The sequence below is a fragment of the Ahaetulla prasina genome, chromosome 10 (assembly GCF_028640845.1).
Source record: "Ahaetulla prasina isolate Xishuangbanna chromosome 10, ASM2864084v1, whole genome shotgun sequence".
NCBI lineage: Eukaryota > Metazoa > Chordata > Lepidosauria > Squamata > Colubridae > Ahaetulla > Ahaetulla prasina.
Genome location: NC_080548.1, coordinates 28,117,938 through 28,259,058, shown reverse-complemented (window position 1 = coordinate 28,259,058; position 141,121 = coordinate 28,117,938). Strand labels below are relative to the sequence as shown.

At 47.1% G+C, this 141,121-nt stretch overlaps 6 protein-coding genes and 1 long non-coding RNA gene across 9 annotated transcripts in view; 3 read left to right on the top strand and 4 right to left on the bottom strand.

Annotated features, from left to right (window-relative positions):
- The window catches only part of ERF (ETS2 repressor factor), a 39,434-nt gene extending 38,020 nt beyond the window's left edge, over window positions 1–1,414 (bottom strand). Inside the window, exon 1 of the mRNA XM_058195004.1 lies at window positions 1,329–1,414. Coding sequence (XP_058050987.1) covers window positions 1,329–1,392 — 64 coding nt within the window. The 5' untranslated portion in view covers window positions 1,393–1,414. The remainder of the gene's footprint in view (window positions 1–1,328) is intronic.
- Window positions 1,415–14,394: 12,980 nt separating this feature from the next.
- On the bottom strand, window positions 14,395–16,135 carry LOC131204139 (uncharacterized). The gene is made up of 3 exons (XR_009156537.1): window positions 16,000–16,135; window positions 15,505–15,568; window positions 14,395–14,469 (listed from the first exon to the last, which is right to left on the bottom strand). It is a non-coding gene; the product is annotated as an uncharacterized LOC131204139 (long non-coding RNA).
- A 10,071-nt stretch (window positions 16,136–26,206) lies between these two features.
- Window positions 26,207–76,092, top strand: CIC (capicua transcriptional repressor). The gene is made up of 21 exons (XM_058195036.1): window positions 26,207–26,322; window positions 30,900–33,485; window positions 54,196–54,345; window positions 54,678–54,897; window positions 55,527–55,656; window positions 57,112–57,294; window positions 57,955–58,093; window positions 58,357–58,538; window positions 59,219–59,438; window positions 63,146–63,246; window positions 64,067–65,342; window positions 65,644–65,864; window positions 67,385–67,554; window positions 67,806–67,975; window positions 68,164–68,436; window positions 69,211–69,680; window positions 70,080–70,360; window positions 70,814–70,965; window positions 72,182–72,313; window positions 73,355–73,486; window positions 74,786–76,092. The coding sequence occupies exons 2-21, from the start codon at window positions 30,932–30,934 to the stop codon at window positions 75,130–75,132; spliced, it is 7,503 nt and encodes a 2,500-aa protein (XP_058051019.1). The 5' UTR covers window positions 26,207–26,322; window positions 30,900–30,931; the 3' UTR covers window positions 75,133–76,092.
- Window positions 76,093–77,562: 1,470 nt separating this feature from the next.
- Window positions 77,563–82,916, bottom strand: PAFAH1B3 (platelet activating factor acetylhydrolase 1b catalytic subunit 3). Of its 3 annotated transcripts, none has more exons than XM_058195028.1 (6): window positions 82,818–82,916; window positions 81,889–81,984; window positions 80,654–80,743; window positions 80,441–80,557; window positions 79,379–79,501; window positions 77,563–78,283 (listed from the first exon to the last, which is right to left on the bottom strand). In XM_058195028.1, exons 2-6 carry the CDS (start codon window positions 81,967–81,969, stop codon window positions 78,017–78,019), a joined length of 678 nt encoding a protein of 225 aa, XP_058051011.1. In that variant the 5' UTR covers window positions 81,970–81,984; window positions 82,818–82,916; the 3' UTR covers window positions 77,563–78,016. The 3 variants fall into 3 exon arrangements, with proteins under 3 accessions (XP_058051011.1, XP_058051010.1, XP_058051012.1); XM_058195027.1 differs by having other exon boundaries at window positions 82,773–82,901; XM_058195029.1 differs by lacking the exon at window positions 82,818–82,916 and adding an exon at window positions 82,133–82,752.
- Window positions 82,917–85,381: 2,465 nt separating this feature from the next.
- Window positions 85,382–88,740, bottom strand: LOC131204565 (uncharacterized). The gene is made up of 2 exons (XM_058195956.1): window positions 87,588–88,740; window positions 85,382–86,099 (listed from the first exon to the last, which is right to left on the bottom strand). Exons 1-2 carry the CDS (start codon window positions 88,738–88,740, stop codon window positions 85,930–85,932), a joined length of 1,323 nt encoding a protein of 440 aa, XP_058051939.1. The 3' UTR covers window positions 85,382–85,929.
- A 17,869-nt stretch (window positions 88,741–106,609) lies between these two features.
- On the top strand, window positions 106,610–127,561 carry LOC131204119 (guanylate-binding protein 1-like). Its single transcript, XM_058195006.1, has 12 exons — window positions 106,610–106,875; window positions 108,318–108,511; window positions 110,857–110,984; window positions 111,885–111,994; window positions 113,651–113,847; window positions 117,187–117,429; window positions 121,312–121,592; window positions 122,752–122,964; window positions 123,128–123,230; window positions 123,483–123,676; window positions 126,284–126,466; window positions 127,276–127,561. The coding sequence occupies exons 2-12, from the start codon at window positions 108,334–108,336 to the stop codon at window positions 127,384–127,386; spliced, it is 1,941 nt and encodes a 646-aa protein (XP_058050989.1). The 5' UTR covers window positions 106,610–106,875; window positions 108,318–108,333; the 3' UTR covers window positions 127,387–127,561.
- A 6,415-nt stretch (window positions 127,562–133,976) lies between these two features.
- LOC131204121 (guanylate-binding protein 1-like) overlaps window positions 133,977–141,121 on the top strand; it is a 24,280-nt gene continuing 17,135 nt past the window's right edge. The window contains exons 1-5 of the mRNA XM_058195008.1: window positions 133,977–134,214; window positions 134,946–135,141; window positions 136,915–137,042; window positions 138,105–138,214; window positions 140,610–140,806. Coding sequence (XP_058050991.1) covers window positions 134,970–135,141; window positions 136,915–137,042; window positions 138,105–138,214; window positions 140,610–140,806 — 607 coding nt within the window. The 5' untranslated portion in view covers window positions 133,977–134,214; window positions 134,946–134,969. The remainder of the gene's footprint in view (window positions 134,215–134,945; window positions 135,142–136,914; window positions 137,043–138,104; window positions 138,215–140,609; window positions 140,807–141,121) is intronic.

Here is a 141,121-nt window from a genome sequence, read left to right as displayed (position 1 = left end):
AGGCAGGATCTTTGGTTCGAAGACGCCCTTAGGCACCAGTGGCGGGTTGATCGAGAGGAAATATGAACTCGGTTCCCCTAGATTGAAATGCAACGACAGGCTGGGGCTGTATATGTGGTATGGGTGTGCAGTCATCATCGTCCCGCACTGCCGATCTCCATGGGGACCTTCCTCTCTCCTCCAGGCCTTAGGGCTGTACCCCCCCAATCCCAAGGGGGTAATTACAAAGATGTTTGTTTTCGATTGCCTCATTTAGACACAAGTGGCTGTTGTGCCGTACAGAAGCTGCCTTGTTCGTGTGTGTGCCTATCTGCATATATATGTGTGTGTGTGTGCATGTAATTGACTGATGCAACAATTAAACATTCGGGGAAGTATTGTTACCTTCTTAATTAGAAGGGAGCCATGCCTTCTAATGCAGTGTTTCTCAGCCTTGGCAAACTTTAAGCTGGATGGACTCCCAATTCCCAGTATCCCCCCAGCCAGTGTAGTCCTCGACTTAAAATGCCTTACACAATGTAAGCCGCCCTGAGTCTTCGGAGAAGGGCGGGATATAAATGTAAAAAAAAAAAAAAAAAAGGTTCATTAAGTGACCATCCCATTAAGTTACAACAGCCCCGAGAAAAGGGACTTAACGACCGTTTTTTCAACACGTTTTACAGCCGTTGTAGCCTCTCCCCCCCCCCTCACCCTTTGGCGACTTTCTGACCGGCAAAAAGTCCATGGGGCAGCCAGGTTCACTTAACAACCGTGTCACTAACTTAACAACGGCAGCGATTCACCAAGCAACTGCGGCAAAAAGAAAAAAAAAGTCATTTCACAAATGTCTCACTTAGCAACTTCAATTTCAGGTTCCTTTGCGATCTTAAGTCGACGAATTACCTGTACTTTGGAAGCTAGGAGGAGAAGACTGGAACAGGAATGGATCCTCTGAAGCAGGAATTTTGGGAGTGTGGAGAAACCTTCTTCTATTCTGCCCCCAGCCCCATCCTTTTATTTCTTCAATATCCCATCCAGGTCAAACGAAGGGCTTGGCCCATCCCTGGAGACGGACTCTTTGAAACAGCAAGCACTAAATTTAGAAGCCCTGTAACTACGCGTGGAAGCGTGGGAGGCCTTAGTGGCTAGGGAGCGAGCCTAAATTATTCCTAAGTTTTTATTAATTACAGCGTTAGTAACACCTGAGGCAGCCTGGAGCATGCATGCCCAGAAAGACACGCGCATCTACAGCCTTGACACACACCTGTACAAACGCTCCTTGGGCGAGAGGAAGCCACGTCTAACCAAGCAGGTCTAAAGGGCAGGGAGGTATTTACGGCGCCACTAACCTGTTCTCCAGTCTGCCGCGGCTCCATCCCGTTTCGCGTCTGGCAATCGACATCCACAATGCATTCCACTGCCAGGCGTGCTCCAGCTGTGCCAAAAAAGCCAACAGTGCAATGTTACCCAGTAGGAAGGGGGGGGGGGAGAGGGGGAGAGGGAAATTGATCTTTTTGGTCTTTAGCTGTCATCTCCCTGCGATACCCAGTTGAACGACCAGTCATAAAACTTGATTTTACAGATTAACAGAGTTGGATGGGACCTTGTAGGTCATCTAGCCCAACTCCCCACCCCCCGGCCAAGCAGAAGACCCTCACGATTTCTGACAAAGGGCAGTCCAATCTCTTCTTGAAAGTCTCAAGGGATGAAACTCAACTCCCGAAATAGCTCGAGAATCACACGGCAAAAGGTGCTTTTTTTTCAGGAGGCAACTGGACTTCCTTGATTTTTTCCCCCCCTTTTAAAGACATTTCGCTTCTCTTCCAAGAAGCTTCTTCAGCTCTGACTGGATGGTGGGGAATGGAAGGATTGATATTCCTTGCAGAGAGCTAGCTGGTCATTTGCATTCTTTTAGACCAGGGGTGTCGAACTCGATTTCATTGAGGGCCGAATCAGGGTTGTGTTTGACTTCAGGGGGGCCGGGGGGTGTGTGGCATGGCTGGGAGGGGTGGGGGCATCGCCAGCTCAACATCACTTGTGTCGGAGGCGCTTGTGGTGGCCTGAGTGCTCTGCCAGCGAAAACGGGCTCCCGAGCTCCATTTTCATTTGCGACGGCCTCCTGCAACCCTCTGCCAGCGAAAACGGAGCTCGGGAGGACCGCTTGCAGCCCTTGCAAAGCTCCATTTTTGCTGGCAGAGGCACTGCGGGCTAGTCCTTCCAGGGCGGCCCCGCAGGTGAGATCTAAGTACCCTGCGGGCCAGATCCATCCCCCGGGCCTTGACTTTGACACTCCTGTTTTAGAGAGCTGTTGAGGCCTCTTGCAGGTTTATCTGTGTCTTCAGGGTCACCTGTGTGGGGGGCCTTCTTGGCTGCAGCAGGATATTTTTCTTCCCTGTGTTCCTTCACTGTTTTTTTTTTGTTTATTTGAATTTATATCCCGCCCTTCTCTGAAGACTCAGGGCGGCTTACATTGTGTAAGGCAATAGTCTCATCCTATTTGTATATTTATATACAAAGTCAACTTATTGCCCACCCCAATAATCTGGGTCCTCATTTTACCTACCTTATAAAGGATGGAAGGCTGAGTCAACCTTGGGCCTGGTGGGACTCGAGCCTGCAGTAGTTGTAATTGCAGGCAGCTGTGTGTTAATAACAGGCTGCATTAGCAGCCTGAGCCACTTCCCAGCCCTGTTGAACTGTCTTACAGCCTGCGCCTGTCTTCAACTGTCACTGTTGAAGACAGGCGCAGGCTGCTGGGGATGAGTCTGTGTTGTCTGCCTCTCAAACTAAAGTGCCAATGGCTCTTGTAATCGGCACTCTTTCTGGAAATCTGTTCAATACTCCCGCACCATTCAAAGGGTTGTTCATCCCAAAGTGGACAGCTAAATGTCTATGCAGATTCTCAAGTCATCCAGGTCACGGTTGTCCCAAAAGTCTTTTGTTGTTGTTGTTGTTTTTTCAGGATGCAACTGGACTTTCTTGCTTCTCTTTGAAGACGTTTTGCCTCTCATCCAAGTCAGCAGTGGTGGGATTCGGGCTGGTTTAGGTGAACCAGTAGTTAAATTATTTGAATCCCTCTACTGCAAGTCAGAGCTGAGGAGGCTTCTTGGATGAGAGGCAAAACATCTTCAAAGAGACACAAGAAAGTCCAGATGCATCCTGAAAAAACAACACCACCACTTTGGGACAACCGTGTGACCTGGATGACTGAGGATCTCCACAGACAAACCATTGCAAAAGTACAGGAGGTATCCCTCGACTTACAGCCATTTAGCGAGTGTTCGAAGTTACAACGGGACTGAAACAGTGATTTACTCTATGACCGTGACCGTCGTGCAGCATCCCCATGATCAAATGAATGCCGATTCAGTTCTACAGAGGAATTATTGAGTCTGTCATTTGCACCTCTATAACTGTCTGTTTCGGTTCTGCAACCCAACAAGACAGAAACAGACTTCAGAGGATAATTAGAACTGCAGAAAAAATAATGGCTACCAACCTGCCTTCCATGGAGAACCTGTATACTGCACGAATCAAGAAGAGGGCCGTGAAAATATTTACAGACTCCTCGCATCCTGGACATAAACTGTTTCAACTCCTTCCCTCAAAACGACGCTATAGAGCACTGCACACCAGAACAACTAGACACAAGAACAGTTTTTTCCCGAAGGCCATCACTCTGCTAAACAAATAATTCCATCAACACTGTCAGACTATTTACTGAATCTGCACTACTATTAATCTTCTCATTGTTCCCATCACCAATCTCTTTCCACTTATGACTGTATGACTGTAACTTTGTTGCTGGCAATCCTTATGATTTATATTGATATATTGACCATCAATTGTGTTGTAAATGTTGAACCTTGATGAACGTATCTTTTCTTTTATGTACACTGAGAGCATCTGAGAGCATCTTTATGTACACTGAGAGCATCATGTGGCGGCCGTCTCCAGGAGGGCCTTTCACCAATTACGCTTGGTTCGCCAGTTGCGCCCCTTCCTTGACCGGGATGCCTTATGCACGGTCACTCACGCTCTGGTCACGTCTCGTTTGGATTATTGCAATGCTCTCTACATGGGGCTGCCCTTGAAGTGCACCTGGAGGCTGCAGCTAGTCCAGAATGCAGCTGCGCGAGTAGTAACGGGAGCCACTTGTTGCTCCCATGTAACACCGCTCCTGCGCAGTCTGCACTGGCTCCCTGTGGTCTTTCGGGTGCGCTTTAAGATTCTGGTTACCACCTTTAAAGCGCTCCATGGCTTAGGGCCCGGGTACTTACGGGACCGCCTGCTGTTACCGCATGCCTCCCACTGACCCGTACGCTCACACAGAGAGGGTCTTCTCAGGGTGCCGTCCGCCAAACAATGTCGGCTGGCGGCCCCCAGGGGTAGGGCCTTCTCTGTTGGAGCTCCTACGCTTTGGAACGAACTTCCCCTGGCTTACGCCAAGTGCCTGATCTTCGGACTTTTCGCTGTGAGCTGAAAACGCATCTATTTATTCAAGCGGGACTGGCTTAAAAGTTTTACTAAATTTTAATTGGGGTTATTTATTAATTTTAGTGTTTTAAACTTTTTAAATGTTGGCCACTTTTGTAATATGCTTGTTTTAAATTCTGTTTTAATTGTGTATATTGTGGATTTTATTTTGGCTGAGTCCTTCGGGAGAAGGGCGGTATAAAAATCTAATAAAATAAATAAATAAATAAATAAATCTGTACCAAGACAAATTCCTTGTGTGTCCAATCACACTTGGCCAATAAAAAAATCTATTCTATTCTATTCTAAAAAAAAAAAGTTCTGGCGCTTAGCAACCAGCATGTAATTTACATGATGGAGGCAGTATTCCTGGGTCACAGCATTGCCCTTGATGATCTTCCCACCTGGCCTCTGATATGTAAAGTCAGTAGTGGGGGGGAGACTGGATTCACTTAATGACCAGGCTTAACAACTGAAGGGTTTCAGTTACAACAACCAATGGCAAAAAAGGTCGTAAAAATCAGACACGGCTCACCTGCCTTGCTTAGCAGTATTAATTCTGGTCTCAGTTGTGGCCAATTCAAGAATTGCCTGTATACTTTTGGAACAATGATCAACGCTATAGTGGCAGTGGGCCATCTCAGCCACTCAACTGGGACGAATGCAAATGCTGAATGGTTGCTGGAATTGGGTATGTCTAGTTTAATGAAAAGAAGGACTAGGGGTGACATGATAGCAGTTTTCTGATATCTCAGGGGCTGCCCCAAAGAAGAGGGAGTCAAGCTGTTCTCTAAAGCACCTGAAGGCAGGACGAGAAACAATGGGTGGAAACTGATCAAGGAGAGAAGCAACCTAGAACGAAGGAGAAAATTCCTGACAGTGAGAACAATTAATCAGTGGAACAACTTGCCTTCAAAAGTTATGGGTGCTTCATCACTGGAGGTTTTTAAAGAAGATACTGCACTTCTCTGAAATAGTATAAGGGGTTGGACTAGAAGACTTCTAAATTCCCTTCCAACCAGGGGTGAAATTCAGCAGGTTCTGACAGGTTCTGGAGAACCGGTAGCAGAAATTTTGAGTAGTTCAGAGACCCGGCAAATGCCACCTCTGCCTGGCCCCAGAGTGGGGAGGGAATGGGGATTTGCAGTATCTTTCCCCTGGAGTGGGGTAGGAATGGAGATTTTTGCAGTATCCTTCCCCTGGAGTGGGGTGGGAAGGTGGATTTTGGAGTATCCTTCCCCTGGAGCGGGTGGGAATGGGGATTTTGCAATATCCTTCCCCTGGAGTGGGGAGGAAATGGGGATTTTACAGTATCCTTTCCCTGGAGTGGGGTAGGAATGGAGATTTTTGCAGTATCCTTCCCCTGGAGTGGGGTGGGAAGGTGGATTTTGCAGTATCTTTCCCCTGGAGTGAGGTGGGAATGGAGATTTTGCAGTATCCTTCCCCTGGAGTGGGGTGGGAAGGTGGATTTTGCAGTATCCTTCCCCTGGAGTGGGTGGGAATGGGGATTTTGCAATATCCTTCCCCTGGAGTGGGGAGGGAATGGAAATTTTGCAGTATCCTTCCCCTGGAGTGGGGAGTGAATGGGGATTTTACAGTATCCTTTCCCTGGAGTGGGGTAGGAATGGAGATTTTTGCAGTATCCTTCCCCTGGAGTGGGGTGGGAAGGTGGATTTTGCAGTATCCTTCCCCTGGAGTGGGGTGGGAAGGTGGATTTTGCAGTATCCTTCCCCTGGAGTGGGTGGGAATGGGGATTTTGCAATATCCTTCCCCTGGAGTGGGGAGGGAATGGAAATTTTGCAGTATCCTTCCCCTGGAGTGGGAGTGAATGGGATTTTACAGTATCCTTCCTGGAGGTAGGAATGGAGATTTTTGCAGTATCCTTCCCCTGGAGTGGGGTGGGAAGGTGGATTTTGCAGTATCCTTCCCCTGGAGTGGGGTGGGAAGGTGGATTTTGCAGTATCCTTCCCCTGGAGTGGGGAGGGAATGGGGATTTTGGAATATCCTTCCCCTGGAGTGGGGGGGAATGGGGATTTTGCAGTATCCTTCCCCTGGAGTAGGGTGGGAATGGAGATTTTGCAGTACCCTTCCCCTGCCATGCCCACCAAGCCACACCACGCCTACCAAGCCATTCCTGCAGTACCAGTAGTAAAAAAATTTGAATTCCATCACTGCTTCCAACTCTATTCTGACCGAATGCTACAAGTGTGACATTGGGAAATTATAACCATCGTAAATACATGCCAGTTGCCAAGTGCCCAAATTTTGATCATGTGACCCCGGGGGGATGCTATGATGGTCATAATATAACAGGTCATAAGTCATTTTTTCCCCAGCACCGTCGTAACTTCAAACTTACGTGGCTAGAGGAACGGTCGTAATTCGAGGACTACCTGGGATCACAAAAAAGATGGGGGAAAGAGCCCTTCGACTTAGCAGCGGAGAAAAACGTATCGTTTAAAAGTGAAATCGCACCCTGGAATGCTGAGCCCGTTGCTCTTCCTTCTCATCGCCTTTTAATAAGCGACCACCGACCTTCAATAATGACATACAATACCTTTCTTTTATTTCACCTACTGCTGGGGCCCTGCAGAAAAATCATTCCTGTTTCAAACCACCAGCATTTATGCTTTGGGCCTGGAAATCTTTGCCAGTAACGTCAATCTGCAATTGACCCCTGAGCTGGCAACACATGGAAGAGCTGCAAAGGATTGGCCTTTACCAGTAGCACTAGCAATAGCACCTATATACCACTTCACAGTACTTTACAGCCCTCTCTAAGCGGTTTACAGAGTCAGGCTATTGCCCGCAACAATCTGGGTCCTCATTTTACCCATCTCGGAAGGGCGAAAGGCTCAGTCAAACTTGAGCCGGTCAGGATCGAACTCCTGACTGTGAGCAGAGTTACCTTGCAATATTGCACTATAACAAGTGTGTCACTGTGCTTTCTTTCTTTCTTTCTTTCCTTCCTTCCTTCCTTCCTTCCTTCCTTCCTTCCTTCCTTCCTTCCTCCCTCCCTCCCTCCCTCCCTCCCTCCCTCCCTCCTCTCCTATATATAATGTCACCCTTTGGAACAGACTCGTCCTACAGATGGATTGTAATTTGCAGCCTTCTGCAATCCTGCTGACTTCGGAATGGCAGGAATTTTAGGCCAGGACACAACTGGAGGGCAGCAGGTTGAAGAAGGGGGGAATTTCAAGCGACAGGAAAGCTGGCAATTCTCACAGCGCAGCTCAAGTCTAGTACATCAATCTCTAGAAATAAACAACTGATCTCCGGCTGCACTCAGCCGTCTCTTCTTCCCAGCCCACAAAGATAGATACACATCTTTGTGATGAGGTTGGTTTGGGAAGACCTCACAAGGACAAACTCCAGGTAAAAGCGGGAGGAGGCTTATGAACCCTCTCCTCCCCGGTTTCCAATGGGGTTCATGGGCATTTTGTACGATCCCTGAATTCTACCCAGCCTCTTTCCTGGTTTCCAAAAGTTCTTTTCTTCCCTGAAAACAGGAAGGGAGTGGAAGATTGGGTCTCTTTCAGCCGATGAGCGGTGCTTGGATAGGTAGTCCTCGACTTAACGACCACAACTAAGCCCCAAATTTCTCGTAAACATTTTTTAAAATTGAATTATAGAGTATCGTAAAAGACAAAATGCGAAAGTAAATAGAGGAGCAGTGAGGGGAGCAGGCGAAAGGGGAAAGAGAAGTGAGGGGGGGAAAAGAAAGAAAGAAAGAAAGAAAGAAAGAAAGAAAGAAAGAAAGAAAGAAAGAAAGAGAAGCATTGACTTCCAACTCTGTTATAGTAAAATAAGGCATTAACGTCAAATCACAGCTTTTTGCTTTTCCATAATAATATGAACAAACCATTTCTATAAAGACCTATCAGTCTAATCCGTAAAACCCAAAATCAAAGTTTCATTCTTTTCCACCTCAAGCATGAAGTTCAGAAGCGGTTTCCATATAGAAACAAAAATAACTTCTGGCCTTTTCTTTAATCTAAGCGGTCACTTTTGCCATTTCGGCCAACTCCCATCAACTTCTGCGACCGTTTGTCCCGTGGTGGGAATCCAACTCTCCTTCCTACTGAGCCCCAAATTTAAGCCAGGCAGTTTTTAAAAGCAAACGTTGCCCCATTTTACAACCAGATAGAAGTCGAGGACTACCTGTACCATTGTAACTTTGAACGGTCGCTCAACGGAAGGGGTTGTTAATTGAAGGACTACCTAACTTGTTTTATTTTCGAACACTTTTTTGGGGGGGTGTCTCTGTGGGTCTCTCTGGAAAGGAAACCCCATTGATAGAGGAGAGCGCCTGGAACGTCCCGGTTCGAATTCTTCTTTACCATCTCTAGGAACAAAGAAAAGAGAAGGGAAGAGAAGAAGGGGAGGCCGGGCACAGCATCCGAAGGGTTAACTGATGTTTGTGCTCCAGCACCTGTTTAAAGAGAATGTGGGAATGCTGGGTCCTGCCCCTGCCCCTGCCGCTGACCCCTGGCGACCAATCTGCTGGGGGAAGCAAGCCAAAATATGGAAACTATCTCCCCAGGCATGAAAAGGGACAACTCGGGGGGGGGGGGAGAATGGAATGAAAAGAAGGTGGGGGGAATCCGTGTATTTAGGGGAAGGGGAGGGAGAGAGGCTATACAAGGACCAGCAATGGAAGACCCCACTCCACACAACTATCCCTCTCCCCCTTTGTCCCCCTGCAAATCTTGACCTCTGGTTCCCTTGAATTATTATTATTTTTTTTAATTTTCGTGCAGCCTTTCATTGCAAGGGAAAGATCCTTTTACGGGGGGGACCTTGCGTGCCCTGTTCTGCCCTTGAGCCTGGAGAGGGTGAAAGCTCTGTGTGTGTGTGTGTGTGTGTGTGTGTGTGTGTGTGTGTGTGTGTGTGTGTGAGTGGGGGGGATGGGGTGTCATCCTTCTGAAGGCCAATCCACCGCCACTGAGGTCTGGTGCCACATCTTCTGGGCCCGCGTTATAAATAGTCAGCTTTATAAATAATGCAGCATTATTCTCTCTATAATTATCTGGTGGGAAGTTTGCGGCCAGGCAGGTCTTGTGCACATGGCGGGTGGGTGGGTGGGTTGACAGCGGGCCAGCGTCCGGCTGCCGCTTTGAAGCACCCCTTTCCTCATTGACAGGTGGGCCGGGAAGTCAACCAGCAGATTCTGCAACCCTGTTCTCTGTGTTTGCGTGTGTTTCCCAAGTGAGGGTTCCGAACGGCATCCCTTTCATCTAAACCAACTTTAAAAATAAATCAAATAAAAATCAAATAAATAAATAAATAATTAAATAAATAAATATAAAGATGGGCGGACTTCAACTCCCAGAATTCCCGAGCCAGCACAGTCTAGTGGATCTTCAAGTTGCCAAAGTTAAGAAAAATTATTAGAATAGGGCCCTTCCAGTCCTATGATTTCTGTTCTGTTGTTCTGTTCTGTTCCATTCTGTATTCTACTCTATTCTGTTCTGTTATATTCTACTCTTATTCTATTCTGTTGTGTTATATTCTACTCTTATTCTATTCTATTTTCTTCTATGCCATGCCATGCCATGCCATGCCATGCCGGGGTACTATTCAGCAGGTCCTGGAGAACCGGTAGCGGAAATTTTGAGTAGTTCGGAGAACTGGCAAATGCCACCACTGGCTGGCCCCAGAGTGGGTTAGGAATGGAGATTTTGCAATATCCTTCCCCCGCCATGCCCACTAAGCCACGCCCACAGAACCGGTAGTAAAAAAATTTGAATTCCACCACTGATCCCATCCCATAAAAACTAGCTGGCTGTGGAATTCCGGGAGTTGAAGTCCACCCTTCTTAAAAGTTACTGAAGTTGAGAAACTCTGAGGAGAAGATAAGGTAGGTAGTCCTCCACTTAAAACAGTTCCCTAAGTGCAGGAGTCTCCAACCTTGGCAACTTTAAGACTTGCGGACTTCAACTCCCAGAGTTCTGGGAGTTTGCTGGCTGAGGAACTCTGGGAGTTGAAGTCCACAAGCCTTAAAGTTGCCAAGGTTGGAGACCCCTGCTTTAGTGACCGTTCAAAGTCACAACGGCCCTAAAAAAGTTGACTTCATTTTTCGCACTTACGACCGTTGTAGCCTCCCTGTGGTCATGGGATCAAAATTCGGGTGTCTGGGCAACTGATTCATATTTATGACGGTCGCAGTATCCCGGGGTCGTGTGATCCCCTTTGGTGACCTTCTGACAAGCCAAATCAATGGGGAAGCTGGGTTCGCTTAACAACCGCGTGACTAACTGAACAACGACAGTGATTCACTTAACGACTGTGGCATCAAAGGTCGTAAGGTGGGGGTGAGGTTCACTTCACAAAGGTTTCACTTAGCCACCAAAAATTTGGGGCTCGGTTGTGGTTGTAAGTCGAGGACCACCTGTAGGCAGGGCTGTCTCTCAGGAAGGGCGAGTGGGGAGATGACACAAAGGACAGGCAAAGCTTCAGTTAGAAATAAAAGTCACTCAAACCCCTTGTTAGGTTTAAAACCTCTCTAAGATGAGTTGATCCTTTGATCCAGAATCTTGTGCCCTAAACCGAGGGTCTCCAACCTTGGCAACTTGAAGACTTGTGGACTTCAACTCCCAGAGTTCCCTAAACCAGGGCTCTCCAACCTTGGCAACTTGAAGACTTGTGGACTTCAACTCCCAGAGTTCCCTAAACCAGGGGTCTCCAGCCTTGGCAACTTGAAGACTTGTGGACTTCAACTCCCAGAGTTCCCTAAACCAGGGGTCTCCAACCTTGGCAACTTGAAGACTTGTGGACTTCAACTCCCAGAGTTCCCTAAACCAGGGGTCTCCAACCTTGGCAACTTGAAGACTTGTGGATTTCAACTCCCAGAGTTCCCTAAACCAGGGGTCTCCAACCTTGGCAACTTGAAGACTTGTGGACTTCAACTCCCAGAGTCCCTCAGCCAGCAAAGCTGGCTGAGGAGCTCTGGGAGTTGAAGTCCACAAGTCTTCAAGTTGCCAAGGTTGGAGACCCCCTGCCCTTAACCAAAACGGATCTGAGATTGCTTGTGGTTTCTTCATTACAGGGTAAAAAGGATGTCTGGTGCATTTTAGGAACACTTTGGGAGTGTTTTTCGGGAGAGATCCTAAGCATATCCAAATAGCAACTCCTTTCTAATCAGGAAAACCATCGGTTTGGTGATCATAATACAGGTAGAAGTTTGTTTAAAGATGTACCTGACTGATACTCTGTTCAAAATGATTGTTTTATGTTTTACAAAAAAATAAAAAAAATAAAAATAATAATAATAATACAGGTAGTCCTCAACTTACGTCCACAACTGAGCCCAGGCTTTCTGTTGCTAAGTGAGAAATTTCTTAAGTGAGTTTTGCCCCATTTTACGACTTTTCTTGCCGCGGTTGTTAAGTGAGTCACTGCAGTTGTTACATTAGTAACCCGGTGGTTAAATGAATCCGGCTTCCCCATTGGCCTTGCTTGACAGTGGGTCGCAAAAGGGGATCACATAGAATAGGATAGGATAGGATAGGATAGGATAGGATAGGATAGGATAGGACAGGACAGGAGTAGGAATAGGAATAGGAATAGGAATAGGAATAGGAATAGGAATAGGAATAAGAATAGGATAGGATAGGATAGGATAGGATAGGATAGGATAGGATAGGATAGGATAGGATAGGATAGGACAGGAGTAGGAATAGGAATAGGAATAGGAATAGGAATAGGAATAGGAATAGGAATAGGAATAGGATAGGATAGGATAGGATAGGATAGGACAGGACAGGACAGGAGTAGGAATAGGAATAGGAATAGGAATAGGAATAGGAATAGGAATAGGAATAGGAATAGGATAGGATAGGATAGGATAGGATAGGATAGGATAGGACAGGACAGGAGTAGGAATAGGAATAGGAATAGGAATAGGAATAGGAATAGGAATAGGAATAGGAATAGGAATAGGAATAGGAATAAGAATAGGATAGGATAGGATAGGATAGGATAGGATAGGATAGGATAGGATAGGACAGGACAGGACAGGAGTAGGAATAGGAATAGGAATAGGAATAGGAATAGGAATAGGAATAAGAATAGGATAGGATAGGATAGGATAGGATAGGATAGGATAGGATAGGATAGGATAGGATAGGATAGGATAGGATAGGACAGGACAGGACAGGAGTAGGAATAGGAATAGGAATAGGAATAGGAATAGGAATAAGAATAGGAATAGGAATAAGAATAGGAATAGGAATAGGAATAGGAATAGGAATAAGAATAGGATAGGATAGGATAGGATAGGACAGGACAGGACAGGACAGGAATAGGAATAGGAATGAATAGGAATAGGAATAGGAATAGGAATAGGATAGGATAGGATAGGATAGGATAGGATAGGATAGGACAGGACAGGAGTAGGAATAGGAATAGGAATAGGAATAGGAATAGGAATAGGAATAGGAATAGGAATAGGAATAAGAATAGGATAGGATAGGATAGGATAGGATAGGATAGGATAGGATAGGATAGGATAGGATAGGACAGGACAGGAGTAGGAATAGGAATAGGAATAGGAATAGGAATAGGAATAGGAATAAGAATAGGATAGGATAGGATAGGATAGGATAGGATAGGATAGGATAGGATAGGATAGGATAGGATAGGATAGGACAGGACAGGACAGGAGTAGGAATAGGAATAGGAATAGGAATAGGAATAGGAATAAGAATAGGAATAGGAATAAGAATAGGAATAGGAATAGGAATAGGAATAGGAATAAGAATAGGATAGGATAGGATAGGATAGGACAGGACAGGACAGGAGTAGGAATAGGAATAGGAATAGGAATAGGAATAGGAATAGGAATAGGAATAAGAATAGGAATAGGAATAAGAATAGGATAGGATAGGATAGGATAGGATAGGATAGGATAGGATAGGACAGGACAGGACAGGAGTAGGAATAGGAATAGGAATAGGAATAGGAATAGGAATAGGAATAAGAATAGGATAGGATAGGATAGGATAGGATAGGATAGGATAGGATAGGATAGGATAGGATAGGATAGGATAGGACAGGACAGGACAGGAGTAGGAATAGGAATAGGAATAGAATAGAATTTTTTATTGGCCAAGTGTGATTGGACACACAAAGAATTTGTCTTGGTGCATAGGCTCTCAGTGTACATAAAAGAATAGATCATCAAGAATGACCCGGGATGCTGCGACCGTCATAAATATGAGTCAGTTGTCAAGTACCCGAATGTAAATCACATAACCACAGGGATGCTGCAATGGTCGTTAAGTGTGAAAAATGATCCTAAGTTACTTTTTTTTCAGTGCCGTTGTAACTTTGAATGGACACTAAAAGAACTGTTGTAACTCGAGGACTACCTGTAATTGATTTAGCTCTCCCTGTACTGGTAATCCTCAACATACGACCACAACCGAGCCTAGAATTTCTGTCGCTAAGCAAGACAGTTGTTAATTGAACGTTGCCTTCACTTTACGACCTTTTGTGCCATGGTTTTTAAGTGCATCACTGCCCTTGTTTCAGTTAGTAACACGTTTCCTAAGTAAATCGAGTTTTCCCCCCGTTGACTTTGCTTGTCAGACGGACACAAATGGGGATCACATGACACTGCAACCACCATAAATATATACCAGTTGCCAAGTGTCCAAATTTTTGATCGGATGGCCATGGGGGATGCTACAGCGGTTGTAAGTGTGTGAAAACCGGCTGTAAGTCACTTTTTTCAGTGCCGTTGTAACTTCGAACAGTCACCAAACAAATAGTTGTAAACTGAGGATTACCTGTATTTCGTAGCTTCAAAAATCTTAACACTTCCTTTCATACAAGTCCTGGCTGACTGACTGAATTCATACCATACAAACCATAAAATCTATTCTCATAATAAACGAGCTCGAATTTCCAGATGTGTTAAGCTCCTTTTGGAGAATCCTGGCTGTCATCCAGCACATCTGTGGAGCATCCACGTAGGGCAGGGGCTGCTACAGCCGGGATTCTAGCAAAGTCCTACCAGTAAAAAGAGGGAGAAACTGAGGCAGACATCCTGAAATGCAGATCCCGGAAATGCAGGTGTGCTTATTCTCGAGCGACTGGCAGTTTAGAGCAACTAAAAGGATCAAGAACATGATTTTCAGGCCTTAACCGTTGTGCATCTACTCAGAAGTCAGTCTCATTAAAGTCAATAGTGGTGGTGTTTCCCCAGCTCTGCTTCAAATATTTTTATTTTACCTTTTTTCTTTATTAAGTTTGTTTGCTGCCCATCTCACCATGAGGCGAGATGAAAAGTGGAAAGAAGGACTCAGGATGACATGATAGCCTAAATATCGGGGGGGGGGGGGGCTGCCCCAAAGAAGAGTGGGGGGGTCAAGCTATTCTCCAAAGCACCTGAGGGTAGAACAAGAAGCAATGGGTGGAAACTAATCAAGGAGAGAAGCAACCTAGAACTAAGGAGAAATTTCCTGACAGTGAAAACAATTAACCAGTGGAACGACTTGCCACCAGAAATTGTGGGGGCTCTAACACTGGAGGTTTTTAAGAAGAGACTGGACAATCATTTGCCTGGAATGATATAGGTTCTCCTGCTTGAGCAGGGGGTTGGACTAGAAGACCTCCAAGGTCCCTTCCAATTCTGTTATTCTGATGTCTATATATGCCCTCCTTATTTACTGGGTGACCATAGGCAAGTGATGCAAGTGTGCATACACACACACAGGGCGTATATGGGACAAAAATCTCCTGTCCAATCTGCGATTAAAATCAGAAGAAAATAAATCTTCCTTACGGGGGGCAGCGTTAAGATTTTTTTATCTAGCTCTAAAACAGATTAAAAACAAAGATGTTCTCCTGGCAGATGTGGCACATATGAAGTTTCAGGCGCTTTCTTTTTTTAAACTCAATCCACTTCGCCACGCAAAGAGTAAAAACAGCTTTGGCTCGGCACACACACACACACACACACACACACACACACACACACACACACACACGTTCAGATTTAAAACGGGCTCCCTTAAAAAAAATTTTTTTCCCCTTTTCACTAACCTAGTTCGGTTAAGTGGTTATCCAAAGGGTGAGTGAGTGAGGACAGCCACTTTGTCAGCACCGGCTGCAGGAGGGATAAAGGACTTTAGAGACCCAAACCCTCTTTTTTCTCAATTAAGAAACCCCTTCCTTGAATTCCATCCTGCTTTTAAAACTATTGGTTTTGGGGACAAACGGCGCTAGGAGATTAGAAGGACAACCCCAAGGCTTGTCCTTCTAATATCCTTTACAGAAGTCGTCTTGATGTCACTGCTCATCCCCATCAAGAAGCCACAAGCATCAAAGTACATCCCTGCCCTTCCCCTGTTAAACCCCTTTCGCATTGCTCCCCCCCCTCGCCCCAAAAGAAGGGTTTTCATCCAGGACCGCCCAAAGGAGAGGCAAGCCCAATAATTGCTCCATAAGAGTCAAGAGACCCCCCCCCAGCCCCCTCCCTCCCCCCCCAAAAAAAAGCAGGGGCGAAGAAAAGGAGAGTATCATAATAAAGGCACTTACAGAGCCAGGAAGAGGCGGGGGGTCGCGAGGAAAGCAACAGGGACCCCCTCCCCTCAACTGGGAACCTGGACCTCCTCCCACCCACCCCGGACTTTGGCCCCGGCGAGCTCCGAAAGGCGACTCAGGAACCGGCCGCCGGGCAGGGTCCCGACAGAGGCAGGGAGAGGAGGAAAAGGAAGGGAAGGCGATTATATTTAGCTCCAGGGCGGGGTCGACTTTAGGAAGAAGCGAAGGAGGAAAAGAAGGAGTTAGCGCGGAGGCTTAAACTTAGAAAGGAGGGCTGGGCGCCTTGTGACTCCGGCCGTTGCCGAAATAGCCAGAAAGTTTGTTCCTGCGGCTGAATTAGAAGCAGCAGCAACAGCAACAGCAGCAGCAGCAGGCGCTAAAAACAGCTGCTGTGAAATCTTGCCGCCGCCGCCGCCGCCGCCCTGGGGAGCCTGCCAGTTGGCATCGCCCTCCTTTGCTTTTGCCCCGGGCGAGGGGCGCGGGAAATGCAAGCCCGGGCCGGCTCCGCAGCTCGCACGCAGCCCAGGCAAACGGCTCCCGTCGGCTCGCCTTGCCCCGCTTTGCTGGCTTTTCTCAGCCAGCCAACCAACCAACCAGCCAGCCAGCTAGCTAGCTAGCCTAGGCAGGACGCTTTGCTGCAGCCCCGGTGCGCTGGCTTCGCGGCGCCTCCTGCCGGCCAGCAATTAGCCCGAAGAAGCAAAGCGCTGAGCTGGGAGAGCCGCGCTTCTTGGTGCGCGGGTCCCCCCCCAAACAGGCGCTCCTTTGCGGCTGCAGATGATGAAGCCCGGCGGGATGGGTAGAGAGCCGGTTCTGCGGACCCAGCAATCGGGTTAATACGGAAGGGGTGGGGGGTGGGGATGGGGGTTGTGTGAATGCAGCCATCGTGGGCTTTTCTGCCCCGGGTGGGTGGGCGGGTGGGGGGTCTTTCTCAAGGTTTGAGAAGGTCGGAGGGGCGGAATGACCCTTTCACGCGGCTATGGAGAGTCTCAGTCGTCCAGGTCAGGGGTCTCCAACCTTGGCAACTTTTAAGACTTGTGGACTTCAACATAGCTGGCTGAGGAATTCTGGGAGTTGAAGTCCACAAGACTTAAAGTTGCCCAGGTTAGAGACCCCTGGTCCAGGTCATGGTTGTCCCAAAGGTGCCTTTTTTTTTTTTTCAAGAGACAACTGGACTTTCTGGTTTTTCTTGGATGACTTTTATGCTTCTCGTCCAAGAAGCTTCTTCAGAGCCGAAGAAGCTTCTTGGGATGAGAAGCGAAACATCTTCAAAGAAGAACCAGAAAGTCCAGTTGCCTCTTGAAAAAAAACAACAAACCACCTTTGAGGTTTTTTTCTTTCACACGTTTTTTTCTTCTCCCTGAATCTCTCTGTATGTCGCTGTTTTTCCCTTCGACTAGCGAAGTGATTCTGGTTTATAAATTACTACAGTAATTTAGCAGTGGGCTCTTGCTGCCTGCCACCAGCAAGTTTTTGCCTGCCTTGGATGTAATCGATTGTCACGACCAACGGCCCTGTGGTGTAATTGATTGTCACGACCCGCCTTGTGGTGATTATTACAGTCTGGGTAACTGGGTTCATACATTCACAGAGGTCATTGTCAAGGATTGATGGATGATCCTAATCCATTCGGGAGGAGTAAACGCAAGCTAGTCAAAATAAGCAGACACAATTGATTTGTATGGGAGAGTCTGGCAGGCAAAATAGGAAGAAGAGTCTAGTTGCAGGGGTGACCACTTGTAGCGACTTTGAGACCTGCAGGTTTCTACTCCCAGAATTCCCCAGCCAACCATGGGGAATTCTGGGAGTTGAACCAAAGGTCTTAAAAGTTGCCGTTAAGACACCTCAGATGTAGGTTTCTTATATTAATAAAAAGCAGTAAAAATTCTCTGTTTTATGTTGCTTAGTACATCCTATTTCAGGGGTGTCCAAACTTGGTCCCTTTAAGACTTGTGGACTTCAACTCCCAGAGTTCCTCAGCTAGCAAAAGCTGGCTGAGGAACTCTGGGAGTTGAAGTCCACAAGTCTTAAAGGGACCAAGGTTGGAGACCCTGCGCTAGGACTCCCAAAAGGTGTATATCCCCCACTCCCCATATTTGCCCCACGACAACATCCCTGCAAGGTAGATTGGCTGGCTGATGATTTGATGTTTTCTAGATATATATATAAGAAGCTGGGATTTAAGGATGATAGAATCCTACCTTCTCAGTTTTAAAATCAAGCCATACCAAAATTCTTCTCTTGTACTCAGATAAATCACCACCTTCCCTTATGTTCATATGAATATAGACTGGGAAAGGATATTAATGTATTAACGTTCCTCTTTTAGGAATGTCAAATGCAAACCAGATCATCCATATACTTTAAATCTATACTATAGATTTAAATCACCCAGGGAACTCCCTCAGCTTAACATGGCAGGTAGTCCTCAACATACGATCACAGATGAGCCCAAAACTCCAATTGCTAAGCCAGAAGGGAGTTCTGCCCCATTTCCCTGACCTTTCTGGCCACAGTTGTTCAGTAAATCCCTGCAGTTGTTAAGTTAGTAACACAGTCGTTAAGTGAACCGGGCTGTCCATATTGACTTCGCTTGTCAGGAGGTCACAAAAGGTGACCTTGTCACCCCTGGACACGGCAACCGTCATAAATATGAGTCGGTTGCCAAGTATTTTGATCGCATGATCCTGGGGATGCTGCGAAGGTGGTAAGTACGAAGACCAGTTGTAAGTCACTTTTTTCCGTGCTGTTGTAAATTTTTAACAGTCACTACATGAATTAGCAGACTGATTCCTGAGAGAAATTTCCCAGAGGGCACCATGTCTGAGATCCTTCAACCATGGCAGGGCCAGCAAATGGTACAGGAGACATATCTAAAGCAGGTGTCTCCAACCTTGGTCCCTTTAAGACTTGTGGACTTCAACTCCCAGAGTCCCTCAGCCAGCAAAAGCTGGCTGAGGAACTCTGGGAGTTGAAGTCCACAAGTCTTAAAGGGACCAAGGTTGGAGACCCCTGATCTAAAGTACCGTGAGTCGCATACTGGCTGCATCTAACTTGTGATAGCCAAACTATTTATTTGATCACCATGTCATGCTCAAGGGGCACCCTTTGCTCTTAATTCCCTGTGACAACGACCTTGTAAGGTAGGTTGGTCTGAGAGGGTCTCACCCAAAGTAACCCAGAGATCCAGCCTTCTGGTCAAGCCCCTTTCCTACTTAACAGAAGGACGGTTCACCCAGCGTGCTGAACTGCACCCCTTACCCAACTCCATTTTAGCCTAGCCCAGTGATGGCTAACCTTTCCCGGACTGAGTGCCCAAAGCGTGCATGCACGTGCCCGAATGCACACGCATGTGCCCAAACCCCCAAAATTCAGTGCTTGAGCGGGCACCGCACATGTGTGCACCACCTACACACGCCTGGCCCCGTGTTTACACTCCCATACATGCCCCACCCCGTGCATACTTCCGCGTCCACCATGCATTCACCCTGCGCCTGCGCACACAGCCCCCCCGCATGCGCCATGCCCCCCGTGCATGCGCAGCATAGACCCGAAGACCGGCAGGCCGATGGGAGGCACACATGTATGTGCAGTGGAGCTAATCTGGGGTGACGGCTCGCGTGCCACCTCTGGCACACATGCCATAGATTCGGCATCCCGGCCCTAGCCTGTTTCTCTGAATCCGGACCCTGTAGAAGTTTCTGCTTTTTAAATAAGATGTGTTAACAGGAATTGGTGCTGCCGGATTGCTTTGTAATACACAAGAGTCTTTTTAAATTCCCTAACCTCAAACACTGGGCTTTGACTACAGCTGGTTCCTGATGTGAGGCCTGTACGTTTTTTCGTGAACTTCCCTTCAGCCAGTGTGTGGGCACGAAGAGCGAACAATTCTGTTTTGCCGATAAAAGGAAGGCAAGATTCGAATCTTGGCTCAACATGGCACAAATCCCACCTCTGCTTCTTTGTAGACTTCAGCGCAAGGGTTGTTTTTTTCTTCCCCCCTCTCCTCCTTCCAGCTGGGGGCAGGTCATAAAAAAAATCACAAAAGAAAGCGAAGTGGAAAATATGATATAAATGGAACCGAGTTCCGTCATTCCGAGACGGCCATTTACAGCATCAATAGAGTTTGTTTGGAAAAATTACAGGGAGGATGTTGCAGGACCAGTTCTGGAATGCAGCAAGGTTGGGCCTCTGCCAAGACCCAGAACCGATTGGCTGGGGGGGGGCAGCTATTGTTTCCAGGCATTGGTAGCAATTCTCTTGATTGTCTTTTAATTTCAAGGGAAACCCCACCCCCCAAAATTTTGAAATTGTTTACAGGAATACTTGCAACTGTTCGTTTAGCAACTGTTTAAAGTTACAGCAGCACTGGAAATAAAAGTGACCTACATCTGGACCTTGTGCTTATGACCACTGCAGCATCCCTGCAATCGTGTGATTAAAATTTGGGCGCTCGGCAACCGGCGTGTAATTACAATGGTTGCATCGGGGTGTGTGTGTATGTCATGTGATCGACAAAGAAAGTGTATGGGGGAAGCTGGATTCGCTTAACAACTGTGCTACCTGTTTTACAACCGTGGCCAAAAAAAGAGGGGGGGCCCCGTAAAATTGGGCATGGTTCATTTAACATCTGTCGTGCTTGGCAAATTGGCTCAAAAAAACTTAGAGGGTTCATGTTCTCAAATGCTTACAGGGTAGCCCTCTAGGCATTTGAGAACATCAATCTTCCAAGATTTTGGATTTCAATTTCCATTTCAAGGCAAAATCAATACATGGATTTCAACTAAGATTCCCCAAATTGAAGATTGAGGACTGATTACTCAGGATGTGCAAGGTACGTTACACCGATCCAGGTATTGCCTAAATCGGGGGTCTCCAACCTTGGCAACTTGAAGACTTGTGGACTTCAACTCCCAGAGTTACTCAGCCAGCTTTGTTGGCTGAGGAACTCTGGGAGTTGAAGTCCACAAGTCTTCAAGTTGCCAAGGTTGGAGACCCCTGGTCTACATCCACATTGCAGGATCCATCTCACCTTTTTAGACTGTGGCATGATTAAAACAAAAAAAAACAACCCTGTGACTTCACACAGCAAACTGTGTATACAAGCGATTCATTGTTAAGAAATTTAAAGTGCCTTTTATTGCCATACATCTTGACCTTTGCCTATTGACAATGATCCCGGTGATATATCTCTTAAATAAACATTGTGCACAGCTTCTTAAAAGCTACTTGCTGTTGCAAGCCACTTTTAACAGAGCCCGGGACACAGTAATCCTTGTGTTTTCTTTTGCCTGTATCGACTCTGACTGCATCAACAGTGTTTTTAAAGTGCCGCATACTTTCAAATCTTTCAAGGTATTTCTCCCCCCTCTCCAGTTGTTTGCAGCCAAGCCGAACCAAAAGGTTTTGCAGGACAGGATCAGTCTGTACATGTCTAGACTTTTGGTCACCTGAGAGGCTTGCGAACAAAGGAGTTTTGGGTGTGCACGTACAGCCGTAATTTCAGTTTGCAAGGAAAGTTTCCAAAATACATACGCTTAAGAAACAGAACGGATAACCGGAAAATAAAACCCGCGTTTGAATTCAGATTGGAGTCGAAACCACCAGGCCCTAGAGCTGTGATGGCGAACCTATGGCAAGTGTGCAAGAGGTGGCACACAGCACCCTCTCTGTGGGCACACGTGCTGTTGCCAGCTGCTCTTCTGTTTCCAGCATGCGCATGTGCGCCGGCCAGACGGTCTTTGTGGATGCCAGAGCGTCAGAAAACTGCCCGAAAAATGGCCAAAAACAGGCTGCTTTTTTCAGGCAGTTTTTGGCCTGAAAAGTGGTCTGAAAATGGCCCAAAAAACAGCCCCAAACGCCCAAAAAATAGGCATGCACGCACCGGCTAGCTGGTCTTTGGGTTTCGGGCACTCCGGCGCACGCACATGCACACACATACACACGTGTGTTCCGGTTTGGGCACTCGGTACCGAAAAGATTCACCAGCACTGCCCTAGAGCAGGGGTCTGCAAACTTGGCTCTTTTAAGACTTGTGGACTTCAACTCCCAGAGTTCCTCAGCCAGCTTTGCTCAAGCAACGTTGCTCCAGTTGTTTCTTCTCTCCTGTTTCTGAACTTTGTGGGGGTTTTGCCAAGAAAAGCCCTTGCCAGGGTGCCAAAGAAGACAAAGGTTTGTGATAAGGCCGAAGGACTTTTTCTGAAGGATTTGTTTTGGACTTAATCTGGACTGTTCTAATAAAATATGTTTGTTTAGAACGGATTGTGTCTAGTAATAACTACTTGGGCCTTAAAGTAAGTTTAATCAAAGAATATAAACTGCTTCTCCAAACCCAGGGAAATAACTCAGAAAATCTGGCCCAGATGATGTGACACTTCCTCAATTACCCGGCCTTATTAAAGTGATTCTATACTTACAACCATTCATTCAACAACTCTTCAAAGTTACAATGGCACTAACAAAGTGGCTTATGACTGGTCCTCACACTTATGTCCATTGCAGCATTCCCCACAATCATGTAATCACAATCTGGGTACTTGACTTGCATTTATGATGGGTCAGCATCCCAGGGTCATGTGTTCTCCATCTGCAACCTCCTCAGCTGCCTTCTGACAAACAAGGTCAGTGGGGTAGCCAACAGGAAAAGTTGCAAATCAAGATCATCTCATGTCTTACTTAATGACTACCTTGCTTAAATGTTCCCGTCCCAGTTGTGGTTACTACATGTGCAGTACTTACCTCATTATAGTGTCTTCCCTTCCCAAAAACGTAGCCTCCAGCTAGTAAAGACTGGCCATGTCTAGCTGTTTCCATACTCGTTCTACATGCACCGCACCTTAATCCACACAAAAATGTACTACAGTGAGTGTGTTTCCCTGCCTTGTTGGCTATTGGGATCATGGTCTATGGAGATTCTCAGTCATCCAGGTCATGGTTGTCCCAAAGATGCTTTTTCAAGAGGCAATTGGGCTTTCTTTGCTTCTGTTTTTTTTCTCTGAAGACATTTCGCTTCTCATCCAAGAAGCGTCATTAACTCTGAGTGGATGGTGGGGAATGGAAGGATTTATATTTCTTGCGGACGGCGGGTCATTTGCATCCTTTTTAGAGAGTCGTTGAGGCCGCTTGGAGGTTTGTCTTGTGTCCTCAGGGTCACCTGAGTAGTGCAGATGGGCGTGGAGCCCTCTTGGAACTGCCGAAAGGATTGTGTTGGGGAGCTGTGTCCCTTCGCTGTTGCTTCACAGGGCAGAAAACAACCTGGGGAAAGCACAGCTCCACATCGCAAGTACTTGAGAGCTTTGCTGAGAACTTTGTACCCAACTTCAAAGCACTTTCTTTGCAACAGAGGAGATTCCCTGCAAATAGTAAGTAGCACTTTGCCCTCAAGTCATTTGGCAAAAGCTTTACGTAGGATCCCTGAAGGCAAGGAGGTGGTGGTGGGAATAGGCCACTCTATACGCTCAGAGGCACTGTGCTATGATGTCTGAAACAAGCAGCCTCACAACTTAGTTGTAGGGTTGCACCAACAACTCACACCCCCAACGTTTGGAAGAACCCCAGGTCTCCTGATCAAGCTTCTGTGCACCTCTGGTACCACACCTTAATTCCATGACTTGATCGAACACACTTATCACTTCCTTTTCCATGTTAACACTGCATTACACACACACACTTGTGACATTTCTAGCAAAAACCTGTGCCTTCCACACTTATGGCTAGTGTGTGTGTGGGGGTGTGAGTAATGGAAGGAAACCATATATCCCAGTGGTGAAATCCAATTTTTTTTACTATCGGCTTGATGGGCGTGGCAGGGGAAGGCTACTGCAAAATCCCCATTCCCTCCCCACTCCTGGGGATGGGATATTGAAAAATCTCCATTCCCAGCCCACTCCAGGGGAAGGATACTGCAAAATCTACATTCCCACCCCACTCGGGGGCCAGCCAGAGGTGGCATTTGCCGGTTCTCCGAATTATTCAAAATTTCCACTACCGGTTCTCCACAACCTGTCAGAACCTGCTGAATTTCACCCCTGGTTGTAAGGGAACTTGGAGGTTGGGATTTCACCCCCGATATATCCCCTAAAGGGTAGCTCTGCAGATAGTCCCGACTTGTTCCCTTAACCGATCTCCTGGAGTTGTTGTGAGGATGGAAATGAAAGGATTAACGCAACATGCTCAGATCTAGGAGGAAACGGTCCCATACTTGTAAATAGGTGGAAGACTGAGGGAAGGACAGAAGGAAGGTGGGGGGTATAAATGCAACCTATAAATATATTTTACTTATGATTGCTGGAGCATATTCATCCATTTCTCTAGACTAGGGGTGCCCAACCTTGGTGACTTTAAAACTTGTAGGCTTCAACTCCCAGAATTCCCCAGCAAGGAAAGAGAATTCTGAGAGTTGAAGGTGGGGTATAAATACAACCAATAGAAATATTTTACTTAAGATTGCTGGGATATATCCATACATTTCTCCTTGGCAACTTTAAGACTTGTAGACTTCAACTCCCAGAATTCCCCAGCAAGCATGGAGAATTCTGAGCAATATTGATTGTTTCCTGATTGCTTATTTGTACCCTATGACTATCATTAAGTGTTGTACCTTATAATTCTTGATGAAGGTATCTTTTCTTTTATGTACACTGAGAGCATCTGCACCAAAGACAAATTCCTTGTGTGTCCAATCACACTTGGCCAATTAAAAAAAATTCAATTCAATTCAATTCAATTTCTCCTTGGCAACTTTTAAGACTTGTAGACTTCAACTCCCAGAATTTCCCAGCAAGCCTGAAGAATTCTTAAGAGTTGAAGGTGGGATATAAACGCAACCAACAGAAATATTTTACTTATGCTTGCTGGGGAACATTCATCCATTCCTCTGTACCAGGGCATCCAACCTTGGCGATTTTAAGACCTTTTTTTTTTTTAGACCAGTTAGCAAGGAGAATTGTGGGAGTTGAAGTCCACAAGTCCACAGTTAGCAAGGAGAATTCTGGGAGTTGAAGTCCTGTTCTCTATCTCTATCTGAACACAGTTCAAACGTTAATAAGAGATCACAAGGGCTGGAGCTTTCCCTCTCTTCCTGCCAAGTCTACTTGTCTACTGTCTACTATTGACCTCACCCCATTCCTAAAAGGACTATAAGGGGCGTGCACAAGAGCACAAAAGTGCCTACCGTTTCTGTCCTATTGTCTCCTTTCATTATATCAAATTAATATAGTTATTGCATGCATTCCCCCCCCCTCCCGCCCCCAGGCCATCTCTCTGCTAAACAAATAATTCCCTCAACACTGTCAAACTATTTACTAAATCTGCACTACTATTAATCTTCTCATCGTTCCCATCACCAATCTCTTTCCACTTATGACTGTATGACTGTAACTTTGTTGCTGGCAATCCTTATGATTTATATTGATATATTGACCATTATTTGTGTTGTAAATGTTGTACCTTGATGAACGTATCTTTTCTATGTACATTGAGAGCATATGCACCAAGACAAATTCCTTGTGTCCAATCACACTTGGCCAATAAAAAATTCTATTCTATTCTATTCTATTCTATTCTATTCTATTCTATTCTATTCTATTCTATTCTATTCTTTTGCTCATATATATGCTTACATGATATGTAGTTATTTTATGTTGATGCTTGTGTATACTGTTGTGACAAAATAAAATAAAATAAAAATAAAAGTCCCAGAACTTCGTGGGAATTGCGTTTGTCTTCCAAAGTCCCGAGTGCAACTTTCTCTGCACGCGCCACTCCGCGCAGGGCGGGGCAGGGCAGGGCAGGGCAGGGCAGGGCTCGGCTCGGACACACGGCTTTTCGGGCAACATTTTTGCCACGATCGCCCTATGCTAAGGACGGTGCACAACCCCAGGCTGAAAGAGCCCTGCTGCACTTGTTAACTTTAGGCAATAAGAAAAAGGGAAAAAAATAAAAGAGGTGGAGAAAAACCTTCCAACTCCGAACTCCTAACAAACTGGCCGCGTTCCCACGTTGCCCAAATTCACTCAACTCCCGAATTCTCGCCCGTTCTTGTCCTGTTTGGAAGCGTCTTCGGATTGGTAGGCAACCTTCGCCAAAGGCGACCAATCAAACGACACCGCGATGACTTCATTCTTCGGCCGCCCCAGGTGAGGATTGGCTACTTGTCGGTCCCGCCTCTCCCATCCCCACGTGGGAAAGGGCGGGGGGGGGGAAATCCCGGTCCGGCCGCTGATTGGTCGCTGGCATTGTCGGCGGTGGCTCCTCTGTTGCTGAGAGGAAGCGCGAGAGGCCCGGCTGGGATAAGACAGGCCAAAGAGCGGAACCCCCCAGGTAAGTTGATGAATATGCTAATGACATGCAAATCGGATTCAAACGAGCCCTCCAGTGAGGGGATCTCTGAGGGGAACGAAGTCTACCTTTCCTTCACCTCAGGAGTTGTACTTTGCAGTCCTGCAGGGGGGAGGGGACGCACTCGAATTAATCTGCACAGCCTGACGGGAGCGGTAGTTTTTCCATAGAGGACTCCCCAGGATATCGGAGGGAAGGTGTCGCCGCTGCGGACTACAACTCCCATGGAGCCCGCGCGCCGGCGTCTTGGGCTCGTTCGCCAGGCGCTCGGTTTCCTCAAAGCATGACGGGTGCGCTAGTCTTTTCGCTCTCGCGCTCTTCCACTTTTCCTTGTTGTCAAGCGCCGCTCCCGGAGGTTTTCACTCGCTTGAACTAATCCGGCATCGCCACCTTTGGAAGAGCAGCGGTGCGCGCTGCATCTTGGGAGTTGTTCGTCCGTCAAGGAGAACTTCCTGGTTTCTTCTCTTAACACTTGAGGGGGGGTCCGGGACTACTAGGCCCGTGAGGCTTTGCGCGCTCAGCGTTTCGAAGACGGGGCGGCTTTGTGTCCTGGTGCAACATGGGAGTTGGTGTCTTTTCCTCAGTCCGGATAAGGGAAGGATAAGGCGCAAAATTTACAAGCCCCCACAGAGTCGGGCTCTTCTCTTTCCCCTTCGCCCAGGCTTGTTTCGCGGTACTTTCTGGGAATTAAAGTTTTTTTCTGGGAGAACAGGACTGCTTAACCAGGTAAAGAGGAGAGCTCTTGGAGGGACTACATGTCCCATGAGGCTTAGAGTAGGTTGCCTTCTTCCTGTTCGCCTTGCGCCAGGTAAACAAGTCTTGCCTTCTGGCTCCACCTCTTCATTCCTATTGGCTACTGTATGTTAAGTGCCTTCCCCTCCTTCCCGAAGTCGCCTTTTCACAGGTTACTGTAAGTGTTCCTCTCAAGGGAAGGGCAGGAGCCCTTTGAGCGGCGCGGCCCTCCCTCCGGAGCACTGATAGGCGGCGCTCTCTGCCTGTCGCGGGAGGCGGGGCATGCGAAACCTGCCCTGAGGAGCCGTTGGCTACGGCGAAAATCTGTCACGGAGTTGTGGGCGCTGATTGGACGTCTCTTCCAGCTGGTCCAGATTCATTCACCATTTTGTCTGTTGGAGTAAAAGGGGCTTGGAGGGGCCGAGAGGGGCTCGGGCTAGACCATCCGGGGGGGGGAAAGTGGGGGGGAGGGAAGAAATCGAACTGTTCCAAGCTTTCCTGGAGAGAGACTTTTGGCACTCTGGAAAAGGGGGATCGCTCAGGTAAGGGGGCTGGGAGGTGCCAAGTTTAGCACCCCCCCACCAAGGAAGGGGGAGAAGGGGAAGATCTGCAGAAGGGAAACATCTGCACCCCGGAAACCTTCAAAGTAGGAAGAGCCAACTTTATTGATTTGTCGTCCCCTTCCCTCCTCCCAATTATGTTTGGGGAGGTACCAACTCTGGGACCCCCCCCGGGGCATTCCCCCCACTTCTTGCCCCCCCAAGTTTTAATGGTTCGCCCCAAAGAGAACCTGCAGAGCTCAGACTTTGCAAAATAAAATTTAAAAAAAAAGGTGGGGGGAGAATCCAGGAGCGCCCCAACTTTGCCTCTTTCCCCCATCAGAATGCAGGGACTGGCTTGCGTGTCTGTTTGTATGTGTGTGCGTGAGAGAGGGGGGGGGTTAAAGCGAGCGAGCGCAGGCAGGTTTATTATGGGATGGCACCGAGGAAGGCAAGGTTCCAAGCTTGAGACCCAATACCAGTTATTATGGGATAGAGAGAGAGGGATTGACAGGAAAGCTTGGCCGGTGCCTGCCTGTAGCAGGGAGTGGGACGGAGAGGCTGGTAAGTACAGGAGTTGCATAATATGGGAGGGTCTTCCCGAAGTGCAGAATGGGGAGGGGGGGGAGAGAGAGAGAGGAGGGATCCATAAGATCCAAGAGAAGGATCGCAGCTTTTGGAAAGCATTGAGGGTGGGGGAAGTGAGCAAGGTCACCTGCAGGAGGAGGAGGAGGGGGATTGAGGTTGGCTTTTCAAAGTGGGGGGGGAGGAGGAGGAAAGATGGCACAAGCTAACTTGGGGAGCAAGGATAAAAGGGGGACTCTGTGGAAACGTCCCTTCTGGAGGTTTCCCACTGGGGTGGGGGGTGGAAATGGGGATTTGGAGCTGGGGGGATTCCTGTGATGAGGAACGCCCGGGACTGGATTGTTTGCAAACCTCCTCCCCCCCGGGGGATGAGTTGCAAGTGAATCTGAAGTAGATGCCCAGAAGATGTGATGTAATGGAGAAAGAATGCCTCTAAGCATACGCAGAATTCTGTGCATGAAAAGAAAGGCAAGGCTCAGGCCCCGGTACTCAAGGAAGAGGAGGGGGTGGGCAAGGAGACTACTAACACATAGAACTGATTTGAAGCTTAGCAGAACCATCGGCCCCACATTGGTGGTTCTTTCTCTTCTCAAACAGCTGAAAGGAGGAGCGGGTTTAAAAAAACGATAACGTGATAGATATTGTACAGACGATCCTTAGATTACTTTTTTCCAGGAAGACTCTGTCTTTCTCTCCCCACCCCCGCCTCCCCTCCCTGGTTCTTTCTTTTGGTAGGGTGGGGGAAAATATGACGGAAATTTGGCCTCTACTTGACTAAGTTAGCGGATGGGTTGCAACCATTCTGCATTCCTTTGCATCCTCCTCCTCCTCTCTCTGGCCAGCAAGAGAGATAGGAGGAATTCAGGAAGACTGCTTGGGAGCCCTCCAAAACAATTCTGTTTTCACTTCCCCTGCCATAATTTTATGATCAGAAATGAATTAAGTTCCTCCGATACTGCCTAAGCTTAAGCCTATAAAATGTAGAATCGTCTCAGTTGAGCCAAGGTTGGTAGGGAATGAATGAGAGAGCATCGAGTCGATGAGCTTTATTAAGTGTCTTGTTTTGAGCTGTTTGTTTATTGGCGTCTCGCCTTGATTATCTTGACGGACAAATCGAGGCGACGAACACATCCAAGACATATTCCTCCTCCTGTTCCCCCCACAACAACAACCCTGTGAGGTGGGTTGGGTTTGACAGAGGGGGACTAGCCGAAAGTCACCCAGCCAACTTCCATGCCTAAGGTCAGACTAGAACTCACCTTCTCCTAGATTCTAGCCCCGTGCCTTACCCACTAGACCAAACAGACTCTGTAATATTTAGGTATATTATAATATAATTAATATTGGAAAAAGCAATTCACTCTTTTTGGACTTCATTGAAGTCCAGGGATGCCCTTCAGCAGAATCACCAGTGTTAAGAATCACATTTGTTCCTAACTAGATACACACACACACACACGAATCAAAATGCAGGTAAAGATTGGCTTCATATCTCATACCAAGCCATGGTTTGCTTTACTCATGATGCGATAAGCTACAGTCGATAGGTTCATAGATGTCATGCTCAGCTATAAGTCATGGTTTGTCACCAGAAAGGCTCGGTTCAGGTAGACACTAAATCCACATTACAGGGATATATTGAACCTAACAATGGAAGTTGTAATCTCTCCTATAATCACATTGACACTGAATTGGGATCTAATATTAAAAGTGCTGGAACTCCTGATGTTGAAAAAAAAAAAAATAGAACCGTAGCATGAGAGTGTGTGTGTGGTGTGTGTATGCGTGCATATATATATATATATAGGTCTTTGGTTATTTGGGTTTTCTCCCGTGTAAAATTGGAAGTGTCTTGGTGACGTTTCGACGAAGCCTCATTCGTCATCTTCAGGCTTCAGCTTCGTGCTTCTGGGAGCAATTGCAGGAAGCTGAAGCCTGAAGATGACGAATGAGACTTCGTCGAAACGTCGCCAAGACACTTCCAATTTTACGCGGGAGAAAACCCGAATAACCAAAGACCTACATACAAACACCTGTGAAAACCTCAGAAAACAAATACACATACACACACACACACACACACACAAGATTTATTTATATTTACAAATCCAAGATTTATTTTAAATTAATTCTTTGCTTGTTCTAGCAGGAGTAAGTGCCTAGACTACTACCCTCCCCCTTTAGGATGGGTTCGCATTTAAATGTAAAAAAAAAATCACTATATGCCTGCATATAGATATTCTCGCATAATGTCTTTTTGTACATACATATAATGTGCAGCTTGTTAAAAATGTGCATGCTTATTTATTTCCAGCTCCCAGGCTGGAACTGAGAGGCCTTCTTACAGTTTGGAGTTAGAGAGTTCAGGATAAGGAATTGGATGAGAATAACGGGGAAGGGAAGCACAGACAAACAGCCAGGGAAGCACAGACAAACAGCCAGGGAAGCACAGACAAATAGCCAAGAGGCATTGAGTCCTCAGAAGTGAGGAACAGCCGAGAAAGTCCGTGTTGATTAATGAGTGGCTCAAGCAGGAAAGTTATTTTGTTCACATATCAAAACATGTGACAGTTCGCTTCAAAACCAAAATTTCAGACTTCTTGAGCTCGGAGGATTAAGTTGATGGTTGGAGAAATCCGATTACAGGTCAGTGGTAGAACGGAGGATGGCCTGGTAACCTCCTTCTTGTCTGTTTCCTCTTAGCTCCCTGAATCTATGCCCAGCCTGGGAGGAAGATGAAACCAGTGAGAAAGGCTGCCAGTTCCTCCTCTTCCTCCTCTTCCGGTAGTAGCAGCCGCTCTCCACCCTCCACCCGGGCCAAAACTCAGAAGCGCAAGACCGCCATTGACGAGAGCCCCGCGCTTGAAGAAGGAGCAGAAGAGGAGGCGCTCGATCAACCCCCAGCATTTGTGGGTGCCCGGCGCATGCAGGTTCAGATGGAACCCAGCCTGCGGGACTTGGCCGGAGCTCACGATGACCCCTACAAACTGTCTGAATGTGAAACACAGGCGGGGGCAGAGGCCTGCGGGACAGAAGCCTCCTTGAACCGCAAGACAGCTACATTTAAGTCGCGGGCGCCATGCCGGAAGTACCCTGGGGGTGAAGAATCGAACGGCAGCGAGAATGTAGCCGTCACATTGGCAGATGAGCCTCGGCGCTGCCCTTCTTCCAGCACGGACACAGCCAGTGAACACTCCGCGGACGAGAACGATAAGGGGGTGGGGAACATGTGGGCGACGCCCCCCAGTGCGTACAACCTGCGGCAGCTGCGTTCTCAGCGGGTGCTGGCTCGGCGGGACGGACTCTTCCAGCCAGCCATCGTGAAGCAGGTCAGACGAGGACAGGACTTGGGGGTGCAGTTTGTGGGGGACCGGGTCACAGCATATTACGAAGGGGCCCTGGGATCTGCTGCTGTGGATATTGTGCTGGACGCTACCCCTCCTCCTGGAGCTTTGGTTGTGGGTACTGCAGTCTGTGCTTGTATGGACCCCGAGGAGACCGCTTACCAGGAAGGCACGGTGCTGGAAGTCAGCGTCAAACCTGCTTCTTACAAAGTGCGATTCACCCATCCGGTGGTTCTCCCTGGAACTGCCAGTGCTACCCGCAAAGACTCCGCCTGGGTGCCCCGCTCGGCCCTGCGCCTTCTGCGCTCCCCGTGGCATTGTGACAATCCTTCGGAAGACAACAAGCCACCCGAAACGATGCCTCCCTTGCCAGAGCCAGAGGAGGTCACTCTGGCCCTTTCGGGCCCCGAGTCCAAGCAGCCCGAAGACGCTGAAGTATCCAAGATCAGTGCTGGAGTGCGGACAGAGGAGAAGTCCGTGGTGGTGCCACCCCAGATCCTGTCCCCTCCCAAGTCACCAGCCTTCCCTCGCCTTCCTGAGCAGCGATCGCCTTTGCTGAGTCCGGAAGCAAGCGGAAGCCGCAGCAGCAGCGTGATGTCCGTGGATAAATGCAGCACGCCGGGGTCCTCTCGCTCCCGTACGCCCCTCACCGCCGCCCAGCAGAAGTATAAGAAAGGGGACGTGGTGTGTACCCCCAACGGCATCCGCAAGAAGTTCAATGGGAAGCAGTGGCGGCGACTCTGCTCGCGGGACGGCTGCATGAAGGAGTCTCAACGGCGGGGTTACTGCTCGCGTCACCTCTCCATGCGTACCAAGGAAATGGAAAGCCTCTCAGAAGGCCGAGCAAGTGGTCTCCGGGAGGGCAGCGCCGAGTTTGACTGGGACGAGACGTCACGGGACAGTGAGGCCAGCAGTGCCCGGGGGGACTCGCGGCCTCGGCTGGTGGCTCCTGCTGATTTGTCGCGCTTTGAGTTTGATGAGTGCGAAGCTGCCGTCATGCTGGTGTCCCTGGGCAGCTCCCGTTCGGGCACTCCATCTTTCTCGCCTGTCTCCAACCAGTCCCCCTTCTCCCCTGCCCCCTCCCCCTCCCCTTCCCCGCTCTTTGGCTTCCGTCCAGCCAATTTCAGCCCTATTAATGCCTCGCCCGTAATCCAGCGGGCTGCCGCGCGCAGCCGCCATGTGAGTGCCAGCACCCCAAAGGGAGTCGGGGGTGCCGTGCTGAGCCCTGAGATGTTGCACCACGCCACCTCCCGGGAGCGCCATCATTCGGGCATCAGCTTTCAGACCAACCTTACCTTCACCGTGCCAATGAGTCCCAGTAAGCGGAAAGCCGAGTCGCACCACAGCAGCACCAGCTCGGCGGCTGACTTCCACAAGAACGACAGTCTCGACTCGGGTGTGGAATCCATTTCCCACACCCCTACCCCTTCCACCCCTGCTGGTTTCCGGGCTGTGTCGCCTGCGGGCGCTGGGCCCTTTTCCTCGCGCTCCCAGCAGGCCTCCCCGCTCTTGCTGGTGCCCCCGCCAGCTGGACTGACCTCCGACCCGAGCCCCACGGTGAGGAGGGTGCCTGCCGTGCAGAGAGACTCCCCCGTGATTGTGCGCAACCCCGATGTCCCGTTGCCTTCCAAGTTCACAGAGAAGCCACTGGAGAGCCGAGGGGGAAGCCCAAGGATGGGGAAAGCCGGCTCCAAGGAACACCTGTCGGGCAAAGGGCAGTTGCAAATGCCGGTGCCCATTAATGTGGGCCGAACTCTGCCTTCCAGCCAGCCTAGCATGGTATCTGTCCCTGAACAAGCCCCGCCCGTCTTCAGCGTGTCCTCCCCCTTTCAGCCTGTGGCCTTCCACCCCTCCCCAGCTGCCCTCCTGCCTCTCCTTGTGCCTGGGGAGTACACCAGCCACCCTACTCCCAAGAAGGAGATCATCATGGGAAGACCTGGCACAGGTAAGCTTTGGGGCTTACTACTCGATTCTCTTTGGTTTCGTCTTTGGGTGTCGTTGCTTTTGCCTCTCTGTTTTTATTTCACTTTCCTCCGGGCCCAAAATTAAACAGTGTTAAACCCAAACTGCTTAGCCTTAGTAGCTCTGGGGCAAGGTATGGGAGGGGGCCGGGTGGGGGGGGCTCTATGACAATTCACTGCAGACAATTTCCCACGGCCAACTCCCACCGCAGGACAAGCGTTAAACTAACATGAAAGAAACGGTGGAATAAAGAGGATTAAAGAAAAGGATGCAAAAAGGAGGAACGACATGAAACCGGGAATGACAAACCATGAAAACGCGAAAACATTTTTGATTGATTTATCCTAAATAATTAAATTGAATTGTTAAATTGTCCCATGACGAGTTGGCCATGGCAAGTTGGCTCCAGTGAGTTGGCCGTGGCCAGTTGTCCCATTCCGAAGGGCGGGGCAGGGCGGGCAGCGGGGGGGGGGGAACTTGGAGGAATCCCAGTGAAATGCCTGTTTATGAGTTTCCATATTCTAATGCCAGAATTCCAAGCAGTTCTGACAATCAATTCCCCCCCCCTTCCCTTGGCATGAGGCTTGGCCAAAGAGCTCGTACAAAACTGAACCTTTCTTGGGTAGTCCTAGGTGATCCCATGCTGGCAAATGAGTGGGCTGGTGCCAGCGGTAAGAGAAGCTGCACCGATTTCCTTCCCAAAACAACCCCGAAACAAGCGATTTCTGCTCAAGGGAGGGAAGCTTCTTTCCCGTAACTAAAATAGAATTTGCAGTTCTGCGTTCCTTCTCGATTGGCCTCGGCAGGTTATTCACCTTTAAAAAAAGAAACAAAAAAAAACCCCTCTTGTTTTTCCTGAGTGGATTTGATTTTGGAAAGCTGTTTATGAAAGGCTCTCTTTTCTAAAAAAAATAAAATAAATAAAAATAAAATAATACACAGCTTTGGGCAACGCTTTGGTTTCTCTTCTCTTGTCAATTATCGCTAACACTTCGCATCCTCCAGAAAGGTGGTTGTGAGAATAAGCACCTCAACAAGAGTAAAAGACCGGGAAGAGAAACCAGGAGGTCTCTTCAAAAAACCACGGATGCTTACACCCAGCAGAAGTTGTGATATTAGGATTATTTGTTGGGACAGGGGTCTCCAACCTTGGCAACTTTAAGCCTGGAGGATTTCAACTCCCAGAATTCCCCAGCCAGCTTTGTTGGCTGGGGGATTCTGGGAGTTGAAGTCCTCCAGGCTTAAAGTTGCCAAGGTTGGAGACCCCTGTGTTGGGAAATGGTGTTTTTTTTCTTTCTGCTTTGTCCTCCTCTGTCAAATGGAAAAAGGGAAGAAGAGGATGTTAGAGGAGAGAATATTGATATATCTGTGAAAAGTAGATGGATTTAAAAGGGGAGCAAATTCCATTCTCTTGAGAGTGGATCCTGATGAAAAGTCTCTGCAATCCATCATCCATCTGCTTCTGAGAATAGCTTCCAGATGGTTCCGGGAAGCTTGAGTGTGAAGTCATACCTCTCTTGCTCTACCCACTGGAGATTCCAGCTATGCGTTTTGTGCAGGATCGTCTTTTGGCTAGGCCTGTCTTTCATGACTCTCTCCCGTTCGTGGTTTCATAGTGCCCAGGCCCTAAGTTGGCTGGCTTTTTTAACGCGACACACTTTCGGTTCATGGCCCCCCCCCCCTTTTTTTTTTTTTTTAGCGAGAGAGATTTAAAACTGGAGTTTTAATCATTCTTCTGTCGGGGTGACTCAGGGGTAAAATGCTCCCGGTTCGGACCGGTATTGCCTGATCCGGTAGCGATGGTGGTGGGTGGTTTGGAGAACCAGTAGCAAAAATCCCTGCCCTCCACCCCCCCAGCTGAGCCGCGCGATCATCAGAGTTTTTTTTTTTTTAACTTTTAAAAGCATTTTTTCTTCTGCTGAAAAAAAAAGCTTTTAAAAGTAAAAACAACAACAACAAACCTCTGATGATCCTGCAGCTCAGCTGGGTGCTAGCCAAAAAACGGGGTGGGTGGGTGTGTCCGTTTTTCCTCCCAGCAGGCTCCCTGAAGCCTGAAGCCTGCTGGGAGGAATAACAGAACCCCCCCCCCTGTTTTTGGTGTGGCTAGCAGGCTTCAGGTAGGCTGGGAGGAAAAACAGTGTGGGGGGGGTCGTTTTTGAGAGAGAGAGAGAGAGAGAGAGAAAGAAGGGAGGGAGGCAGGGAAGGAAGGAGAGGAAGGAAGGAGCACAAACCTGGCACTAGATGCAGCTTCAGAGGATAATCCAGGGCTGGAAGGGACCTGGAGGTCATCTAGTCCAGGGGTCTCCAACCTTGGTCACTTTAAGACTTGTGGACTTCAACTCCCAGAATTCCTCAGCTAGCAAAGCAAAGCTGGCTGAGGAACTCTGGGAATTTAAGTCCACAAGTCTTAAAGTGGCCAAGGTTGGAGACCCTGATCTAGTCCAACCCTGCTCCAGCAGGACATTGTTAGTGAGTTTCTGTCTTTTGATCCCCCGGTCACATAGCCACACCCACCAAGCCACGGCCACAGAACCGGTAGCAAAAAAATTAGATTTTACCCCTCTTGGGGTAAGACTCTTGACTTGAGCTGGCTCCTATCCAACTTCCATAATACCGCATAAACCTATTCGGTAGGTGTTAGTATCGGTGTTCGCAGAGCTCAAGTTGGAGTTTTATCTGCTGCTCCTTAAGTTGTGATTAAAAGCAGGACCAAACAGGCCCCTTCCGCCTTCCAGTGATGACAGAGGCAAAAAAAAAAAATTTCCATGCCAAGATTTGAATATACACAGTAAATATACGATATGGGAAACTAATGTCTTGGGATTTATTTATTTTTTAATAGTTTTCCAGGTTGAGTTTGCTTGCTTCTCTGTTTACCCTTGAAGGAGATAAGAGTGGCAGTGAACATGCTGGGTGCCCCCATAGCCATTAGCATAGTTCCCGTTAAGGCAGCAAAATGACGAGAGAGTATCCATGCTGGTTAATGTTTGGCTGGTTAGCGAAGGGCCAAAGAAACCCATTTAGTTCAGTATTTGTCATGGGTTAATATTGAAGATCTGTAAATAGCCATTGGCCAGGGGTGGAGAGGAATTCTCTCTGGCTGGGAAAGTATTTATAAAGTGAAACGCGATTGGGTCTTTTAGAATTATTTCTTCCAGGCCATTCACAGGCTGGCTGGCTAGCCAATACCTTACTGTACCTTATCCAGTACAGAAATCAGTATGGTGCTGACTGGTAGCAGTTTTGCCAGCTTGGTTGAGGTGCCAGGTTAGAAATTGGGAAACCACGAGTTCTAATCCCGCCTTAAACATACGACCAGCTGGGTGGTTTTGGGCCAGTCGGCGGGAGATGGTGAGTTCCAGTCCTTCCTTAGGCATGAAAGCTGGCTGGGTGACTTTGGGCCAATCACTTAGGAGATGGTGAATTCTAGTCCCGCCTTAGACATGAAAGTGATTCTGGGCCAATCGCCAGGAGACCGTGAGTTCTTAGTTCCGCCTTTGGCATGAAAGGTAGCTGGGTGACCTTCTGCCAATGATCTTTTCTCATTAAGAAGGAGTCAGTGGCGCTTCTGAAATGGAAGTAGTCCAGGCAATTGCCAAAAGTCAACAGAGACTGGAAAGCCAACGCATTTACACACACACACACACACACACACACACACACACACAGAAAGAGAGAAGGCGGGCAGGAGAGGAAGAGAGAAAGAAGGAAGGAAGAGAGAGAGAAAGAGAGAGGGGGCAGGAGGGAGAGGAAGAGAGAAGGAAGGAAGAAAGAAAATGAGAGTGGGGCAGGAGGGAGAGAGAGAAGGAAGAAAGAAAGATGGAGAGGGAGAGAGAGCAATAGGGCGAGAGAAGGAAGGAAGGAAGAAATGGGGCAGGAGGGAGAGAGAAGGAAGGAAGGAAGAGAGAGAGTGGGCAGCAGGGAGAGGGAAAGAGAAGGAAGGAAGAAAGAAAGGAAAGAAAGGAAGGAAGGAAGAGAGAGTGAGTGGGGCAGGAGGGAGAGAGAAAGAAGGAAGGAAGAGAGAGAGAAAGAGAGAGGGGGCAGGAGGGAGAGGAAGAGAGAAGGAAGGAAGAAAGATAGGGAGAGAGAGCAATAGGGCGAGAGAAGGAAGGAAGGAAGAAATGGGGCAGGAGGGAGAGAGAAGGAAGGAAGGAAGAGAGAGTGGGCAGGAGGGAGAGGGAAAGAGAAGGAAGGAAGAAAGAAAGAAAAGAAGGAAGGAAGAGAGAGTGAGTGGGGCAGGAGGGAGAGAGAAAGAAGGAAGAAAGAAAAAAGAGAGGTGGAGAGAGGGCAATAGGGAGAGAGAAAGAAGGAAGGAAGGAAGAGAAAGACGGGGAGGGAGAGAGAAAGAAGGAAGAAAGGAAGAGGGAGAAAGAGGGCAGGAGAGAGAGAAGAAAGGAAGAAAGAAAGACGGAGGGGGCAGGAGGGTTTCCCAATTCCCTCCCTCCCCCTTTTTCCCCCCCTCCTTTTTTCTTTTTGCAGCATCTGGAGCCCTTTCGGACCACTGCTGTAAAAAATAATAATAATAGCGGTATAATTCCCCCTCCCCTCCGCTTTTTGAGGCCAGAAATAAATAATGTAAGCATTCCAATGACAGGCCTTAAAGTTTAAAAGTTTAAAAGCCTAAAGGGGGAGGGGGGGCGAGAAACCCGAAAGAAGAAAGCAAAAAAAAAAAAAAAAGAAAGAAAGAAAAGAAAAGCCCCAGCCTTGCCAACATGTGTTACATAGCCACATCTGTTGCAGCCTTTCAGTTTTCAAACGTTTCTTGTGGTTTCTGGAGATCAAAAGGTTGCCCTCTTCTGCATTGGCCCCTCGTTGTTGCTTTTTTTGGGGGGGGCGGGGAAGGAAAGTATCAAGGAAATACAACAATCCGTGAAAAGAGAGAAATATACTGTCCTTTTTATTGGAAAAGGAAGGGACATTTCCATCTGTCTGCATTGGTGGGGGCAGGCATGATGTGCGATTGGGGGAGGAGGCATAGGAGTTCATTGCAGTACGTTTAATCTATCCAATCCTCCGCGGGAGAACAACATGATTGCCAGCAGCCCGGTAGTACGGTTTCCTGTAAGGGCTGGACATTAAAGGTACTTTTCTGGTATTGCCTCTAGTTTTTGTTTTGTTTTGTAATAGTCGGTGTACGTGGGCTGCCGCATCTGGGTGTAAGCCAGCTGGAGCATCCTATACGACACGTGACTGTGCCAAGAGTGGTGCAATGAAGTCATGAGGAAGTGTTTATGTGGCGAAGTGTTTCTGGAGGATAAGAGCTCACCTGTCTAGTCCCCCCCCCCTTCACTTGCTGCAGCTCCAGGACTTACAACCGCTTCCTTCTTCCGGCTTTCGTAGTGAAAACAAAGGCAAACCTGTTGGCCAGCTGTCTGTGCGTCTGTGCGCACATGTTTTTACATTTTAGCTGTACAGGTTGTCTTCGACTTACAACAGTCCGTTTACTGACCATTCGAAGTTACAACAGGAAAAAAGTGACTTACGACCATTTTTCACCCTTATGACCTTGGTAGCATCCCCCATGTGATCAAAACTCTGATGCTTGGCCACTGGGTTCATAATTAGCGACCTTTGCTGTGTCCCAGGGTCACATGATACCCCCTGAGCGACCTTTGGCAAGAAAGTTCATTAAAAAAAAGGGGGGGGTCAGCAAAACTCACTTAGCAACAGAAATTTGGGGCTCCGTTGCGGTCCTAAGTTAAGGACGACCTGTGAAACGGAATTTCACTAATGCGTGAGCTTGTTTCTGGAAAGCCTGCCATTACTTGCAGAAAAAGATAAGCCACCGAAGGAAAAACCATTAAAACGAAGTGGAGCCTTTCTAACAACATGTGTGGCGTATAAAATGCTCCAAAAAGGCAAGAATTCGGGAGTGAGTTGATGTATCCATTGTTGACTTAAGCTCGCCAAGCTGCTGATGTTCTCTAGATATTCGATGTTATAGGAACTCTGAATTCAGATTTTTTAATCAGAGGGTTATTTGGGTCGTGGGAGTGAGAAGATTGTACTGTATAAAATTTATGCTCCAAGGCAGTGTTTCTCAACCTTGGCCGCTGGACGATGTGTGGATTTCAACTCCCAGAATTCTCTAGCCAGCAGAACCGGCTGGGGAATTCTGGGAATTGAAGTCCACACATCATCCAGCGGCCAAGGTTGAGAAACATTGCTTCAAGGACATCCAGGTTTACACACTGTTGTGTGTGCCTGCGGAGGGCATCACTGATGTGCTGAGGAAGGGGGTTCATAGTTAGGGAGAACCTTAAAAGCTAAGGAATTGTACAGCATGTGCTTTTCTGATTCCTAAGGTTGAGCTCCGGTCCCCCCCTATAGCATCACATATGCAGGTTGCTGTCTCCCGGCAACTGGTAACCAAGACTACCGTCTCCCGGCTGCTCAGAGCCCCGTCTCTATTTTTATCATCGATGGGAGGGATCTGATCCAGATTTTGTGTGTGTGTGTGTGTGTGTGTGGGGTGGCATTTTATATGGTTGCCTGTGTCTTTAACGCAAGGGAAGCGGGCTTGATTTTGGGAAACTCGCTGCAAAGGTACCAGCTGACATTACCACATCCTCACGTGGAGTGGGCCTGCTTGCGTATTCCCCCTTGGCGTCCATAACAAAGATGTGTTTCCTGCATGCGCTGCCTTGCCGGGAACCTGCAGACATGTTCGCCTGTTGTGTATTTCTCACATATGATCCTTTTGTGAAGCAATTGGAGTACATTTAGGGGCTCTCTTGCACCCTGATTCAATGTCCCCAGACGGAATTCCATGCCATATATGACTAATCCAGTGTTGTGGCTTGTCAGCCGCCGGCCCCTCCAGCAGCTGAATCAGAGGAGGAGGAGGAGGAGGCGGCGTGGGAGTCGGGGTCAGCATCAAGGCAACCTGAGAGCTCCGAGGGGGAAGAGGGAATGGAGCTGGCAGAGAGAGAGAGAGAGAGAGAGAGGTGGAGCCTGGGCCATCTGTCAGCCCTCAGATGGAGAGTCAACAGCCCCCAGGTCTGGAGGTGGCTGTTGAGGAAGAGGAGGAACAGCTGAGTCCAGTGCCTGACGTGTGGATGGACAGAAGGCAGAGGAGAGGAGAGCAGTGGAAATCCATGGGACGGTCCTTGGGACGGAAGAGCCACCGCTGCTAGCGAAGCCCTACCCTAGCTCTGGGGCCAAAAGGCAGGGGGCGGAGATGAATAGATGTGGCAGACAACTATTTATCTTCCGGCCAGACTGTCTTGTGAACACCTAGTTACAGGTAGTCCTCGACTTACAGTGATTCGTTTAATGGCCATTTGTGACTTATAGCTGGTCCTCGCATGTAAAACTGTCACAACAGCCCCACGGTCACATGATCAAAATTTGGGCAACCGGTATATATTTATGACCGTTGCAGCATCCCAGGTTCATAGGATCACGGTTCGTGACTTTCCCAGTCAATGGGGGGAAGCCACATTCACTTAACAACCGCACAATTCACTTAATAACCCTGCCAAAAATGAGTTGTAAATTGTGTGAGACTCATTTGGTAATCCCCTTGTTTAGCAACGGAAACTTTGGTCCCCATTGCGGTCGCAAGTCAAGGACTACTATAGAAAGCTGTAGCCAAGCGACCCCCGTTTTGCAATATTTGAGTTTTTAAAATATTAAAAGATATCAAAATTATGTGCATCCTGTTTCCTCCAGTGCCTTATTTTGTTTTTATGTATCCCATTACATTTTCCCTGAGGGCTCAAGATACGACAGTGAGTGGGACTCTTTATCACTTTTGCAACCTTCTGATGAGCAAAGCCAGATTCACTTAACAACCTTGTCACTAACTTAACAATTGCACTGATTCGCTGAACAGCCGGTACAAGAAAGGTCATGAACTGGGGCAAAATTCACTTAACAGGGGTCTCACTTTATTTATTTATTTATTGTTCACATTTATATACCGCCCTATCTCCCTAGGGACTCAGGGCGGTTCACAGGCACTTAAAAATACATATAAATACAAACTAAAATAACAAGTAAAAAACTTATTCCATAGCCGAATTGTTAAAACCATATAAATAATAAAACCCATTTAAAACCATAAATTTAAAATCTAATCCAGTCCCGCGCAGATAAATAAGTGTGTTTTAAGCTCGCGACGGAAGGTTCGGAGGTCCGGAAGTTGACGAAGTCCTGGAGGGAGTTCGTTCCAGAGGGTGGGAGCCCCCACAGAGAAGGCCCTTCCCCTGGGTGTCGCCAGACGGCACTGCCTAGCTGACGGCACCCTGAGGAGTCCCTCTCTGTGAGAGCGCACGGGTCGGTGAGAGGTATTTGGTAGCAGTAGGCGGTCCCGTAAATAGCCCGGCCCTATGCCATGGAGCGCTTTAAAGATTGTCACCAAAACCTTGAAGCGCACCCGGAAGGCCACAGGTAGCCAGTGCAGTCTGCGCAGGATAGGTGTCATGCAGGAGCCACGAGGGGCTCCCTCTATCACCCGCGCAGCCGCATTCTGGACTAACTGAAGCCTCCGGATGCCCCTCAAGGGGAGCCCCATGTAGAGAGCATTGCAGTAATCCAGATGAGACGTCACGAGGGCGTGAGTGATTGTGCATAAGGCATCCCGGTCTAGAAAGGGGCGCAACTGGCGCACCAGGCGAACCTGGTGGAAAGCTCTCCTGGAGACGGCCGCCAAATGATCTTCAAAAGACAGCCGTTCATCCAGGAGGACGCCCAGGTTGCGCACCCTCTCCATCGGGGCCAATGACTCGCCCCCAACAGTCAGCCGTGGACTCAGCTGACTGTACCGGGATGCCGGCATCCACAGCCACTCTGTCTTGGAGGGATTGAGCTTGAGCCTGTTTCTCCCCATCCAGACCCGTACGGCTTCCAAACACCGGGACAGCACTTCGATAGCTTCATTGGGGTGGCCCGGTGTGGACATGAATGTTGGGATTATGGTTTTGGAAGAAACTTGTGGCTCAAGCTTCCATATTTAATTAATATGTGAGACTATAAAACTGAGGCAGCGTTCAGACTGGCTGAAGAGAGAAAGCGAAGGGCGAAGTAACAAATACTTTGGCCATGATGTTAATACAAAATTCTTTAGAATCCTGGCTTCTCAGGACCATGTAAGCCTATTAATACAAGCCGTTTTGGCCTTTGCTGACAGCTGGAAGCCTCTGACTTGGTCTTATATCAAAAGTCTCTGGTTTTTGTTCTTTCCTGGCAAGTCAAAAATCACAAGCCAAGAATAAATCCGGCTTTATGCCACTGGCTTGTTAAGAGAGCAATAAGCTACCAGTCCCAGTTCAGTTGTAACTGTAAACCAAGGCTTGGCAACATTTTTAAGGTCAGTAGCCACACTGGATCTTTGGGTCATCCTCCAAAAAATAGAGGAGGGGGGGCGGGTAGAAGAAAAGCTGGATTTAATTACTTTTTACCAGTAATTAAAGTCAGTTAATTAAATCGTTTGATTATTCTCTGTGTATTTAGTAATGTTCTTCTACTGTCCCTGATCACAATACAGGCAGTTCTTGACTTTACAACAGTTTGTTTATAGTGACTGCTCGAAGTTAACAAAGCCACTGGGAAAAAGTGACATTTTTCACACTTAACAACCCTCGTTGCATCATTCCCCAGAGTCACGTGATCAGAATTCAAACGCTTGGAAACTGACTCGTATTTACAACGGTTGCAATGACCTGGGGGGGTCGGGGTCATGGGATCACTTTTGCAACCTTCTGATGGGCAAATTCACTTAACAACCTTGTCGCTAACTTAATGATTGCATTCATTCGCTGAACAATCAGTGCAAGAAAGGTTATAAACTGGGGCAAAAATCACTTAACAGAGGTCTCACTTAAGAACATGAATGTTGGGCTCAGTTGCGGTCGTAAGTCGAGGTCTACCTGCATCTTCAGAAAGTGAAAATGTGTGTGTGAGAGGGAAGAGAGACAGAGATAGATAGATAGAGACAGAGACGGGGAGTGAAGGAGAGAGGGAGGGAGAGACAGAGGGGGGGAAAGAGACAGAGGGAGAGAGGGAGGGGGGGAAGAAGAGGGAGAGAGAGAGAGAGAGAGAGAGAGAGAGAGAGAGAGAGATGGTATTCATGTGATTAAAATTCAGAAGAGCTTGGAATAATTCCAGTTCTATGGCCTGGAACTTCTCTGAAGGGAGGATAGGTTACATAAATAACAGGCCTGAGACTAAAATAATGAATGAAGGAGGACACCGTAGCCAGCCACTTTTGGTCACACTGGTGAGACTGAAGGATGAAGTTGTGTCAGCTTGCCAACGGCCTGTGACACTTCTCCCGCTGCAATTTGGCAGCCTTCGCACATAGCTCTATAGCAAAGCTCATCCAGAAGGACCAAATTGGTTTCTCCCTCCTTCGCTTTGGCCAATTCACACCTAACTGTTTTCTCCATCTGTCATCCCGCATCTCTGGCCGTCCTTATCCTCGGGCAGTGCTTTTCTCTGAGAGGGACAGAAACTTATTCTTCTTTGAACCATTTAGAAAATGTGCGACTTGGCTAACAAAATTAAGCTTCCCTGGGAGGCACATGAAGAGTTTGTGTGCAGCACGGAGGTCTGCCGTGTTTTATTGTGTGGCTGACCCTGTGAAATTTCTGTCCTGACCAGAATTTCTGATACTGTGGTTGCTAAGTGAGTCGTGCTCGAATGTGTGACCTTTTTGACATGGTTGCTAAGCAAAATCACTGCAGTCATTAAGTGAACCGTGCAGTCGTTAAGCGAATCTGGCTCCCCCCCCCTCAACATTGCTTGTTGGAAGCCGTTTGGGAAGGTTGCAAATGGCGATCACATGAACCTGTGTGCGACAAGCGTTATAAATACATGCCAGTTGCCAAAAGTCTGCATTTTAATCAAGCAACCATGGCGATATTGCGACAATTGTAAATGCGAGGACTGATCATAAGTCACTATTTCAGTGTTGTAACACTGAATGGATATAAGTTGAGGTATACCTGTACGGATGGTATCTTGCCAAACACAGATAGGTTAACCTGTATGCTTCTCTGTTGTGTGGATGGGATTTGAAAAGAAGGACTAGGGGTGATATTTGAGGGGCTGCCCCAAAGTAGATGGGGGTCAACCAGTGGTGGGATTCAAGTAATTTAACAACCGGTTCTCTGCCCTAATGATTTCTTCCAATGACCAGTTTGCCCAACTGCTCAGAAAGTTAACAACCGGTTCTCCCGAAGTGGTGTGAACTGGCTGAATCCCACCACTGGGGTCAACCCAGTGGTGAAATGCTACCGGTTCACACCAGTTCAGGTGAACCGATAATAATAATAAAAAAAAGCTACCAGTTCATCTGAACTGGTATATCCGACGATCAGCTGTGCCATGTGATTTAAATTCGTTTTCTAGCGAATCTAAATCGCGCGGCACAGCTGTTCCCACCCCTCACTGTTCTGTTTACCTTGTGAAGCCTCCTTTTTCCGTGTGAAGCGTGCGTTTGGCACGCATTGTGCATGCGCGCATGCGCAGCATGTGTTCGGTGCGCACTGCGGGCAGTGAACCGGTGGCAATCCGCGGAGGATTTCACCGCTGGGTCAACCTCTTCTCCCAAAGCACCTGAAGGCAGGATGAGAAGCAATGACTGGAAACTAATCAAGGAGAGAACTAAGGAGGAATTTCCTAACAGTTGGAACGATTAGCCAGTGGAACAATTTGCCTCCAGAAGTTGTGGGTGCTTCATCACCGGAGGTTTTTAAGAAAAGACTGGACAACCTCTTGTCTGAAGTGGTGCTGATTGATTGATTGTGTGACCATCTTGCAAGAAAGAGAAGGAAGTTCAGGTTTCCACGAGTTGCCTGCATGCGGGCGGATGGACCTTGGGGAGCGTGAGCGAGTGTGGGTGTTGTTCTTTATACATATATTCGCTCACCGAAACGTGTCCACTCTACCTCATTGTGTCCGGGGATAGTACAGTGTGTGCTGGGAGTGGTGTGTTTGTGTGTCTCTTCCCCCACCCCAACTCCTTTAACAATGGGATTCTCGCCCAGGCCCAGCCTGATCTGGCCTGGCGCCCAGATGTAGTGTGTGTATGCGGGGGTGTTTCTGTGTGTCGCCTCGCTTCACCTCATTGTCTATTGGCTGCCTTCTGGGCGCTGGCGGGGGGGGGACGCGACTGGCTGTATCCCACCTACCCACCCACCCACCTCGACATGAGCAGAAGCGATATTTTGAGTCAGGCCTCGTGCAGGACGAGATTGTGATGCTAAGGGAGGAGGCGAGCGAGTGTGAGTCATAAGGAGAGCAGCACGAAGTGGAGGCTGCTTCTGTGGAAAAGGAGGCAGGGAGGGAGGGACAACCACACACAACGGTCCAGACACTTGACATTCAGACATTCACCCGTCCCCTATGCATACACTTCTTTTTCCTCGACCGCCCTGCTCCAGGGTAGGCCGATTATCCCAGGAATGCATCTGTGCGGCAAGCTTTTTTAATCCCCAGCTGGGCTGCCTGCCAGCTGCTAACTGCTTCGCTATCTACCAGCGAGCAAGAAACAGGAGTGACTCTCAGTTCAGTGGCACATTACGGGTGTGCACTGCACAATGGGGTTCCCATTTCAGGGTCTCTCCCTTCCTGATTGTTTCCTGATTGCTTGTTTGTACCCTATGATTATCATAAAGTGTTGTATCATTAAGTGTTAAATTTGTACCCTATGACCATCGTTAAGTGTTGTACCTTGATGAAGGTATCTTTTCTTTTATGTACACTGAGCATATGCACCAAGACAAATTCCTTGTGTGTCCAATCACACTTGGCCAATAAAGAATTCTATTCTATTCTATTCTATTCTATTCTATTCTATTCTATTCTATTCTATTCTATTCTATTCTATTCCTTTTATTTACACTGAGAGCTATACACCAAGACAAATTCCTTATGTGTCCAATCACACTTGGCCAATAAAGAATTCTATTCTATTCTATTCTATTCTATTCTATTCTATTCTATTCTATTCTATTCTATTCTATTCTATTCTATTCCTTTTATGTACACTGAGAGCATATGCACCAAGACAAATTCCTTGTGTGTCCAATCACACTTGGCCAATAAAGAATTCTATTCTATTCTATTCTATTCTATTCTATTCTATTCTATTCTATTCTATTCTATTCTATTCTATTCTATTCTATTCTATTCCTTTTATTTACACTGAGAGCTATACACCAAGACAAATTCCTTATGTGTCCAATCACACTTGGCCAATAAAGAATTCTATTCTATTCTATTCTATTCTATTCTATTCTATTCTATTCTATTCTATTCTATTCTATTCTATTCTATTCTATTCTATTCTATTCTATTCTATTCCTTTTATGTACACTGAGAGCCTATGCACCAAGACAAATTCCTTGTGTGTCCAATCACACTTGGCCAATAAAAATTCTATTCTATTCTATTCTATTCTATTCTATTCTATTCTATTCTATTCTATTCTATTCTATTCTATTCTATTCTATTCTATTCCTTGGCATGCCTGGCTGAACACATCAGTGCCCAACCCAGGTGTAAAATAAGGATGTTGGCCTGCAGGCATGTGTGTGTGTCTGTGTGCACACAGCCAGCCTGGCGCTCACCTTAGCATGTACAGACAGCTTTGGGTGTCAGCTGATCTGATGACCCCAGTCTCAACCTTCAACATAGGCGCGTAAACTTCAACAAGACTTTATTGAGAAGTGTTACAAGCTGGTAGAGAGGCATAAAATTCTTTCAACATGCAGAAACCCATACAAGAGAAAGGGACCAAATGTGTGGTGGGCTTGTATATTGCCCACATCATTGAACCTCTTCCCTCCCCTCCCCTCCCCTTTGCATTTTCTTCAGCCGGCTGGGCCCAGGAAGCATATTTTTTTCCAGGTCAGATACAGGTAGTCCTCGACTTACAACCATTTTGTTTAGTGACTGTTTGAAGTTACAACGGCGCTTGAAAAAAGCGCCAAAACTTTGTCAAATACTGATGGCCGTTGCAACATCTCTACGGTCACATGATTAAAATTCAGACAACTGGCATATGTTCATGGAGATTGTTGGGGGTCAGGCGATGCCTTCTTGGGTGACCTTCTGACCTGCATAGTCAATGGGGAAGCCGGGGCTCACTTAACTTAAAACCGCAGCAATTCGCTTAACAAGCTGTGGCAACAAAAAATCATAAAAATGGAACAAAAAACAGGCTGTCTTGCTTAGTAACAGGAAACATTGGGGCTCATCGTGCTCCTTATGGTCGACCTGTCAAGTTTTGGAAGTTGGGGAGGTGGTCTCGGTGGCAGTTCACATAATCTGTGATTGGATCTTAGACCCGCTTTGTACGTCGCGCAACTCCAGGCTGGATGGATTCTTTCATGTTCAAGCGTGCTAGGCCACCCAGAAAAAAAAGCGTCGTTTCGAAGTCATTTGGTTCATGTGAACCTATTAACCTTGCTCCAACTCAACTCTGGAAGTTTTTAGGAAGAGGTTGGATAACCATTTGTCTGAGGTGGTGTAGGGTCTCCTGCCTGAGCAGGGGGTTGGACTAGAAGACCTCCAAGGTCCCTTCCAACTCTGTTATTCTATTCCAGGGGTCTCCAACCTTGGTCCCTTTAAGACTTGTGGACTTCAACTCCCAGCCAGCAAAGCTGACTGAGGAACTCTGGAAGTCCACAAGTCTTAAAGGGACCAAGGTTGGAGACCCCTGTTCCATTCCATTCCATTCCATTCCATTCCATTCTCTCTTCTCTTCTCTTCTATTCCAGGGGTCTCCAACCTTGGTCCCTTTAAGACTTGTGGACTTCAACTCCCAGAGTCCCTCAGCCAGTTGAAGTCCACAAGTCTTAAAGGGACCAAGGTTGGAGACCCCTGTTCTGTTCTGTTCTGTTCTATTCTATTCTATTCTACTCTATTCTATTCCAGGGGTTTCCAACCTTGGTCCCTTTAAGACTTGTGGACTTCAACTCCCAGAGTCCCTCAGCCAGCAAGGGTTGAGCAAGGCTGGCTGAGGGACTCTGGGAGTTGAAGTCCACAAGTCTTAAAGGGACCAAGGTTGGAGACCCCTATTCTATTCTATTCTATTCTATTCTATTCTATTCTATTCTATTCTATTCTATTCTATTCTATTCTTCAATTCAATTCCTCACCCCCCCACCCAGTTTTGCTTTTCTGCAGCTTGTTCTGTTTTTCACCAATCTCTCTCAAACCACCCCCGGTGTGTGTCCAGTTGGTCTCCTCCTGCACCCCCACCTCCTTCCTTCCCACGTTGTCCCCCCCACCTTTTTATTTTCGCTGTCACGCGCCCCTCCTTTCACCTTAGCCACCTCCCTCCCTCTCCTCTTCCCGCCCGCCGCCCCCCCTTTCAGGCGTCATCTTTCCCTCGCCCATTCCTTCTCCTGTCCCCCCCCCCTTTCCCGGGCGTGGTCTCTCCCTCTCCCAGGGTTCTGACGAGCGAGCGAGCGAGCCCGCCCGAGGCTGTAAGAGTAGAAAAGACGAAAAGAGGAGCGGGGCGGGGGGGGGGGAGTGGAAGAAAGGGAGAAAAGAGCTTGGAGTAAACCGCAAGCCAATAGGCTTCTCTTTGTCCCCGTGACCCGCTCTTGTTTTTGCATATGACTGACATTCCAGCGGCGGCCAATGGGAGGCCGCCTGGTTGCGCGCGTGTGACGGAGATTATTAAAAAAAAAAAAAGATTGGGGAGGGGGGGAAAGCTTCATTTGCATGTGAATGACCCGGCGTTGGAGGCAGCCAATGGCCTGCCGAGGGCTAATTGGGCATGCGTGACGGGGCTGGCGGTGCGCGCGCCCTGGTGTATCTCTCTGTGTGTGTATATGTGTGTGAGGGAGGGAAGGGAGGGGTGAGGTGAGGGTTGGGGCGGGGGGCCGCCCTTGTTCGTAGCCCAGAGCGGCGGGGAAAAGAGGAGGAGGAGGAGGAGGAGGAAGAAGGAAGGCGGGAGAAGGCAGTGAATGGTGTTTGGTTACAACCGGAGGGGACGGCGCGACAGGCGGAGCGGCAGCGACAGCCTCCTCTCCTCCTCCTCCTCCTCTTCCCCCCTCCCTCCGCGACCAGCAACCGCCCGCCTGTCGCCGACAGCCCAAGCGAGAAGAGGAAGCGGAGGGGCGGCGGCGGAGGGACGGAACAGCCGGACAACTTGGAACCCTCGCCCTCCACCCCCTCCCCTCGCTCGCTCGCTCTCTCTCTCCTCTCTCTCTCCCGCCCCCGCGCGCTTTCCTCCCTTTTCCCTGCGCGCGCCCTTTAATCCTGCCCGGCTACGGTCGCTGCTGCTGCTGCTGCTGCTGCTGCTGCTGCTGTTGGCGGGGGACGGAACAGGCGGACCGGCGGCGGCTCTTCCCTCTGCCGCTGCTCTTCTACTCCCCCCCTCCTTTCCCCCCACTTTCTTTTTTTTTTTTCCTTTCCTGGGGAGGAGGAGGAAGGGGGCGGACCCTGTTCGCAGTGGAGGAAGAGGGAAAGGGGTTCCCCCTCTCCCCCCCCCCCGCCCTTCTCCCCTGCTGGAGGGTCCTTTTGCACAGGTCGCTGTGCGCGCGCCCCCCTTCCCTTCTGACCTTTGGAAAACTTGGGGCTGCCTTGTGCGCGCACACACACACCTTCCTCTCCTGCACACCCACACCCCCCTTGCACAACCAGCCACCTGGCCTCTTTCTTCATCTCCTCCTGTCCTCTCTCCCTCCCTCCTTCCCCCCCCCAAATATGCCTTCTGACTTAGCCCCTGCTGCCCGCCAGGCTGAGACCCAGAGGTGCTCCACCTGCCAGGAGGATCTGAACAGGCCGTAGGAGGAGAAGAAGACACTTGTCCCTCCTGCTGTTTTTATTGCATGGTGGTGATGATGATGATGGTGGTGGTGGCGGCTGATCTTTAGAAAGGTGGACTGGACCTCCCAACGGGCCTGCTTTCTGCATGGATCCAGATAAAGCGAGCCCCTGGTCCCGAGGAGGAGGAGGAGGAGGAGGAGGAAGAGTACCGGCCTGCTGACCTCACCACACACCTTTCCAACCTACATCCAAAGCTGCCTGCGATTTGCCTGGGCCACGCCTCCTCCTTCTTATTCCTGGGGAGGGAGAGTGGGGAGAATGGTCTCCAGACAGGTTCGCTGAGAGACCCCAGACGTCTTGCGCCTCCGCGATGTTCTCCACAGAAAGACCCCCGGCAACGTTGCCCCCTTTGCCATCCAGGGGCTTAGGCATGTTCGGTTAGTGCCTTGTGGGGTATATATATATATATATATATAAATGTCTGCATGGAGAGAGTGGGAGGCGAGGGGCAGGGCGATCCCTGGGTTGAGCTGCATCCCGTTGAAATGATGAGTGGTGTGATGTGAAGGTGATAAGAGCCCCCTTACCCCAAAAGGGATGACCTTTAACCTTGGTCGACTCAGGTCCTGGCTTGTCTGCTGTTTAATATTGTGCTGATTGGAGTTTGAGTTCCATGCAGTAGAAGAAGTGAGAATTAGCCTCAAAATATCCTGGTCTTAATAAACATACAGTGGGATTCCCGTCTTCCCGTCTTTTCTAATTCATTCGTTCAATGCGAGACGCAAGCCTTGGATGTAAGGTTTTGGCTTATTTTTTGCTGTCCCATGATGAACATTGGGATCCTGTTACCCAGAAATTTCCCAGATGAACTTTTTCTGTTTTTGGAGATGTGATTAAGAGAAGTTATTCAATTCCGGGTTGGGGGGGGGGTGTCGGGATGCTGTTTTTAAAAAGCGCAGTGGGTGAACTAAAGTGACAGTTCCATTTGTGCACATGGCCATTCATAGTCCGTCCTCCTGGATGTGATGGGAAGTGGCAGGACAAGGCCAGCGCAAAAGCGCACGCTACTTTTTTGATTCTGTACAGTTCGTTTACGTGCGGAATTAGATATTGTTTCTCTCTTTTATAGAAGCAGACGCGTCTGTAGATTGCAGGATATAGTTAGCGGTTACATAATTTGTGACAGGAGAGGGATTTGAATCCACGTTTTTAGACCATTGCTTTGTGTGAAGGCAGCGTTTGTAAACTCAGGCCGTTGTTCCAGGTGACCAGATGTGGAAGGAGGGTGCTTACGGTACACCAGGACTCTTAAATCTTGTATAGCTTCAAACTACTACTCCTGTGTGCATAATTTCTCTTTTTTTCCCCCACGTGTTTTTGGTAGTTTTTCTTCATTTGATGAGGTTTCAATCTCAGAAGCTGAATCTTAATTCTTTGCTTGGGGTGGCGGGTAGTGCTAGGATTGCTGATAGCCTCTGGTTGTTATATTTAAGAAAGCGGGGGCTTTTTTAATGTTTCTGGTTCTTGTTTCTACTCTCCTCCTTCCTTCCCCCTTTAATCCTTCCTCCCCCTGCATAGGGATGTGGTCACCAGCAGAGGACAGGAAGCGACTGAGCCAGCGCTTCCCGGCAGAGTCCGACCACGATGCACTCAGTGCTTTTAATAATTGAGTTAACTTTACACGCAAGTGCGAGGGGGGGGGCGGGAGGAGTGGGGGGGGGAAGCAGTGTAGCTGATCCATTAAGGACTACAAGGAAGGGAAGAGGAAGGATGGGAAAAGAGGTATTTTGCTCGACAGGTAATGCATCCCCTGTTAGAGCAGGTCTGCTGCTTCTCTCTGGGAGCAAAGTTGAGTTCTCTCTCCCCCTCTTCCCCCCAATATTTAATCACTAATGCAAAGTTTTAGTTTTCAGCAAGTACTTCAAAGGGGTTTAACCCTTCCTCCCTCCCCCCCCAAAAAAACCAATTACAGATGCAATCTGTAGCGAAGGTGATCTTAAGTCCCTTCAGCCATCAAGCTGCTTACTTGTATATCTCAGTTCCTGGCAGCAGCAAATTAAGGAATCATCTGCCCCATTATCTCTTTCCTGATCTTTTGAATGGAGATGCCAAGACTGAACCTGTGTCTTTGCAAAGTGGTTTGGGTTTGTTTCCTAACCTTCCCGGTAACTGAAATGCTCAAGGACAGAGGTGTTCTCCTGCTGGGGAGGCCTTTAACACTTCCAATGCTTCCTTTTTACGACCCTGTAATCCCTAACCCTCAGACACTATTCCCTCTCTCTCTCCCCCCCCCCTCTCTCTCTCGTTGTTGATTCGGTCATTTGGGTCCGATTGGCAGTCTCGGAATTGTCCAATTGTCCCTTCACTCCCTAGAGTGTAGCTAAAACGTGATTGTTTCAGGGTTGCTGAATCTTCCTTTATCCAGCTCTGGATGTTCCTTGCAAGTGCTGTGTTATCCTGCGGTGGGATGATTGATACCAGTTGTGGCTCCCGCCCGCCATACTGAATGCTCTTATTGCTTTTGATGATTGAAAGTCAATATGGCTGATCTGCACAGGCTACACTACAATCAGTGTTGGATTAAGAGTTGTTGTTGTTGTTTTTTTGTAAACATGACAGTCATGGTCTGTTTCCCGGATGCAAAACTCTCGTCCGTTCACACCTGTTGCTGTGTTAAACTGTAGTTCCAAAGTTATAGTACAGGTAGTCCTCGACTTAACGACCACACTGGAGCCCAGCGTTTCAGTTGTTACGTGAGACAGTGAGTTTTGCCCCATTTTACGATCTTTCTAGCCGCAGTTGCTAAGTGATTCACTCCCGTCGCTAACTTAGAAACACGTTGGCTGAGCGAACCTGGCTTCCCCATTGACTTTGCTTGTCAGAAGGTTGCAAAAGGGGGGATCCCATCACCCCTTTTGGACACAGCAACGGTCATAAGATATGAACCAGTGACCAAGCATCTTGAGTTCACAAGTGTCGTTGTAACTTTGAACAGTCGCTTACATGAACTGTTGTAAGTCTGTATTGACAAGGGAATGTTGCTTATTGGCAATTGGAGGTCATTGTGAAATGTGTGGCTTTGAGGGTTTTGTAACGTGTGTGTGTGTGTGTGTGTGTGTGTGTGTGTGTGTATTCAGGCCTGTCTTATTTGTCCCTTTGCCTTGGGCTTTTCCTGGAAACCCCAAGAAGGAAGTATTGCTCAGCTTGATATGGGGGCAGCAGGAAGCGATGGGAGGGCAGGAGAATTCGCAAGCGCTCTAAATTGCCTGCAAGTAGGATCTGACCACCTCTTTGTCTACACAAAAGGAGCCCCCCTCCCCAATCCCCCAAACCCCCTTATAGAGCCTGGGTCGTGTTCCGGCTATGTGTGCCCTGCACCGCTTGAGCCCTTGAGGATGCTCCCAAGCTTTCTAGTTGGGCGGAAGCCAAGCGGCTTGGCTGCCCCAAGTGAGCGTGGGAGTCTGAGCAAGCGGGGCCCCTCAGCCTCTCCCTCCCCTTCCCCTCCTGCAGCTGTAAAATTCCTTTGCCTGGCTTCCAGCTGGGAAGGGCGGAGGACGGCCATGGTTGCTTCCTGGCAGGCGGAGAAGAAAATCTCTCCTCCCCACCTTCCACCCCGGGCCTCCTTCCTAGGGTGGCGGTGGGGGGACGGACTCGGGTGACTAACCAGTGATAAGGCATGGCACAAATTGTGACTACTGGGACCGAAAATTCTACAGGGAAAAACAAGGCATCTGTGCCAGGGAGAAGGGAGGGAAGTTTTAAAGGGAAGGGAAAGCCGTGTAGTCCGAGTTCCCTAGTAACCCAACTCTTGTCAGTGCTGGGCTCCTGTTCTTTGCCGTGCAATTGAACTTCACTCTGTTTTTATTCTTTTTTTTTTTTGGAATTACCGGACTGAGTTGGCTGATGAAACACTTTTGTGTGTGTGTATGTGTGTGTGTGTTTTTCTCCCCACCTCCTTCCAGTGTGGACAAATGTGGAGCCTCGATCGGTGGCCGTGTTCCCATGGCACTCACTAGTGCCCTTCCTGGCTCCAAGCCAGCCAGATTCCTCCGTGCAGCCCAGTGAAGGCCAGCAGCCCGTCAGTCATCCGTCCACATCCAATCAGAACAAAGGTAAGGCGGGCCAAGGGGGAAAAAGAGAGTGTGTGCACAGATTTCCCTCTACAGCAGGGCTCTCCAAACCTGGCAACTCGAAGACTTGCAGACTTCAACTCCCAAAATTCCTCAGCTGAGGAATTCTGGGAGTTGTAGTCCACAAGTCTTTGAGTTGCCAAGTTTGGAGAGCCCTGCCCTAAAGTCTTTGGGTGGGAGAACTGTCGCAGAAGAGACACTCTGGGCGTGAAGTGTGATGCCTTTGCTTGCACAAACAAGTAAGGCAAACTTTGTGAGAACCCATCCCTGTGGAAACAGCCCCCTGATTCCAACCTTGGCGTTTATGTTTTCAGAACCTCCCGAATCGGCTGCGGTGGCCCACGAACTCCCCGGGTTGTCTTCAGAGGCCGATAGTGCAGGGAGGCCAACCCCCTCGCATCCCGACAGTCCCACTCCAATTGCCCAACCTTCTACGGTGATCCCAGGAGGAAGTGGAGGTCCATCTCAGCACGATGATGACCTCCCAGGGCACCCACGTCTGGACAGCGAGACGGAGAGCGACCATGACGATGCGTGAGTGTATCCCTGTTTTGGGTTGTTATATCTCTCATTAGGGCACTCGGACAACAAACGGCACTTCCTCCTATTTGATTTGGCAGCCTTTCGCATGGTTCGTATTTTGCACAGGGATCCTTTGCCACTGGATTCCAGGAGCGTTGCTGGTTGTGCTTTGAAGCATAGTGGGAACTGGATATGGAGCTGGAGGCAACCCCTTGAGGGAATGAAATTGAGCCACGCCTAGGAGGGAAACACCTTGGGAAGGAACCCACAGGGAAATAGAAGCAGGAGTGAATAGAGGGTGTGGTCAAAAAAAGGCCAGATGCTGGTTGCGGCAGAGAGATTGACTCCTTCCCCGCCTCCTTTGTATGTAGGAAGGAAGGAAGGAAGGAAGGAAAAAGAAAGATAGAAAGAAAAAAAGAAGGAAGAAAAAAGAAAGAAAGAAAAAAGGAAGGAAGGAAGGAAAAGAAAGAAAAATAGAAAGAAAGAAAAAGGAAGGAAGGAGAAAGAAAGAAAGAAAGAGAAAGAAAGAAAGAAGCGGTGTGGTGCCCAAAAATGTTGAAAACTGCTGGGAGGTCTCTGGGATAGGTGGCAGAAAATGTGGGTGCTGCCTTTGGGCCTTCATCTGATGTTTTCATACCTAGGTTCCTATCCATTTCATCTTCTGAGATCTCAATCCCACTACTGCCAGGCAAGCGGCGCACCCAATCTCTGAGCGCACTGCCGAAAGAGCGCGATTCCTCTTCCGAGAAGGATGGTCGCAGTCCAAACAAGGTGGGGGGGCTTTCTTCTTCTTTTTCCCCCCCTTCTCCTTTCCATCTCCTTAACCCGCTTTATAGGGACTAAAAAGAGTCTTCGGTCACCCTTTCCTTTTACTTGCGAAAACGTTCTACCCAAATTCATTTTGTTCTGCCTTGGGGTAACGTAACGGTGGCTCTTTTTCCTACATTCCCTCTCTTCTCTCTTTTTTTTTTTTGGTAGAGAGAAAAAGATCACATTCGGCGGCCCATGAATGCTTTCATGATATTCAGTAAACGACACCGGGCCCTGGTGCACCAACGGCACCCAAACCAAGACAACCGCGTCAGCAAGATCCTGGGCGAGTGGTGGTACGCTTTGGGGCCCAAGGAGAAGCAGAAGTATCACGACTTGGCCTTCCAGGTACAGCCTCCTACAGCGCCTGGGTCAGAAAGTGAGGTCAAGGGGCCGAGCTCTGGTCAGGCGTGCCACTGTCTTATTAGCTCAGCTGGCATGGCTGACATCATTCAGGATCGGTGTTGTCCAGTGTTCCGCCCCTGAGAAGTGACTGCAGCCTGTTTCCAAGTAAGGGAGGAAATATGATGACAGCTTGGATTGAATGAATCATCCAATAATGGGCATTTCAGCAGAACGTCTCAGTTCCCAGAAAATCCTGGGGTTTGTGCAATTTTAAATGAGTTTTCTCTCCAATGGCAACCACGATGAGAGTGTAGATGAAGCTTAAGTGAGAAATCTCAGAACTGGCCAGAGAAAAGATTCCAACGTTGGCCAGCAGGCCTTCATTGTCTTAAGACAGATTTAGATAGGAAACCGGCTCCAACCTGGGTGAAGCTGCAGAGATTGACTCTTCCCGCCTCCTTTGTATGTAGGAAGGAAGGAAGGAAGGAAGGAAAAGAAAGATAGAAAGAAAAAGAAGGAAGAAAAAGAAAGAAAGAAAAGGAAGGAAGGAAGGAAAAGAAAGAAAAATAGAAAGAAAGAAAAAGGAAGGAAGGAGAAAGAAAGAAAGAAAGAGAAAGAAAGAAAGAAGCGGTGTGGTGCCCAAAAATGTTGAAAACTGCTGGGAGGTCTCTGGGATAGGTGGCAGAAAATGTGGGTGCTGCCTTTGGGCCTTCATCTGATGTTTTCATACCTAGGTTCCTATCCATTTCATCTTCTGAGATCTCAATCCCACTACTGCCAGGCAAGCGGCGCACCCAATCTCTGAGCGCACTGCCGAAAGAGCGCGATTCCTCTTCCGAGAAGGATGGTCGCAGTCCAAACAAGGTGGGGGGGCTTTCTTCTTCTTTTTCCCCCCCTTCTCCTTTCCATCTCCTTAACCCGCTTTATAGGGACTAAAAAGAGTCTTCGGTCACCCTTTCCTTTTACTTGCGAAAACGTTCTACCCAAATTCATTTTGTTCTGCCTTGGGGTAACGTAACGGTGGCTCTTTTTCCTACATTCCCTCTCTTCTCTCTTTTTTTTTTTTGGTAGAGAGAAAAAGATCACATTCGGCGGCCCATGAATGCTTTCATGATATTCAGTAAACGACACCGGGCCCTGGTGCACCAACGGCACCCAAACCAAGACAACCGTACCGTCAGCAAGATCCTGGGCGAGTGGTGGTACGCTTTGGGGCCCAAGGAGAAGCAGAAGTATCACGACTTGGCCTTCCAGGTACAGCCTCCTACAGCGCCTGGGTCAGAAAGTGAGGTCAAGGGGCCGAGCTCTGGTCAGGCGTGCCACTGTCTTATTAGCTCAGCTGGCATGGCTGACATCATTCAGGATCGGTGTTGTCCAGTGTTCCGCCCCTGAGAAGTGACTGCAGCCTGTTTCCAAGTAAGGGAGGAAATATGATGACAGCTTGGATTGAATGAATCATCCAATAATGGGCATTTCAGCAGAACGTCTCAGTTCCCAGAAAATCCTGGGGTTTGTGCAATTTTAAATGAGTTTTCTCTCCAATGGCAACCACGATGAGAGTGTAGATGAAGCTTAAGTGAGAAATCTCAGAACTGGCCAGAGAAAAGATCTCCAACGTTGGCCAGCAGGCCTTCATTGTCTTAAGACAGATTTAGATAGGAAACCGGCTCCAACCTGGGTGAAGCTGCGCAGATTGATGGGAATTATGCAGATATATATGGATTTATAGAGGCTGTGGTTTCACAGCGGGTGGAGAATCTTCCACAGTGTGAAATCTTTGCAGCTGGAGCAGTGACTGGTTCCAGCTGAGCCCTCAACATCTGGATTCTCTCTGCTTGCAGTCTCTCTCATTCTCCCCCATCTTTCTCTCTGTTTTCACTGTTTTCTTCCCTCATCTTCTCCTCTCCCCACAAGGTGAAGGAAGCCCATTTTAAAGCACACCCCGACTGGAAGTGGTGTAACAAAGATCGGAAGAAGTCTAGTTCGGATATAAAATCTGCCGGGCCAGGCAGTTGCCCCAAAGAGATGCGTGAACGTAGCATGTCAGAGACAGGTACTGTTACTTTACATCAGAGGTCTTCAAACTTGGCAGTTTTAAGACTTGTGGACTTCAACTCCCAGAATTCTTCAGTCAGCATAGCTGGCTGGAGAATTCTGGGAGCTGAACTCCACAAGTCTTAAAGCTGCCAAGTTTGAAGACCTCTGCTTTTGCATGGAGATGAGCTCCTTTCATGTGACCAGCTGTCCCCTGGTGGGGCTCCTCTAGACTTTTCTTACTTTTTTCCTCTTCCTTCCCCCTCCCCCCCTTCCCATCAGTTGCTTCTGAAATGCTGTTGGGCCCAGACGTCAAGGCTGGTGTCATGGGATCCGGGCATTGCCACGGGGAGCGAATCCTGCCCTCAGCGTCTGATGCTCAGCGTCCACGGGCCTTTTCCCACAGCGGTGTGCATGGTATGGACAGTGACCGGGACAACCAAGTGTTGCAGGAGCTTACCCAGGTAAGTCAGCACAAGGAACCACAGGACAACGGGAATCGAAGAAGCTTATTATGGGATGGTTGGGCTGTGCTTGCCCTTAGAATTCAGGAGGCTTTGGGCCGCCACGGAGGGTAATGTTGCTTTTTTGCAAACACTGTGACTTCTGTCTCAGCTGAGAAAATATTTGGTGGCCAGAGCAGAGCGTCTTAAATTTTTGGAAATTGTGAGATCTACCGTGGGTGGAACAATGACACAAAGAAAGTGGAGCTATACTATACACACACATGGTTGAGATTTTTTTTCCTGGATATTATAGACCAGCCTACTCTTCTCTTTTAACCTCATTAAACCTAATGTGATTGGTGGGTTTTCTGGAGGCTCAGAAAAAGAGTTTGTGGGATGCAGGCTACCTTGGAATGTCAGGTTGTCCATCACAATTTAAGATTAATGTCCGTCTCCGGGTCACACATCATGTCCTTAGATTGCATCCCTCTATCTCTCTCTCTCTCTCTCTCTGTCCCTCTCTCTCCCTCTCTCTCTCACACACACACACACACATTCTCATACACATACTCAGCAAAGCTGGCTGGAAAATTCTGGGAGTTGAAGTCCATCAAGCTTAAAGTTGCCAAGGATGGAGACCCCTGCTTTAGAAGTTGCCTCTCCGTGTCTTTTAACCCTTGACTCCCTTGGTCTTTCAGATTTGCTCGGGACAATCTCCGTACGCCAGCGGGAAGGGTCAGTATGGGGGGCTGGGCCCCTCAGGGTCCCCCTTTGCAACCCCAGGCGAGGGTCCCCGTCATTCCCTGCACCCACATTCCTCCCGGGCCTCTCGTTCTCAACGCACAACCAGTGAGGACATGACCAGCGACGAGGAGCGCATGGTGATCTGTGAGGAGGAAGGGGACGATGACGTCATTGGTGAGGACCCTATAGCTGAACTGCTCCTGGGCTTTTTACAGCATAGATAGACTTTTGACCTTAGATCAGAAGTCGGGGGCTTATTAAATGTACTGAATTAAATGTACTGAAGAAGAAGATAAAGTTCCTGCCACAATTTTTCCTTTTGGGAATTATAATGGATTGTACAGGGATTGAGACTAAATTGATTTTGAACTTAATAACAGCAGCAAGACTGTTGATTGGACAATACTGGAAGAAAGAAGAGATACCTACAATAGAAGAATGGATATTGAAAGTTATTAATTTGGCTGAGATGGCTAAAATCTCAGCGTTTTTAAAAGACAATACGCAGGAAAGATATTTAATTGAATGGAAAAAATGGATTGATTATCTACAAAATAGATATCAGATTAAGAAATATCAGATTGCCTTTGAATAATTAGAAAGTTATTTTATGTAATGGGGAGGGGGTTGGGAGACGAAAAGCTTTGGATGTGGTTATTTGGATTGGAAGGGAAAATTTTATTCTATGTTTGGTTTATGTATAACTTTACCTTGTGATTGACCCGGGAAGCCGAGGGGGGTGTTTTGTTTTTTTTTGGGAGGGAGGGGGAAAAAAGGGGGAAAAAAGTTTTTGTTTTTTTTAAAACTCTTTCAATAAAAAAAAAAAAAAAAAGTTGGGGGCTTTTTCATGCAGATCAAGGAGAGTCTTCCAGAAACAGATAGAAGCCAGGGACATTTTGAGAGATGTTTTCAATCTCTTTAAGAAACACGCCTTAAATATTTCTTAAATGCCCCCTTAAATTCCCCATACGCAATACAGGTAGTCTACAACTTATGACTTGCTCACTTAGCAACTGAAGTTACGATGGATCCCCAAAAGGCTACGACCCAGATTCAAAGAATCAGGTAGCTGCAATGTATCATTTTTTTTTTTTAAACCAGAAATTAGCACTTATTTCTGGTTTTTGGCAAAAAACACACACACACACACACATACACACACACGCACCAAACTGCACCAAAAGGCCGTTGTGAATGATGGTTTGCTTAGCAACCACAAATCCCCACCGTGTTGATTCATTTAATAACCACTGCAAAAATGTCATCCAGTTGGGTTGATCGTGTGATGAATCCACTTATTTATTTATTTATTTTTCAGATCTATATACCGCCCTATCTCCCTAGGGACTCAGGGCGGTTCACAGGCAATTAAAAGCAAACATATAAATACAATTTAAAATAACACATAAAAAACTTATTCAATAGCCAAATTATTAAAACAATATAAATACTAAAAACCCCATTAAAACCAATAAATTTAAAAAACTAACCCAGCCCCGCGCAAATAAATAGGTGTGTTTTGAGCTCGTGACGAAAGGTTCGGAGGTCCGGAAGTTGACGAAGTCCTGGAGGGAGTTCGTTCCAGAGGGTGGGAGCCCCCACAGAGAAGGCCCTTCCCCTGGGCGTCGCCCGACGGCACTGCCTAGCCGACGGCACCCTGAGGAGTCCCTCTCTGTGAGAGCGGACGGGTCGGTGAGAGGTATTCGGTAGCAGCAGGCGGTCCTGTAAGTAACCCGGCCCTATGGAGCGCTTAACGCTTAACTTAATGGACATGATTTGCGATTTATTACGGTCGTAAGTCGAGGACTATTTTCATCCAAAGATTTAACTATACCCTTTAATTTTACCCTTTCTGATGGGGCTCTGAGGGCAGTTAAAGGGATTCTGAGGGCCCCAATCACTTTACCTGCTTTATATTTTGAATAGCTGATTTCTGAAAAAGTTGCTCTCTGGAAGCTAAAAATTTAGCTCTGCCAAGTAGAGATGTACATGGGATGAGATAAGGGAGAGATGTGAAATAAACACTTGTGGAAAGAAGATGTTAGCGGACCTTGGATTGCCTTGACGACATAGTTTGACATTTACCAAGGATAGCTAGAAATTAAAAGGCGCTTCTTTTTTTAGCAGCAAGATCCTCTCTGAGAAACATTTTCATCTTGTTAATACTGACCCAAACTTAATTCCAGGACTGTAATGCAGGGAGCCACTTTCCTTTAAAATAGCTGGGATTTTCAAAGGTTTTTCTTGAGCAGCTTTTTAACAGCTGCTGGAATAAAATATCATAACCAGATTCCCTTATGTGGAATCTGTTATAGGAAATAGAAATTGGATAGAAGGCAGAGCCTGTTTTCATTATGAACAAAAATAAGCGGTTCGGCAGAAGTGAAAATATTTTTTGTGGAGAAAATCCCAACGTTCAGTCACTGTGTGCCAAGAAACTCTGAAGAATCCTTGCATGTGGGTGCAGAAAGCAATGAACTGTACACCAGGGTTCAGGTTGTGTGAAAGCAGTAAGACTGGGAGAACCCACAATTCCTGCTTAAAGGAGATCTGATTGTATTCTCCGTAAATTTGATAATAATGGGTCTGAATGTCCTGTCCCAAAAGCGGTTTTTTTCCCCAAAAGGCAACTGGACTTTCTTAGACTAGAATATGGAATGATAGAATTAAGGAAGGGACCTTGGAGGTCTTCTAGTCCAACCCCTCTCCTCAAGCAGGAAACGCCGTTCCATTTCAGACTACAAGTGGCTGTACAGGCTCCTCTTAAAAGCCTCCAGTGATGTTGTTGTTCTTTTCCTTGAAGATGTTTTGTTTCTCATCCAAGAGGCTGAGAATGGAAGGATTTATATTCCTTGCCGTCATCTGGTCGTTGAAGAAAAAACAAAAACAAAGTCCAGTTTGTCTTTTGACAAGAACACCTTTGGGACAACCATGACCTAGATGACTGAGAATCTCCACAGATGGCTGAATGCGCTGTTTCAAAGCTAGGGTGGTGGCCGGTTAGGAACCAGGCATTTCGACCTACCATCTTCCCCTCTGCCTTTACAGTGGTTTATTTGTGCCGTAGTTATTTGCCGACTGTCACTTTCATTTCCTGCATTTACTCCAGTTAGTTCTTTGAGGACTCAGTTCAGCAGGGTACCCCGGACCCAGCTGAATTCCTTCTTTAGAAAACTTTTCTCAGATTCCATGTTTCCCCAAAAATTCAACCTACCCCAAAAGTAAGTCCTAGCTTGATTTTTACATGTGCACCCAATATAATCCCTAATTAAGACCCCACCCACTCCAGGGTGCATGGGTAAAAATTAAGCTAGGGTGGGGATGGGTGGTGGTGGTGGAGCTGCCCTACTACTTACCTTCGGACAGTTGCAGGCAGGCCTCGCACAACTCGACCCATTTCTTCTGCAGTCAGCAAGACTTTTCCTGAAGGCCTCTGTAACCGATAACAGGTCTCTGGATCAATCTGTAGTTCTTATTGGCTGCAGAGGCCTTCAGGAAAGCCTTGCTGGCCAAAGGAGTTCCTGAAAGCCTCTGATAGCAAATAGGAGGCCGGGAGGCGATGAGCATAAACGAGGTGAGTCAGTGGATGACATTCCACCCACCCATCCCCAAAATAAGACCTGGTGCCTTTTTTGGTGGCAAAAAATATATAAGACAGGGTCTTATTTTTGGAGAAACTCGGTACGTGCATTGGAACACACAGGCTTCCCCTCCTGAGTCCCTGTTCTATTGAGCTTGCCTTTACAGTCAGCGTATCTGCAGATCTGCAGTAACACTATCTCCTGGCAGCCGTCCTCTCTGCCTCTCATCCTGGCGAGTCCTCATAGGGGAAGTGAGATGGGGAGACAGGATCTTGCTGACTCATTGCTTTCCTCCTGCAGCTGAAGATGGGTTCAACCCGGCTGACGTCGACTTGAAGTGCAAAGAACGAGTGACGGACAGCGATAGCGAAGGATCGTTAGGGGATGAATCTGACAGCAAGGTGTGTGAGTAGCAAGAGGCTGGTTAAGCACCGATGAGTGCACCGATCAGTACAGAAATCTGTCCCAGCTCCTACCCTACCTGACAGTTTGAAAGCATGCAAGTAGATCAATAGGTACCACTTCGGTGGGAAAATAACAGGGACGTGAAAGGAGCCCCCCTTGGGTGTCCCTGGGGCAACGGTAATGTCACTGGCTAATGCTTTCAACCCGGAAGCGCATTGGGAGATGCTCACCACATGAATATAGTAGTAGTAGTAGTACGGTAGTAGCAGCAGCAGCAGTAGTAATAATAGTAAAACAGAAATGGGGGGCTGGGGTCACAAGTCAGTGGCAAGAAAAGGCCATTCTGACTAGGGAATTCCGTGTGAGTCCCTATGTATCATGTTTGGGAACATTCACCTTAGATTAACCCGTGTGCCGTTCTCGCGCATCTGATAGATTGAAGCTGGAGAAAGTCTTGTCTCAATTCATCTCGATAGCACTGGCCCTTACATTCCGCTTTACAGTGCTTCAGAGCCCTCTCTAAGCAATTTGCCAAGTCAGCATAAGGCCCCCCCAGCAATCTGGGTCCTCATTTTACCCACCTCAGAAGAACGGAAAGCTGAGTCAACCTTGAGCCAGTCAGAATCGAACTGCAGGTAGCCGGCAGTCAAGCAGATTTAGCCTGCAATACTCTAACCACTGCGCAACCACGTCTCTTGATGAGATTCAAGCTGAGACCCGATCCGTTTCAAGGCTGGTCTTTGTTAGGCAGAATATCATGGGAAGGATTTCCCTGGCGCTATTTTTTTTTTTAAGAGCGTTCCCCTTTGCTTGTAGGACTTTGGACGGAAGCTCTTTGCCCCGGTGATCCGGTCAGCAGCCCTGCCTCCTTCTTCCGCCGCCTTTGCCCCATGTCGTCCACCACCTCCTCTGGACTTGGAGCCGCCTCCACCGCCCCCACCCCTACCGCCCCCTCACAGTCACCAGGAACAGCCCCCATCCAAGCCTTACACTTCTTTCCAGATGTCCCCCAGCACCTTCAAGTCCCAAGACTCGCACGCAGCTCTCCGTCCCCACAACACCCCAACCAAGCGGTTGGAGGCCCGCTTTGACCCAGCGGCTGCCCCCTACAGGCGGAAGAGAGCGGACAGCGCAGGCGGTTCCCAGGGGCCTTCTGAGGCCGGGACAGCTCTCATCTCTGTCCCCACCCACTCCGTCATCTCTCCGCCCAGCGGGGCGGTACAGACTCTGGTGCTTCCGGATTCGACCCGCTTGTCCACTGGCACCGTGCTGGTGACAGCTCCATCTCTCAGCACCCCAAACGTGGGGGTGATCGGCTACAGCGGGTCGCCCAGCTTGGTCCGGACGGCATCCACCGTGGTCACCAACGTGGTCAAGCCGGTTAGCAGCACTCCTGTACCTATTGCCAGCAAGCCTTTCCTGCGCGGAACGGGGGATGCGCTGCCGCTGGTCAGCCCCCCGCCTTCCGACGGCAGCGCGAAGCCTGAAGGGATTTCCGTCAGTCGACTCGGCTTGCTCTACGCTGATAAAAAGGCTCCCCAGACCTCTGCCATGACTGGGATCCAAGCCACCTCTCCTCACTTAGTAGCTGGACCGCTTCTTGGCCAAGGCTTGGCTGCCGTGGGGAAGTGCCCCCCGACCCAAGGAAGCGTCGTGACCAACCTCCTGGTAGGAACTCAAGGTTACAGCCAAGCCAGCGGTGCCGGAGGAGCTGGGGTCCCGGTGACTGTTTTACCACCTGGGGCCATTGCCCAACAGCCTTCTGTCCAATTCATCACCCAGAATCCGCCCGGACAGAATGGGCCGGTGCCACTTAGCATCCTGCAGCCCCAAGGTATTTTTTCAGGCACGGCAGGAAAGGCCGGGAGCATCACTCAGGTTCAGTACATCCTACCTACGCTGCCTCAGCAGCTACAGGTAGCCGGGGGGAAGATTCCAGCAACAGCAGGCGCACCTGCAGCCGCCAGCATTCACTTCACTCTGCCTCCCCCCAACGGGAAAGTCATCACTGCCCCACAAGCCATCCCCATCATCCAGCCCGCCCCGGGAAGCAACAGCAACAGCGTGACCGTCATGTCCTCGGCGCCCAAAGGTAAGCTTTAGACCAGAGGTGGTCCAATCTCTGTAACTTTTAAATCTTGTGGACTTCAATTCCCAGAATTCTTTTGCTTAGTTCTTTTGCTCTGCAGTGTCCATCTTGGGAATAAGGTTTTTTTGTGTATGTGTGTGATGTATTGTTTTTAACTGTCTTATTTTTTAAATTGTTTTACGTCTTTTACACTGTGGTATCCTGCCCAGAGTGCAAATTGGAGTGCGTTGAAATAAAAAAAAAACCCCAGTAAAATAAATATGCTTTTTCCCTCTTTCTCTCTCCTTCTCCCTCCTCCCCACAGTTCAGTCCGTGTCCCCTGTACAGGCTCCATCTCCCAGCAATTCAGCCCACCTCGTGTCTGGGCAGGTGATGCCCCCCGCAGGGCTACAAGTACAAGGCAAAGTCTTGGTGCCTATGGCAGCCTCCCAGGTGACAGTAAGGACCACCTCAGCCGCCCAGCTGCCTCTGGTTACTCCGCCTTTCCCTGTCCCGGTGCAAAATGGGAGTCAGCCAGCCAGCAAGGTCAGTATCTGCAGAACAGGATGAGATAAGGAGGGAGAAGAGACCACATGGAAGAAAGGGAGAGTGATAAACTGTTGAAATTCAGTGTTGGAATGTATTTCTTTACAACAAGTACAGTAGTATTCAGCCAGTAGATGGCAGTGTTTACAGGTTTGGATCTGTGCTATATACTCTAAGCTCTTTTGTTCTAAGAAGAGTTTCCTGTTTCAGTAAAATAGCTGAGCAGTAAAACACATGGTGACTGTGTTTGCTCTATGGTGCTTTATATAAACAGAATTTCTAATGCGAATAAACAGTTTTGTATGCTGCTACGTATAGATTTTGTGATTGGCAGGAAGTGCAGGACGGTCACAAATTGTTGAGTTGCATTTTAGACATGTAGAATTTGAAGCACATTCTTTGTGCTAATGGGTAGGTGAGTGTCAGGTTCATGAGGGTAACGGACAAGCATGGGGGCAGTGAGGGTTTGGCACAACATCCAGGGAAAGAGAAATTCTCAATGATAAACACAGAGAACTGCAGCCTCAGAAATATATAGGTAGTCCTCACCTTACGACCATAATTGAGCCTGGAATTAGAGTCGTAGGTCATGGTCATTAAGTGGGTCACCGCACAACTGCATCCACTTACATTTTTTTTTTTGCGACAGTTGCGAAGCGAACATCACAGTTATTAAACAAGTGCATTTTCCTCAGTGGATGTTTTTTGGTGGAAACCAGAAACACACACTAGAAACTGGCCCCCCAAAAAAAAGAAAAGATGAAAATTGCAGTTGTGTGACTGTGAGATGCAGCAAACGGTCGTAAATGTAAGCCGTGTGCCAAATGCCCAGAAGGCAGTCACATAACCCAAGGAGTTGCGGCTTTCAGGACTTAGAATGGGTTGTAAGTAACTCGGGAGAGGCCCGTCACAACTTCGGCTCATTGCTGACGGGTTGTTAAGCGAGGACTACCAGTGATTCCCTTCAATTGCAAAGCTGTTTCTGAAAAGTTGGGTTTGGGAAAGAGGTTGCGAAGACCAGGGGGAAAGAACGTACGTATTGCATACTTAAAGGAGAGCGTGATTGGGGCAGAAGGAACGTCCTCCTGCATGAGACTAACGCTAGCAGCCTCTCTGGTTTATCGCAACACCAGAATACCTCGAATATTGGATGCACGTAAGATCTATCCGAGATCATTTGAATTCTGTCAATTCGGTATGTAAGTCTAAGGGATGTTGCTATTGCTAAAGAGAACCACAGTCTCTCTTTGCTGGCGATCACCATTTCCTGCCCACTTGTACTTCCTCTCTCTTCTTCCCGGTAAAGACTGAAACCCTACGTCATGTCTCGTGGCAGACTCAGTCGTCTGTCTCCAATTGTATTTGAATACTATCACCTGCTGAATTTCTTTACCGCAACAGTACAGATTGGGTAAATGACGTTGAGTCTGGTTTTGCTCAATTCTTTTCTCCAGCCTAAGCCCCCCCAGATGTTCCTCTTGGCTGCCTTTGCCAATCGAGTCTTCTTTCTGCTCTTTCAGATTATCCAGCTCACTCCAGTGCCAGTAGTCCAGCCTCAGTCCTCTTCCCAGAGCAGTGCCACCTTGGTGCCCCCACTTAGCCCTGCCACGCTCCAGGGCACCATGGCCACCGCTGTCATTGGTTCCCCGAGCCAGGCCCAGAAAGTCCTGTTGCCATCCTCCTCAACCAGGTAGGACTTTGCAGTGTTGGTTAGTAGCACTGGGTCTTCAAGGCATGGAGAACATATGTGCCTGTAGCAGTTGCCATAAAATACACTCTCTCTCTCTCTCTGTCTCTGTCTCTCTCTTTCTCTTTCTCTGTCTCCTTCTTTGTCTCTGTCTCTCTGTCTCTGTCTTCCTCTTTGTCTCTCTCTCTGCCTCTGTCTCTTTCTCTGCCTCTCTCTGTCTCTCTCTTTGTCTCTCTCTGTCTCTCTGCCTCCAGGATCACCTATGTACAGTCGGCAGCTGGACATGCTCTCTCCCTGGGCACCTCAACTTCTCATTCTCAACCCAGCATCCCCCCGGCTGCTCCTACCACCACCTATGTCCAGTCCCCAGTGGGGCCTGCCCCCATGGCCCTGGGTTTCACAGCGATTGGCCCACTGCTCTCAGGTAAGGCCAGGGAGGCAGCTGTGGGACCTGGGTGGCGGGGTGGGGTGTGGGATGGCGCAAGTGACCGGAATGCCAAGCTAACAGATTGCTTGGCTACCCTGAAAGAAGAGCCCTGAGAACCCAACATGGAGAAAATCAACCCCAGAGAATATTTGATTTGAAACCTGCCTTTGGTCTGTTTCCTTCAGGTCAGAATCCTGTGCTGGCTTCGGGACAAGTGGGGATGTCCCCACTTCAGAGCCCTCAACTCCCAGTTTCCGGTGCCGGGCAAGGACAGGTCATCACTGCCGTCTACCCCACCCCCACAGGGACCAGTCCTGTTCAGTCCGCCAGTCACAGCGTGGTCTATTCGGTGGCCGCCACGGGCACGACCACGGTCTCCTCTCCCACAGCCATCCTGCCCAAGGGGGGCAGCGCCAGTCAGAGCGCTGGGAGTTCCAACCACAGCCTGATTTCCACAGGTAGGGAGGGGGTGGGCGACAGGGATCAGAATCGCATGGGGAAAGAAAATGGGGGTACGAGTCGTGTCCCAGAGAGAAAAGGAAGGGGGAGCGAAGGCAGGGACTCAGGAGAACCCCTTCTGAGCTCTCCCTCAAAATGATGTTCCTCATTCAGGGGTGGGGCTGCTGGGGGTTCGCACGGGTTCGGGAGAACCTCTAAGCTAAGGTTCTGTGCAGTTTGGAGAACCCCCAAATCCCACTCCTGGCTGGTCCCGCCCACCCCTCCCCTCCCAGGAGTCCCCAGGTGGCCCGTTTTGGATGCAGGTAAGTGCAGAGTGTGCATGGAGGCTCAGTGAGGGCGAAAAACAGGCCTACCGGAAGTTTGGGAAGGCTGGAAACAGGCTTGTTTCTGGCCTCCAGAGGGCCTCTGGAGGTTGTTTTTGCCCTCCTGGAGGCTCAAGGAAAGCCTCCGGAGTCCGGGGAGGGCAAAAACATGTGCCCCCCCCCCACACCATGGTGCAGCAGTCTGACTAGGCCACGCCCACCTAGCAACTGGGCAGAGAACCCCTTGCTAAAATATTTTAAGTCCACCCCTGTCCTCATTAAGCTTTTGCTAGTCATGATGATGACTAAATGGACTCCAGAGCAGGGGGTCTCCAACCTTGGTCCCTTTAAGACTTGTGGACTTCAACTCCCAGAGTTCCTCAGCCAGCTTTCCTTTGCTTTGTGTGTAGTAGGATGACTGCGCTGAACCTGTATTGCTCACGATCACCTTTTTCGGTTCTTCCCTCCCAGCCACACAAGTGATTCCTACGACGCCCACTCGGCCTCAGCGCCCACCCCTCAAGCCTCCCCAGAAAGTCAAAGCCACCATTGCGAACATCCCAGTTGGTTCTTACGAAGCCGTCTCCTCGCCAGGCCCCGTGCGGCCTCCTGCGGGGCAGCAGCAGGACTCTGGAGCAGCGCGGTACCACCGGGAGACCGAAACCTTAGAACGGCCTTCGCGGGAGGCGGGGCCCCAAGACACCCCCTCTTCCCCCGCCTGCCATGGCGCCGCCGAAAAGAGTCCTGCCAAAGCTCAGGAGTTGAAGCGAGATTGCTGGGAGCCGATATCACCCCCGGCATCCCAGCCGTCACAAGTAACGGAGATCCCGGCCGCAGAAGTCGTCTGGAGCCAGCGGGAGATGACAGCAGGGTCCAGCGAAGAGGGTGCTGTCCGTGAACCTCCACTGCCCCCTCTGTTAGGCAGCAAAGGGACGGAAACGGTAAGAAAGGCCGGTGGCACTGCCTGGCCTCTCTCCCTCTCCCCATAAGAAGTCCAGCAGGTTCTGACAGGTTCTGGAGAACAGGTAGCGGATATTTTGAATAGTTCGGAGAACTGATCAAATACCGTCTCTGGCTGGCCCCAGAGTGGGGTGGGAATGGGGATTTTGCAATATTCTTTTCCTGCCACGCCCACCAAGCCACAGCCACAGAACCAGTAGTAAAAAAATAATAATTTGGATTTCACCACTGGATTGGATCCTGTCTTACCCTGGTTCTTAAAAGAAACAAAGAGGATCTGCTTCCTGTTTGTGTCTCGGCAACCTGCAGCTGAGTTCATCACCGTAGTTGGGAATTCCAAGCTGCTCGCTAGTTTTCTCTCCCTTGTCTTCCTCCTCCAGGCCCCGAAATTCCCCAGCTCACCTGACTGGAGAACAGCCGGACCAGAGGCTCGTCCTGAGGCTTCGGCCTCATCTGCAGCTCCCAATTCCTCCTCTTCGCTCAGTCCGATCCCGTCAAACGCCGGCGAGGGCTCCAGAAGCGGCGCTTCAACTCTGCCCCCAGCAGCAGCAGCAGCAGCAGCCCCTACAACCGACGGCCCTGAGCCAAAGGAGGGTTCAGGTGGGAAGAAAGTGAAGGTCCGGCCTCCCCCCCTGAAGAAAACCTTCGATTCTGTTGACAAGTGAGTGACGGGGAGGCAAGCGCGGACGGAGTCTGGGGCGAAAGTCCTAAAGATTTGCACTACGTGGATTGTATTTCTTTTTTTGGGAGGTGGGCGGGGACGACGAGGAGACTTCTTTGTGACGTTATCCTGGTAGTGATTTGCAGTTGTAGAAAAGTTGCGGCTCATCCAGCTGTAACCGTCTCTCCTCTTTGGCCGCCCTTGCCAGGCTTTGTCGTGTTCTAAGACTGCCTTCTGCTTAAATGCAAATGATAGTCAACTTGGGGATGAGCTGTGAATTCATATTCCTAGAGGGATTCCTGGGGCGATTGGGCAGCACTGCCATATGGAGGGATGCCCAGGAAGGCTGGCTTGGAAGCAATAGGGAGAGTCTGTGGGAGGGGAGGCCGTCTGTCTGTCTGCCTTGTCTGGCCTGATCCATACCTCCTCCCTGTTCTCCTCTCGCCCCAGTAGGGTTCTCTCTGAAGTGGATTTTGAGGAGCGCTTTGCCGAGTTGCCCGAGTTCAAGCCAGAAGAGGTCTTGCCTTCACCTACGCTGCAGTCTCTTGCCACCTCTCCACGGGCCATCCTGGGTAGCTACCGCAAGAAGCGCAAGAATTCCACCGGTAAGTGGGAAGGAGGCGGCCAGGGAAGCACGTGAAGGTCACTGAGTCTTGGGAGAGAGGACGGACGTCTTTAGTCCTGCTGCTGACCAGGTTCTAGGTTCTAGGCAACTCTACAAGTCAAGAACCTAGATTTACTGGAAAGTGATATGAAAGTTTTTTTTTTAAAAAAGAAAAACATAGTGGAATGATTGAGTTAATCTGAAATAGACGGAAGGCTAATTTTCTTCTTCAAATAATTAAGGTAGTGCAGGAATTTCTTCACTTACCGTACTTTTTGGCGTATAAGATGCACTCCTCCACCACAAAAGAGGGTGGAAATGTTGGTGCGTCTTATACATCAAATACAGCCATTTCTGGCCTCCTGAACCCCGCCCTACGTGTCCCATTTTTGCCAAAACCAGGCCCGTTTTTGGCCTCCCAAACCACCCACGCATTGAGTTTTTGCCCTTCCCAGCCCCCAGGAGCACTCTGCAGACCTCCCAAACCCTCTGCGCAGTCCGTTATTTGCAAAAACGGGACATGCAGAGGGTTTTGGGAGGCCTGCAGAGTGCTCCTGGGGGCTGGGGAGGGCAAAAACTAATTTTTTTTTCTTGTTTTCCTCTTTGAAATCTTGGTACATCTTATACTCTGGTGCGTCTTATAGTCTGAAAAATACGGTATTTATTTGTATCTTGCCTTTATTACTTTTACAAATGACTGAAGGCAGTGAGCATCTCCCAACATGCCTTCCTACTCCCTATTTCCCCCACCACAATAACAACCCTGGGAGGTTGGTTGAGTTAAGAGGGGACGATTGGCCCAAAGTCATCCAGTTAGCTTTCATGCCTAAGGTTGGTCTAGAACTCACTGCCTCCTGGTGGTTGGCCCAAAGTCACCCAGTCATCCTAAGGCAGGACTAGAACTCACGGTACTAATTTCTAGGCTAGCATCTTAACCACTTCATCAAACTTGCTCTCCACTGAGAATGGTGAGGGCCTTGGGCAGCTTTTGGCATAGCATTTGGGACCTGGGAATAACACTGCAGGGCCTCTCTCATGTTTCTGGATCATTCTCCTTTCTTTAGGCCCATCCCCTTCCCTCTTGTAGAGCAATGTGAAAAACAAGCAGCATCAAAGTATGTTTCCAGTGTGACAATTTTGAGTTTCGTGTGGAGCAGGTTGCTGGAGTGCGAGCATCTCTGGTGTGTCTGCCTCCTAACCCGGGGTTCCTTTTTCAGACCTCGACTCCTCCACGGAAGACCCCATCTCCCCCAAACGGAAGATGCGCCGTCGCTCCAGTTGCAGTTCGGAGCCCAACACTCCCAAGAGCGCCAAGTGTGAAGGAGACATCTTCACTTTTGACAAAACAGGTAGATTGAAAGCTGGAGGGAATCCCACCCAAAGGGGAAGAAGGCTGCCAGTGAAGGAATTTATTTAAGAAAATGTATAAGTAATCCCAGCAGTTTACAAGGATAAGAGCCCAATATATAATAGTGGCCAAAATTGTGGGAACCTTTTGGGAAAAGTGTATTTTTGAGGTTTGATGGCTAATAACACCACTTTTTTGGGGGAGTTTCAAGATAATCCTATTCCACTGCTGGAATGGCCTGGGAATAGCCCAGACCTTCACCCAATTGAAAATCTATGGACCCGACCAAAGAAACTGGTTAGTCAGAAGCGACCCAGCAATAAAACCCAGTTAATAGAAGCCATCCTTCAATCTTGGTTTCACATTAGAACAGCTGCAGAACTCAAAAGACTTGGTTCACTCCATGGGGAGACGTTGTAAGGCCATAATTCATGCTAAAGGTTAACCAACTATGTTTTAACTGACATGGTGATAATTTTGTATATCTCGTTTTTCTATGGTGATAATTTTTGTATATCTCATTTTTTTTATGTGTTTCACTTTTCTTCTTTATACTGTAACTGTGATTCTAACCGCAAATCCTTTCTAAAAGTTATCGCACTACATTCTTGATTAAATTATCTTTCATTGATATACAATTTTATGGTACTACTCCAAAAAATGTGGTGTTATTCGCTAGTTTTAGAAAATACACTTTTCCCAAAAGGTTTCCATAGTTTCGGTCACTACTATAAGAACAATAAAACAGCAATACCCCACCCACCCCGATCCCCTGGCTACAATAATTAAATGAACCATTTGATGGGCTCCATCCCACTCTCGAGACCCCAGACCCCATTGGCAGAACCATGTCTTCAGGGCTTTTGGAAAGAGTGTTGAAGTAGGGGCCAGGGTTATTTCCACAGGAATGATGTTCCACAGGGAGGGTGCCACCACGGAGAAGGCCCTGCTTCTCGGCCCTGCTAGATGGACCTCCTTAGGGATTGGCAAGTCTACGGTCTTTACAGACTCCCTCTTCTAGCAGTGTCCATCTCTCTTGTAGGCACAGACACCGACGACGTACTTGGAGAACTGGAGTACGAGAAGGTGCCCTATTCTTCACTCCGACGTACCCTGGATCAGCGGAGAGCTTTAGTCATGCAGCTCTTCCAGGATCATGGCTTCTTCCCTTCAGGTAGGAGTAAATTTTTGCGGCCTTGGAGTGACCCGCTTTAGACTCCCGATTCACTGCCTGGGCCCTGTCTTGACTTCCAGCTGAATGGCCGTCTTGAGTATCAATGGGCTCTGGATTTCCTAGAGCAGGGATGTCAAACTCAATTTCATTGAGAGCCGCATCAGGGTTGTGTTTGATCTCAGGGGTCCAGATGGGAATGGGCAGGGTGGGCACAGCCAGTTCAATGTCACTCGTGTTGGGGGTGCCTGTGGGCTGGGGGGATAGGATCCGCTTTCAGCTGCCATGGCCACCTACAGTATGCTGCCAGCCACCGCTAGGTTGTAGATCAGCGCCCGGTCAGCCAGGGTCGGGCCAGGGCACCGCAACCCGGTCCTTCACTGTTTCCGGGGTGGCCCCACAGGCCAGATCTAAGCACCCAGTGGGGCCACATCTAGTCTCCCGGCCTTGCGTTTTGATACTCCTGTCCTAGAGTTAAGTCCAGCAGAGTCTTGACCGTGCTAAAGAAAACAGCAGCTTGCTTCTCTTTTTAAATCCTGCAGTAGATGCTTTTTGACGGCTTTTGGGCTCTGCTGGGGAGGGAAGGGCTGCCTTGATAGCTGCAGGCCAGAGCGGGCTCGTTTCTGCGTGTTTCTGGATTGTGGATTTGGGGAAAAAAGGCTTTAAGAAATAACACTCCAGGGCAGTGTTTCCCAAGCTTTGGCCACTTTAAAACTCACGGCAACGCTGGCTGGGGAATTCTGGGAGTTGAAGTCCACCAGGCTTAAAGTTGCCAAGCTTGGAGACCCCTGCTCTAGGGAAAAGATTTTCCTGTACAGGTAATCCTGGATTTATGCCGCCCTTCATTTAATCACCATTCGAAGTAACAAGGGCACTGAAAAAAAGTAGCTTACAACTGTTCTCCAAATGTCCGTTACGGCTTCCCCGAAAATCAAACTTCAAATACGTGACAATTGACTCGTAATTTGTGACAGTTGCATTGTCCTTGGGGGTCGTGGGATCCTTTTTGTGACCTTCTGACAAGCAGAGCCAAGAGGAAGCCAGATTCACTCAAAACCTGGTTACTCACTTATTTAACTGCAGGGATTCGCTTAACAACACTGGCGAGAAAGGTGGTAAAATCAGGCAAAACCCACATAACCACTGTCTTGCTTAGCGGCGGAAATGTTGGGTTGAATTGTCATAAGTCGAGGACTTCCTATACAGGGAGCAGCTCCCTTACCCGTCGTCCCATCAGTGAGCCTTGCTGAGTTTTTGTTTTTTCTTTCTTTTTTTCTTTTTTGCCTTTCTCGCTTTCGACAGCCCAAGCCACCGCAGCTTTCCAAGCCCGCTACTCCGACATCTTCCCCACCAAGGTCTGCTTACAACTCAAGATCCGGGAAGTGAGGCAAAAGATTATGCAGGCAGCCACTCCTACGGAGCAAGCCCCCAGCACGCCGGAGCCCGGAGGCATCCCGGGCAGCGTCGTGGGGGTCAGCAGCGCAGAGGGACAGCTGACGGAGTTGAGCCTCCCGCAAGACTCCGTCCAGAGCACAGAGGCTGCCCCGCCAGCCGCCAGCCCTTCCGCCACAGCCGCCGGCTGGGACTGTAGCCAGCAGTCTTCTCCAGGGACGGCCGGTAGCGGCACCGCTGCCACCACCAGCAGATGAACAGCCACCCCAACAGCAAGCAAGACAAAGCAGCCACGTGGAGGGTGGGGGAGCCCCAGACCTTTACCCCTCCCCCCTTCCTCACACCCGTGTCCTGCTCCCTCACCGGCACCCCCCCTTCGCTAACCTCACCTGCTCTCTTTTGTGACTGTACGGGAGAAGCTTCCGCAACCTGTAGACACTGCCTGGGCTCCTTGCAGGCCTCTTCAGCCATTCTGATCCGACATGGATGGGCCGTGGCCTTCCAGCAGGTCCCTCCGCACCTTCCCTCCTCCCAAAAGAACTCAAGTGGTGGTGCTGACCTATCGACCATTCCAGGACACAGGCCAGGAGACCTCTGGGGAAGGGGTGGGGTGGGGGGTAGGGGTCTGCCAGAAGGCCCTCCCAGGCGCACCAACCAACCAACCCCTGTAAAATGACAGACCTCGTGTTGATTTCCTCCCCATCCACCCCCCCCCCATTATCTCCTTCGAATAATGTTATTAAGTACTTGGAGATCCCCCACCAACTTGTTGCTTCTGTGTCAAAGTCATCGGGGCAGGGGGAGGGGGTGGGTGGGGGGGTGGGGAAAGGGAGCCTTTTCCATCCATCCTTGCAGCGGGAAGAAAAGAGAGGCGATCGCTTTGGTCATTTGGCAAGCTGGGTCACTTGGAGAAGCCAGAAGGAAGAGAAAGGAGGGAGAGGGAAAGTCGATGATCCGGGGCAAGGCCGGGCTCTGTGGAGTCTGGCCAAGAGGGTCTTGCAAAGAGAGGACCGAGGACTTTTTTTTGTGTGTGGCGCAGCCTAAATCTGGACGGGAGTTTAAAAGAGGGGTCTTGGGAAGAGAAGGAGCTGGCCTGGCAAGCTCCCCTCCCAAGGACGAGTGCCCTGGTGGCCACAGCCACATGTTGACCATGTGTAACCCCTTCTGTATTGGGGTGGCCCCACCTCATATACTATTAAAGCTCTTTAACAATCTGGTCTTGGTTGTAGGATTTCAGTTCCTGCCGCGAAATTCGGTTCCTTCTGCACTCTGCAAGCCTTTTCCTTCGCAGCGGAAGGAAACCAACCATTTTGGCTGGTTCCGCTTTTCTCATCCTTGCAGGTGCCAAGATAATGCTGGAAAGGTTTTGGTTAAGGTCTGTTGGGAGGGAAGGGGACTAAAGACGTTCCTTGGGGCAGATTTTAAGCTTTGGGGAGCAGTTATCTCGGCTCCCCTTGTGGATTTGCAACGAGAACACAATCTCGTCTCCGGGCTTTGAAACAAAACGTTCCCTACATCAGGGGTCTCCAACCGTGCAACTTTAAGACTTGTGGACTTCAGCTCCCAGAATTCCTCAGCCAGCAAAGCTTTGTTGTGGACTTCCAACTTGTAAGACTTGTGGGCTTCAAATCCCAGAGTTCCTCAACCAGCAAAGCTTTGCTGTGGACTTCAACTTGTAAGACTTGTGGACTTCAAATCCCAGAATTCCTTAGCCAGCAAAGCTTTGTTGTGGACTTCCAACTTGTAAGACTTGTGGACTTCAAATCCCAGAGTTCCTCAACCAGCAAAGCTTTGCTGTGGACTTCAACTTGTAAGACTTGTGGACTTCAACTCCCAGAGTTCCTCGGCCAGCTTTGCTGGCCGAGGAACTCTGGGAGTTGAGGTCCACAAGTCTTAAAGTTGCTAAGATTGGAGACCTCTGCCCTACAGCATCCTGGTGCAGATCTCTTGAATTGTGTTCAGTATTACCTGAAGCTTGCAACCATTCATTTAGTGACCGTTCAGAATGACAAAGGCACGGAAAAGTGACGACCATCGTTCACACTTTTGACTGCTGCAGCTTTCAGGTGGTCACGTGATCAAAATTCTGACACTTGGCAACTGGTTCAAATTGATGCAATGATCCTCCTTTTGTGACTTTACTGACAGTCAGTGTTAATCCAGATTCACTTAACAACTGTGTTGCTAACTTAACAACTGCAGTGATTCCCTGAACAACTGCGGCAACAAAGGTCATAAAACGGGCCAAAACTCACAACAAATGTCTCACTTAACCACAGAAATGTTGGGCTGGACTGTGGTCGTAAGCCAAGGACTACCTTGGTATCCCCACCAAGTTTCATTGAGAAGGAGAAAGCAAATGTGACAAGGTTCTGCAGCACAGCTATAAGTTTCATATTGTCTCTAAAAAGCTGGCTTAAAAAAACCCGATAAACAGCTTTTTTTTTTTTTTATCTACAAGAAGATAAAACTATGGAATTCAGAAAGGGAGCAAGCGGAAAAACCGTTTGCAGAGAGCAAGAACAAGATTTCTCCAAAACATAAAAGGCTTTGCATGCAAATTGTTGCTAACTGCTTTTCTTTAAAGCTAGGTGACTAGCCAAACGGCGTGAATGACTTGCCCCATTAGGGCATTCGTTACCTGTCCGAAACTCAGTTGATAGGTAAAGAATCACAAAATGCCCAGAAACTTCCAAGTTATTTTTATTACATAAAAACAGACATGTTCCCGTTAAAACTTGTGCCAATTTTTTTAAAAAAATTATTTTTTGGCAGCTGCAGGTCGCAGTGCCAATCATCCCCACCCCTTGGCAAAGAAAACAACCCACACGGAGACTTATGGAGTTAGTAAAGGAGTACCCAGTTTCAAATGCCAGGCAAGAAGATGGGTGGGAAACTACTGGCGCTCCGGAGCAGGTTTCTTCAACCTTGGCAAGTTTTAAAGACAGGTGGACTTCAATTCCCAGAATTCCCCAGCCAGCACAACTGTGCTGGCTGGGGAATTTTGGGAGTTGGAAGTCCACTTACAGTCGGCGTGGTTGAAAACGGCCGATCTGGAACCAACAGCAATCTAGCTTCTAAGCCTCCGGCAGTCACTCAAGCCAATGACAAAGCATCTTAGGTATGATCGAGGGCATCTCATCAAGGTGTTTGAGCATGGCATTCTCCCAGCAGGCAGAGCAGCAAGCGGTGCAGTCCAGGGCAGAGTCTGGCATACCCGTTGCGGGTCAGGTGGAGGTAGTCGTACATGTCATGGTGACTTATAGTCCCGTCTGAATGCACAAAGCCCGGGTCGACATTGAGGAAGGAGGCATTGGGTAGCAGCGGCACCTTACTCTCCAGCAATTCGTTCACCCTCCGGTTCTTCTCTCGTAACGGGTTGGGGTTTTTGCCCCGTGGCAACAAGCCCTGGGCAAGGTATAGAAAAGACCACGATCTTAAGTCACAAAGGGGGTTTGTTTCTAAACTGATGCGAGCCATCAGCTGGGCTCAATGACCTGGGAAAGCAGTCTTTTAGTATAGAAAGCCCTCACTTACCGACGGTTCGAAGTTCCGACACATCTCAGGACTACTTAAAAAAACCTGATTTTGGAGTTCCGATGGAGACCCGCAGACGTATGGTCATGTGATCACAATTTGGTTGCTTTGGCAACTGGCTTCCATTTGCAGTACGGAATGGTACGGTTTTCGGCAAAAAAAATTTTTTTTTGCCAGTTTCTAAGCATTTAATTCCAATTCCCATCTCCCCAAAAATGCATCCATTGAAGAAAATAGCTCATTTTAATGACTGCGTTGTTTGCTTTATTAACCACTGCAGAAGTCGTAAACTCTGGCATGGTGACCCACTTAAGGACAGCCATGGCTTAGAACCGTAATACCAGGCTCAATTAACAGCCATCAGCCGAGGACCACAGCTATAAGCTTCATAAATATGAAGATAGCCATATGTTGCAAGCCATATGATTCTAGTTTATTTTGCCAATTAAATTCTGGCTTAATGTTATAGGTAGGGATGGGCTTCAAAATTTTTAGCAAGGGGTTCTCTGCCCAGTTGCTAGGTGGCCTAGTCAGCCTCCTGCACCACAGGTGGTGGGGTGTTTTGCCCTCTCCGGGCTCTGATGCTTTCCTCGAGCCTCCAGGTGGGCGAAAATGGCCTTCCCAGGCTCCGGAGGCCCTCTGTTGGCTGGAAATGGGCCAATTTCTGGCCTTCCCAAACTTCCGGTAGGCCCATTTTCCACCCTCCTGGAGCCTCCATGTGTGCCCTGCACTTACCTGCATCTAAAACGGGCCATGTGGGGACTCCTGGGAGGGAAAGGGTGAGCAGGGCCAGCCAGGAATGGGATTTGAGGGTTCTCCGAACTGCACAGAATCTTAGCTAGAGGTTCTTGCGAACCCCTAGCAGCCCACACCTGCTTATAGGGCAGCAGGGAACTCAGCCCGGTCGAGAGGGTGGCATTTTTTAAAAGACATTTTTATCAGATGGGAGTCGGGCTTGGAACTCACCAATACAACCACACGGGCCTGGGGTTGTTGCTGATTGATGACGCGCACAATGGATTCTATGCCAGCAGTCACCTGTTCCGCAGTGTGTCCGTGGTTATTGGTGCCTACCCAGAGTACCACAATCTAGAACCAATGGAAGGAGGGAGGAGAGAAAGAATTGTTGATTCTTTTGATGGCTTGCGCAAAAGGAAGTAAGTAATGACGCCGATGCTTACGCACAGCTACCCATCTAGCGCCATGACAGGAAACCTGGCTATGGAAAACCAACACCTTCGTATGTGCAGGAAAAACCTGTTGCTATAAAAAGTGTAAATTCTGGATCTTTGGATGGACAAGACTACAGAGTCTGAAAAGTAAAGACAAACTTATCTTGTAGCCTCAGCAACCCTAAGTTGAATGCTGCTCTGGAGCTTGTATATTTTGAGGAATCTCTGCACAAATGATAGAGGAGTGTTTCCAACTTTCCAACCATGGCAACTTTTAAGATGTATGGACTTCAACTCCCAGAATTCCACACCCAGCCATGGAGAAACACTGCCATAGAGGTACCATATAGCATTTTACAAATGACCAGGCTAGAAAGTGGGAGACAATGAGTTCTAGTTCCATCTTCACCATGAAAGCTGGCTGGGTGATTTGGGGCCAATCACCAGGAGACAGTGAGTTCTAGTCATGGCCTTCGCCATGAAAGCTGGCTGGGTGATTTAGGGTCAATCACCAGGAGACGGTGAGTTCTAGTTCTGCCTTCGCCATGAAAGCTGGCTGGGTGATTTGGGGCCAATCACCAGGAGATGGTGAGTCCTAGTTCCACCTTAGACGTGAAAGCCCACAGGGGGATTTTGGGCCAGTCACTCTCGGCCCAAGCCACCTCTCAGGATTGTTGTGGGGAAAACAGAAAGAGAAAGGTGTATTGGATATGTTCACTGCCTCAAGTTAATTATAAAAATAATAAAAGCAGGATATAAATAAATATACAGGGAGCAGGCCTGAGTAACATTTTTCAGTACTGTAGGGAGATGATCCTGGGCTTCAGGCCTATTTCGTCAGTTGCCAACTTGTTACCTTTGGACGGATGTGCTGCAGTTCTCCATTCTGCAGGCGCCAGAGCACGTGCTGCGTGGCATCACCCCCGATGCCAAAGTTGAGGGCATGCAGTGGGGAGAAAAGCTCCCTCCAAATCTGGAGGGGAAGAGAGAGAAAGGCCAATGAGCAGATGATAAAACTGATGGATCCAATTGATGATTTTCCCCAGAGATTTTTTCCGATCCACTTTACCTCAAACTGGTGCAGCAGTTGCACCAGGGAGTCCCCAATAAAGACGACTTCAGGTTCCTTGTCTTTGCTGTCGGCAATGAAACGGTGGTGCTGCAGAAAGTGGAGAAAATTGGGAGAGTTTTTAGAGGGGGAAGCTGAGGAGAGACTAAATTTCCGGAAGCAGGGAAAACAACAGAGGAATAGCACAGGAATTGGGATCCAAAGCAAAAATCCGGTGGATTTTGAGAGGGGATTTATGGGTGCTAACCCCAAGATTTCTGACAGACATATTGATATATTCCCATTTGGCTGTTCGTGGAAATTAGAGAATTGTGTCTCCAAGCGTAGACGAGTCAGCTCAAAAATCGCCACCAATATTTTGGGTCTTTCCTTTAAGTCAGGGGTCTCCAAAACTGGCAACTTTCAGACTTGTGGACTTCAACTCCCAGAATTCCCCAGCCAGCATGGGAGAGTTAAACCCCAAGTTAAACAAATCAGTGGAACCATTTGCCTCCCAGAAGGACGTTCCATCAATGGAATGTTTTTATGAAGAAATTGGATGGCATTTGTCTGAAATGGTATAGAGTTTCTTACTTGAGCAGGGGGGGTTGGACTAGAAGACTTCCAAAGAATAGAATAGAATAACAGAATTGGAAGGGACCTTGGAGGTCTTCTAGTCCAACCCTCTGCTTAGGCAGGAAACCCTACACCACTTCAGACAAATGGTTATCCAATCGCTTCTTAAAAACTTCCAGTGTTGGAGCATTCACAACTTCTGGAGGCAAGTTGTTCCATTGATTAATTGTTCTAACTATCAGGAAACTTCTTCTTAATTCTAGGTTGGTTCTCTCCTTGATTAGTTTCCACCCATTGCTTCTTGTCCTGCCTTCAGGTGCTTTGGAGAAGAGCTTGACTCCCTCTTCTTTGGGGCAGCCCCTGAGATATTGGAAGACTGCTGTCATGTCACCCCTAGTTCTTCTTTTCATTAAACAAGACACACCCAATTCCTGCAACCGTTCTTCGTATGTTTTTTAGCCTCCAGTCCAGTAATCATCTTTGTTGCTCTTCTCTGCACTCTTTCCAGAGTCTCGACATCTTTTTGACATCGTGGCTAAGGTCCCTTCCAACTCTTGTTATTTAACAGACTATAAAGGGGATCGGAGTGGCCATGCAGTTCCAGGGAGGGTGGGGGAGGGTCCCCTCCACCCCAAGACCCTCTTTTCAGCTAGATCCCTGCGGTCCAGCAAGCAGCTCACCAACGACATCCATCGCCCATCCCCTTGGACGTCGATGACCGGGGTTGGGGTGCTGGCGGGGTTCTTGTCACCATCACTCATGGTCCCTTGCAGATCCTATGGAGACAAAGCAGAGAAGAAGAAGGGGACTCAACCCCTGCCTTAACGTCGTGCCCGCCCCGCACCTCCACCATGGACCCCGCTTGCTCCCCATCCAGAGGGCGAAGCCAAAGAACAGCTGGACCTGCCGGAAAGGACTACCTACTTCGTCCAGGAACAATACAGGCGGTGCCAGTCACCGTTCCTCCCTCGCCAATGGTTTCGTCCATTCATTCCCCCCTCCACCGTACAAAGGTTGGGCGGTACCATTCCTCAAAGAAGGGGGGGAATCGTAAATCTATTCTGTTGCAACCCCTGTAGGGCTGTGTGGTGTGTTTTTTTTGTGTGTTTTTTGTTTTGTGCGGCGCTAATAGCTCAGTCTAGAAGTAGCGGCGAAGCTGTTCAGCCATTCCGATTCCCACCCGGGCAAAAGAGGACGACGTTTCTCTGCAGCGTTTTGATATTACAAGCCTTGCTTGCACCCATCCTTTTGCACCATTAAACCCGGACAGTAGTGGATCAATGCATCAATGCATAGAAAAGGTGGGGGGGGGGGGAAAGACGCGGAGAAGGATTACCCCGCCCATCACATATAGTTCTTGATATGTGTCCCGTGTTCCATTCTCCTTTTTGGAAAGCCTTCTAACGGATTAATAATCTCTCCGTTTTCGGAGAGGAAACAAAAGTGGGTTTTTAATCCGTTTCCTCCCCCCCCCCGGGGGCACAATGGTTCATTCTCCCTGCAAGCTCTGCCTGCTTGCAAACAGCCGATACCATTCGACAAAAAGGGGGGGTGAACTACTCACGATGTTAATCGGAGGAAAATAATAGTAATAAACCGCTCCCCCGACCTTTTCAGCTGCCGGAGAAACTGCTCGGCTCGCCCGATTTCAGCTCCGCTTTGGAAGCGGTTTCCTGCTTGCCACCTGGGCGGAACCACCCGACCTGGGAAGCAGGGGGGGGGAAAGAGGAGGAGGCTCGTTTTGTCTCCCTCCCGGTGAAGCAAATGGTTTCGCCTACTCTAGTCCCAATTCATCTTTCGCTTCTTGGCTCCATTCGACGACGTGGCTGCTCGAGAGCATCACCGGTGGAACTGCGGCCTGGGAAAATCATGTACTCTGCAGTCCTGTTATCTGTTTCTAGCCATCTGGGCATTGAAGTTAGGTTCAGTCAGAGTTACCGTTGAGTTGGCCTACATCTATCTACATCAGGGGTCTCCAATCTTGGGAACTTTAAGCCTGGAGGACTTCAACTCCCAGAATTCCCCAGCCAGCTTTGCTGGCTGGGGAATTCTGGGAATTGAAGTCCTCCAGGCTTAAAGTTCCCAAGATTGGAGACCCCTGATCTACTTGCTTTCCCCAACCTGGTGCCTTCCCGTTTGTTATTAAACTACATGTCCCAGCATCCTCCTTTTCGGGGTTAACGGGAATTTCTTTTGTGCATAATAAAGAAGACAAGAGCTGATGGCTGGATGGAGCTTGTTTCCCTCTTTGATAAGACTCTTCTCTGTGATTTATATGCATATATGTGTGTAGGTAGGTAGATAGAAGACATCGAAGCATAGCCAGCATAGCCAGCTGATTTAAAAATAGTTTAAAAATAGTTTCTATCCTTGGGTTGTCAGTCTCTTAAACACAACCACAATCACTCCAAGCACACATGGAAATGTATGGCTAGGCTTCCCCCCCCCCCCCAATTACTTGCAAAGGGATTTATTCTTTATACTATTTATGTATTCTTTGTCATGGATTGCACCAGTGAGGCTAAAACCAATTTCGTTGTATACATGATGTACAATGACAATAAAGGCTATACTAATACTAATACTACTAATACTAATACTATATGCTATGCTATGCCAGTAGTGTAGGATAAAGTAGAATAGAGTAGAATAGAATAGAATAGAATAGAATTCTTTATTGGCCAAGTGTGATTGGACATACAAGGAATTTGTCTTTGGTGCATATGGTCTCGGTGTCCATAAAAAGAAAGAAAAAAAATACCTTCGTCAAGAATCATAAGATACAACAGTAAGTCATAGGTTGCTAAATAAGCAATCAAATCCTACTAGGAAACAAAAGGCTGTAGTCATCAGTTTAGATAGATAGATAGATAGATAGATAGATAGATAGATGATAGATAGATAGATGATAGATAGATAGATAGATAGATAGATAGATAGATAGATAGATAGATAGATAATATGTATACATGTGTATGTCTGTGTATGGGTACATACAGGTAGTCCTTAGCTTATGATCATGATTGAGGTGAAAATTTATGTTGCTAAATGAGACATTTGTAAGTGAGTTTTGCCCCATTTTGCAACTTTGTTAAGTGAAGCATTGCAGCTCTTAAGTGAATCTGGTTTATCCCTAGACTTTGGTTGGCAGAATGTTGCAAAAGAGGGATCGCGTGGCCCCGGGACACTGCAACCGTCATAAATGTGAATCAGTTGCCAACTGTCTTTTTGATCAAATGACCATGGGGAGGCTGTAAAGTGTCAAAACCGGCCATAACTCACTTTTTTCAGTGACATTGTAACTGATTGCTAAATGAACTGTTGTAAGTCGAGGACTACCTGTATTTATTTTCTTTTGAGAGCGGCTATCAGAATTTCATTTTTAATGTGTGCCAGTGTGTTCACAGAAGAAAAATGTTATTTTATAACATGCATTTGAGGCTCTGCATTTCTTTCATTTAATGAAGGCTGTTTTGCCTTGTTCCACGGATAGATGTGCTATCCGTTGTAGTTAAATAGGAACCAATACGATAATAATTGTTGCAGTCTCTCCATCAGCCACATGAGGGCGCCGGTTTTCTACACATCTTCAAGAGAAAGGGATGGTTCCTAAACTCAGCACTGAAGGCAATTTTGGGGAAATAACACCTCACTTAAATTGGGATCACAACCCTATGAGAAGGTGGCATTTGCTAGCTAAGGGGGAAATCTATCACAGGTTAGCTGCACAGGGTGTTGCAGTAGACATGGTATAACAAATCTGATTATGGAAATAAAACCAGAAATTCATAGAAAGGTTAAATAAAGTCATGCACAGAAGAGGGTTATACATGGTTGAATGTAAAATGGTTTTATAATTGCCATGTATTATTTAAATCATACATTCCTATAGCTATCATTCCTATCCTCAAAGGTATTTGTAGGTATTTGTAGATTTTTTTATCAAAGCAATATGCTTAATTTCTCAGAATTTTGCTACCTTCAAGATGGAGCTAAAAGTTTTCACATAAACCTAACAAAATACTTGGAGTGCACGATGTAAGGATATTGGGTTTAAAATCTAAAGAGCCCCGATTAAAGAATTATTTGTAAAACATGACCAATTCTAAAAGTCTTTGAAAACTGCAACCTTTTGATAAAAGACAGTAGAAACTCCAGTAGTACTTCTCAACGTTTTATTAGCAGCAAACTTTCGGCTCATGAATTCAACGCACGTCTCTTCTCCTGAATTGATACTATGCAAGATCCCGTAAATGGATCAAATTCTCAGTGCGCGTCTTAAACCTGTTTTTGCTTATCAGTCATATCTCTGATTTGAGAAAACGATGGGAAAATACCCTTTTCAAAAAGGAATGCAAACAAACTTGCTGACTAAAAGTAAACTTCCTGTTGTCTAAAATATAACAATGGTTCAAGTCAAAACAAACTCGGCCTTCCATCAGGCACAGAACTAGTTAAAAATGGATTGACCGTGTTAAATGATCTGGACTTGGTGCACATTATGCCAATAAAAGCGACCAGCAATTGCAATAATTCAGTTGCAGGTAGAATGAAAAACATGCCAAGGCTGCAACCTGGTGTAGAAGCCACCTCTCCTTTTCAAAGACTCCTGGCTTGGAATGGGGCCTTAACCAATGGAAGCCTCCCCCTTCCACTCAAAGCTTTCTGCAGATGCAGCTGGGTGTATGCCAGCCTTGTCCTCTCTCTCCCAACCAGAAGACTTAACTGGGAAGGGAGATGGAGCCCATTTGGCCGATGCTCAAAGACACTGAAGGGGAGCCGTTGGCTTGGTGGAGGTGGGTTGGCTGCTGGGCGTTTTCTGAGACTTGCTGAGCAGATTGGCTGGGTGCTTGTTTAGATGTCAGGCACTCGGGCCCTGCTTCGGCTGAATCTAAACAGAACAGAGGAAGCCTATTAGATCATTGACACTACATGTCACTGAGCTCCTATTGCCTCTGTAGGAAGTTAGCACCCACTCCTCCCCTCTCCTAGGAAAATGACATATTATGGGAAATATTGAAAAAGGCAGAATATTTCCCCTAAAAGGGAGGCAGAAACTCAGCCCCTCCCCCACCTTTGTTAATGGGCCATTAAGGCCTGAGCCAGTTCATAACAAAGATCTACCTCCTTCAGGCAGAGCCATAGTAGGAATTGCCCAGAGCCCTTTCATTATATCATCACCCAGCAAGGCTCAACCAAGTCTGGGACTCAAAACACAACCTACAAAGTTACCCCTGCATGGCCCCATGGGAGTCTGACAACCAATCAGAATACAAGCTCAAATTCAAAGCCCAACAGAGGGTATACATATCCCTCTCTCTCTCTCTCTCCACTCCATGTGCCCTTTTTGCCCAGGACGTCAAAATCATGTGGTCCTGTTCATGATTAAACCATCTTTCCAAACAGCCACCACATTTCCAGTGTCTTTCTTCCCACTTGGAACTGAACCCAGATGGACATTTCTTCCAACACCTCCTATATCACAATTCCACTGAACTTACAACAGCCATACGGAGACAGATTTTGGCAAAACACTAGGACAGCCTTTGAATGGTGTGGGAGTATGAACGGATTCCCAGAAAAATTGCAGGAACCATTTGCACTTAGGTTTGAGATGCTGTTCCATATCAATGATGGGTTGGGTGTAGATAAATTTATCTTTAAGAGCCCTGGTGGGGCAATGCCTAAAATGCAATACGGCAGGTCAACTCTGCCCACAGTCAGGAGTTTGATCCTGACAGGCTCAAGGTTGACCCAGCCTTCCATCACTCTGAGGTTGGTGAAAGAGGCTGACTTTTGCATTAAGCACGGAAAGCAACTCCCATCACCTCACCTGTATGGCAGAGGTTGAGATGATGAGAAGTGTGGTCCATAATACCCAGTGGATGTTTTACGTTCAGAAAGCCTGTGGAGAAGAGGTGGGTTTCAGCAGGTTCTGACAAATTCTGGAGAACCAGTAGCGGAAATTTTGAGTAGTTTGGAGAACCGGTAGTAAAAATTCTGACTGGCCCCGCCTCCATCTATTCTCTGCCTCCCAAGTCCCAGCTGATCAGGAGGAAAAGGGGATTTTGCAGTAACCTTCCCCTGAATTAGGGAGCCCTGCCCACCAAGCCACACCCACAGAACCGGTAGTAAAACATTTCGAAACCCACAACTGCTGTGGAGCAAGTAGAGAGATCAATAGCAATAGCACTTACACTTATATACCGCTTTGTAGTGCTTTATAGCCCTCTCTAAACAGTTTACTATACTTCTCATCATCTCAACCTCTGCCATGCTGGTGAGGTGATGGGAGTTGCTTCACGTGCTTAATGTATGTAGAGGCGGCATTAACGTAACATAAAATAATGAAGTTCTGAGCCACTGGCAGAAATCTAACCTTTTTCATCCTTGCTGCCAGGCACCTGATGGCTCTTGTCGTGTTCTTCTTCTTTGAGCCTTTTGCCGGAACACCTTCCTTCTTGGAACTGCTGGGGTTGGCACTGCTGAGACAGCTGCCCTGGGAGAAGTAAGGGGTCTGGGAAAGAGGGCTGAGCTAGAAGGCAGGGGCCGGGGTTCAGCAGAGACAAACTGGGTGGGAGCATGTGCAGATCCATCCCAACGGGGGATCCTGCTTGGAAGGGCATGGTGACCGAGACGTCCATGGGCGAGACACAGAAAGGCATCAGCGGCGGGTGGCCAGGAGCGGAGCTAGAGGGAGCAAGGACTTCAACGCTGGTCTCGGAAATCCAGCCGGTCTCCATGCTTTGGGGTAAGCAGACAGTCTTTTGCACGGAGCCCGAGGTGCTGTGGTAAGTTCTCAAGTTTGGGGCAAAATGGTAGTGGCTGTAACTGGAAGCCGCACCGAGGTTCGGTTTGACCGGTTGGATGCTGGAAACCATTAGAGAGGTCGCTACCTGAGCCCCTCGAGATGGAGCGACCGAGAACAGGCGGACGTTTTTGTATTGCTGGGGATGAGGGCTACCGTGGAACAGTGGAAAGAAGAAGGGCCCTGGAACTTGTTCAGGGTGAGCATTGACCGACTCTGGGGGTACGTGGGCTCGCTTCAAAGCTATGTCCCTAGAGGCCTTGATACCCTGCGGAACGTAGGGAGGCAGGAAGTATGAGGGATGTGGCTGGAAAGCACTGGGAAGGGCAGGATTGGGAATGGCTTCTATAGGGTGGGAGAAACTGGGGGGCCCCATGAGGGCAGAGATGGTGTTGGCAGGGGGCAGGAGACCTGAAGGGGAAAGCATGGGGCTAGACTGGGGGGCATTCCTTAACACCATCAAGGCTTCGGCGGCCTCTTTCTGGAGCTGTTGCTCAGAAAGAGGCGAGAAGAAAAACCCTCGGGTGGGCCAGACTGAAAGGTGAGCAGAAGAATTGGGCTGAAAGAGAGCAGGACACACAATTAACCTCAGGATCAACAAAGAGACGTCAACAGGACCAAAGTGATATTTTTTCAATTCAAGACAAGAGTTGGAAGGGGCCTCGGAGGTCTTCCAGTCCAACCCACTGCTCAAGCAGGAGACACCCCCCACCTCCAATATCATTCCAGACAAGTGGCTGTCCCATCTGTTTTTTTTTCCAGCAAGTGAGGAAACACTATGAGGGCGGGAGAAACCTATCCTCTCCTACGACCTCATCCTAAAATAACGGAGCCAGATGTTCTGGCAAAATTATACAAGAGCTTAGGCTTTTTCTAGCTTTAGTTTCAATCGAGCCCAAGGCTGGCTTAGGAGGTGACACGTGACCTGGGTTCTTCTTTTATAGAACTTTCAATTCGAGTGGAATAAAGGTGACGTGCTGGTTGCGAAACACTGTCCCAGAAATTAAGTCATTTGACCACCTGCCAGTGACAAAGAGCAAAACTGTTTGCTTTAATTAATCATTTTATGGATAACTTTTAGGCTGTCATATTATCCCCTGGCTAGGCATTCTCTTTTATTCATTTTGCTCAATTCGTGCATTCTGTTAAGTTATTGCATCGTCTGCAGACATAAGATTCTTGCAAGGAAGAGATCGGTGCTATAACAGGAAGCAACCCCACAGAGAACGCCTGGCTTCGTGCAGTGTACTTTAACCCTACAGCCAAATTAACTACTTAATTGCTGGGCCTATATAAAAGGCCATCACCAAAATAAATATGCCATATGAATGGCTTAATGGATTGGCCCAGTTCCCAAGATTGTTGTGTCTCGCCCGCTTTCACCGCAACCGGGGCCTTCTTATCTGCTTCAGAACGCTGAGGAATGTCCTAGTATGCCTCCCGGCCCCAGCCCTGACTCCATGCCCAGACAGGCTGAGGAGGAAGAAGTACCTCCATCCCCCAGCTCTGGCTCCATGCCCAGGCAAACGGAGCAACTAGACCCCTCCCTCTCCCCCACAGCATGTGAGCCTGAGGGAGGTCAATTACCAACAGCTGCAGACTGGAGTGACCCTCGCTTCAGAAGAATTGATAGGCGGCGGCGACAGAAGGAAGGGAGGGGCAGGCCTGGATAAGTGCTGAGTCATGGAGCCACACCCATGGCCTATATAAAGGACCTGCTTTCTGGCATTCTCTGAGTCAGGCAAAGTCTAACATATCTTGCTGAAGTCACTTTCTGGTCTCCTGCCTGCCTTGAGAACTTTGCTAGGACTTTGGCAGAGCTGCAGAGGCATGCCTGATTCGGATTTCCCTGACCCGGTCGTCAGCGGAGGAGTGGGACACGACAAAGATCTGTTAAAAGGGGCTAGATTCCCTTAAAATGGCACAACCACCACAAACCAGAGATGCCTGTGGCTAGCCACAATGATTTCAAGGTGCGTCACGTATTGCGATGTGCATTTTGCCATTTGCCCCTCCTGCAAATGCCTATGCCACAAAGGGCCTGGGTATTTTAGCTTAGCCTTGCATGCTGGTTGAATTCAGCCAGTGGGTTGTTTGGAAGGAGTATGGTTATCTATTCAAAAGTAGCACTGAAGTGGGAAGCGTTGCGCTTCTTTATGACAATACAGGTAGACGTGCGACCACATTTGGGACCTGAGCTTCCCAGGTTAAGCAATGCAGTTGTTAGGTGAGTCGCAGCCAATACATCTTTTTTGCTGCAGACGTCATTGATGTTGCTTGTGGGAATGTCGCCAATGACAATCATGCAAGGGATGCTGCAACTGTCATAAATATATGGCGGTTGCCATGTGCCTGAATTACGGTCATGTGACCATGGGACGCTGAGATGGTCATAACTGTGAGGGACCAGTTATAAGTCCCTTTTCCCCCCAGCAGTTGTAAGTTGAGGACTTACTTCTATCCCACTCCTAACAGCCACTAACTGGAAATGGAGATATCAAGAGAGACCCAATCAAATGAGTCTCTTTACGAGTCTGTCCCCATATCAGACCCACAGATGAAATAATTCTGTGTGTCTCTTTCACCGTTTCATCGCAACTTCCCTCAACTTGGTTCCTTCTGAGGAGAGGAAATCGAATGACTCCAGTTCATGGGCTAAACACAGGTAAAACAAAATACCTGACCTCCCAGAGGTGGGGCCTTGGAACGTCGGCTCAAATCCATGTTGCCACTGATCGGATTCAGGGCCATGCGGCTGGAAAAAGAGAAAGAGAGAGAGAGAGAGGGAGAGAGAGGTCTGTTTGTAACATTCTTTAGTGGCAGCTTGTCTCCCACTTGCCTTCTGTCCTTGCTAAAACACAAACTGTTGAGGGGGAAGAGACTACTACAGCTGTCATTCTTCCAAGTTCTCCTTACATATACACCCACAACTTGCTGTTTGGAGTAAATGTTTGTCAGTATAGACATCTGCCCCTGTACTCGGATCAGAAAATAAAAGATGCCGAATCAGAAAATACAAAATACCAAATTTAAGTTGGCTAGTCTGTTCACGGAAGTATTTTTTTTTCCTCCCAGGATATGGGGCTTAGCCTTAGACAGATCTTAAAGACTGCTTGCAAAATCATTTATTCCAACAGTTTTGTTTTCTGTTTATCCAATTGACCCATTCTGTCTGTTATATTTGGTTCACGTTTTTGACTGTATGCTCCCACTATATTCTTCTGGTGGAAGAGTTCCATCCAACTAGAACTAACTACTTCCAACTAATTAACTAGTTTGAGCATTTTCTTTGCCAATATAACTTGGTATTTTAAAAAAGTGTTAATTTTCTCTGCATTATTTCAGACATTTCTATAATAAAACCTAGCTTGGTTTTTTGTGTTTATTTGCATCTAGGCTCTAGTGTAGCCCCTATATTATCTCATCCGGTTCAGATGGAATGAAGAATCAGGATTGAGTACAGGGGCGGGTTTCAAAACTCATTGCTACCGGTTTGCTTGTGGGCGCTCACGCGTGCAATGCTTCTGTGCATGCGCAGAACCATCCGGGCAGGTGGGCGGAGCCTTCTGCCGCTACCAGTTCGCCCAATCCGGGCCAAACCGGGAGCAACCCACCACTGGTTGAGTATCTTTTTAAATAATTCTGTCAGAATTTCTTTTTATAAACCTGTTAGGTTTTCATTCTTTTCATTAAAAACCTTCCTTCTCAAAACCGCAGGAATTGAGTATTTAAAACTTCCCATAGTTCATCCAACTGGCACAGCTTAAATTGCTTCTTGTAAATATATTCCTATAAACCCATTTCGGTTCACTTCATTTCTCCCTCAAGATCATCTTGACTCCTGTTGAGTTTTATTGTTAATTTATTTGGAGCGTTTTCATGGCTGCCCAACTCAAATGCGACTCTGGGTGGCATACAAAAAAATCATTAAACTAAAACACAGAAGAAAAATAACACACACCATTAAAGCAAACTAAAACAATTAAATGGCAATCAGGAGTAAACAATCGACTAATAAATAAAACGCCACTATTAAATCGCAATCAGGATTAAATAGCTCCAACTGGGAGCTCTACTCATCCTGACCCAAGTGCTAGGAAAAGAGCCAGCCCTTAAATGCCTTTCTAGAAACCTGCAAGGTCAAGGTTCAGTCTTTTATCCCATTTATTTAGGCGGTCAATCCAGCTTGATTTTTGCGAGGGTACTTTTCAGCTTTCCAATCTTGTTCACAGCCTTGAGATTTCCTGATGGATTTCCTCCCATCCAAGTAATAACCAGATTGGACTCTGCTCGGCATTTCTGAAATCACCCAGGATCAGCTAGGTGCTTCTAACCGGGAAGTCTCTGAACGATCTTTCTCTGTGCAGAAATGATAAATATGCCCACTGTAGCAGGATTCAATTGGAGTCGGTCATCCGGACCACAGGTTTATTCTTCTGAGCTTTTGGACTTCTGCTGGAGCCCATCCTCAAGAAACTTCTCTCTCGACAAAATGTGTCAGTTTTTGGAGAAAGAGACGTTTCCTGAGGATGGGTGTTTTGACTCAGCTCCCCAAACATGACAAACCCTCTGAAGTGAACCCAAAGATTCATTAGGGGCACCAGCAGCACCAGCAAAAAGTTTCTCTTTCACCTCAGGCTAACAAGCCTATCCAGCAGGGGAGATGAATAGTTGTCTGCCACACCTATTCATCTCTAACACCCCTGCCTTTTATCGCCAGAGCTTCACTAGCAGTGTTGGCTCTTCCATCCCAAGGACCAGCCCACGGATTTCCACTGCTCTCCTCTCCTCTGCCTTTTGCGCATCCGCGGGTCAGGCACTGGACCCAGCTGTTCCTCCTCTTCCTCATCAGCCACCTCCAGACCTGGGGGCTGTTGACTCTCCATCTGAGGGCTGACGGACAGTCCAGGATCCGCCTCTGTCTCTCTCTCTGCCAGCTCTATTCCCTCTTCCCCCTCCGAGCTCTCAGGTTGCCTTGATGCTGACCAGGGGTGGGTTCTACTTACCTTTACTACTGGTTTGCAATGGGAGTGTGCATGCGTCACACGCACGCTTCTGTGCATGCACAGGAACTTCTGCACATATCACCCATGACAACATTGTGGCAGGTGAGCAGAGCCTCCCGCCGGTTTTACTACTGGTTCTATAGAACCGGACCAAACCGGGGGCAACCCACCACTGATGCTGACCCTGACTGCCATGCCTCCTCATCATCTGATTTGGTTCTGGAGGGGCCGGTGGCCGATAGGCCACAATGGGTTTCAGAATGAGTCTAAAAACTTGGAAGAATAAACTTCTGGTCCCGGTGACCGATTCAAATTGGATCCTGGAACATTATCCTGGGACAGTCCCAAAGGTGAAAAAAACCCAAAGGTTTTTTTCTTTGAAGACATTTTGCTTCTCATCCAAGAAGCTTCTTGGATGAGAAGCAAAACATCTTCAAAGAAAAAACAGATAGTCCAGTTGCCTCTTGAAAAAAGCACCTTTGGGACAACCATGACCTGGATGACTGAGAATCTCCATAGACATCTCTCCTGGGACAGGTATATTCTGCCATCCTTCACAAGCTCAGTGTACCTCGATAGGTCAGTAGGTGGAGGTAGGCACCAGGGAACACCAGGCACCGGATGAAACATCTGCCCTGGAGCAGACAGATAACTCTCTGGTGTGTATAAAGCTTCATTTCCATGGCAACCTGCAGAAAAAAAGAAAGTTGTAAGTGGCTGTTGCCAAGCCTGAGTAGGAAGGCCAGTAAGAGGCTTACAGTATAAAGAGATTGTAAAGTTTTATTATATGATTTATAGACATTATTATATATTGTATAAAAGGAATGCGGTGGCTCAGTAGCTAAGACACCGAGCAATTGAAAGGTTGGCAGTTCAGCGGTTTGAATCCCTAGTGCCACATAACGGGGTGAGCTCCCGTTCCTTGTCCCAGCTTCTGCCAACCTAGCAATTCAAAAATACGTAAAAACTGCAAGCAGAAAAATAGGGACCGCCTTTGGTGGGAAGGGAACAGCGTTCTGTGCGCCTTTGGCGTTGAGTCATGCCGGCCACATGACCACGGAGACGTCTTTGGACAGCGCTGGCTCTTCGGCTTTGAAACGGGGATGAGCACCGCCCCCTAGAGTCGGGAACGACCAGCACATATGTGCGAGGGGAACCTTGACCTTTACCATTATATATTGTATATGCAGCCCAAGACAATTCTTCTTCACTCCAGGCAGCCCAGGCAAGTCAGAAGGTTGGACATTCATGCTAGCTTCATGACTAAAATAAGAGGTTACCTACCTTCCATACACGGAAGATTAAAGGAATGCTCCTGAGGCAGGAAAGGGGAGAAAGAGCTCGGGGGCATTGCAAGGGGAGGTGGGAACCAAGAAGGAGGGGCATGATGTCCTCCGAGGGCCCAGGGCAGCTCCGTCACTTTTGAACAAGGAGACAGAGGTAACCAGGAATTTTCCTGAAGGACAACATATAACATAAATTAGTATAAGAAACATATTGTAAATACTATGCTTCTAAACATCTTACAGGTTATTTTGTGACATCAATGAATTCCTCCTCCCTCCCCCCCACGCCCAGCATCCATTTTATAGAAATTTATTTGCAGGAAGTAATGTACTGTAATTTTTAAAAATAACTCTTACAGGGTTTTTTGGGGAATTTTAGGAAAGCTTACTTGAGCCACAAAATACGTTAGCTAGTTATCCTTAGAAAATCACTGTTGTATGTAGACTATTCATTACAGAGGTATCGACACATTTGTCTTAGGCTCTTAGGGACACAGGAAGATTGGAAGCATTGCCAATTAGGAAATCCTGTTTCAGTTTGTCAGAATTCATGGCCACATGGTGATTGCTGATAAAATACTGAGAGGTAAATGTTTTCCCTACAAAATGTTAAGATTTTCCGCATAAAAGTCCTCGACGTACGACCGCAATTGAGCCCAACATTTCTGTTACTAAGCGAGTCATTTGTCAAGTGAATAATGACTCATTTTATGACTTTTCGTACCGTAATTGTTAGGAGAATCACCGCAGTTGTTAAGTTAGTAACGCAGTTGTTGAATGAATCTGGCTTCCTCATTGATTTTGCTTGTCAGAAGATCACAAAAGGGGATCATGTGACCCCGGACACTTCAACCGTCATAAATACGAGACAGTTGCCGAGTGTCTGAATTTTGATCATGTCACAACGGGGATGCTGCAGCGGTCATCAGTGTGAAAAATGGCCATAACTCACTTTTTTCAGTGACGTCGTAACTTTGAACGGTCGCTAAATGAACTGTTGTAAGTCGAGGACTACCTGTACTATACCGGTCATAGAATGAGATAAATAGCGTTCCTTATTTTTGTTTCCTTTGCCATGGATTCTGTTAAACTTTTTAAAAGAATCTTGTTTTTAGGGAACTATGATCGGTGAGGCGCTATGTGGACTCTGCTGTTAGAATGAGAAGCTCTTTTCTCACCTTCCTTGCCGTTCTCCGCCTTTGTCTTCGCAGGAGTCCTGAAGCTCCTCGGAGTCCATCTTCTGACTCGTTCATAGGTTCTTCATTTTCCTTCTTGTCTACCCAACCAAAGGGGAGAAGGGGTCCAATATGAATCAATGTTTGGCCAATGGTCAAGATTCCCAGCCTGAACCACACCAGTTTCCTCAGTCGTGATATGTCACGTCTTCTAGAACAAGTGTTTCTCAGTCTCAGCCACTGTTAAGATGTGTGGACTTCAACTCCCAGAATTCCCCTAGGGTCCACACAGTTGAAGTCCACACATCTTAACAGTGGCTGAGACTGAGAAACACTTGTTCTAGAATCTAGATCAGGGGTATCAAACTCGATTTCATTGAGGGCTGCATCAGGGTTGTGTTTGACCTGGGGGGGGGCGTGGTCAGGGTAGGTGTGGCCAGATTGACATCACTCGTGTCGGGAGCGCCTGTGGCGGCCCATGTGCTCTGCCAGTAAAAAGTGAAAATCTCCAAACTCAGTTTTCGGCTGTGACGGCTTCCTGCAACCCTCTGCCAGTGAAAACGGAGCTTGGGTGGGTCGCGGGTGGCTCTCCTGAGCTCCATTTTTGCTGGCAGAGGCACCGCGGGCTGGTCCTTCTCTGTTTCCAGGGCGGCCCTCAGGCTAGATCTAAGCACCCCACGGGCTGCTTGAGTTTGATACCCCTGATCTAAACCATCTACTCATTGCTAAGCCACTGTAGCAGGGGTGAAATCCAGCAGGTTCTGGAGAACCGGTGGCGGGAATTTTGAGTAGTTCAGAGAGCCAGCAAATACCACCTCTGGCTGGTCCCAGAGTGGGGTGGGAATGGGGATTTTGCAGTATCCCTCCCCCTGGAGTGGGGTGAGAATGGAGATTTTGCAGTGTTTTGCAGCCCATCAAGCCACACCTTGCCCAAGCCACACCTTGCCCAAGCCACACCCACAGAACCGGTAGTAAAAAAAAATGGATTTCACCACTGCACTGTAGCCTATTTTTTTGGGGTGGTGGTGGATTCCATCAGATGCTAGAAACGTTTTTACCTGTCCCTGCCCTGCATGGTTTAATCGCTTTCAGGGGTTTGGCCACGGGGAGGAAGTTTGGTGGCCCACTGTCCTGAAGCTGTAGCAAACCACTGGGAAAGTGTCGTTTCAGCTCCAGTTCCTGTTGTCTACGAAGAGCCACCTGGGCGGCCATGACCCGGCGTCTTTGCCTAGAGAAGACCCAATATATATATTTTTTACAACCAAATAACAGAAGAAGTAAAGACAAACCATCACAAAGCATTGTTTGTGTTATTATGCTAATAATCTTTTCCGCTGACTGCAAGACAATTGCCTGGTTGTCTCCAAAGCTAAATGAAGCAGTTCAATTGGTCAAGAGAAGCAAAGAGACTTTATTGCCTTGATTTTTAATTAACTTCACTGCTTACAGGACAGGATGTAAATCAGGTACTAAGCATATTTCTGTACTTCTTCAATTTCACTTCCCACTGATGTTCTCCTGTCAATTAACCCAATGGGGATATAGAGACTTGTAACCAGGGGTGAAATGCTCCCGGTTCGGATGGGATTGCCCGATCCGGTAGCGATGGTGGCGGGTGGTTTGGAGAACTGGTAGCAAAAATCCCTGCCCTCCCCACCCCAGCTGATCCGCACAATCATCAGAGGGTTTTTTTTTTTACTTTTAAAAGCATTTTTTCTTTCACCAAAAAATGCTTTTAAAAGTTAAAAAAAAAAAAAAAGCCTCTGACGATCGTGCAGTTCAGCTGGGGTCAGAACCCTTTTGAAGCATTTAAAAGGCTCCTCTGGCGATCCCAGTTGAGTTGCCTGATCACCAGAACCTTTTAAAAGCATTTTAAAAATTTATTTTCGGCCGAAGAGGTTGTAGAAAAAATGCTTTTAAAAGTAAAAAAAATAATAAAAAAAGTTGGCCACGCCTACCCAGTCACATTACCCGCCCACCAAGCCACGCCCACAGAACCGGTAGTAACAAATTTTACATTTCACCCCTGCTTGTAACTCAGGAATAGCTTCCTGGATCTGCTTTGGGCTCTATAGGGAATATGTAAATACAGGTAGTTCTCGACTTACAGCCATTCATTTAGAGCCCATTTGAAGTTACAATGGTCCTGAAAAAAGGGATTTATGACTGACCCAACCGTTGCAGCATCCCCTGGTCACGCGATCAAAATTTGGACCCCTGGCAACCGGCTCGTATTTATGGTGGTTGCAGCCTCCTGGAGTCACGTGATCGTCTTTTGCAACCTTCTGACAAGTAGTCAATGGAGAAGCCCAATTTCCTTAACAAGTATGCCGTGATTCACTTAACAACCGTGGCAAGAAAAGTCGTAAAAGGGGGGCAAACTCACTTAGCAACTGAAATGCTGGGCTCAATTGTGGTCGTAAGTCGAGGACTACCTGCAATGTCCCCTCATGTTATTCAATAGCACAGTGGTTAGCATGCAGCATTGCAGGCGAACTCAGCCTATTGCCAGGAGTTCGATCCTGACCGGCTCAAGGTTGACCCAGCTTTCCATCCTTCCCAGGTGGGTAAAACGAGGACCCAGATTGTTGGGGGGACAAGAGGCTGACTCTGTAAACCGCTCGGAGAGTGCTGTAAAACACTGTGAAGCGGGATATAAATCTAAGCGCTCTTTCCATCTTCCCTTGGCAAAAGCGAATGGCACTTGTAATTTAGCACAATCTAGAGGACCATATTGTGTCTATCCCTGCTTTAAAAAACGCCTTGAAGATGCTAGCATACAGTCATGTTCCTCCCATTAAAACTGTACACATCCAAGGCTGTTTTTCATTTTCAGAGCAAGTTAATGGCCGAGAAGCTTTTAATTCAGCCAGAAGCTACTGTTACTCAGAAACGAAAGCAGGCACTATCCGCCTGAACATGTCTCCAAGCTACCAAATCCCTACAAAGAGCAATTCACTTCTTATTTACGCTTCCCACCGAGGCCCATCCGATGACGCCGTCAGCTGCAGCGCACCTCCCAAGAACAGCAAAACCCACCATTTTCACCATGTTCCCCCCTCCCAGCTTACAGGATAAGGATGCATTTGTCACATTGGCAGTCCATAAATTGGCAACAGTTCTTGTGGCCTTTCAATGGCACCCTGATGCCATGATTACGGCACCGGGCGCAGGTTGGAGAGCGTGCCGTGGTGGGAAGTGGGTAGTCATCTTGCGTGACACTGCTCTCCACGGAGGAGTCTGAAAGGTTGCTCTGAACATTTGGGGCACCTGCAGCATCGAGATCCTCATTGTCCCCCATAATGTGTGAACCTGAAAGAGAGGGAGGAAATATCTTTTGAAGAAAATGTCAAGGCCCTTCCTCAGTCAGAGTTAGATCCAACCCCAGAGTTAATTGACTACTGTTTAGGAAATTTGAATTTTTTCCCCATTCATCCAATATTTTATACACATCAGAAACATTCCGGAGATTCAATCCTGCCATGCATCTCCTATTTTTTTCCCCTTATTTGGAACATGCATTTCCCTCTCTTTATTTTGAGCTCGCTTTCCGACTTTAGAACAGCACCGTCAGAGAGGGATTAGCACGTACAGGAAAATAAATGGAAGCATTTTTTTTTAAAGTGAGCCGTATCTGCTTCCAGAAAATTCATTTCTAAATAAGCGAAATGTTGGCTTTGAGGCCACACAAAGATAACAATTAGAGGCCAGGAATAACACTAGAATCTCTTCTGTGAAAATGAGGGCCTTTATGGGAAAAGCCTGGCCTGTTAATTGCCACCATAAAATTGTTTGGGGATATTTCCTATTTGCAAGATTCACGGGACACCCCCAAGCGTCATTTTGATATATGAGTGAAATGATCGTGCTGGAATCGGTCCATCAAAGTTGGACAGCTGTAATAAATGAAATTAAATGAAATAAACGAACTCCCGGGTCCACAAAAGGTTTGACAAAGGGTGCAGTCTGGACCCCCAGCTGGTAATCTTAAGAGAGGACCCCCTCGATTGTGGCATCTTCTGAAAGGACCTCAGGTCCTTCCGGCTGCAATCATAGCTTGACCTAAACCACAGTTTGTTTAATCCTGGATTGCTCGCTCAAGCCCCAATTGGCTGGCTTATCCCCTATCCTGAAGCATAATGAACCACGGTTTGCAAAGGCTGGGAGACCAAAGCCAAATATCCAGAGGCTTCCCACAATTTCCCACAATGGGGGACCCCCCATGTGGGAAATCAGGATCCCACAACAAGCAGGGATGCAGCTGCACCCCGAGGTGCCCCCCAAATTTTGGCTAGCAAAAAAAAAAAAGAGAGATTTGCAGGGGTTTTAAGGCAACCAGGCCTTTTTTAAAAAGGGATTCTTTTAAGCTTTTCAATCAGGAGATTTAGACGGGTCGACCTCGACCAGGATAGTTGTGAGGCAACAAGGCGGGGGGGGGGATCTTCGATCTCTCGGATTAAGGTCACTCCCGGGGACTAGGCCGTAACGTGCCACTCAAACATTGCATAATAAAGGGTTATTTGGCCGAGATAGAGACAGACTTGACGCAAGAATTAAATCTGCAATCTCTGAAACCTGCCTACACCCACTGCCGCCCCATAAAACGGTCCCTGCAACAGGATCCCCGCCAAGCAGCCAGTCGCAGCAGTCCTAACATCCTCCCTTGGCCAGGCGAGCCAATCAACGGCGGCCTGTTATTTTCCCTCAGCCCCAGCGACCAATCAGGATCCTCCTGATTTGCCTGCTTTTGATCGGGATTTTATAAACTGTCGCTTTTTCAGGCAGGGGAAAATACAAAAAGCCAATGGAGTGGGGCTCGCGCCGGGGGGGGGGGGAGGCGGCGGAGCGGGATGGGAGGGGGGGCGAGGGCCGCTCACACATTTGGGAAGGAGGGAAGAGCAACAGTTGGGCCGAACCATTGCAACATCATTGGGGGGGGGAGGAAGGGAGCTCCAAAGAGAGTCTAAAAGGGGGGGGTCACCTCTTTTATATAAAACAATTAAAAGAAGTTTTTTTTTGAAGGAGTATAATTCTCTCTCTCTCTCTCTCTCTCTCTCTCTCTCTCTCACTCACTCACTCACACACACACACACACACACACACACACACACACGCACTGAATTCTAAACTCGGTGGGTTGTTTAGATACATGCAATTAACTAACCCAAGTTATAACGAATGGAGAATGGAAAAATGCCGCTGTACAGATTATGTTAAGATGCAGGGAACATAGATATTTATCCTTTCAGTGGAGTTTGTTGATCTCTCTTTGTCACCATCAACATTTTGGAAATCCTAATGAATATTGTATCAGCTGCTTTTTATCTTCAAAAGTTTAAATAGGAGAGCAATAATCGTCTTAATCAATATTCTACCGCGTTTCCCCGAATATAAGACCTTGTCTTATATATTTTTTGAACCCTGAAATAAGGGCTTGGCCTTATCGCCATGCGCTCAAAAGCCCAACTGGGCTTATTATCGGGGATGTCTTATTTTGGGGGAAACGGGGTATAAATGCCACTGTACTCAAATAATATAACCTACGACTTGTGTCTTATACAGATAGTTTATTTATTTTATTTATTTATTTGTGTCATAACAATATACACAAGCATCACACAAAAAGTTTATACAATATATAAACATATATATGGGGAGAAACAAGGAAGTATAAGCATATATATATATATTGTAAAGTCCATTTATTAATATGTCTAAGCTCATACCTGCCAATCAAGAGACTTAAACAGAGGCTTGAGTAAAATAGCATTTAATCTTGATCAAGCTTAAATGGTTAGCTGTTCCGAACATACTCAAGATACATGCAAGGAAGAACTACAGACTCATGACAGAAAGCCATGTTCTCTTATACACAAAAAGTCATAAATCCTCAACTCTGGCATCTGCGTATTCTGGAATCTGGTTTGCATGTTCCCATAGTATAAGTCAGTGAATGTAAACTAACTTCTGGATTTACATCGGGTCACACAATAGTAAGGGTCAATGAATGTAATCTGACTTCTTTCTGTGGTGTTATCTTTTCCATTTGTCTTCTTAATTACCACTTGATTTCCTGGAGCATGACATACACGTTCTCAGCCAGAGTGGGGTGGGGAGAGATCAAATGATGGACTATCCTGACAATTGCCAGAGATGAGGTCTTAATAACAATTCAGGATTTTACTCTGTGACTTTAGGACGCCAGCATGTTTGTCTTACAGCTTCAAAGGCACAATATATATATCAGTGTGGCATGTTTGTTCTATGTCAGTGCCACAGGAAACATATATTTACATCATGCAGGTATATCTCTTCCCTTACATTCCTAATTCTAGTATTTTAGTATATATCAGGGGTGTCCAAACTACGGCCCGCGGGCCAACTGCGGCCCGCGGGTCAGTTTTTATTGGCCCGCAGCAAATTCTGAAAGTATAACTGAATATGGCCCTTTTCGGCCGCCTCCCGGTGCTTGCCCGATGGTTCGCTGCGAGGCTCGCGGCTCCTCCCCATGGGCGGGGAATAATGAAGGGAAGGGGCGGAGGAGGCGGCGAGCGGGAAAGAGGCTGCTGGCCGTGCCCGACCCCAGCAATTCTACCCTCGCCTTCCTCGGGCCGCCTGGTGAGGCTCCTCATGCCTCCCCATGTCGGACACGCGTGGCGGCAGTGACAGCCATCGAGAAACAGGTGAGGAGGCGGCGAGCGGGAAAGAGGCTGCTGGCCGTGCCCGACCCCAGCAGTTCTACCCTCGCCTTCCTCAGGCCGCCTGGCGAGGCTCCTCGCGCCTCCACCCCTTGGGCAGGGAATAACGAAGGGAGGGGGCGGAGGAGGCGGCGGCGAGCGGGAGAGGCTGCTGGCCGTGCCCGACCCCAGCAGTTCTACCCTCGCCTTCCTCGGGCCGCCTGGCGGGGCTCCTCCGGCCTCCACCCCCTGGGCAGGGAATAACGAAGGGAGGGGCGGAGGAGGCGGCGGCGGCGGGAGGCTGCTGGCCGTGCCCGACCCCAGCAGTTCTACCCTCGCCTTCCTTGGGCCGCCTGGCGAGGCTCCTCGCGCCTCCACCCCTTGGGCAGGGAATAACGAAGGGAGGGGGCGGAGGAGGCGGCGGCGAGCGGGAGAGGCTGCTGGCCGTGCCCGACCCCAGCAGTTCTACCCTCGCCTTCCTCGGGCCGCCTGGCGAGGCTCCTCGCGCCTCCACCCCTTGGGCAGGGAATAACGAAGGGAGGGGGCGGAGGAGGCGGCGGCGAGCGGGAGAGGCTGCTGGCCGTGCCCGACCCCAGCAGTTCTACCCTCGCCTTCCTCGGGCCGCCTGGCGAGGCTCCTCGCGCCTCCACCCCTTGGGCAGGGAATAACGAAGGGAGGGGGCGGAGGAGGCGGCGGCGGGAGAGGCTGCTGGCCGTGCCCGACCCCAGCAGTTCTACCCTCGCCTTCCTCGGGCCGCCTGGCGAGGCTCCTCGCGCCTCCACCCCTTGGGCAGGGAATAACGAAGGGAGGGGGCGGAGGAGGCGGCGGCGAGCGGGAAAGAAGCTGCTGGCCGTGCCCGACCCCAGCAGTTCTACCCTCGCCTTCCTCGGGCTGCCTGGCGAGGCTCCTCGCGCCTCCACCCCTTGGGAAGGGAATAATGAAGGGAGTTTCAAGTTCATACCAAATACAAAACAAAAGCCAAGAATCTATGCCCATAGCCACATCCACTCAGTCACATGAGCAGTTAGCCACGCCCACCCAGTCACATGAGCAGTTAGCCATGCCCACCCAGTCACATGAGCAGTTAGCCACGCCCACCCAGTCACATGAGCAGTTAGCCACGCCCACCCAGTCACATGAGCAGTTAGCCACGCCCACCAGTCACATGACCACCAAGCCACACCCCAAAATAAGCCACGCCCACAGAACTGGTACGAAAAAAAATTAGACCCCCCCCCCCCCGTTCAATGGTGTGGCCCGGGCCTTTGCTTATTTTTCTGTATTTGGCACTCACCAAAAAAAGTTTGGACACCCCTGGTATATATGTTCCCTTCAATATGAAAAGAACAATAGGACAGGAATGGTAGGCATGTTTGTGCTCTTATGCACGCCCCTTAACTTACAACTACAATGGAGGCCAAAATGTCTGTTGTTAAGGAAGACGTCTGTTAAGTGAATTTTGCCAAATTTTTTGACTTGTCCTGCCACCGTTGTTAAGTGAATCACTGCAGCTGAGTTGTTAAGTGAATCTGGCTTTCCCAATGACTTTGCTTATCAGAAGATTGCAAAAGGATCACATGATGACCCAGGGACACTGTAACTGGCATAATAAATGTGAACTGATTGCCAAGCATCCAAATTTTGATTTGTGACCATGGGGTTGCTGCGATGGTCCTAAGTGTGAAAAACCACCATAAGTCACTTTTTCAGTGCCATTGTAACTCTGAACAGTCACTAAATGAAGCGTTGTAAGTTGAGGACAAAATAAAAGGATTGTTGGATTTGAAGGACCAACGGACAGTCCATCAACAAAGGGAAAATATAGTTTGCAGTCCAGATGTAAACAACATTTAAATTTCTAGGACTTGCTGACGTCCTTGAGCAATTTTTTCCGAAGCTGGAGATCTAAAGAAAGAAAAATTGAAAGGGGGGGGGATTGAAGGGGTGATATGGCAAAGAATCAGAAAAAGACAGGATGTTAGTCATGGTTTCTGTTCTAATGTATCAGCACTGCATGGAAGCAGCCCTTGGCTTACAATTATTCATTTAGCCCGGGGGTATCAAACTTGATTTCATTGAGGGCTGCATCCGGGTTGTGTTTGACCTCAGGGGTGGGTGTGGGTGTGTCCAGGGTGGGCGTGGCCAGGTTGATGTCACTTGTGTCAGGGGGGCCTGTGGGGGCCTGAGCGCTCTGCCAGGGAAAATCCCTGAAAAAATCCAGGGAAAATTCCTGGAAAAAATCCAGGAAAATCCAGGGAAAATTCCCTGAGCACTCTGCCAGGGAAAATCCCGTTAAAGACCTTGGAGTTTTCATGTCAAATGATCTAAGTGCCAAAGCCCACTGCAAATACATAGCAAAAAAGGCTCTAAGAGTTGTAAACCTAATCTTGCGTAGCTTCTTTTCCAAAAACACTACACTACTAACCAGAGCATATAAAACATTTGCTAGACCAATTCTAGAATACAGCTCACCTGTTTGGAACCCTCACCATATCTCTGACATCAATACAATTGAATGTGTCCAGAAATATTTTACAAGAAGAGTTCTCCATTCCTCTGTAAACAACAAAATACCTTCTCCCACTAGACTTGAAATCCTGGGCTTGGAAAACTTGGAACTCCGTCGCCTTAGACAAGACCTAAGTTTAACTCATAGAATCATCTATTGTAATGTCCTTCCTGTCAAAGACTACTTCAGCTTTAATTGCAATAATACAAGAGCAACCAATAGATTTAAACTTAATGTCAACCGCTTTAATCTAGATTGCAGAAAATATGACTTCTGTAACAGAATCATCAGTGCTTGGAATACTTTACCTGACTCTGTGGTCTCTTCCCATAATCCTAATAGCTTTAACCAAAAACTTTCTACTATTGACCTCACCCCATTCCTAAGAGGACCATAAGGGGCGTGCATAAGCGCACAAACGTGCCTACCGTTCCTGTCCTATTGTTTTTCTTTTCTTCTTCCTATATATATATATATATATGCTTATACCTTTATATACTATATAACCTTTCTGTATGATAGTTACATATATTGTTGTGACAAAATAAATAAATAAATAAAAATGGGCTCCCGATCTCAGCTGGGTCAGTCTCCTGCAACGCCCTCTAAAAGGATGCAAATGACCAGCTGCCTGCAAGGAATCCTTCCGCTCCTTACTATCCTGTCAGAGCTTCTTGGATGAGAAGCGAAACGTCTTCAAAAGAAAAAAGTCCATTTGCCTCCTGCAAAATTATGCATAAGAATTCTTCTTCTCCCCCTCCCCCTCCCCCTCCTTATTATTATTATTATTAGAATTATGCATAAAAATTATGCATAAGAGCACCAGCGTGCCTACCGTTCCTATCCTAATGTTCCCTTTGGTTGTATCCAATTTCTATGGTTATTTCATGCTTATACTTAATATATATTGTTGTGCTTGACAAATAAATAAATAAAATAAATAAAAAAGCACCTTTGGGACAACCACGACCTGGATGACTGAGAATCTCTGCTCACCTTTAGCTATGCAATTTGGGATGAACACCCTTGGAATGGATTTCCAGAGGAAACAAATTGCAGACTACAGGAGCCATTTGCATTACTCAGGTGACCCTGAGGACACAGACCAACCTCCAAGTGCTTCAAGGACCCTCTAAAAGGATGCAAATGACCAGCCTGTCTGAAAGGAAGGTAAATCCTTCCATTCCCCACTATCCTGTCAGAGCTGAAGAAGCTTCTTGGGATGAGAAGCGAAACGTCTTCAGAACAAAAAACCAGAAAGTCCAGTTGCCTCTTGGGAAAAAAAGCACCTATGATATTTTTTGGGGGGGCATGCATCCCTATGTAAAATGCTCATGTCGGTTACATTTACACAAAGGGTTGGCAGGCGCATGTAATGTAGAAAGCTAGGCGTGCAAAGCACAGTGCAAAATAATAATAATAATCAATAACAATAACAGAGTTGGAAGGGACCTTGGAGGCCTTCTAGTCCAACCTCCTGCCCAGGCAGGAAACCCTACACCATCTCAGACAGATGGTTAGCCAACATTTTCTTACAAATTTCCAGTGTTGGAGCATTCACAACTTCTGCAGGCAAGTCGTTCCACTTATTAATTGTTCTAATTGCCAGGAAATTTCTCCTTAGTTCTAAGTTGCTTCTCTCCTTGATTAGTTTCCACCCATGGCTTCTTGTCCTACCTTCAGGGGCTTTGGAGAATAGCTTGACTCCCTCTTCTTTGTGGCAGCCCCTGAGATATTGGAACACTGCTATCATGTCTCCCCTAATCCTTCTTTTTATTAAACTAGACATACCGAGTTCCTGCAACCGTTCTTCATATGTTTTAGCCTCCAGTCCCTTAATCATCTTTGTTGCTCTTCTCTGCCTTTTTCTAGAGTCTCAGCATCTTTTTTACTTTTTTTTTTACTTTTAATACTTTTTTACTTTTAATCAGACTCGGGGTTGCCAAGACGTCTCCATCCTGTAGCCGTCCGGTGGCCCATCCTGGGAGGGACTTTAACTCTTCAGAGATGCGTAATTCCCCCTGCCGCGAAGTCAGCCGCTTTCGGGGAAGCGAAGAGCCCGACCACCGCCAGCCTTTGCTTTTGGTTTCGGTTGCTGCTTTATAAAACTTCCCACCAAGGCGAGCGCAGAAGGGGAGAGAGAGAGATCGCTGCAGGCTTGCAAAGAGAGCCGGCGGGCGATCCATTGATTTCCTTTGCAAAGACGGTAAAGTGAAGTTGGGGGGGGGGATAGAAAACCCGGGGAGGGGGGCGAAGCTTCCCCCCCCACCCCAGCTTCCCCCTCCGGGCTTTTTCCGTAGCTGCAGGAGCTTTCTGGACTTGGGGGTAGGTTGGGTGGGTCCCCCTTGCTGGCTCTAACCGAGCAGTTGCGAGGGATCCGAGAAGCAGAGACGCCCCCCGAAACCCGGATGGGGAGGGGGAGTGAAGGCTGGGAGGGTCCGTTGGGGGTCCAGAAGGGTTTATCACCATCGGACAGGGGTGGGTGGGTGAGAGGTTGGGGGGCTCCTGCGAAGAAATGCTTTTGGGGAAGCTGCAGGGTAGGTGGGCCATCTTTGGCTCATCATTACCTTCTGATGGGTTTGTCACCAGAGGCTGTGGGTTGGTTCTGAAGACCCGCTGCCCTTCAGCTGAGTGCCTTTTTTTTAATTATTATTTTATTTTGTCACAACAGTATATACAATCATCAACATAAAATAACTCATCATGAGAGAAAAAGTATATATAAGTAAAGTATAAGTAAAAGTATGCATATAATATTACAATGAAGAGAACAATAGGGTGCCGTCCGCCAAGCAATGTCGGCTGGCAGCCCCCAGGGGAAGATCCTTCTCCTACCCTCTGGAATGAACTCCCCCCTGGCTTGTGTCAATTGCCTGACCTTCGGACCTTCCGCCGCGAGCTGAAAACGCATTTATTTATTCAAGCGGGACTGGCTTAAATTTTTAAATATCACTTTTAACTGGGGTTGTAATTTATATGAATTTTAAGGGTTTTTAAGTTTAATTATTTTAAATTTTGGCCGACTATAGAATATGTTTTTTAATTCTTTGTTTTAATTGTATATTGTTATTGTTTTTAAATTGGCTGTACACCGCCCTGAGTCCTTCGGGAGAAGGGCAGTATAAAAATCTAATAAATCAATAAATCAATAAAATAAACAATAGGACAGGAACGGTAGGCACTTTTGTGGTCCCTTATAGTCCTTTTAGGAATGGGGTAAGGTCAATAGTATAATAGAGACTATAGAGTCAGGTATAGAGTCAGGCTTCTGGAATCTGGGTGGGGAAGATAGCTTGAGAAGGGATCTGGGATGACAAAGCCCCTGTGCTCAGTGACCTGGGATGGGCGGATGTCACCGTGAACGATAGGCACTTTTGTGCTCTTATGCACGTCCCTTATAGTCCTCTTAAGAATGGGGTAAGGTCAATAGTATAATAGAGACTATAGAGTCAGGTATAGAGTCAGGCTTCTGGAATCTGGGTGGGGAAGATATCTTGAGAAGGGATCTGGGATGACAAAGCCCCTGTGCTCAGTGACCTGGGATGGGCGGATGTCACCGTGACGTCGGGAACTTGGGGGGAGGAAAGGGGCTTTTATAGTTCTTCTTTGGGAAAAAAGTTCCTGCAGCTGTCCCCATCTCCTTTGCAGCTGTATCTTTTCCAGAATGCTGATGGAGGCTCCCGTGTGCCTGATTGAGAACAGGCCAAATGGCCTCCGTGCTTCTCCAGAGGCCCTTCGGTTGCTCTCGGAAATCCAGAAGCCGGTGGTGGTGGTGTCCATCGTGGGACTCTACCGTACGGGCAAGTCCTACCTGATGAACAAGCTGGCTGGCAAAACTACAGGTGAGAACCTCGGAGATGAACTAGGGCAATATGATCCAGGGCAAAGCCTAGGTGGGAAAAGGAACATCCTCAAATCCGGGGTTTTCTGGTCCGATGGACAGGTGTGGAGTCCAGGACTATTAACTTTCCCCAAATTCTCACTATGAATGATCATCATCTGGTGACAAGAAACCCTTTGGATCAATGTTAATTTGCAGAATTTTATCATAGTTTTTATTGGCTTCATGGGACAAACCATGACAGGAAACCCAATCAGCGAATCTACTGTATTGTAAAGCTGTCTTGACAGAATCTTGCAAGTATGAAAGTACAATTCTCCACTCATCTTCTTTACTATTATTAAATTTGCAGATGATACAACGGTGGTGGGACTCATCTCCGGGGGAGGGGGAGGGAAATGAGTCTGCCTATCGAGATGAGATGGACCGGTGGCTTTCGTGGTGTGGAGACAATAACTTGGTCCTTAACACCAATAAGACCAAGGAGCTTATAGTGGACTCTAGAAGGAATAGATCAGACATCCAGCCCTTGGTTATCTATGGAAACCGAGTGGAGCAAGTGGCTAGTTTTAAGTTTCTGGGTTTTATCCTAAAAGAGGACCTGATCCGGGACGCTCACATTGCAGCACTGGTCAAAAGGGTCCAGCAGAGATTATATACTACATGAGGCTTCTCAGGAAACAACAACTGAATGAAAAACTGCTGGTGATCTTCTACCGGTGTACCATAAAGAGTATCTTAACTTACTGCACCTATGTATGGTTTGCTAATTGTACAGTTGGCAGATAGGACAGCAGAGTTAATGTCATTGCCCAGAGGATCATTGGTTGCCCTCTTCCCTCTTCAGAAGAGTTTTATAGCTCCCACTGCCTTAAGAAAGTTCAAAACATTTTTAAAGATCCATCTCATCCTGTGTCGAAGCATCAAGCATTTGGTGGGCTTCTCACAGTTTTTTCCCAAAGGCCATCACTCTGCTAAACAAATAATTCCCTCAACACTGTCAGACTATTTACTGAATCTGCACTACTATTAATCGTTTCATAGTTCCCATCACCAATCTCTTTCCACTTATGACTGTATGACTATAACTTGTTGCTGGCAATCCTTATGATTTATATTGATATATTGACCATCAATTGTGTTGTAAATGTTGTACCTTGATGAACGTATCTTTTCTTTTATGTACACTGAGAGCATATGCACCAAGACAAATTCCTTGTGTGTCCAATCACACTTGGCCAATAAAAAATTCTATAAAAAAAAAAATTCTATGAGGGAAATGAGACAAACACGCAGTTTTTCTCAAGATGAGAGAGCATCGAACAAAATTCTAGCCTCTCCTTTTATTAGGATTCTTATCAGAAGGCGTCTACATCAAAGGCAGGCTTGCATACATAAATCACATAGCAACAAAGGCACATTCTAAAACATCAAGAAACTTGTGTAGCAAAATCACAGTAACAAACATAAATTCATCTTGTAACATCCCAACCCTACATACTAATAAATCTCATATAATTGTGTGTAGGAGCAACTTCTTTGAAGCTTTGTGAAGTGAGCCTTATCAGAGAAGGAATGTCCTGTGACTATCACAAAAGTGTTGATACATTTACAGGCAAACATCTTTGCAACCTTGGCATCAAACAGATTTCTGCTTACATGATAAAAATTAGCCAGACTTACCTATGCTGATCTTTTGCACATAAGCAATTTCTCAAAGATTGCTCATGCTTATATTTGCACATAAGTAATTTCATAAGCAATTTCATAAAGGGGTTCATATGGATTAATATTGCAACAATCCTGGGCACCCTTTTTTTTTTTTGTTGAACTATTACCATTTGGCAGACTGTACAGGGCAATAAAAACAAGGACAAATAGGCTAAAAAACAGCTTCTATCCCAGGGCTGAGATTAGGCAGCACCAATCTCATTGTACATACATTGTTGCAGCGACAATAAAGGTTATTATTATTATATTGAATTCTACTGTGCAGTGCAATATGAATGCAATGTCAGGGGTTTTTAATTCAATTGTATAGAATGTGAAGGATTTGTGTTTGTGTTTTGTCTTTAAAGTTATAATGTACACTGAAAAGAGCATTTAATTTTGTTGTACGAGGTGCAATGACAATAAAGTAGCTAAACTAAACTAAACTTCTGTCAACATAATAAGCATTTTTATTGGGGAAAACCGCACCTTTGCATAACTCCCTATTTCAAGGGGTTAATAAAGACAGTGAAAATAAAGACAACCAGAAAAACTGATGGTGAAAACCTGTGTCTTATTATTAACCGTGGCTTACATTTGGGATCTAAACCATATCACATTTTTTTCTATTTCTAGGTTTCCCTTTGGGCTCCACAGTGCAAGCCAAAACGAAAGGAATTTGGATGTGGTGCATTCCCTATCCGGACAGGCCTAACCAAACCCTGGTCTTGCTGGATACTGAGGGGTTAGGTGATGTGGAAAAAGTGAGTATTTGTATATTCCTTTCGACAAAAGAATGCCATTGCACGTAGTCCTCGACTTACAACAGTCACATGATCCAAACCGCGAACCGGCACGTATTTAGGGATGGTTGGAATATCCCTGGTTCATGTGCGATTGCCATTTGTGACCTTCCCAGCTGGCTTCCAACATGCAAAGTCAACGGGGGAAGCTTTGGATTATTTCAACGACCAAACGATGATTTCAAAGTGCAGTCATTCACTTAACAACAAATGCAAAAAAAAAAAAAAGTTGTAAATGTAGGTAAGACCAGTAGGGGGATACAGCCAGTTCGCACCACTTCGGGAGAACCGGTTGTTAACTTTCTGAGCAGTTTTGGTGAACTGGTTGTTGGAAGAAATCATTAGGGCAGAGAACCGGTTGTTAAATTATTTGAATCCCACCACTGAGTAAGACTCACTTAAAAACCACCTTGCTTGACAATGGGAGTTCTGGTCCCAATTCTGATCATAAGTTGAGGACTATCTGCAGTAAATATAACTTTCCAGAAAGAAGAGTTCAATATTAATATCAAGAGTCAGGGCTAATATGCTTCTACCAGATCCAAATATAAAATCTAAAGGCTTCTAACTGTCCCTGAACTACAACTCCCAGCACCCTGTATAGATGAATGAATGATGGACTGGTGAATGAATGCTATCTCATTCTCCTAAGAAGTTACCTTCTAGCGAACAGGTGGGTGTTCCAACACTAGAGATTTTAAAGAAGACAGTGGACAGCCATGTGTCTGAAATAGTATAGGGTTTCCTGCTTGAGCAGGGGGCTGGACTAGACCTACAACCTCATTTCCAACTCTTTGTTATTTTGCTATATACTCAGAAGAAGTCAGAAAGAGTTCGTAACTTCTTCGTTTTCTTTTTTAGGGCAATTCTCAAAATGATGCCTGGATCTTTGCTTTGGCCGTGTTGCTGAGCAGCACCCTGGTCTACAACAGTGTGGGGACCATTGATCAGACTGCCCTGGACAAGCTTCAGTATCCTTCTCAAGCATAGCTCTGTTGTTCTATGCCAGTGGTGGGGAAGTATAGCTGGCTGAGGAATTCTGGGAGTTAAAGTCCACAGGTCATAAAAGGGCCATAGTTCCCCACCCCTGTTTTTTTAAATTATTATATAAAATATAAAATACAAAAAAAAGAGAAGAAAAGAAAATAAGGGAAAGGGAACAGGAAAAGGGGGCATTAACTTCCAGCTCTTCCTAGCTCAGTACAAGACAAACACACTCCAGCCTCAACTTTTTGGTTTTACACCTTAATATATAACTAGCCATTTCTATAACACCCAATCTTTCTAATCAACAAAACTAAGATCAAAGTTACATTTTTTTTTCTTCACAAGGATAAGTCCCAGAAGTGATATTTGGATTTTCCTCTTTAAATAAAGCAATCAAGTTAACCATTCCTGTTTTATCTTCCTTGCTATGGACATAGCGTATATTTCTATTTGCATCTCGTAATCTTTATAAACTCACACCATGTTTATTTACAAAGTTTATTATATTCTTTCAAATTCTTTGGCCTAAAATAAGGGGAGGTGGATCTTTCCCCACCCCTTTCACCCTCCTTTTTTCCTTCAAGGTACTAAACTTTTTTAAAAATAAAAATGACACTTTTTTTTCCTTTTAAGTCAAAACTTTCTAATACATCTTATTCTTTAACTTTAACATACAAGCTTTAAACTACAATATTGTATTTAGCTCCCTCCGTCCAAACTACCCTTATAGAATAATTATTTTTTTCTTTTATAAACATCCTTTTTAACATACAGAGTTTTTCTTTAAACCGCTATATCATTTTCTTTTACTTTCTCTTAATACAGGCACTCTCAAATACAATAACTTCAATAACTTTTGCCTACTTCTAGAGTTGCTTAAGCATTATATATATATATATATATATATATATGGTTTTTTTTTAAAAAATATAACTCCGAAGTTCCCCTGATATGCAATCAGATTTGGAGTGAGGCAGCTTTCAGGAACATCCTTGTCTACGTAATTTCCAAATTCATCCACTGCATTTTCCCAGCATGCTAAACTTGGTTAGATTGAATGTTGACTGGTTACATTTGGGATATTGTGCAGATGCAGAAAATGGGTTGAGGCCAGTGGTGGGATTCAATTTTTTTTACTACCGGTTCTGTGGGCGTGGCTTGGTGGGCGTGGCTTGGCAGGTGTGGCAGGGGAAGGATACTGCAAAATCCATTCCCTCCCCACCCCACTAACTTCCTTTCCAGCTCCATTCTCCTGTGCAGGGCAACAAAAGAAGACCAAGCCAATCAGCGGAGACCCAATCAGGTGAGACTTGGGAGGCAGCGAATAGATTGGGGGCGGGGCCAGCCAGAGGTGGTATTTGCTGGTTCTCTGAACTACTCAAAATTTCTGCTACCAGTTTGCGAGAACTGGTCAGAACCGGCTGAATACCGCCTCTGGTTGAGGCAACGAATAGGTGAAGCCTGTTATTAGAACCCCATTGCTCTTCAACAGGGATAATTTCACTTTCATTTTGAGAGCTATAATGTTGTTTCATTTATTTGACAATTGCCGTGGTAGCAGATCTTCTCTCTACCCTTCCACGCCACCCTCTTTACTCACTGCTCATGTACATGTATTGATTCCTAAACTGGGCCAACAGTTTTGTGACGGAGCTGTCTGACCATGTCAAGGCAAAGGCTTCCTCCATTCCTAGAGATACAGAAGACTCCTCTGAATTTGTTCGCTTCTTCCCAACTTTCGTCTGGTCGGTGCGAGATTTCACCCTGCAGCTGGAACGGGATGGGCAACCCATCACGGAGGATGAGTATCTGGAACATGCTCTGGAATTAAAAAAAGGTGCTGATGATAGATGCAGTGTGAAGATCGATGCAATCCTGTAAATAAGGAATAGGGGTTGCTGGTCCTAAATATTCCTTCTTCAAGGAGAAACAAAACGGTCCTCAGTTATTAGTGAAAAGAGTGCCTTGAGCCAATTTAATTTTTCTCTGTGATCTCTCTCTTTGAAGTCACCAGGCTAGAAACTAGGAGATGGTGAGTTCTAGTCCTGCCTTAGCCGTGAAAGCTGGCTGGGCGACTTTGGGCCAATTACCAGGAGATGGTGAATTCTAATCTCACTTTAGCCATGAAAGCTGGCTGGGTGACTCGGACATTCACCGGGAGAGTGTGAATTCTAGTCCCATCTTAGACATGAGAGCTGGCTGGGCGACTTTGGGCCAATTACCAGGAGATGGTGAATTCTAATCTCACTTTAGCCATGAAAGCCTTGGACCTGATTCGAGTAAATGATGGCCCTACGCACACGGGGGGAGGCACACTGGATCTGATTTATATCTCTGGACAGTGGTTAAATGATCTGGTGTTAGATGATTTAGTAACGGAACCAATGTCATGGTCGGATCATTTTCTCCTTCGCCTAGACCTTCGAACCACCATTCACCACCGCAGGGAGACGGAACCTATACGGTGGTTCCGTCCCAGGTGCCTGATGGACCCCGAGAGGTTCCTGACGGAGCTTGGGCCATTCCCTGAGGAACTGGCCCACGGCACGGCTGAGGAACTGGTCGTGGCCTGGGAACAGGCCGCGGCCGGGGCCTTGGACCGTGTCGCGCCTTTGCGGCCTCTGACCCGGCGTAGGTCTCGTCCGGCCCCTTGGTTCTCCGAGGGGCTGAGGGAGATGAAACGCCGGAGAAGACGCCTGGAGAGCACCTGGAGGTCCAGTCGCTCCGAAGCTGATCGGACACTAGTTAGATCCTATTCTAGGACCTACCTAGTGGCAATGAGGAAGCAAGGCGTTCTATGCCTCCACCCTCATTGCGTCGGCAGATAACCGCCCGGCCGCCCTGTTTGGTGACCCGCCTCTCCTACATCAGGAGGTGCGGATGACCCTCTGCAGGGACGAGCCGAGGAGTTTAGTGGTTATCTATACGATAAAATCGCTCAGCTGAGGGACGGTCTGGACCGAATTTGGGATGATCCAAGCGAGGGAGAGGAGGCACGTCTTGTTGAGCCCATTTGGGATGAGTTTGACCCTGTGGCTCCGAGGGCGTCGACAGGTTGTTGGGGAGGCTGCACGGCACGACATGTTTACTGGACCCGTGTCCTTCCTGGCTGGTACTGGCCACTCAGGCGGTGACACGAGGCTGGCTCCAGAGGATTATCAACGCTTTGTTGGAAGGGTTTTCCTGCCGCCTTGAAAGAGGCGGTGGTGAGACCCCTCCTTAAGAAGCCCTCCCTGGACCCAGCTATTTTAGGTAATTATCGTCCAGTCTCCAACCTTCGCTTTGTTGCGAAGGTTGTAGAGAGTGCCGTGGCGCGACAGCTACCGCAATACCTGGATGAAGACGTCTATCTAGACCTGCTCCAGTCCGCTTCCGACCCGGATACAGCACGGAGACAGCTTTGGTCGCATTGGTAGATGATCTCTGGAGGGCTAGGGACAGGGGTTATTCCTCTGCCCTGGTCCTATTAGACCTCTCAGCGCGCTCGATACCATCGACCATGGTATCCTGCTGCACCGGTTGGGGGATTGGGAGTGGAGGCACCGATATCGGTGGTTCTCCTCCTATCTCTCCGACCGGTCGCAGACGGTGTTGACAGGGGGCAGAGGTCGACCGCGAGGGGCCTCACTTGTGGGGTCCCTCAGGGTCGATTCTCTCGCCTGCTGTTCAACATCTACATGAAGCCGCTGGGTGAGATCATCAGTGGTTTCGGGTGAGATACCAGCAGTACGCTGATGATACCCAGCTGTACTTTTCCACCCCGGCCACCCCAATGAAGTTGTTGAAGTGCTGTCCCGGTGTTTGGAAGCTGTACGGGTCTGGATGGGGAGAAACAGGCTCAAGCTTAATCCTCCAAGACGGAGTGGCTGTGGATGCCGGCATCCCGATTCAGTCAGCTGCACCGCAGCTGGCTGTTGGAGGCGAATTATTGGCCCCAAAGGATAGGGTGCGCAACTTAGGTGTCCTCCTGGATGATCGGCTGTCGCTTGAAGATCATCTGACGGCCGTCTCCAGGAGGGCCTTCCACCAGGTTCGCCTGGTTCGCAGTTGCGCCTTCCTTGATCGAGATGCCTTATGCACAGTCACTCATGCGCCTGCTACCTCTCGCTTGGATTACTGTAATGCTCTCTACATGGGGCTCCCTTGAAGTGCACTCGGAGGCTCCAGTTAGTCCAGAATGCAGCTGCTGGTGATAGAGGAGCTACTCGTAGCTCCCATGTAACACCGCCTCCCGCGCAGACTGCACTGGCTGCCTGTGGCCTTCCGAGTGCACTTTAAGGTGTTGGTTACGACCTTTAAAGCGCCCATGGCTTAGGACCTGGGTACTTACGGGACCGCCTGCTGTTACCACATGCCTCCCACCGACCCGCACGCCTCCCATAGAGAGGGACTTCTCAGGGTGCCGTCCGCCAAACAATGTCGGCTGGCGGCCCCAGGAAGGGCCTTCTGTGGGGCTCCCACACCCTGGAACGAGCTTCCCCCAGGTCTACGTCAAATACCTGACCTTCGGACATTCCGTCGCGAACTAAAGACACATCTCTTTATTCGCGCGGGGCTGGCCTAAATTGGATTTTTAAATGGGAAATTTTATTAATTTTTTAAACGGGGTTTTTAGTTTATGGTAATTTAATTTCAGGCTAATTTTAAATAAGTTTTTTAAATGATATTTTAACTTGTATATTTGTATTGCTGGTTTTATCTTGCCTGTACACCGCCCTGAGTCCTTCGGGAGAAGGGCGGTATAAAAATCAAATAAAATAAAATAAATTAAAAAAATAAATAAATAAAGCTGGCTGGGTGACTCGGACATTCATCGGGAGAGTGTGAATTCTAGTCCCATCTTAGACATGAGAGCTGGCTGGGTGACTTTGGGCCAATTACCAGGAGATGGTGAATTCTAATCTCACTTTAGCCATGAAAGCTGGCTGGGTGACTCGGACATTCACCGGGAGAGTGTGAATTCTAGTCCCATCTTAGACATGAGAGCTGGCTGGGTGACTTTGGGCCAATTACCAGGGGATGGTGAGTTCTAGTCCCACCTTAGCCTTGAAAGTTGGTTGGGTGGCTTGAGCCAATCTCTAGGAGACTGTGAGTTCTAGTCCCGCCTTCTCCAATGAAATGTCCGCTAGCAGATGCAATACAGACTCGTCTTCACGATGGACATGTTGCTTTCTAGGGAGCACCCAAAAGGATCAGATATTCAATCTGCCACGCAAATGCATCCGACTGTTCTTCCCCACCCGGAAGTGTTTCGTCTTTGATTGCCCTACTACAAGGAAGAAGTTACCTTACCTAGAGCAGATGAAGGAATGTGAGCTGGACCCTGACTTTGTGGAACAAGCGAAGATGTTCTGTCGTTTTGTCTATTGGACTTCTCGAGAGAAGACTCTTCCAGGCGGGCATGTTGTCACGGGCAACTGTAAGTGCCTCTAGTTCTACTATTACTACAGGTACTCCTCAAACGTACGACTGTAACTGAGCCCAGAATTTCTGTTGCTAAGCAAGACAGTTGTTAAGTGAGGTTTGCCCAATGGTACAATCTTTCTAGTCACAGTTCTTAAGTGAATTGCTGCAGTTGTTTAGTAACACACTTGTTAAGTGAATCTGGTTTCCCCATTGACTTTGCTTTGTCAGAGCATAGCAAAAAAAGATCACATGACCCCGGGACCAGGGGTGGGATTCAGCCAGTTCGGACCACTTTAGGCAAACCAGATGTTAATTTTAATCTGGTTGTTCCAAGATCTGGCTCACCCCACCCCTCCCCTCCCCTCCCCGGAGTCTCTATGCAGCCCGTTTTGGATGCCAGGTAAGTTCAGGGCGCGCATGGAGACTCTGGGTGGGTGAAAAACGGGCCTACCGGAAGTCCAGAAACATTTTGGCCCTCCTGGAGACTCGAGGAAAGCCTCGGGAGCCTGGGGAGGGTGAAAAACGGGCTTACTGGAAGTCCAGAAATGGGCACATTTCCAGCCTCTGGAAGGCCTCCGGAGCCTGGGGTAGGCCGTTTTTTCCCCTCCTGAAGATCGAGGAAAAACCTCCGGAGCCTGGGGAGGGCAAAAACACACACACACACACACCACGGTGCAGGAGGCCAAGTAGGCCACACCCCCATGGCTACACTCACCCAGTTCGCTGCCCGGTTGCTGAAATTTTTCAATCCCATCAATGCCCGGGATACTGCAACCATCATAAATGCAGACTAGTTGCCAAGCACCTGAATTTTGATCATGTGACCACAGCCTTTGTTGAGTATGGACCAGACTCAAGAATCTAAGGCACGGGTGGTCGAACTCGCTGCGTCGTCTTGCTGTCACGTGACCTTTTGTGACCTTTTGTCCATTCGCAGAGCTGGGATGGGCGTGGCCTGCACGTGACGTACCTGATCTAAGGCATTGTGCCGCAAGTGGCTTTCCAATCTGGATGGATGGCGGCTGCCATATTTTCCCAACCTGGGTGGCTTTCTGGAGGAGGCTACATTCAAGAGAATGAGGGATAAGGAGTTCAAATCTTCCAGCTGTCCCTGACTTATGATAATAATAATAAAAGTACCTCTCAATTTCTACAATTCGTTTAGTGACTGTTTGAAGTTACAATGGCACTGAAAAAAAGTAACCTATGACCATTTTTCACACTTAACAACCATTGCGGCATCCCCATGTCTTGCGGTCAAAATTCAAAAGCTTGGCAACTGGCTCATATTTATGACGGTTGCAGTGTCTCAGGGTCATGTGATCCCCTTTTGTGACCTTCTAACAAGGGCCTTTGGTGGCTCAACAGACTAATGCAGTCTGTTATTAACACAGCTGCTTGCAATTACTGCAGGTTCAAGTCCCACCAGGCCCAAGGTTGACTCAGCCTTCCATCCTTTATAAGGTAGGTAAAATGAGGACCCAGATTGTTGGGGGGGCAATAAGTTGACTTTGTATATAAATATACAAATAGGATGAAGACTATTGCTAACATAGTGTAAGCCGCCCTGAGTCTTCGGAGAAGGGCGGGATATAAATGCAAAAATAAAAATTAAAATTAAAATTAAAAAAAAGACAATGGGGAAGCCAGATTCACTTATTTATTTATTTATTATTATTTATTTATTTGATTTCTATACCGCCCTTCTCCCGAAGGACTCAGGGCGGTGTACAGGCAAAAATAAAACAAACAGTACAATATATAATTTAAAATGCAATTAAAAAACTTATTTTAAAATTGGCCTGAAAATTAAAATATACAGTGAGCTAAAAACCCCATTTAAAATTAGTTAATAAGAATTTTAAAATTTGATAAAATACAATTTAAGACAGCCCCGCGAATAAAAGATGTGTCTTCAGTTCGCGACGGAATGTCCAAGGTCAGGTATTTGGCGAAACCCGGGAAGTTCGCTCCAGAGTGTGGAGCCCCACAGAGAAGGACCTTCCTGGGGCCGCCAGCCGACATTGCTTGGCGGACGGCACTGAGAAGTCCCTCTGTGAGAGCGCACGGGTCGGTGGGAGGCATGTGGTAACAGCAGGCGGTCCCGTAAGTACCCAGGCCCTAAGCCATGGAGCGCTTTAAAGGTCGTAACCAGCACCTTAAAGTGCACTCGAAGGCCACAGGCAGCCAGTGCAGTCTGCGAGGAGCGGTGTTATATGGGAACTACGCGTAGCTCCTCTATCACCCGCGCAGCTGCATTCTGACTAACTGAAGCCTCCGAGTGCACTTCAAGGGAGCCCCATGTAGAGAGCATTACAATAATCCAAGCGAGAGGTAACGAGCGATGAGTGACCGTGCACAAGGCATCCCGATCAAGGAAGGGGCGAACTGCCGAACCAGGCGAACCTGGTGGAAGGCCCCCTGGAGACGGCCGTCAAATGATCTTCAAACGACAGCCGCTCATCCAGGAGGACACCTAAGTTGCGCACCCTATCCTTTGGGGCCAATAACTGCCTCCAACAGTCAGCCGCGGCTGCAGCTGACTGAATCGGGTGCCGCATCCACAGCTACTCCGTCTTGGAGGGATTAAGCTTGAGCCTGTTTCTCCCCATCCAGACCCGTACGGCTTCCACACACCGGGACAGCACTTCAACAACTTCATTGGGGTGGCCTGGGGTGGAGAAGTACAGCTGGGTGTCATCAGCGTACAGCTGGTATCTCACCCCAAAGCCACTGATGATCTCACCCAACGGCTTCATATAGATGTTGAACAGAAGGGGCGAGAGAATCGACCCCTGCGGCACCCCACAAGTGAGGTCCCTCGCGGTCGACCTCTGCCCCCCTGTCAACACCGTCTGCGACCGGTCGGAGAGATAGGAGGAGAACCACCGATACACGGTGCCTCCCACTCCCAATCCCCCCAACCGGCGCAGCAGGATACCATACTTAGCAGCTGTGCTATTAACTTCACAACTCCAGTGATTCACTTAGCAACTATGGCAAGACAGATCGTTAAAATGGCTTAAAACTCACCTAACCAGCATCTTGCTTAGCAACAGAAATTTTGCGCTCAGTTGTGGTTGTAAGTCTAGACTGTCTACACCCGTATATGCAGCTGATGCTCCAACAATCTTGTTATGTTTGTCTATGCAGTGTTGGCAAAGTTAGCCAAGGCCTATGTGGATACTATCTCCAGTGGGAACGTTCCCTGCCTGGAGAACGCAGTCTTGGACTTTGTATTTTGTTATCTTCTCCAGTTCTTTCTCTTCTCTTCTGCTGTTTTCAGGTATTGCCTCATCCACTATTCAGACTTGTTTGTCTTTCTTATCAATGATGTTAAGTCTGGGGTGTTGTTATTATAAGCCAGGGTCAGCTGGAAGAGCTGCATGTGTTATACCTCATTTTCTTGAAAGAGTCTTCCAGAAAGCCACGCAGGCTGGGATCATACGGCAGTGACCATCCATGGCAAGCATGTCCCAAAGGAACTTTTTCAACTGAACTTCCTTGGTTTTTCCTTGAAGATGTTTTGTTTCTCATCCAAGAAGCTTCTTCAGTTCTAACCGAATAGTGGAGAATGGAAGGATTTATATTCCTTGCCGTCATCTGATCATTTATACTTTTTCAGTTGCAAAAGTTCAGTTTAGTTCAGTGAACAGAAGAAGCTTCTTGAACGTGAAGCAAAACATCTTCAAGGAAAAACCAAGAAAATCCACTTGCCTTTCGAAAAAGCACCTTGGGGACAACCATGACCTGGATGACTGAGAAGCTCTGTAGATGATTGGCAAGCATGTTGTGGTGAAATGCCTTAAATTCTTGAGTCTGCTCCACAATGAGCAGAGATACTGAATATGTCTGGCTGATTGTCCAACAATCTGTATTATTTTTCTCTATGCAGTGTTGGCAAAGTTGGTCGAGACCTATGTGGATACTATCTCCAGTGGGAACGTTCCCTGCCTGGAGAACACAGTCTTGGCATTGGCTGAGATTGAGAACAGGGTAGCCGTGCAGGAAGCTGTTGCTCGCTATGCACAACTGATGGAGCAAAGCTTGGAGCTACCCACTGAGACTCTCCAGGAACTTCTGGACGTACACAAAAAATGTGAGGAGCAAGCCCTTGAGAAGTTCATGGCTCGTGCCTTTAAGGATGATACACGTCAGTTTCAGCAGGAATTCATGGTAGGTAATCATAAGATACCAACCTTCATAGACAGTGTTTGTTTATTCGTGTCAGGAAGCAACACAAATAAAATAAGGCATATTATTCCACATAAAATTTAAAATACAAGATACAAGATTAAAATATGTGCAAGTTAAATAGCTCTGGCCCAGAAACTAGCAACATTGTGGTCTGCTGCGCTGCCCTGAGGTTCTGAAATGTGCATTGATTGGGACACAAAGGGCAGGTATACATATATGTTGTTGTTGGCATGTCACCACAATCGCAAAGGGCAGAAGCCAGTGGATAGACCCATTTGTTCAGAGTGTCTCGGGCTCTTGTTGGATCCGTGTGCAGTTTATTCAAGACTAGCTGGACGCCCGTGCTTCAGTACGAAACTATGTGCTCGGGCTTGATAAATTGACACAGCCTGAAACTTAATGTAGAATGTGTAACTCCGTAGCATCAGAGTGTGTTAATATAATGCAACTGGCAGTTGGAACAGAGGTGGAGGGGGAGTAGAATGTCCCAGCCTGCAGCATCCATCGACATTCATCTGGCTAGCATCCTGTCAGTGTGTGACAGTTGAGGGGTATTTGGAAACTCAAACAGTATTTGCTGTGTGTGAGCAAGAATGGAGACAGGCTGGGCTTGGCTTACCTCAATTGTTCTTTTATTAAAGCTGCTTCCTGCTGTGAAAGTAAAACTGAAAGTGAAACTCCTCTCCTCTGCTTGTGTTTTGCATTTGGAACGGATTTCTTTTCAAGTGGGGAGTGGGAGTAGAACTCCATAGCATCAGAGCATGTTAATCATAATATAGGAAATACTAATGCTCTGATGGTCATTTCGAAAAATCCTTTCTTAGTGAGCACTTAAAAGCCAAGAGAAACATACATGGCAAATTTCAAGTTTGTAGGCTTTACAATTCTGGAGATTTCGTGATTATGGCTTGAGTGGTTTTCGCTTTTATATATATAGATTTCCATCCTGCTCAACTTTCTCCAGGCCCAGTTGTCAGATCCAACTATCCTGTGTTGGTTCTTTGTAGCTTTCCATAGGTCCTCCATTCATAGATAGTATTTAAGGCTTACGGGTCCTTGGGATCTGGTATCTTGGCCTCCAGTATCTTCTGTACAAGAATGGGTACGTAGAATATATGTTATGTTTTATTCCTAACAGAAAACTCTGGAGAGCAAAAAGGAAGCGTACTGCTGCAAAAATGAGCTGAAATCTTCTGAAATCTGTTCAGCTTTATTGAGCTCGCTCTCTGAGAACCTGGAGACCAACATCAAGAACGGAAGCTACTCCCGACCTGGTGGCCACCAGGAATTTCTAAATGACCTCCAAACAACGGAGAAACAATTCTTGCAGACCCCTAAGAAAGGAATAATGGTACAAAATGACGAGGGTTGCTGAATTAATTCTCATTTTGTCGCCCACTTGAGAGATGTGACATCCTGCAGGGAGATTGTTCGGTGGTTTACTATGGCAAAGGTTTCTTCTCATTGCTGGCAATTCTATAGCACTCTTTTTCTCCCCCCCCCCCTTCAATCAGGCAGGGAAGATCCTGAAAGAATTCCTCCAGAGCAAGGAGAACATCGGCAAAACCATCCTTCAAAGCGACGTGAGCCTTCAAGAGAAGGACAAAGAAATAGCAGGTAAAGGTGTGAACAAGCCATCAGGTGATGCTGGGACTGTGACATCACAGTTAACGATGTGATCCCGGCACTGCCATCGTTAAGCATCCCAGTCATGTGATGTTGTGGCTTATTCCGGTCCCAATTACTACAGTTGAGCAAGGGCTGCCTATATGCCAAATCTATTTACTTATCACATTATTTGTACACTAACAAATCTAGCCACCTTGCACACCACCTGCAGGTCTTTATCCTTTTTTCCCCCTGCTTTAGATGGACAAATGAAGGCCAAAGCCGAAAAACTAGAAAAAGAGATCCAGAAACAGGAAAAAGAAATGCTCCAACAGAAGTTGGAGGACCAGAAACAGACTTATGAGATGAACTTTCAGAAGCTAAAGGAAAAGATGGAGGAAGAAAGGAAACAGATAATAGAAGAGAATGAAAAGATGACCCAAAGCAAACTCAAGGTACCACTATTATCTTGGCAATGGTTTGTTTTAATTAGGCAGGTATTAATAAATATTCAGATTTTCAAAACTGGAAAGCAGTGGATTTAGACCATATACCACAAGTGCTTCTTTCTTTATTTTTGTCACCATCCTCTCCATTTAATGTCATTTTGATAACGTTGCAAGACATTTATTTGCACAGGTAAGTTTTATAGTCAGTGGGACTGTGTAAAGAAAGCAAATTGTACAATCAGTGGAAGAAGGAGCATCCGAAAGCTTTCTAATGCTCAGGAGGAGGTGCTGTGAAACAGCAAGGAAGAACAAAACTAGTCACCACAGTTCCTAGCACTTGCAGAGTTACACAAGTAGTAAAGAAAGTGAAGGAACAGGGTGAAAATAAGGAACTGTGATTAAATATAGAGGGGGCCAATCTAATGAAAATAGGTGTAGCAACTGGTCCTTGGCTTACAACAGTTCTTTTAGTGGCCATTTAAATGACGACGACACTGCAAAAAGTGACTTTCGACTGTTTTTCACACTTACAATCCTGAGGGTGGAGGTTCGTTCTCTGAGATTGTGGGTCTGTTTCTGAACATCTTGTTATCAGGCTAGGTAACCTCTTCAGTGGAGTTCGGCTGTCTTTGGAAGACCATTTGACGGCCATCTCCAGGAGAGCTTTTTACCAGGTTCGCCTGGTTCGCCAGTTGCGCCCCTTTCTAGACCGGGATGCCCTATGCACGGTCACTCACGCCCTCGTGACGTCTTGTCTGGATTACTGCAATGCTCTCTACATGGGGCTCCCCTTGAAGGGCATCCGGAGGCTGCAGTTAGTTCAGAATGCGGCTGCGCGGGTGATAGAGGGAGCCCCTCGTGGCACCCACGTGACACCTCTCCTGCGCAGACTGCACTGGCTGCCTGTGGCTTTCCGGGTGCGCTTCAAGGTGCTGGTAACTATCTTTAAAGCGCTCCATGGCATAGGGCCGGGCTATCTACGGGACCGCCTGCTGCTACCGAATACCTCTCACCGACCCGTGCGCTCTCACAGAGAGGGACTCCTCAGGGTGCCATCGGCTAGGCAGTGCCGTCTGGCGACACCCAGGGGAAGGGCCTTCTCTGTGGGGGCTCCCACCCTCTGGAACGAACTCCCCCCAGGACTTCATCAACTTCCGGACCTCCGAACCTTCCACCGCGAGCTTAAAACACATCTATTTGTCTGCGCAGGGCTGGACTAGGTTTTTTTAAAGTTTAGATTTTAAATGGGTTTTATTATATATATTGTTTTAATTATCGGGCTATATTTAATAAGTTTTTTAACCGACATTTTTATCTTGTATTTATATGTATTTTATCTGCCTGTGAACCGCCCTGAGTCCCTAGGGAGATAGGGCGGTATACAAATTTGAATAAACCTAAACCTAGGGGATGTCATTGTCAGTCTTCCTCTGTTTTGGGACACAAAATAGAGAAACACAGACACTGACATCCCCTAAACTCCACTGAAGATGTTACTTAGCCTGGTAACGAAATGTTTGGAAACCAACCCACAAGCTCAGAGAACGAACCCTTGTCTTCTACACCAAAGCTGCAGATATTCGGTGATCAAAATTTGGGCACTTGGCAACTGGCTCATAATTGGTGACACTTGCAGAATCCTGGGGTATCCTGGGGTCATGCAATCCCCTTTTGCCACCTTCTGTCAACCAAAGTCAACGGGGGATCCAGGTTCACTCAACGACCACTTTATTAGCTTAACAACTGCAGTGATTTAACTCTTAACAACAGAGGCAAGTAAGGTCATAAAACTGGGCAAAACTCACTGAACTAATGTCTCGCTTAGCAACGGAATTGTTGAGCTCAATCATGATCGTAAGTCGAGGACTACTTGCATTGACGGTGAAGATATTGAAGCGGTGGATAGCTTCTGCCTTTTAGAGACCAACTATCAACAATAAAAATAACCCAGCAGTCAAGAAACGTGCCATAACGCAAGGGCATCAAACTCAATTTCATTGAGGGCTGCATCGGAGCTGTGGTTGACCTCGGGGGGGGGGGGGGGCGGAAAGGCATGGCTGCCTGAGTGGGTTAGGCCAACCAGGTGGGCGTGGTCAGCTTGGCGCCACTCACTGGGCATGGCCGACTGGGTGACCGTGGCCGACTGGAAACATGCCAGCTTGACATCATTCCCCCAACTGCTGGCATGTTTCCTCTTTGCATTGGGTACGAAGCTACGCTGGCCCGATCTTTCCTCTCCGCATTGGGTAGACCAGGGTAGACCATTTCATTACCAGGCTAGGTAACATCTTCAGCGGAGTTTAGGGGATGTCGTTGTCAGTGTTTCTCTGTTTGGTAAGGGCTTCATGTGGGACACAAAACAGAGGAACACTGACATTTTATTTATTTATTGAATTTATATTGCCGCCTCTTTGCACATGGCAACTCAAGGCGGCTTACAGGATATATTTAAAACTCATTTGAAACAATAAAACTAATAAAAAAGAATGAAATAAATTAGTATAATATAACAAAATCACCTCTCACCTCCCACCCTCTGCCCTAACCTGGCCTGCAAATCTCATCGCAGTTTGTTTTCAGTCTAATAACAGTTGACATTCGCTCTGTCTGCAGGAGCAAAAGGCTTTATTGGAAGAGGGTTTCTTGAAGGAAGCGAACCAGCTGAGCAAGGAAATCCAGCAGCTCAAAACCGAAAAGGAAGCCGTGGAACAACCAAATTGGATCACCACAGCTCTACAAATCCTGGGAAATGCCTTCATTGACGCAGTGCCCCTAATTCTGGACAAATTTGTTGCGGTATTTTTAAAATCGATTAAGCCTTTCTAATCCAGAACTTCCGCATATGGATTTTTTTTTTAAAAAAAGATGTCCCCGCTTTAAGAGTTGTATAACCTTTCAGGAGTCAGGGTTTAAAAAAAAAAAAAAGAACTGAGAAACTCAAAGTGAGCTGGAAGAGAGAAACAAGATAATTAGGACCAAAATTAGTATTTTCTAAATCGATTTTCTAAATCCAGATATTCTTACGTCAAGTGAAATTTCTCTCCCAGGAAGTGCCTCTTACTTCCTAGAAAGGACCCGGCTGCGTTCATGCTACAGTTATTTTAGATTCATTCCGTAGATTTAAATTCATGGCGTGCAAAATCATTCTCGACCTTAGGGATTTCTTTTAAGAAGCTTGAGATTTGATTTCAGAGCTTCATGAAAGGCTTCCTGGGGTGTCCTAAGTTGAATTCAGGCTTCATGTTAAGCTCCTCCTACGATCTTGATCGAATCAAGATCGTGTGACGTGTTAATACCACTTTATAAAGCCCCTGGTAAGGCCACACTTGGAATGATGCATCCAGTTTCGGTCGCCATGATGTAAAAAAGGTGTTGAGATTCTAGAAAGAGTGCAGAGAAGAGCAACAAAGAGGATTAAGGGACAGGAGTCTTAAAACATACAAAGAACGTTTGCTGGAACTGAGTATGTGTCAATTCTGAAGCTGGCCTGGCTGAAGCCCTCTTGGAGCTTCAGCGCTGCCACGCTGGAGTTGAGGAATGGGAGGGGGATTGGAGATAGCTGGGGTTTTGTAGCCATAATAAAATACTTTCTCTTGTGAACCAAGGTCTTTCTCACACCTGGCGGAAGTGAGGAGGAGGAGGAGGAGGAGGAGGAGGAGGAGTATGGTCACCAGGCAACTGGACAACATTTTGATTGGACTGAAAGGATATATTGACACAAATCAATCTAACTATTGCTCTTTGCTTCTATTAAAGAGGTTGCTTGTACTATTTTGCTATGGTTGGGAATCATTTGTTCGGAATTCATTCTATAAGGGAATTGTAATCCTTTTCTATCTGGTTTCTCGCGTCTGTAATTTGCTTCAGAGCTAGGCACATCCTTGGAGACAGTTCTCGGGAACATCCTGCCCCATAGATAAGTGGGGGCGGGGGCTGTCTAGGAGCCCAAACACACAAGGACAAGGGATACTCTGTAAGATAGCAAATCATGGACAGAGATAGGGGCCTGAACAAAGAATGCTTTATTTAAAAAAAATAAAAATAGAAATATTTTTAATTGTTTTATATCACACCATACATTCCATTTCTATGTTGAACAGCGCATTCTCTAGGTGTCCATAGTGTGAACATACAAACATCATCATCATTGTAATCATATATATATATATTATATATAGATATGTATATAAACAAATATGCAATAATGTATAAACAAATATGCGATAATATCAACCATCTTTACAACATATACTATCTTCCATCAAAGTATCGGTTATATGACCATCAAAATATTAATTCATCAGTTTTTTCTTTCTCGTGTAGAACCATAGTTCATTCAATTCCGGTCCTCTAACCTCAATATCTATTGTTTAACCATTTGTAAAATAGTTGCCATGTTCTAAAACAATCCAAATCTTCTTTTCCTTTAATTTTTAGGGTTAACCTGTCCATCTCTGCACACCCCAAAATTTTTTTTTAATAATAATAATATCATCTGCAGGGGTTTCTGGGTTTTTCCAACATTGTGTATGTACAATCCTAGCTGCTGTTAGGATATGTAAAACCAGGGGTGGGGGAGGGGAGGCGTGGCCATGGTGGGTGTGACATGGGGCTCAGGTTGGGTGACATCTTTGGTGGCCAATTGCTAAGGCAGGATTTCCTCATTCATTATAATCTCTCCTTTCCTCTCTCTCCTCTCCTCTCTCCTTCCCTCTTCCCTCTTCCCTCTTCATTCTAATTTCTTCTTTCTTCCCCTCTTTCCTTATTTTTCCTTCTTTGCTCTCTTCCCATCTTTTTTTTTGGGTTGCATTGGTTCTGCAACCCAACAAGAAAGACACAGACTTCAGAAGATAACTAGAACTGCAGAAAAAATAATGGCTACCAATCTGCCTTCCATTGAGGACCTGTATACTGCACGAATCAAGAAGAGGGCCGTGAAAATATTTACAGATCCCTCACATCCAGGACATAAACTGTTTCAACTCCTACCCTCAAAACGACGTTATAGAGCACTGCACACTAGAACAACTAGACACAAGAACAGTTTTTTCCCCAAAGGCCATCACTCTGCTAAACAAATAATTCCCTCAACACTGTCAAACTATTTACTAAATCTGCACTACTATTAATCTTCTCATCATTCCCATCCCCAATCTCTTTCCACTTATGACTGTATGACTATAACTTGTTGCTGGCAATCCTTATGATTTATATTGATATATTGATCATCATTTGTGTTGTAAATGTTGTACCTTGATGAACGTATCTTTTCTTTTATGTACACTGAGAGCCTATGCACCAAGACAAATTCCTTGTGTGTCCAATCACACTTGGCCAATAAAAAATTCTATTCTATTCTATTCTATTCTATTCTATTCTATTCTATTCTATTCTATTCTATTCTATTCTATTCTATTCTATTCTATTCTATTCTTCCTTCTTTGCTCCCTTCCCTTCCCATCTTTTCTTTTTGTCTTTCCTCTTTCCCTTTCTCCTTTCCTGTTCCTTCTCACAAGCTCAAATGCAAAAGGAGAAATGTTTCTCCTTTTGTTTTGTTTTTAGTTTGTTTTGATAGCCCTATGTCAGCAAAAACGGAGCTCAGGGTGGGGGTTGGGGCGCACGCAGCCCCCCCTCAGCCCCATTTTTGGCCTGGATGGTTTTCTGCGGCCCTCTGCCAAGGAAAACAAGGTGCAGGGGGCCTCGTGTGGCCCCCGTGCCCTGTTTTCAGCCTGGATGGCCTCCAGCAACCCTCTGCCGGCACGCACCCCCCTTAGCTCCATTTTTGCTAGCAGAGGCACCGCAGACTGGTCCTTTGCTGTTTCCAGGCTGGCCCTGCAGAGCAACTCTAAGAAACCTGCGGGCCAGATTCAGCCCACGGGCCTTGTGTTTGACACTCCTGCTATAGAGCCACTACTGGGCCTCTGGTGGCTCAGACTGCTAAGACAGTCTGTTACTAACAGCAGCTGCTTGCAATTACTGCAGGTTCAAGCCCCACCAGGCTGTAAGCCGCCCTGAGTCTTCGGAGAAGGGCGGAGTATAAATGTAAACAAACAAAAAAAAAAAAGGTTGACTCAGCCTTCCATCCTTTATAAGGTAGGTAAAATGAGGACCCAGATTGTTGGGGGCAATAAAAGTTGACTTTGTATATAAATATACAAATGGATGAAGACTATTGCTTGACATAGTATAAGCTGCCCTGAGTCTTCAGAGAAGGGCGGGATATAAATGCAAATAAATAAAAAATAAAAATAAACTTGTCTTTCTAAGTACCATTAGGATACAGTCACGTGGCATAGTCCAGTGATGGTGAACCTGTGACACGTGTGTCACAGATGACACGCCATGTCACTTTTCGTGAGAGGCCAGGGCTCTGGACCCTCTGGGAGGCATGGGAGAGGGTCCAGTTCTCCTGCAGCCTCTGGTGCCTCCAAAAAGTCTGTGAGAATGGGACAATCTTTCCTGCTCATTTTGGAGGCCGCAAGGACAAGAATGCAAGAGTTTTTTTGAAGTTTCCATGCCTTGGATAGGCACTCCTGTTTTTCCCTCCTGGGACGAATATAAAAATGCAAGAAAAGGCAATAAAGCAAGGGCTGCAAATGCAGATACCTGGCAACAACAGAAACAACAAAAGATTTTTCCAGTATAGCTGTCCCTCTAGTTCCTTCCTCTACCTTTTGTTGTTTTTTTTAAAAAAAATAGTTTTTATTAAGCTTTTGACTTTTAAAAACAGAATAAAGAAAAACACGGCAAAGACAAAAAAACATTAAAAATATAACAAACGTTAACATTACATTATATATTATTTTACAGCTTTCTTATTTTACATATTCTCTGTTTTTGTTCAATTATTCATCTAAGTACTTACTTAGTACTTAGTACATTGTACATTGTATCTATTCACACAACCATCACTGTCAGGTTAACACTGTTCTGTAATTTACACTTCCTAATTTTAACCCAATTAATTTAACATTCCGAATTATTGTTTGGATTCCTTTTTTCCAACCATTCATATGGTTTGTTCCACACGCTATAATATTCCGACTCTTCCCTTTCCTTTATTTCCAATGTTATTTTATCCATTTCTGCACATTGTAAAATGCCAACCTTCAGAGCCGTTTTTCACCAGGTCTGTGCCAACATGAATATATCCAATAAAACTATTCTTTGAGGAATTCATCTGCCTCGGAGCATTGCTTGGTGTGGGTCTATTACTTAGAACCCTGACAGTATGTCTACTTTAATGAAAGGAAGGACTAGGGATGACATGATAGCAGTGTTCCAATATCTCAGGGGTTGCCACAAAGAAGAGGGAGTCAAGCTATTCTCCAAAACACCTGAAGGCAGGACAAGAAGCAATGGGTGGAAACTAATCAAGGAGAGAAGCAACTTAGAACTAAGGAGGAATTTCCTGACAGTTCGAACAATCAATAAGTGGAACAACTCGCCTCTAGAAGTTATGAATGCTCCAACACTGGAAGTTTTTAAGAAGAGATTGGACAACCATTTGTCTGAAATGTTATAGGGTTTCCTGCTTGGGCAGGAGGCTGGACTAGAAGATCTCCAAGGTCCCTTCCAACTCCGTTATTCCTTTTGTTTTAATTTCAATATTTTAAGTCATGTTTGGAGGGGTTTATATATGACACGAAACCCAAATTAAGCCAATCACTTAAATGCTAGTAGGCCAGCTCTTTCAACACACACCAAACTTAGGTTACACATCTGAATGCACTTTGCATAATTTATTTTACTTTCCCTGACAATATTTATCTGTATTTTTCAACCTTGGCAACTTTAAGATATGTGGACTTCAACTGTCAGAATTTCCTAGGCACTGATACAGATTTTTAAACATCATCTTCAGTAACAGTGTTATTGTGTCATCGGTTGAGTGAGAAGCCTATTTACACTCGTTCACAATGGATGAATGGGCTGCAAAAGTTGATGGAGTTGGCAGAGATGGCTAAACTGATTGTTTTGGTCAAAAAAAGAAATACAAATACTTTTATTTCTATTTGGAAACCGTTTCTGAACTTTGTGCTTGAGGTGGAAAAAAAATGAAACTTTGATTTAGAATAGAATCGAATAGAATAGAATTTTATTGGCCAAGTGTGATTGGACACACAAGGAATTTGTCTCGGTGCATATGCTCTCAGTGTACATAAAAGAAAAGATACGTTCATCAAGGTACAACATTTACAACACAATTGATGGTCAGTATATCAATATAAATCATAAGGATTGCCAGCAACAAGTTACAGTCATACAGTCATAAGTGGAAATTTTGTTTTGCCGATTAGTTAGATTCGTAGTTATAGAAATGCCTAGTTTATTCTATTATGTAAAAGTAAAAAATTGAGGTTTGATGTTAATGCCTTATTCTACTGCTCCGAAGGAAGTCAATGCAATTTTTCTTCCCTAAGTTCCCTACTATTTACTTTTGTATTTTCTTTGTATGCTATATTATCAACGAATAAAAGATTGCTTTAAAAACAACAGTTCCCATGTTGGTGAAACCATAAATTGACCCAGTCAAATGCTGGATTTGTTGTTCCCTGGTGCGATGTAACCAATTATCACACAATGGAGGAAATTGCAACCTGTTTATTCTGATTAAATCACAAATCAAGAGAACCCCAACCGGCACAGCTTTAAACGCTTTTGGAACGTGATCATTAGCAAGTGAGTGGCACCAAGCGATAAAGTATTGACGAATTGAGGGTGACCCTCCCAGAAGTGGGTTCAATATTAAAATATTACAGCCCTTGCCCTGTACAGTGTGAAGTCCACATAAGTTGGTTTCCTTAGTTTTTAAATTCTTGTTCTGCATTACGGAACAGGGTGGAAGGAAAACTGCCCATTTCAAAAGCGATTCCGTTGTTTATCAAAGCAAGCCTGGCTTTTTTCAGGCTTCTGCATAGATTTTTTTTTAAAAAAAGATACCCCACTTTAAAAGTTGTATAAACTTTCAGGAGTCAGTTTTTTGGGTTTTTTTAAAGTGAGAAAGTGAAAGTAGGCTTGGAGAGCAAAACAAGATAATTAGGACAAAGTCCCAGACATTTATAATAAACTCATGAATCATCTTGGGTTGGGTTGCCAAGAATTATTTAGAATATAGATAAGAGAAGGAACATGCTCAGATAATAATCAAGCTGCAGCTCCCCCCAGGAGATTTATATTTTCTGTCCATAACTCCAAATCAAGTTGGTTCCTTTCAGCTGAGCTGGGAAGCCTCCAGATTAGGAGATCACTGGCATGTAGAGATTCATTTCTTGGAGGCTGGGTGGAGGATATTATAATTATAATGAATAAATATATTATTGAGCTTGAGGGAGTGGAGTTTGCTCCTTGTTTATATGCTAGTGGCTTGCTCTGTCAGTGAAGGTGGCAGTGTTGATGGTGACTCCACTCCTTTCTTGCACTGATGATGTTACCTAGTTGGGTAAGGAAACGTCTGCAAGAAAACCACCAAGGTCAGAGAGTACCAAGGACCACACAAGTTGTAGGTTGTTGGCGCAAACCCCATTTAGCTCATGGCTTTCAATGGGAGCAGCACACTGTACCAATAACACACACAAGACAAATTCCCTGTGTGTCCAATCACACTTGGCCCTCCCTCCCTCCCTCCTTCTCTCCTTCCCTCTCTCCCACCTTCCCTCCTTCCCTCCTTCTCTCCCTCTTTCCCTCCTTCCTTCTCTCCTTCCTTCTGTCCTTCCTTCCCTCCATCCCTCCCATCTTCCCTCCCTCCCTCCTTCCCACCTTCTCTCCCTCCTTCCCTCCCTCTCTCCCTCCCTCTCTCTCTCCTTCCCTCCTTCCCTCCCTCCTTCCCACCTTCTCTCCCTCCTTCCCTTCCACCTTCCCTCCTCTCCTTCCTTCCTTCTTTCCTTCCCTCCCTCCCTCCCTCCCTCCCTCCCACCTTCCCTTCTTCTCTCCCTCCTTCCCTCCTTCTCTCTCTCCTTCCCTCCCACCTTCTCTCCTTCTCTCCCTCCTTCCCTCTTTGCGCCTTCAAGTTGTGCCCTTTTAAAAACTACAGACGGCTTAGGAGGGATGCAATGTTGGAGGGGATCCCTAAAATATCTGGACCAAGTAACAGCACGACGAAGCAACGCAAGCGACTCCATGCATCTCTCTCTCTCTCTCTCTCTCTCTCTCAAGTTGCTCGTGCCCATTATATTCACACTTACGGACGGCACACCTATGTATAGAACAACCCTCCCCCCCCAAAAAAAAATATCTCCTATGCGTGCAAACCACAGTGGACCAAAAAAACCCTACCAAAGCCCAGTTTCGGGGTTGCGGGCGGAGAGATCTTCGGCCGACCCCACCCTCCTCTCTGCACCCCTCCCCTCCCCAATCGTAGTTTGCGGGCGGAGAGGTTTGCAGGTTGGGTCCCGCCTGCCCCTTTGACCCGCCTGCCCGAGAAATCGGCTGCTTTTGATATCTGCCGCCGCTTCTTGAGAAGAGCGCAGAAGGAAGCGCAGGACGAGCAAGGTCGCTTGCGAAGAGAGCCGGCGGGGGATCCACTGATTTCCTTTGCAAAGACGGTATTAAAAGTGGTGGTGGGGGGACAGGGAAAGGGGGCGATGCTTCCCCCTCTCCCGGGGTCCGTTCCTTCACCGTACTGGCTTTCTGGATTTGGGGGTCTTCCTGGGGGCTGGGAGAGTCCTCCTTGCTGGCTCTAGCTGAGCAGTTGGCCGGGGATGCGGGAAATAGGGACGGCGCCCGCTGGAAATTGGGGTGGGGGGGAGTGAAGGGCTGGCGGGAGGGTCCGTTTTGGGGGCCAGAGGGATGTCTCCCCATCGGACAGGGGCGGGGGGGGGGAGGTCAGAGGCCCTGCGGGGCTCCTGGGCAGAAATGCTTCTGGAGAAGCTGCTGGGAAGGGGGTCCTGTTTGGGCCCGGGGAGCAACTTGGGGGACAGAGGGGTGTCTCCCCATCGGACAGGTGAGGGAGGGAGTCGGAGATGGTATGGGGCTCCGGGGAAGCTGCAGGGAAAGGAGGGACTTGGGGACCCACCCACCACTCCCTCCAGACAGGGTCTGCCACCAGAGTCTGCCTTGGCCCTGAAGACCAGCTGGCCTACATCTGAGTGGCTTCTGGAAAGTCTGGGGAAGAAGGCTTGAGAAGGGATCTATTGGGGATGACAAAGCCCATGTGCTCACTGACCTGGGATGGGCTTGATGTCACTGTGAGGTCGTGAACTTGGGGGAAGGAAGGGTCTTTTATAGTTCTTCTTTGGGAAGAAAGTTCCTGCAACTGCCCCTGTCTTCTCTGCAGTGACATCTTCTTCCACAGTGGCTGATGGAGGCTCCTGTGTGCCTGATTGAGAACAGGAGAAATCGGCTCCATGCTTCTTCAGAGGCCCTCCAGATGCTCTCGGAAATCCGGAAGCCGGTGGTGGTGGTGTCCATCGTGGGACTGTATCGCACGGGCAAGTCCTACCTGATGAACAAGCTGGCTGGCAAAAATTCAGGTGAGAAGGACTGAGATGATCCACAAGGTGAAAACCGGGGTGGGAAAATGAACAGGGTTTTTTGCTCCGATGGACAGGTTGTTCACGGAGCCCAGAATTTTCATTTTCCAACATGCCCAATGTAAGTCAGCCAAAGACAAGCAATCCCTTGGAATAATGTGATCTGGCAGAAGTTTATCATCCCCTTTAGAATAGAATAGAATAGAATAGATTTTTTTATTGGCCAAGTGTGATTGGACACACAAGGAATTTGTCTTGGTGCATATGCTCTCAGTGTACATAAAAAAAAAAGATACGTTCATCAAGGTACAACATTTACAACACAATTGATGGTCAATATAGCAATATAAATCATAAGGATTGCCAGCAACAAAGTTACAGTCATACAGTCATAAGTGGAAAGAGATTGGTGATGGGAACGGTGAGAAGATTAATAGTAGTGCAGATTTAGTAAATAGTTTGACAGTGTTGAGGGAATTATTTGTTTAGCAGAGTGATGGCCTTCGGGAAAAAACTGTTCTTGTGTCTAGTTGTTCTGTTGTGCAGTGCTCTATAGCGTCGTTTTGAGGGTAGGAGTTGAAATAGTTTATGTCCAGGATGTGAGGGATCTGTAAATATTTTCATGGCCCTCTTCTTGATTCGTGCAGTATGCAGGTCCTCAATGGAAGGCAGGTTGGTAGCAATTATTTTTTCGGCAGTTCTAATTATCCTCTGAAGTCTATGTCTTTCTTGCTGGGTTGCAGAACCAAACCAGACAGTTACGATAGTAGGATTGACAGTAAGTAAGAAGGCAAGACGAGAAGCAATGGATGGGAACTAATCAAGGAGAGAAGCATCCTAGAACTAAGGAGAAATTTCCTAATGGTGAAAACAACTAACCAGTGGAATGGGCTTCCCTTCAGAAGTTATGGGTGCTCCATCACTGGAGGCTTTTAAGAAGAGACTGGACAGCCCCTTGTCTGGAATGATATTATAGGGTCTCCTGCTTGAACAGGGGGTTGGGCTAGAAGACCTCCAAGGTCCCTTCCAACTCTGTGATTCTGCTCTGTTATTATTATATGATGTTGGCCTCAATCAGAAAACATGACTCAATGAGTCAATTTTCTTTATTATAAAGCTACCTTACAGAATCTGAAAGTACAATTCCCCACTCATCTCCTTTACCGCCAGAGAAACTAGGGAGGGTCTCTTGCCCCTCCCACTATCCATCACAAGGCTGGGCTGTCTCTTATCTGATCGTTTTTCTAGAAAGTGTCTCCTTGCCCTTCTCCCAAGGTCCTTCCCACACACCATTACAGAATATTTACTTTGCGGTTTTAATCAATGCATATTTATAGCTCTTCTTCTGGCGTGTTTTTTTTTTTTTTAGCTTCTCAGAATTTTCCGCCCCTTACCATTGGAGGGTCCTTGTTCTTTTTCTTATATTGCAAAATGAAATATTTTTGATAAGCATTTTCATCTGGGAAATGGCACCCTTGCATAACTTCCTGTTTCAAGGGGTAAAAGACAGGTGAGCAACCAGAGAAACTGGTGATGAAAACCTGTGTCTTCTTATTAACCGTGGCTCACATATTACAAGTTGGCTGTTTGGGGTCTAAACAGTGGTGGGATTCAGCCAGTTCGCACCACTTCGGGCGAACCGGTTGTTAACTTTCTGAGCAGTTTGGTGACCTGGTTGTTGGAAGAAATCCTTAGGGCAGAGAACCCGTTGTTAAATTATTTGAATCCCGCCACTGGATCTAAAGCATATCACATTTTTTTTCCTATTTGTAGGTTTCTCTTTGGGCTCCACAGTGCAAGCCAAAACGAAAGGAATTTGGATGTGGTGCGTTCCCTATCCAGACAGGCCTAACCAAACCCTTGTTCTGCTGGATACTGAGGGGTTAGGTGACATAGAAAAGGTGATTTTGTGTTTGTATATTTCTTTGTATAAAAGAACGCAATTGCTTCTGTTTTCTCTTTGCTGATTCTCATATTATTTGTCTGGCATTCTTGGCTATAAAATGTTGTTGCGGTTTCTTAGCTATACATGCTATCGATTGTCTGATTGTTTGCAAAAAGAAGTTGGTTGATATTATTTCCATTCTCGGGTTTGGCTCCTTTGCTTATCCTGTCAATGTGGGTGATAAAACAATAGTGGTGATAGTTTTACTCCAGATGTTATTGTGAAGGGTTCCGATGTTTCTTGGTTTGTTCTGATTGGACTTCTGCAGTCACTAGGTAAGCTTTTGCATAATCTAATAAGATGTTTGCTTACTCTGTATGGAGTCAACGTTTGCCATAACAGTTTCCTATCAACTCTATCGAATGCTTTCTCTTGGTCTACAAATGCGAGAAAGAGATTCTTATTGTATTCCGTATTCTTTTCTATTAGTTGTTTAAGCACAAAAATTGCCTCTGTGCAGCTTCTGTGTCTTCTAAAACCTATCTGTTCTTCTGCTAGTTGTGGTTCTGTAATTGGCCTTCATCTCATTTCTATTATCTTTTTTGCCGTACATGGCTCAAGAGTAAGATGCCTCAATAGTGTTACAATAGCATTGAAAAAAGTGTCTTATATCCGTCCCTCACATGACCATCAAAGCATCACCACGATCAGGTGATCAAAATTTAAATGTTTGGCAACTGGCATGTTTTACGACAGTTGTAGAGTCCCAGAGTCACTTACAACCTTCCTAGCCAGCTTCTGACAAGCAAAGTAAATGGGGGAAGCCGTTTACTTTGCTTTTATGTACCCCTCCCCAACTGTGATTGGGAAACTCCTACAATGCATGGCCTCAAATTTTCCTAAACTACAACTCCCAGCACCCTGGGACTGTCTGAATAGATGCATGACTCAATGAATGAATTCTGGACTTGTGAACCAATGGTATCTTAGTCTTTTTAGAAGTTACCTTCTAATAGGAATAGATAAACTCATCAAGTAAGAAAGAAACAGATTATAACGTATTCTTGTCTCCCTTTAGGGCAGTTCTAAAAATGATACCTGGATCTTCGCTTTGGCCGTGTTGCTGAGCAGCACCCTGGTCTACAACAGTGTGGGGACCATTGATCAGATTGCTCTGGACAAGCTTCAGTATCCTTCTCAAGAATAGCTCTGTTGTTGTATGCCAAAGGTGGGGAACTATTTATTTTATTTATTTATTTATTTATTTTATTTTATTTGCATTTATATCCCGCCCTTCTCCGAAGACTCAGGGCGGCTTACACTATGTTAGCAATAGTCTTCATCCTATTTGTATATTTATATACAAAGTCCACTTATTGCCCCCAACAATCTGGGTCCTCATTTTACCTACCTTATAAAGGATGGAAGGCTGAGTCAACCTTGGGCCTGGTGGGACTAGAACCTGCAGTAATTGCAAGCAGCTGCTGTTAATAACAGACTGCATTAGCAGTCTGAGCCACAGAGGCCCAGTCAACTATGGCCCCTTTATGACTTGTGGACTTCAACTCCCAGAATTCAACTCCCAGAATTTGGAAACGTAATTTCCAAATTCATCCACTGCGTTTCCCAACATGCTAAACTTGGTTAGATTGCATATTGACTGGCTTACATTCCGACGTATTGCGGTGACACAGAAAATGGGTTGAGGCAACAAACAGGTGAGATCTGTTATTAGAACCACATTGCTGTTCAATAGGAATAATTTTGTTTTGTTTTGTTTTAGGGGATATAGTTTTATTGACAGTTTTTTTAAAAAGGTAAAAGATGAAGAGAAATTAATGCAAAGTAAGAAAAGAGAAAAGGAAGAGAGAGAAAAAGAGGAGGGGCAAAAAAGAAGGAAGAGAGAAGAAAAGGAAGTCAGTTTTGCTTTGGTTTAAATGGTGTCTGATCTCATCAATCAGTCCCATGTTTCTCACTGCATTTAAAATTAATCTGGTACTTTGGATTCTGTCAGAAATCTTTCAGTAGCACCGAGGCGTATAACAGTTAGGTACCTTGACAGAGACAGATAAATCTGCAATAAATTTTAAACCACATATTAACTATAGCGTATCTATGTACAATATTTTAATAAATAATGATTGAAGATGTCATGCTTTTGGTGTCGTGCTGCATCGTCTGTAGAATTAATACTCAACACTAAATATTAAGAAGAGAAGGTTGGCAAATAAATATAAATGTAAAGACTGCCGTTTCAAATCGGTAGTTTTTTAAGGAACCAACCAATTCTCCTTACTTGATCGACCATAGAGGCAGAACTGGGATTTTCAGAGATACGTTTTCAATCAATCAATCAATCAGAATAGAGCTGGAAGGGACCTTGGAGGTCTAGTCCAACCGCCTGCTGAAGCAGAAGCTTGCACTAGAAAAAGAAAAAGAAAGACAGAAAAAAAAAAGAAAAGAATTTTCTTTTGATGTCAGCCCTATCAGGTAGATCAGAGTAAGGATCAGACACCATGTAGACCTAAAACTACTTTTATTAGAATAGAATAGAATAGAATTTTATTGGCCAAGTGTGATTGGACACACAAGGAATTTGTCTTGGTGCAGATGCTCTCAGTGTACATAAAAGAAAAGATACGTTCATCAAGGTACAACATTTACAACACAATTGATGGTCAATATATCAATATAAATCATAAGGATTGCCAGCAACAAGTTATAGTCATACAGTCATAAGTGGAAAGAGATTGGTGATGGGAACTATGAAACGATTAATAGTAGTGCAGATTCAGTAAATAGTCTGACAGTGTTGAGGGAATTATTTGTTTAGCAGAGTGATGGCCTTCGGGAAAAAACTGTTCTTGTGTCTAGTTGTTCTGGTGCGCAGTGCTCTATAGCGTCGTTTTGAGGGTAGGAGTTGAAACAGTTTATGTCCAGGATGCGAGGGATCTGCAAATATTTTCACGGCCCTCTTCTTGATTCGTGCAGTATACAGGTCCTCAATGGAAGGCAGGTTGGTAGCAATTATTTTTTCTGCAGTTCTAATTATCCTCTGAAGTCTGTGTTTTTCTTGTTGGGTTGCAGAACCGAACCAGACAGTTATAGAGGTGCAAATGACAGACTCAATAATTCCTCTGAACAGCTATAGTTACACGATCACGACAGTCTAAATGTGCTTCCTTTCCTCCCTCTTTTATCTTCTCAAGAATTGAGGGGGGGGGCTAAGTGAGGTGTTAGATCGGATGATGGAAGAGACGGACGCAGCTCTTTCAGTAACAACAGTTCTTTATTAGTAGACCAGGACAACCCAACAACTTGCTTACCTGGCAGCATCCCCTTTTATAGAGGGCTGTCAGACGGCTTAACCAATGAGCTCCAAGAATTTTCCGGCCGTTTTGGAGGACCTGAGTGAAGCCTATAGCTCACTCTTTATATGGTACATAACATGAGGCCTTTTTGCAATGTCTTTTTTTTTGGCCTGGTCCTAAGTTTTGTTTATTTTGACGGTTCTTCTCTCCATCCTTAAAGACTATCCTCTTTATTCACTATACGTTGCTTGATTCCTAAACTGGGCCAACAGTTTTGTGACGGATCTGTCTGAACATATCAAGGCAAAGGCTTCCTCCACTCCTGAAGATACAGACGACTCTTCTGAATTTGTCGGCTTCTTCCCAAGCTTTGTCTGGTCCGTGCGAGATTTCGCACTGCAGCTGGAACGGGATGGGCAACCCATTACGGAGGATGAATATCTGGAACATGCTCTGGAATTAAAAAAAGGTACTGATGACAAATTCAGTGTGAAGATCTACGTGGTCATTTGGGTAAGGAATAGGAGCCATTGGGCCTACATTTTCCTTCTTTAGGGAGCCCCAGAATAGACTTCAAGAGATAAAAAGAGTCGCCCAAGCGAGTTTGGTCTAGAGATGAAAACACTAGCATAGAAACCAGGAAATTATAGGTTCTACTACGGTAATTAAGGGACGCGGTAGCTCAGTGGCTAAGACGTTGTGCTTGTCGATCGAAAGGTTTGCAGTTCAGAGGTTCAAATCCCGAGTGCTGTGTAATGGAGTGAGCTCCCGTTACTTGTCCCAG

Excerpts from the sequence above, each read along its gene's own strand:
- CIC (XM_058195036.1), top strand. The coding sequence starts at position 30,932 with ATGAAACCAGTGAGAAAGGCTGCCAGTTCCTCCTCTTCCTCCTCTTCC. Across the intron at positions 54,898-55,526 it reads GAGAGCGACCATGACGATGC|GTTCCTATCCATTTCATCTT; the intron begins GTGAGTGTATCC and ends TTTCATACCTAG. Across the intron at positions 63,247-64,066 it reads GGGATGAATCTGACAGCAAG|GACTTTGGACGGAAGCTCTT; the intron begins GTGTGTGAGTAG and ends CTTTGCTTGTAG.
- PAFAH1B3 (XM_058195028.1), bottom strand. The coding sequence starts at position 81,969 with ATGAGTGATGGTGACAAGAACCCCGCCAGCACCCCAACCCCGGTCATC. Across the intron at positions 80,744-81,888 it reads ATGGGCGATGGATGTCGTTG|CACCACCGTTTCATTGCCGA; the intron begins GTGAGCTGCTTG and ends CACTTTCTGCAG. Across the intron at positions 79,502-80,440 it reads TGCAGCACATCCGTCCAAAG|ATTGTGGTACTCTGGGTAGG; the intron begins GTAACAAGTTGG and ends CATTGGTTCTAG.
- LOC131204565 (XM_058195956.1), bottom strand. The coding sequence starts at position 88,740 with ATGATATTGGAGGTGGGGGGTGTCTCCTGCTTGAGCAGTGGGTTGGAC. Across the intron at positions 86,100-87,587 it reads TGGCAGCAAGGATGAAAAAG|ATTCAGCCGAAGCAGGGCCC; the intron begins GTTAGATTTCTG and ends TGTTCTGTTTAG.
- LOC131204119 (XM_058195006.1), top strand. The coding sequence starts at position 108,334 with ATGCTGATGGAGGCTCCCGTGTGCCTGATTGAGAACAGGCCAAATGGC. Across the intron at positions 108,512-110,856 it reads GCTGGCTGGCAAAACTACAG|GTTTCCCTTTGGGCTCCACA; the intron begins GTGAGAACCTCG and ends TTCTATTTCTAG. Across the intron at positions 110,985-111,884 it reads GGTTAGGTGATGTGGAAAAA|GGCAATTCTCAAAATGATGC; the intron begins GTGAGTATTTGT and ends TTTCTTTTTTAG.